This window comes from Myotis yumanensis, unplaced genomic scaffold (genome assembly GCF_028538775.1).
Source record: "Myotis yumanensis isolate MYYU_CA2020_CCGP unplaced genomic scaffold, mMyoYum1.0.hap1 SCAF_19, whole genome shotgun sequence".
Classification (NCBI taxonomy): Eukaryota; Metazoa; Chordata; class Mammalia; order Chiroptera; family Vespertilionidae; genus Myotis; species Myotis yumanensis.
Window position 1 is genome coordinate 21,430,154 of NW_027223770.1, and position 115,144 is coordinate 21,545,297.

The window sequence follows — 115,144 nt, forward strand, 5'->3', positions numbered from 1 at the left end:
TTTTTAAGGAAGGGGAAGGGAAAGGGGAGGGGAGAGGAAGAAGAGGAAGATGAGGGAGAGGAGAGAGAAGAGGGAGAAGGAAGGAGAGGGAGGGAAGGAGAGGGAGCTGAGAACTTTCTTATAAAAAAAAATGCCACTTCACCAGTTTTTAGCGACTGACAAAGCAAGAAAAAAAAATTTTAACCTGTTCATTTGCAGAGTATCTATTACGTGCCAGACACAGACTGGGGGACTGTGGCCGAGAGGGGGTGTTCTGGTAAAATCATTCATGGAAACCCACTTGGATATTTCTGCTTAATGGCCTTCAGCTCACTATACCAGCCAGTGGTCAGCGGGGAAGAAAGAGAACTGTGTTGCCCAGCTGCCGTGGCTCAGTGGCTGAGTGTCGACCTATGAACCAGGAGGTCACGGCTCGATTCCAGGTCAGGGCATATGCCCGGGTTGCAGGCTCAGTCCCCAATGTGGGGCTTGCAGGAGGCAGCCGATCCATGATTCTCTCTCATCATTGATGTTTCTATCTTTCTCTCCCTCTCCCTTCCTATCTGAAATCAATAAAAAAATTTTTAAAGAGAACTTTTTTTTTTTTGCTACAAATCATATATTCCTGACCACACTCCTGGGTCCCTCCTCATTACCAGAACATCAGAACAACAAGCAAAGCCAGTCAGGATCTTAGGAAAACGGAGAAATGTTTCTGGCCTGGGATAAAATCGAGCCTCTTATCAAACAAAACCTGCTTTAAACTTACTAAGTGAGTTAGTAGTTTTTAACCTTACAACGCAAACACGGTGCCTACACAATGCATCCGAAGGACTGGTCTCCCCACTTACAACTGAGTTGCTTTAAGCGCATCCTCAACATGATAAATATTTATTTCTTACAAAGCCTCAGGTACCCTAGCTCGGAACAGACCAGGCAGATAACCGTACTGCTCAACTCTCAAAATTTCAGAAACGCGGGCCCAGATTCGAGCTTTTTCTACGACATCCAACCACAGAGTAAACAGAAACGCCGTATACTCATCGCTTTTGCTTCCTTCCGCGGAGTCTGGTGACCTGGGTTTCTGTCCAGCCTTGTGGGAATCCCGCCGGCAACCACGCAGCGACTTCTGCAAAATCAGGACCCATCTGAGGCCCTCCCCTGCCAGAAGCAAAGGCTAAGACCCTATTTATGTAGCTATGGACACAGGTGAGCTTCGCCTTCTTTAATTAAAGAAAAAAGGGTGCTGGCCATCTTCACCTCAGTAAGGAGATCACCCGGCACAGGTGTCCACACTGACTAGTACTTGATCCTTGAGACGCTGGTTTAAAAATGAGGATCTCCGCGGAGCATCTGAGATCTTGCTTCCCCGCAGTCGTCACCAATTTGGTTCAAATAAACTCATAAAATGTCTCTATAGGTTTGGCCGTTTCTTATGTCAACAACCAGTAGACATAAGTTGCAGGATTTCTGGAAGACGGTCCATCATTGCATCGTTGATTACTCTTTTGTTGATTACTCTCACGTGATTGCTATGTTTTTCTAATTGTAGGTTAACTTCACATGTCAGTGTCTATCAGGAAATGGTGTTCCTTGCCAAACAACATTTGGGGGGGCTGCATTTTCTTTACCATCTTTTTTTGCTGGCAAGTCTTTGGAATATGATTGCTTTGATCCATCTACGCTTGAAAAGGGATTCGTGTGTCTACCGCTTGATATTGGTAGCAAGCATCTGAGCCAGCCACTCCTACACAACCAACGTGCTCAAAATGCATGAGAAATAAAAAAAGTAAATGAATAAATATGGATTCTCAGCTCTTCCTTTCTGTGGTTCTGATTTCACCCCAGGTGACTCACACAATTCAGCAGGCGTGAGGACACCATCCATGTATAAAAGGGGGGAAACACGGGACTCTAACCAAAGAAGGGTTTCTGCTGAGATCCCTCGGTTTTCTGAGTAACTAACAGTAAATGTTTGAGGGGCAATATTTTCACACCCAAGCAAAGCACTCAAAACCTCAATCTTTAGTGCAATCACCACACTTGCCCGCCACAATTCCAAGGGGGCTCTTGAGGGCTGCCTGGAGCATCCTGAATCTCTCTCTTTAAGAGAGAGAGAGAGAGAGAGAGAGAAGAGGGTCCTTGCTCTTCTTTTCCATAGCGCATGTGTCCACAGAACTAAGACGGAATGCCTTTTATTTTGAAAGCTTTATGAACTCCGTCAGCTTCCAGAAGAAAGACTTTCTTTCCAAACTGTTCGAAAGATACAACATGATCACATCATGAAAGGGGCTGTCGCCTCCAAAGGAGGTTGTCAAGTCACCCCGTTTACTTACAGCTCCATTAAAGATTAAAAGAAATAAACCCAAATGCTTCGAATCCGTAGGTACGGACCTGCAACTTAACCGGTGAATTAATTAGAGGCCGGTCATTCGGGGACACTGGAGGCATTGTAAACTACCGTTATAATCTCTCAAAATACAAAATTTAAATATATGCAGGTGGGAGAGAGATGACAAATGAGAAAGTTGCATGACCATGACCTTAACTAACATCTGTAAATTACTTCTCCCGTTCCACCTCCCCCCCCCGCCCCTCCCCCCCCCCCCCCCCCCCCACATACACACAAACCCTAGAGCAGTGGTTCTCAACCTTGGCTGCACATTAGAATCACCTGGGAATCTTTTTTTAAATCCTGATTTCTGGGCCTCATCCTCCGGAAATTCTGTTTCTTTGTTACTAATGATAAGGCCCAGAAATCAGGATTTTAAAAAGATTCCCAGGCGATTCTAATGTGCAGCCCAGGTTGAGAACCACTGCCCTAGAGAATGCAAGCTGATCTGTTTGTTCCTGGCCTAGAAGAAAGGAGGAAGGGCGCCCAGGTGCTCCAAGAAAACCATTCTGGACATGGACCAGCGCCAGGGCACAGCCCACCTGAATGGAAAATGAAATCCAGGTACACCCAGACCAGGGAGGCCCAGCTCCTGTCTGAACTTAAACCACAGATGCGGAGACGCGTTCCCCTGGCCGCAACAGGAAACGTAACGCGAGGACGGCCTCAAAACCCCTAGAAACCTCCATGCTGGGGCCTGATGTCCCCACCTGCGGGCGCAGAGGCTTCGGTCACTTGCTCGCCTTGCCCCCTTGGCCCACTCATTAGGGCTCAGAGCTTCCATTTCCCCATCTGCAAAAAGGGGACCCTCCTAGCTGCTAAGGGGCTGGTGCAACGAATACGTAAATAAATAAAGGGTGACTATTCTTGTTGTTGTGATTGTGGCAACTTATTCCGACGGAGGCTCAGGAGTGCGAGGACCGGAAATGCACACTTTCCTAGGGGATCAAACCCCTCCAGCCTTTCCGAGCGGACTGGGGGGACCTTTGTGCGCGCTCCGCCCCGCCCGCCGCCCGCGGTCCGCGCCACCTTTCCCGCGGCGGCTGCCGGGCCGGGCGGGGCGGGGCGGCCGGCGGCGCGGGCCCCGCGGCCGGGAAGGCGGGAGCGCGGGCGCACCGGCGGGTCGCAGCCCCCAACGGCTCCGCCGGCTCGATCGCCGCTCCGGACCCGGAGCCCCGCAGCCTCCGCCGCCGCTGCGGGTTCGGGCCGCGGCCCATCCCCGCGGCGCTCGCTCCGGGCCAACTCACTCTCCACGCGGGCCAGGGGGGCGCATCGCACAGACCGGGGGCGCCCCCCGCGCCGGGCCGCCGCGCTCCGCCCGGCCCCCCTTCGCTGCCCGGCAGGTGGAGGCGCCCGGCGCGAGCGCTCCCGGCCCCGCGGTCCCCTCCCGCCCCGCGCCGCCCGCCCGCCCGGGCGCAACTTTCTTAAAGGGACAGGTGGCCGGAATCCGGTCTACCTGCGGCCCCGACTCGGCCTCCTGGCCCGTCCCCTCTTTAGGGGAGAAAGAGGGTTGCAATCTCTCCATCCGCCCACCGCCCTTCCCGCTGGGCAGGGACGGATTGCACGTTTTCATGCACCCAAGTATCCTTTTGCAATTTAATTCTTTTGGCCTAAATCGCTCCTCAAGGCAAGCTCGCAGGCATGTAGCTGCTGCCACCTTGGGCCAAGTGTGAAGAGGGGTGTCCCTACCCCTGCGCCCCGCCCCACCTGGAGCCCCAAGGCGCGCAAGGCTCCGCTGGCTGCAATCCCCTTGACCCTGCCCTGCAACTGACCCTCGGGGGAAAGACCCCCCGCGGGGCTACTGCGCATGCTCCGAGCTGGACAGCTCCAGAGAGGGAAATTTAAAAACGGTTCTGGCTGCGACGGCGACCAAATTGCAGGACGCGAGGGGCGAGCGCGAGGGCGTCCCCCTCCGCAACCCTCGCCCACCCCAGGAGCGCGGGTAACGGCGGCCCGGCGAGGACTGGCTCCAGGTACCGCCATGCAAGGTCGGCTGTGCTCCCTCCTCCCGGGAAGTGCCGGGCATCGCATTTCCAGCGCGGAGACCCGTGCACCGGGCTTGCGGGGGCTGCCTTATTCTGCTCTATTTTTATTTATTTTTTTCCTTCCCGGGAATCCCTGAATGACTTTTGGGGCGGATCTGAGAGTCTTTGGTGGGTTTCTGTGTACGTTTCAGGCTTTGAGAAATTTAGGAAAGATTTCTTTTTTTAAAGGCTGTTGTTGAAGGCAGCGGTGGGTGGGGGTTGGATTGGCTTGCTGAGAAGGGCAGGTGGCATTTCTGAAGGCATTTCCAGGGCGGGAGCCATGCGGGCATTCCTCCTTTTGCAAGTAGGAACTGGGCTCCCCTAGAGAAACCAGCACGGCACCTCCAGCTGTCCTTTCTTGCTTTTTATTTTCAAAGTGATCAGAACTGCATGCGGTTGAAAATATTAGCCTGGGAAAAGAAATCCGGTTTTTCTGATTTCTATTTTTCGAGTCCCCATTTCCGAAGTCTTGACATTTAGAATCTAGAGTCTTCCTCTGCCCTTCCCCCATTCATTCGAAAGAACCTGGAATTTCATTCCATTCTCTTCCTTCGCTTCTAAAACCCTGTGGAATTGCCCTGGGAAAGTGACCTGGGACGCCCAGGAATTCTCTAGTACTTTTTTTTTCTTCCTGATTCTTTCTTTTTCTTTCTTTCTTTCTTTCTTTCTTTTTTTCTTTCTTTCTTTTCTTTTCTTTTCTTTTCTTTTCTTTTCTTTCTTTTCTTTCGTATACTGTTGGTTGTTTGAGCTCCGTCCCTGTGAACTGTGGGAAAGCGGTGGTTTTTGCCCTGTCCACATCGTTGCTCACGGCAGCTTTGTTTTCTGCTTGTCTTTTCTCCAAGGAGATGATAGAAAGTGACATCTCATCCATAATGTCAGGAATTATTCGACACTCAGGGCCAAGTCATCACCGCTCTCCGCAGGAATACAGGTGAGGGCTTCGACCAGAACAAACGATATGTTTCATCATTGTGTAAAGGGGTGCGTGCTGTTGACGGTTCCTGAAAACGATTGTTACGTTGCATTGTGGGATTCTGTAGGAGAGCCGGGACGTTCTGATGTCAAGGCTGGTCTCTCTGAGGGTGCTGAGCTCGTGGCCTGGAGCAGTGGGATCTCTAAATGCCTGTGGTCCTTTGTCCTTTGCAAGAGAAGCCCTCGCCTGGTTTAGAGACTGGGCATCCTGGTGAATGTTAAGATGACAAAAGCAGCCATGGCTTCCCCTCCAGTGGCCCTAACAGGGCTCCAGGAAATGCCCCCAAAATCGGGGTCTGGCTTCCCTCCTCCTTGGTGCACTCCTGGGTTCTACTCCTGGCTGTGTGACTTTGGACAAATCCCTTGCCCTCTCTGGGCCTCCGTTCCTGGTCAGGTAAATGATGCTCTTGAATTAGATGGTCTTAAGGTCCCTTCTAGGTCTCATGTGTTTGAAGAATACATGAGATGGAGACTGAGGCCAAAATACAGGACTTCTTGAGACAGGATGAAGGGAAATACAAGTGCGGGTGTGGAGGTGGGATGTGTGGGAGGCTTCACCTTTTTCTCTTCAAACCTCAGGCCTAGAAAGACCCTTCGGGGGCTCAACTAGTCCAGCCCCTTCTTTTACAGATGGGGAAACTGAGGCCAAGAGAGGAGAAGGGGCTTGTGCAAGATCACACAGCAAATGGGAGGGATTAGAAGAAAAAAGGAAGGACCTGGAATGCCCCCTCTACCCCCCACAACCTCTCTCCCTTGAGCTCGGAGAGGCCTGACATGGTTCCCAGCCCCACCCCCATGGCAAGCACCAGATTATGGAGTGGGAGCAGGACAGGGGCCGGCCTGAGATGAGCAGGCTGTCACCTCACATCCCCCATCCGCCTCCGGTGCCGTGTAGGGAAGACTCCCCCCCGCCCCACCTCGATTAGAGGGAGGTGGCTCCCTGAGGGCGGTGGGTTTGGCGGCTGCTTTCTGAGACCCAGATGAGGCACAGATTCAAACACACATTTGCCGGGAGCCTGCTGTGTGTGGAGCTGTGACCCCAGGTGTGGGCCAGGCACACAGCAACTGGTGAGCACCTGCTGTATGCCAGCCCCTCCCTTCCAGCACTCACCTCAGCCTGGGATGCTGCTCTAATGAGTCCTATTGTACAGGTGGGGAAACTGAGGCCCGGAGACATGAAATGGCCCTTCCCAGGATCATACAACCAAAGACCTCTGGGTTTCCCGCCAGCGCCCAAGGGTTTAAATCAGGGGTCCTCAAACTTTTTAAACAGGGGGCCAGTTCACTGTCCCCCAGACCGTTGGAGGGCAGGACTATAGTTTAAAAAAAAACTATGAACAAATTCCTATGCACACTGCACATATCTTATTTTGAAGTAAAAAAACAAAACGGGAACAAATACAATATTTGTATTTGCATGTGGCCCGCGGGCCGTAGTTGAGGACCCCTGGTTTAAATAATGGCAGGCGGAGTGGGGGCAGCGTAAGGGCTGCGAGTTTGGGCTCTGGAGTCCGTTAGAATCCCCGCTTCTCTGGCTGTGGGGAGCTCTCTGAGCCTCAGTTTCCTCATCCATAAAATGGGGATAGAGGTGGCACCCACGACCTGGAGTTGTTATAAAGATTAAATAACAATTTCTGACTCTGCTGCTTGCCCATGGAATGATCCTGGGACAAACGGTTTTTGTCATTCACATGGATGCAGGGTTGTTTTCTCACGTGAAACAGCTAATATGTCCAGAAGGCAGAACGACATCAGCAGCAGCAGCAGCACCATCATCATCATCATCACTGGTGGTTTCTTAACCCTTATCACCTGCCTGACCTGGGCCACAGCGACCCCATCAGAGTAGCACTGTTGTGCCCATTTGGCAGATGAGGAAACCAAGGCCCGACCAGATTAAATGGCTTCACAAGGTGATGCCGCTCGTTATGGGCACAGTGAGAACTTGCACCTGAGGCTGTGGCCCCTGCAGGGTATGGTGGCTGCCAACCCCCATGCCCCATTGGTGAAGAAAGAGCACAGGTGCTGGGACAGAATACATGGTCCGACCACCTCCCAGCTGTGTGACCCTGGACAAGTCACTGGCCCTCTCTGTTCCTCAGTTTCTTCATCTGTGCAGCGGAGCAATGGGAGAACCCAATTCTCAGGTTATTAGGAGGTTCTGCGCCCCATCTAGAGAAGTTGTTTAGCCAGGCCTGGGGCAGAGGGGACGTTTTCATGATCATACACCAACTCCCCACCCTCCCCCTCCCACGAATCCCACTTTCCCCTGCGTAATGGCCCTGGAGAGGTTTATGGGCTTCTCACCCGCCTCCCAGGCCTCCGAGAATGGCTCCAAGGACCCCTCAGGACTGCTGGTCCAGCCTGGCTCCAGCCCCCTCACAGCGCCCCACACAGGCTCCTCGCAGCCGTCTGCCCCTCATCCCTAGGGGCCCAGTATGGCCGTTAACTTTCAATGGTTGTGTTCGGGGAGGTGGGGGGAGTGGGCAGCAGCTGGAGGCGGCCGCCCTGTCCCCAGGGAGTCAGTGGCCGGGCCTAGACAACAAATTGGCAGCAGTCTCCCCGCCTGCAACCCTGTGGCCAGGGGCCAGGGGTTGGGACAGCCCTGACCTCCCGGGCAACGGCAAACGGCTTGTGCTCAATGTGGGTTAGCTGCTTTCCCCCTGGCTCAAAGCCTCTTAGAAGCGCTAAGAAATCGTTATTAAGCACCTACTGTGTGCCGGGCACCTGCTAAGCTCCTTAGCCAGTGCACCATCCCATTTCATCTTTATGGCAACAACCGTGAGACAGGTCCTGGCATTATCCCAGCTTCTAGACAAGGAGGCGGCTCGCCCAAAGGCATGCACGCAGGAAGGGGCCGGACCACAGATTTTAACCACCTGCCTCAACCTCTGGAATGTATTCTAGAGGTCGAGTCCAACAACCCCCTTTTACAGATTGGGAAACTGAGGCCCAGAGAGGCGAGCGAAGGCTGGCTGCTGGCTCCTCGGGCCCTCACCTTCTCCCAGGACCATGCCAGACCCTCCTCTCAGAAATTAGGTGACCTTGGGCAAAACCCCTTCTCCTTGCTGGACAATGGTTTTCTCATCTGTGAACCACAGCGCAGGGCACACAATAGATACTTAATAAATACTCATTGGGTGGATGGGTGGCTGGGTGAACATCGTGTGAGATATATAACACATCCAGGCTATATGATCGTGATGACAAAATTCTGTCCCATGGACCAGATGGGCGGACACCGCTTGCCTTTCCTCCAACCTCCCCCTCCTCACCCCCCCTGCTGAGCTCTGTATGGCGATGGTTAACTCCGTCAGTGTAGCCCCACCCCCATCGGTTGTAACCTCCTTGCAGAGCGTGTGGGCTCCATCTGTCAGAGGCGGGACCATCCCAACATCCTACAGTCCTTCACTCTCCTGGTGCCTGAGCAGCTCCTCAGTCTACACTGTGGGCAAGGAAGAGGGCAGCCTTGCTGAGGTCTAGCCCTCCTTCGGGGTCCTGCAGTCCCACCCCCAGAAACATGCATGCAGCGCGCGCACACACACACACACACACACACACACACACACACACACACAGATACACACACACGTCCCAAGCCAAGTTCTAGAAAGGGAAGATTCCCCTTTCCTAATTCCTAATGTAATCATTTCATATTATGCTCCCTCTCGGCCCAGTTGGGCATTTCTGCGCTTGCTTTAGAGTTCCTTTTTCCTGGACACGGCTACAAAAGCTATGTTGGCTAAATAAACACCCCTGTGAAATGCTTAATCCCTTCCATGTAAAGGTTGAATTGGAAACAAGGACAGTCTGTGGTGATGTAACAGTTTCTGACTAACCACATCTGGAGGAGGCAGGTGAGGCTTCTTGTAACCAGCGTGGAGGTGATATCCCAGGGAGGCCCCGCATGCCTCGGCACCGCTGGGGGGGTCATCTGACCCCCTAGTGACAGTGCTTTCTGGACAGATCCCTCCCAGTGACCATGAAAGGCAAGAGGAGAGAACGCAGTGAGGAGGCAGGAGGAATCATGGTTTGAGCGCCTCCTGTATGCTGGGCACTGTCTTACAGTTAATCCGCCCTCTGTCCTGGGAATCATCGTTACTAACCCATTTTACAGATGAGGAAACTGAGGTGCAGGGAGGTGAAGTGACTTGCCCAAGGTCCCACAGCTACAAAGGGGTTGACATGGGATTTGTGACCCCAACAGATGTTCCTTCTGCTGCTCAATTGCTATATCAACTCTAAGGAACCCCAAGATAGGAAATAAAGGGTTCGCCGTGGGCTTGACTTCAGCTCTGTAGGCAAAGATCCCCACAGAACTGTACTCCATCCACAAATATGTGTGGCCCTGTGCAGGCACCTTTGCAAGAACACCACCACATGTCACCGTACAGACAGGGCAAGGGCCCTGGGGTCCAGTTCGCCTTGGTGGACAAATATTTGGGAGAGAATGAAAGCCTGGACTGGTGTCCTCTGAGTCTGTTCGGGTGTAGGACGAAGTTATCCCTGTCTTCCAGGAGTTTAGCGTCTACAAGGCGGATGTAGATGAGAAGAGATGCCCGAGTAAAAGTAATGGGTAATTGTGGGAGTTTGTGTCACGTGTAGACAAGAATGGCAGAGATCATTCTAGGGGATGAAAGACTGGGAGATGCTGACTGGTCTGGGAGGGCTTCCTGGGGGCAGTGGTATCTAAATGGGCAGACGGCATGCAAGATACGTTGGAGCTGGGATGGAGGCCCTGTCTTCCTTGTCTACTCCAGCAGGTATGTAATAAGTGTCCCCAGGCTGCCAGGCCTTGTTCGGGGAGCTGAACAAAACAGAGGGCTCCCCATCCTGACCCTTGAAGAGTGAGGCTCAAAACGTGTATAAATGCAAAGTAAAGGGCCACTAGGGTTCGGGAGTGGCCAGGAAGGGACTCTCAGAGGAGGGGACGTTTAGGCTGAGATCAGAAGCCTGAGAAAGAGCCTGCCGGGAATGAGTACATGGAACAGCATTTCAGGTAGAAGGAACAGCATGTGCAAAGAGAACAGACTATTGGAGGAACTAAAAGATAAACAGGTTTGCCAGAGCAGAGGGGATGGGAAGGAAGAGAAGGGAAGGAGGGAGCCAAGGGCCAGATCATGGCAAGGGGCTGGACTCCTGCTCCCTGACAAGTTTTCAGGACAGTGACAGGTTCTGATGTCCCTTTTGAAAGGCCACTCTGGCCGCTGGGTGTTTCATAAGCGCATCTCTAGCTCTTGAGCCGCTCACTGTCCTGCACTCTTCCCGTGGTTTACCTACTCTGATCACCTCTGTTCTGCACAGGAGGAAACGGAGGCTCAAAGGCATCGAGCCGCCTGCCCAAGGACCCCCCATTAGGAGTGGAGCCAGGACTGGAGTCCAGGTCTCTCTCGGCTCACCCCTCTAGTGCCCTGCTCCCCTGGCTCATCTTCCATCCCTCCAGCAACATGACTGATTAAGGACATGGCTGAGGTTGTCAGGTTGGTCCCCCCGTCAGGGTAGGATGGCAGCCAGGGGTGTCTCACGTCCCCCAGGGCCACCACGGGGTCCCCTGACCATGGCTCTGCCACCGTGGAGGCACCTAGCAGATTCTTCTAAAAATGGTATGACGGTGGTTTGCTCTTCCCCATTTACTTCAGCCAGGCTGGCAGAGGCTGAGGGAAGAGGCTCCAGGGTGAGTGGTTTAAAGCCCAGCCCCTTTGCTGACATGCTGTGTGGCCGAGGGGCATCTCTTCCCCTCTCTGGGCCTCAGCCGTCCCATCTGTGAAATGGGTATGACCAGTAGCCACCCCACAGGCCGTCAGGAGATGAAGAAGGTGCAGAGCTAAGAGGACTGGCAGGAAGGTGGGTACGCCATGGGGTAGTTCTCCCTCCTCTCCCTCTAGGCCCGCTAGAAAGTGAGCTCCTTGGACAGGAGTTTTGTCTACTTCCCGGAACAGGGCCTGGCACTGTTTGTGAGATGCTTTGGACACTCTGCTAGTGGCCATCCCTACGGAGGCCACTTTATGCTGAATCCATACTCTTCAGAGGACGTTTGCCGTAACGGAACCTCTGCTGTGCAGTGCACATTGATGAGCTGGGCACCTGCCTGCATGGGCTCATCCAATCCTCAAAACAAATCCCCTGTGAGATGGGTATAGGTGTTAGCGCCCCCATTTAACAGATGAACAAACCGAGGCTCAAAGAGGCAGATGACGGCAGACAAGGCTCACAGCTACTAAGTGTCTGGGTGGGATTCAAACTTGGGCCTGGCCGACCCCAGAGCCCACACTCATAACCACGACACAAACGCCACAAAGAGAACAATGAGGGGGGACGTGGCCTGGGCTCCCCGGCTGAGATGGGCTCACGCAGGGCCTGGGCCTGGGCCTTCTGAGGAGCCAGAGTCCTCTGAGCAAACCCACCAGGGCTTGCGGGACAATGCGGTGACAGCACATAGGAGCCCTCGGGAAATGCTGGCTGCGTCACGACCCTGATGACATGTTATTCTGGTGTTGGTTTTCCCAGGGTGCCACCTCGCTCCTGACCAGGCTCTGCCCCCCCACCGTTTCCCACCCCTCAGCATCTCCCCATTTCCCAGGTGCCCTGCAGGCTGTGCGTCCCAGTGGCAGCCCCGCAGAGATGGAAGGGACTCAACCCCTTGTGTTCCGGATGGGGAAACTGAGGCCTAGGGAGGGCAGGTGGGAGGTGCTGGGGAGGAACCTGGGGCTGCTGCCAGGAGGCAGCTGAAGCACATTCACCTGGTCGGCCTCACCTTTCCTATCTGTGAATCTGTGAAAGGGGAGATGATGCCCCCTAGGGGTGTGTGTGTGTGTGTGTGTGTGTGTGTGTTCATAAGGAAAAGATGGATATGGCTGAGCTTTGGAAAGAAACAAGTGCCCCCAGCGTCGAGTGGGGAGCTGTGGGCAGCTTCCGGAATCGGGAGGGGACTCTGAAGTGCCGGACAGGTATTTGTATTTTTTTTTTTTGCCCCCAAAGCTGGCCGCGCACTGATGGGGAGCCCTGTCTGTGACAGGTCCCCCCGTGGTTTGAGGAAGGCGCATTGTCAGGGGTCACTCCTGAAACCCTGAACTAGCCGTGTCCGCTGCGTTTTCAGCCAACGCTTAGTGAACTGTTACCGTATTGTCCGCAGCCCGTGTAGAGTAGGTGCCATTTTATTCCCATTTTATACACGGGGAGACCGAGGCCCAGGGAAGGTGAGGTACCTGCCTCGGCTCACACAGCCAGGAAGCGTGCAGGCGGGGCCCACCCGCCTTGGGGTCATGCCTGCTTCTAACCACTGTGCTACTCTGCCTTCCTGGAGCCCCAGCGCCAGTGCTGTGTGGAGGGAACCTCTCCTCTGTCACCCCTGCTTTTCAGATGGGGAAACTGAGGCTCGGAGGGACGGAAGCGTGCCAGGATGGTAACGCGTTGGGAATGCAATGAGGGGGTTACCTGCACGCGACTGCCATGAATTACAGGATCCTTGGAGGCTGCGTGGGCTCACCTTTCACCCAACAGGGGCCCTTGGCTCCTGCTTGCATGCCCCTGGGACAGGGAGCTCACTACATGGTGTGTGACCTCCGTACCCAGCTCCCAGGTTTCCAGAGCCCTGACCTGTCGCTTCCTCACTGAGGGGGTGAGCTGGGGGACTCTTTTTATTATTTTATTGTTGACAGTGTTACAGACATCTGCCTTTTTCTCCCTTTTTGCTGGGGGATCTTTTATAAGGAAACATACTAAAACTCAGAATCCCATGAAGTCAGCTCCTGAAATTTCCAAACCTAACTCAGATTTGTACTTGTGATCAGGCGATGTAGAAACACCACAGATTTTTCCATTAAGGCCAAAAGGAATGTTCTAGACCATCGCCTCTTGGTAGGAATTTCTGCACCATCCACTGTGGCAGCCACGGAGCACGTTGGATGTGGCTGGTGTGATAGAGACGCTGCGTCTGTGATTTTATTGTTAATGGATTTAAATGGAAATAGCCACAGGCAGCTAGTGGTTCCCTATCGGCTGGCACAGTGCGAGGATTTTCTGGAACGCACGGAGCACGTCCTTCAACCACTCCTGCAGGGCAGGGGAAAGGACAGCGGGCTATAATGAACCCAGTCTCTGGCTGGGGTACCCTACACAAGCCCGTTTCCTCCCTGGCCTCAGTGTCCCCATCTGGCAAATGGGAAGGCAGTAATGATAACAATACCTGTCTGATCAGACTCTTGTGAGTTTGACATGAGACCAAACACGTAACCCACTTTAGCTCAGGGCTCGCCACCCCAAGCCGTGTCCACGGGGGAGGGTGGGGGAGGGGCATCTGGGAAACCCGGGTCTGTGTGCTCATTTGTGCAGCCATGAGGACTTACTGAGCACTGTGTGCCCAGCCCTGGGTTGGACTCTAGGGGTCCAGCTCCTCCCTCAGGGGGTGCGTGGTTCCTGCTTTAGCATCAGGATCTCCTGGGGCCACCTGCACCCAGCAGGGGGCTCTGCCCCTGTCCTGGCCTCCTCCCTGCCAGACCTGGGGTAGCCCCAAGGTCTGGGGGTGCAGCCCCTGCCCTCCTGGGGACATTAGCGGGGCTCGGGAGAAGGTGGAGGTGTGTGGTTAACCAGGGTGCTCCCTGGGGCTCAGGTGGGGGGACACTAAAGGTGCTCAGAGCATTGACGGGACTGCTCAGGCCTCAGTTTTCCTATCTGTAAAATGGAGGGAGAATGTAGCCCAGGCTCTGGCATACAGAAGTGCTCAACAAACGAAAGCCCTAGTGGGAGCAACCCCAGGGGCAGGAGGTGTATGTGACCCCCAGAGCCCAAACCTTCGAAGTCCTCCACTCCCTTGAGGCCCTAAGTTGATCATGAACATTAATGATATTAATATGAATGACAGCTAAGTCAGACACTGTTCCAAGTGCTTTACATGCAGTAATAGTTAATCCTCATAACATCCTATGAGATAGGAACTTTTTATCCCCATTTCACAGATGAAAAACTGAGGCTCAGAGAGGTTGAGTCAGTGGCCCACAGGTAAGTGGAGACCAGGATTAGAACCCAGAGCCCAAGCCCTTAACCACCATAGATACTGCCTGCGAGATGCACCCACCACCAGAGGTTTGACCCAGGAACCTGGTTTATTTACAAGCCACCCCACCACCATCTGGGTCTCTGATGGGGCCCCCACCTTGAGAAACCTGCCAGCAGGGACTTCCTTCCACTCCTCCCTGTGGCCCCAGCGCCAGGCAGAGCAGTGAGGGCGGTGGGAGCTACAGCAGGTTGCTGAGCGAGAGTGGGGCTCCCACCACCAGAAGCTGGGCCATGGGTGGGCCGGCCTTGGGGTGAGCAGGGGTGGGTGGGAGCCAGCCAGGCATTCCTGACAGCAGGTGGCACACCCGGCTCTCTCCCTCAGCCTCACTCTGGGGTCTCCACGGGCCGAGGGGACAGATGGCATCACCCAGGCCCGGGCCGTGGCTGTCACTCGGCCAGACGAGTTACAAGTGGCCCAAGGGGCGGCAGCTGGGGGCGCTGCAGAAACAATGGCGTTGAGACCCCAGGACAATGGGGCCACGTGCCACAGGGGCAACAGTCGTTTGTCACACAATGGGCCGTGGGGGGCGGACAGCAGCCGGGCCAACTGCTGCCGCTGACATGGGCCGGCCGAGTTTTCAAATCATTTCCAGGCCGTGTTTTCCTGCGAGGCAGCCAATCGCCGGGCAGCTGGGCGTCACCTGATGCCAGCTTGGTGGGCCCAGGCCCTGTGACAACTGAGCAGCAGTGGCCATGGCAACGCTAATTGTGGCCCTAAAACACAGGGAAGGAGAGAGCAGGAGACATGGGAAGAAGGGGGAAGCGAGAGACAGGAAGAGAGAGAAGGAGAGCGAGAATACCAGACCGGGGGGCCCTGCAGGTGGCAGGGGGCGGAGGCCGGTGCCCGTCTGTGGGTCCCGGTCACGTGCCCGAGAGAAGCAGAGGTGGCATTTCTTCCCGCTTTCTCTCTCCCTCTCCAGCTCTATGTGTGGCACTTGGAGCTTGGAATTTGGACCCGGGGCCTGCCGGCAACAAACCAGACAGCCCCTGGCTCAGGGGGGCAGGTGTGGGCATGGGCTGGGCTCCTGGCCCGTGTGCAGCCACACTGTCGCCTGGACGAGGTGCTGCTGTGGGCCCAGTGCTCTCGCAGATCGGGCACCTGCCTGGCATCCTCACTGGGCAGCCTTTCTCCTTCCATGGAAGGTGCTGTTTGGGCTCATGAATCTGTTCTGGGCTGGGGGGCATGGGTCCTAAGTGGAGCCTCCAGTGGACTCGGTGCTCTGAGCCTCAGTTTCCCCATCTGTAAAAGGGGAATATGAGCATATCCTACCTGTCAGGGTTGCTCTGGGGATTGAATGGGCCTATGTTTTTAATTTATTTTTATTGATTTCAGAGAGGAAGGGAGAGAGAGAGAAACATCAATGATGAGAGAGAATCATTGATTAGCGGCCTCCTGTGTGCCCCACACCGGGGACAGAGCCCACGACCTGGGCATGTGCCCTGTCTGGGAATCAAATTGTGACCTCCTGGTTCGAGTGGGACTATGCTTTTTGAGAGCAGATGCCATTACCTCAGTTTCCCCATCTGTAAAATGGGTACAATAATACTACCTGCCTTATGGATTAACCGGGAAGGTTTCAATGGCCTAATTCCTCGAAAGGACTTGATATGGTGCTTGGCATATAGTAAGTGCTCAACAAACATTAGTGCTCATCATCTTGGGGCCGGGGCTAAGGAACGTGTTAGAAGAGTGAACGCAGGAATGATCTGAGGCTGTGTAGTCTGGCTGCCAAAGGGAGGGTCCTGGGACCAGGATGGGGAGATTGAAGGGTGGGGGAGGCTCGGGGAGGTCAGGGGCTAAGGGGGAGACTCCAGAGGTAGGGGAGCCCCTGGAGCTGGCCTGAGCTCCCGCCCCTCCCGAGCGCCTGCCCTCCCTGCAGGCTCCTGGCCACCACAGGCGACGAGGACCTTCCCGGGGACCTGCAGTCACTGTCGTGGCTCACGGCCGTGGACGTGCCCCGGCTGCAGCAGATGGCAAGTGGCCGCGTGGACCTGGGTGGCCCCAGTGCACCACCCGCACACCCAGGTAGGCCCAGGGGCAAGGTGGGACGGTGTGGGGGGGGGCAGGGGAGGGCGACACCTAGGAATGCCACCCACCTGCGGGGTGGCCATGGCCGGGCCACGCTCAGGGCCTCTGTCTCCACATCTGTGACATGTGCCTAATTCTGTCGTCCCCGGAGGCATGTGATTCACTCATTGGCTCACCGCTATGTGCCAGGCCCCCTGCGAGCTGAGGGTTCCACAGAGAACAGACAGCCCCGCCCCTGCCATCTAGAGCAGCCAGCAAACGAGGGCCCGCAGGCCTGTTTCTGTACAGCCTTTGTGTACAAGTGGTTTTCACATCTTTCAAGGGTTGTAAAAAAAAAAAAAAAAAAAAAAGGCAGAAACCACCTGGCTGGCCAAGCCTAAAATATTGGCTCTCTGACCCCTCGTAGCAGTCTACTGACCCTGACCTAGAGGTGGAGAGAGAATGCATGGAAGGTGCTGAGCGCAGGGCCCGGCACATAGTAGGTGCTCAGTCAATGGCAGCTGGTGGCAGTGACCGCAAGTGGATCAAATGCCTAGAGACACAGAAAGTGCTGAGCAAAAGCGATCAGCAAAAGCAAGCATCGCCGTGCCCTGGAAGCATTAGTGGCTGAAAAACGAGCCACCAGGAGTATTTCTTTCATTGAACAAGTTGTCCACCTCATAGGTGGTAGCCACGTGGTACAGATGGGGAAACTGAGGCTGGCCCAAGATTATCCCCAACCCATTCTTCATCACCACCCCCCAGGGAAGTGATTTGCCAGCACCTACTACGTGCCTGGCCCCAGAGGGGTGGTATGGTGAAGAGTCCCGGCTTCAGGCCGCGTGGCCTGGGTTCCACCCTACCACGTGGTCTTGAGGGAGGTGCCCAGAGATGGGCTGTCCCTGCCAAGGCCACAGTGCCTCCAGCTACGCGGCGTCTCTCTGTTTCCCTCTTGCAGGTTCCCTGGCTGGGGTGGCTGACCTCCATGCAGGAGCCACCCCAGGGCCCCTGATCCATGGCCCGGCAGGCATGGCCCCCCCGGGCGTGCTGGGCCTGGGCCCCATGGCCAGCCACAGAGCCAGCGTAAGTGCTGCTGCATGGGCTGGGGAGCGAGGGGGCATCCTGCAGGCTTGGGGTCTGTTCAGTCACTCTGACCCTCTGTCTCTTCCTCTCCCTGCCCCTGCAGATGACCCAGTTCCCTGTGGGGGGGCAGCCCCCCTCCAGCCTGCAGGACCCACCGCAGATGTACTCTCCGGCTTCCCAGCCACCGTTCCCGCTCCCCCGAGGCGCCCAGCAGGTACCAGGGGCTCGGAGGGGCCCTGGACTCGGAGGCAGACACCCCTGACTTCGACTGGCCAGGGACCCCTCTGAGCCTCTGTGTACTCCCCCAGCACATGGGAGTAACATTCCCCGCTGAGTCCATGCCAGGGGCTCCTTCCTTCAGTTCTCCCTAAAGCCCTGCTGTGGGTGCAGACCAGACTGGCTCCGGGGGGCTGTCCACCCCACACCTCATCTCGCTTTTCTAGCCCGGGGTGGGGGTGGGGTTACCGTGAGTGACTTATGCCCTGTCTCACCATCTCTCTCTCTGCTGCCTGTCCCCTGTCCCTGCCTGTGGGAAGTGCCCTCCTGTGGGCCTGTATGGCTCCCCGTTTGGGGCACGACCTCCCTACCCCCAGCCCCGCATGGCTGTGCATTCATCTCAAGAGCTGCACCCCAAACACTACCCCAAGCCCATCTACTCCTACAGGTGAGATCCAGGGTGGGCCACGGTGAGGGGGGCTCGAGGGGTGAAGGATGCCTGTAGGGCACCTCGGGCAGCTAGGTGTGGTGGCCCAGACTTCCAGGGGGGGAGGATGTGGGGACTGGGAGCCCCCAGGTGTGATACGCTGTCAGGAAGGGCCACCGTGTGGTCAGCCGACCCCCAGGGTTGAGAATCCACTCCAGAATTGGGCCCAGGGCACAACACTCTGTCACTCACAAGCTGTGTGGCCTTGGGGAAGTGGCTTGGCCTCTCTGAACCTCAGTTCCCCCTGATGTCTAAAGTCATCAGAACAATAGTATTGTGTGCTTCACAAGGTTTGGAGGAGGGGAGTAAAGAGCCTCATTAAAGTCTAAAGGCCCACAGACATTATTATGGGGAAGGGATAAACAGAGGGAAAGATGGGGTTTCTCAAATCGCTATCAATGGCTGAGCCCAGGGTCAAGGAAAAAAGGGCAGGGGGTGGGGAAGATGTAGGGCCATGAAGAGGTATCTACCCTTAGCACCATGAGTGTCGGGGCTGGTACCCGTGGGTCAAGCAGGGCAGGCTTCCCGGCGGAGGGGACCTTGGGCTGTCGGCCCGAGACGCCTTCATGCCTAGCCTGCCCACCTTCGCCTCCAGCTGTCTGATCGCCATGGCCCTAAAGAACAGCAAGACGGGCAGCCTGCCTGTGAGCGAGATCTACAGCTTCATGAAGGAGCACTTCCCCTACTTCAAGGTGAGGCGCCCGCAGCCGGGGCGGGGGTGCGAGAGCTGCTCTGACCTCTCCCGAGCCCTGTCAGACCCAGAAATGGCCCCAGGCCGAACCGAGCCACCCTCCCGGGCTCCCAGTTATGCCTGAGACCTGGCCGTGAGGATGCTGGCACATGTGCACTCCCACAGACACGGGCAGAAAAATCCAGAAAGAGAAGGGGTATTTGAGCTGGGCTCTGACGGATGAAGAGGAGCTCACGCGGCATCCCGGGGGCAAAGGGCAGAGGGGCAACCTAGCTACTCAGCACAGGCTCCGTATAAAATAGAAGGACGCAGGACACACACCCGGGCGAGAGCCTTTGCCTCTCTGAGCCTCGGTGTCCTCGCCTGCGAGATGGGGAGAGTCGTCCCCAGCTGGCAAGTTAGCGAGGATTCTGCATGTCAAGGGCCTGGCAGCTCCCGGCACGTGGTTTCGTCATTAGTAATGTTGTCCTTGTTGGCATCAAAGGAGAAGGTCAGAAAGTGCCAAGCTGTGGGGTCCCCAGCCTGGACAGTGTGCTTAGCAGAAATATTGTAAAATAGTGGCGGGAGGGGCAGAGGGGGGAGGGAGGGAGGGGAGGGCAGAGAGAGAGAGAATAGGGTACCATATGAGGTGCATTACAGTATCCGGTTACCGAACAATAAACTAAGAGCATTTAAAACTGGTTGGCAGTTAATACACTTGACCGATTATCCATGCATTAGCATCCTCTCGCTTGCTTGCTCCATGAGTGGGCGAGAAAGTGGAAAACCCAGCAGCCCTGGGCCCTGTTCTCAGGTAGGAACCATGATGGAGCTGAGCTGTCGCTGCCCCTTTAATCAGAGCATACATAGGCCCTCCAGTTTGCCACAGTCCCCACCACTCTCTCTCGTCTTCCCAACTCGAGGTGGAATGTTGGACCCTGTCCTGTAAGCCCGCGAGGCCCGAGCCTGAGACCCCTCTGGAGAGAGGGTTTGCAGGGGGGTCTCTGGAGGGAGCGCCTGCTGCCCATGTCTCCCCACAGACGGCGCCCGACGGCTGGAAGAACTCGGTGCGACACAACCTGTCCCTGAACAAGTGCTTCGAGAAGGTGGAGAACAAGACGAGCGGGTCCTCGCGCAAGGGCTGCCTGTGGGCCCTCAACCTGGCCCGCATCGACAGGATGGAGGAGGAGATGCACAAGTGGAAGAGGAAGGACCTGGCTGCCATCCACCGGAGCATGGCCCACCCGGGTGAGGCCCAGACCCGCCTGCCACCCCCATAAACACACACACACACATCACCGCCCCGCCCTGCCCCGCCCCAGCCCTCCTTCCTCCTGTGACTTCATACCCACCCCCACCGCCGGCTGAGGGGCCTGGGCAGACACGTGACCAGCTGTGGAAGCCACTAAGCAATCCCTAGTCCTCACACAGAAATGCTGACACGGGTCTAAAAAATTGTAGCGCCCAGAGTGGGCCGGGAGGTGGAGAAACAGGCGCCTGCATGGGCAATGGGTAGGAGCATAAGTTGTTCAACTTTTCCAGGGCCAAGTAATAGGTCCAAACCCTACACACTGTACCCATTTATTGGTCTGGTTATTCTACCTCTGCCAATTAATGCTGCAGAAATCAAAGGTTTGTATGTATGCGCATCTATAAACACTCACATATGCATATATCCACACTCGTTTCCCTAGATAGTTGAATGTATGTGTACACACACACATCTATACATGGATATCTATCTATATAAAAGCCTAAGCAAATGTCCAACTGTTGGACTGTTAGTTATGATGCACACTGACCACCAGGGGGCAGACGCTCAATGCAGGAGCTGCTGAGCTGAGGTGACTTGACAGCTGCGGTTCTCAGGTGACACACCCAGAACCAGAGAGGAGGGAGCCCGATTCCGGGGTGCATCACCCTAGAACCGCCCTCTCGTAATCCGGGACCCCTCGGGGGATGTCAGAGAACCGATTTTGGCCTGAACCCCACAGGCCAGGCCGAGGGACCCCACTGGTGCACGGATTGGGCCTCTATAAAGAGAGAAAGAAAGACTGGAAGGAATATACCAGAATCTTTACCATGAGTAGAGAGAACACTGATAATTTATAGATGCTTCTGTATTTCCCAGCTGGGGATCGAACCTGCAGTCTAGGTGTGCGCCCTGACCGGGAATGGACCCTGCACAGGACATGCTCCAACAAACTGAGCCCCCCGGCCAGGCCGCAGTCACACCTCCTACTGTCTCTTAGGAGCAGGGAGTGGCTAAGACCCCTTCCGTGCTCATTCCATCCCAGCCTCACGGGCCTTGTGACCCCTGCGTCACCTCCCTCTTGCAGGGCCGTGATGAAGTTCAAGTGAAGCCCAAGAGCATCAGGGCCACCCTCTAAGGCACTGTCCCATGAGGGGAGCCACTGTCATGGTCCGAGGTGCCTCTCGTTCCTGCACAGCTTGGGTTTCATCACATTCCCACAATGACCCTGTGCAGCGCACGATGCCATCTCCTGGGTGCAGGGCCTGAGGTTCACAGAGTCCGCAAGGCTTGCTCAGGTCACCCGGGTCCTCGCGCGGGGATCTGGGCTGCCAAGTGACCTCTCCCCTTTGCCTGCAGAGGAGCTGGACAAGCTGATCTCGGACCGCCCAGAGAGCTGCCGCCGCCCTGGCAAACCGGGGGAGCCAGAGGCACCCGTGCTGAGCCACGCCACCACGGTGGCCATGGCCCACGGATGCCTGGCCGTCTCCCAGCTCCCGCCCCAGCCGCTGATGACCCTGTCCCTGCAGTCGGTCCCCCTGCACCACCAGGTCCAGCCCCAGGCACACCTGGCCCCAGACTCGCCCGCCCCGGCCCAGACCCCACCCCTGCACGCCCTGCCGGACCTCAGCCCCAGCCCCCTGCCCCACCCGGCCGTGGGCAGGGCTCCCGTGGACTTCATCAACATCAGCACCGACATGAACCCCGAGGTGGATGCCCTGGACCCCAGCATCATGGACTTTGCTCTGCAGGGTGAGGCTGGAGGAACGGGTGATGGGAAGAGGGGCAGGGGAGAAGGTGGGGGGGGGGGGCGGGGCAGGAAGACAGAGGAGGGCTGTCTGCATTCACCCCCAGCTCATTCCTTCAGACACTTCCAGCCACCTGGGAACAGCACATTACACCAAGCTATGCATTCACGGTGCTTACTGTACACCAGGCCTGGCCCAGCATTTCACAGGCAGCCTCCCACCTCACCCCACAACAAGCAGGCCTGGGAGGCCGCTTCATAGCCCATTCCGCCAGCGAGGACACGGAGGCGAAGAGAAGGCCCAGGGTCACCTGGCTAGTCAGTGGCAGAGCCAGGATTTCAACCCCAAACATCCCATCAGTAGCTGCTGCCGCTGCATGTGCCAATCTCAGGCCGGTCACACTGGCCCGCTGCCTGGCACACGGCCATCCTCCATGCACGGGAATGAATGAGTGAGTGAATGAATGTACGAACGAGCGAACGGACAAACAAGAGGTCAGGTTTCAGTGAAGGCTCATGGTCCATCCACTCACTAACACTGGTGTACCTACTATGTGCTAGCCCATAGCCTCTGTCCTCCAGGCATGTCTAGCGAGGAAAATGGACAGGCGAGCAGCGTAGTCAGCAAGCAAGCTAGTGCGTTAGTTGTAGCTGGGAAACGGGGGTGTCGGAGCCTCCCTGCTTCCCCCCGGATTCTTGTGTGTTAACCTGATGAAGGAAGGGAACTGCTGTTTTGTCCTCCGGCTTTGACCAGGAGGGTACCCCTGAACGAGGGCTGAGTGCTTCCACGCCTCCCTGGTTTAGGGGGTGGGTTCTCAGATGCCTCTGTTTCATCCGGGGGAGCTGAGGCTCTAGGACAGCGGTTCTCAACCTGTGGGTCGCGACCCCTTTGGCGGTCGAACGACCCTTTCACAGGGGTCGCCTAAGACCATCCTGCATATCAGATATTTACATTACGATTCATAACAGTAGCAACATTAGTTATGAAGTAGCAACGAAAATAATTTTATGGTTGGGTCACAACATGAGGAACTGTATTTGAAGGGCCAGAAGGTTGAGAACCACTGCTCTAGGAGGAAGTGACGTTCCTAGGGGTGCCCCATGGGGAGGTGAGGGCCGGGCTGGGACTCCGGCTCCTCTGGGTGTTTCTCCGACAACACGGAACTTTAAATCCCACACGTGGCCCCGGCCCCTCCCTAAGAGGGGATTGGAACTCGGGTCTGACATGAGCCAGCTCACTGAACGCCTTTGTCTTTGGAAGGGAACCTCTGGGAGGAGATGAAGGACGAGGGCTTCAGCCTGGACACGCTGGGGGCCTTCGGAGACTCCCCCCTCGGCTGTGAGCCAGGGGCCTCGGGCCTGACCCCCGTCTCTGGCAGCAGCGATCAGTCCTTCCCGGACTTGCAGGTGACGGGTCTGTACACAGCGTACTCGGCTCCGGACAGTGTGGCCGCATCGGCTGCCGCCGCCTCCTCTCAGTACCTGGGCGCCCCTGGCAACAAGCCCATAGCCCTGCTGTGAGCTGGTGGCCTCGCCCGCCAGGCCAGTGCTCCTCCCGCTCCCACAGGGGGCTGAGCCTCTCGGGGGGGGCTGCTGGCACCCCCTAGCCTCCCACACACACCTCCACAGAAAGCCTGTGGGGCCTCCCAGGTCAGGAGGACAGAGGAGAGTGGACAAGCATCCTGACCTCCTCCCTCCCTGATGCTCCTGGGACCAGAGATGCGAGGCCTCCAGCCGGCCTCCCGCTGGGCCCTGTCCATGATCTGCAGCCCATTGGGGACGCCTCGCTGCACCCCGGAAACACCCTGGTGGGAAGGAAGGCCCTTTAATTTATTCTCCTCGGATGAACCATCTGCTGCAGCCTCGAGTGGACAGGCCCTGAGGCCCAGGGTGGCAACCTGACTTCTCTTGGACTGCAAGAGGCTGAACTTGGAAATGGGTGCCCCTCCCTCCCTCCCCCCCCCCCCCCGCCCCCGGCCTCCAGGCCCACTCCTCCCGTAGTCTCCTAGAAGCCCATAGAGCAGATTCCCGGGCCACGCCAGGCACCGTGACCCCGAGTACATTTATTTATATTTATTGGAGCCCAATCAAGCCACCTCTTTGAATCCAGCTGCAGCCCTGGAATGAGACTCAGGGTCCCGGTCTGCATCCCGGCAGCCCTAACACCTAAGCTCTCCGCGAACCCCGTCTCCAACGGGCTCTGAGTCCCCTTGAGGCCCGGGCTGCTCTGTAGAAGGAACAAGCACTTTTGATCTGTGAAGCATCCAGTTTTGAAAACATAGAGACCACATAGTTTCCGAACTGTTCAGTCACGATTCCGATCTCTCCCCGCGTGGACGAAGGGGGGGGGGGGGGGGGGGTGGGCACACTTTTGGGTCGCCAGGGCTTCCTAAGGGCAAATCGGGTTGAATGAGTGGGGAAGGGGGGCTTTGAGTCTGGAATTTAAGACGCCCCAATGGGAAGAAAGCAAACTGAACGCTGGAAAGCTCGGCCCACACGGTAAGGGGGTGCGGGGGGACGAAGCTGCGATGCTGAGTATTCATTGGCACTTGTTTATTTCATTGCCCTGTGACCATTTTAATGTGGTTTTTTCCCTCTTGTTGCCAATTACTGACCTGCCCAGTGGCGGGTTCTGTAGACAGCTGGGGCAGAGGGGAGCCAGGTGCGTGGCTTGGAGAAAGGAGAAAGGGATCTCCCAGCTCGTGGCTTGAGCAACTAGGTGTTTCTGTGGGGGCGGGGGGGAGTTCCCCAATCCTCAAGCCAGAATTTTCCAATGAACCAGCAGGTCAGCCAGCCCCCGGGGAGACTGGGGGTTCAGCCCTGTCTTGAAGAGCCATCTCTAAGTCCTCAGACACAGCCCCGTGCTGCCCGTCTGCCCAGCTCTGCCGGCTGCTTTGGAGGACACACCCCCACACGTTACGAAGTTTGAGCTGTTGTTAATGAAGCCCCGTGTTCGGGTGACGCGGGGACTATGTAAGCGTAGTATTGGATAACTTGTCTGTCAATAAAGGCTGAACGGCAGCTCTGTGGCTCCCAGGGCGGGGTGGCCGGGGTGGACAGCAACATCACACCTCGCAAGGCAGACCCTATTTACAGATGGGGAAACTGAGGCCCAGAGAGGTGACACCACAGCCACACGGAATCCAGGTCTTCTGATGCCAGGTCCCCATCACCCCGGACACTGGGAGGAGACTGTCACCACCAATAAGTTAGCACGGCTGCCACTCGCTGTCCCTCAGTGCCAGGCTCCTGTCAGGCACTGTCTCAGCACCATTCGCTGCTCAGGAAGGGGAGGGTGGGGAGGACTCTAGGCCAAGTGAAGAGGAGCACCGAGTCCAGCGCTCAGACTCCAGAGCCGGAGCCCAGCGGGACGAGGCGGGGCTACCTCTGGCGACCCCTGGGGTGGACGAAGGCTGCAGTTCGAGCAGCTGCACCCTCACAGCGCCAGGCCCCGGGCTGGGCACTGCCGTGAACCAGCTGTCAGTCCCCATGACAACCCTGACAGGCGTGTCATTCATATTACACCCAGTTTGCAAATGAAGAAACTGAGGCTCAGGACACAGACACCAGGGGGTGAGGGCATGAGTGGGGGGTGGGGGACATGGGGAGATAAGGACACATATGTAATACCTTAATCAATAAAGAGAGAAATAGGCTCAGAGGTAAAGCAGGTGACTTGTGCCACCCAACACAAGAGCAAAAGGATGTAGTGATTAGGAGTCTAACTCTTAAGCCCACCCAGGAAGTGGCCTGCAGCCTCCCTAAGGAGGCCAGATTCTCACACACACACACACACACACACACACACACGTGACATTAGCAAGTAAAAGGGTATGCGAGGAGGGGGCGGGGGTGGTATGAGGCCGTGCTGATGGGGGCCCCCCAGTGGAGACCAGGCAGATGGCAGGGAGAGGATGCCTGCAGCCACCCTGGGCTGCCTTCTCCTCAGCACCCGCTTCTCAGCTTGGCTCCAGGGGGACCCTGTGACCCAGGCCCGGCCGAAGAACGCATCACAGCCTCCAGCTGCCCCCAGCGACTGGTTGGGGTCAGAGGACAAGTGACCGAGGCCTGTGGGTCACAACCCGTACATAGCACCACCCAAGGACTCCCGAGAAGGGATGGGGAAGGGGCACCCTCCGGGGTGCTGACCTGGGAGGAAAAAGCCTGAGCAGCCGGGTCACCATGAGGAGAGGGCAGGAGCCGTGACGAGTCTGACCTCCGTGCCTGACACAGGCAGGTGGGCCCAGGCCCCACAGGCAAACCTGCCAAGGTCGCAGCCACAGTCCGGGATGCGCTGACACCAAAGGAGGCACGAAGGGGAGACCGGAGGGGCCGGCTTCACTGAGGCTCGCTCTGGAGATGGGCAACTAACAGGGCACCAACCACCTGGGCCCTGCCACCTGCCGCACTGAGACCAGCACTCACAGGCGGCCTCTCCCTGAAACCTCTGGGCCATCCGCACAGCGCTGGGGGTCCCATTTCCCAGGCGAGGAAACTGAGGCTCAGAGATGGTGAGAAATCACCCACATTCTAACAACCAAAGTCATCAAACACTGGCGAACGTGTAGGGGGGCTTATTCCTCCTTCTCCCCGTGGGAGGTATAACCCCTGGGGTGGGCAGAAGAACGGCCTGGTTCCTTATCCCCAGAACCCGAGGCCATGTTACATCAAGGGGCATGGAGGGAGCAGGTGCAATTAAGGGTGCTGATTAGCTGCCCTGAAGAGAGAGTCTTCTGGATTCGCCAGGTGAGCCCAATGCAACCACGGGATCCTTATCAGGAAAAGAGGGAGGCAGGAGGGTCAGGGTCAGCTCTGAAGATGGAAAAATAAAACAAACAAACAAAAAAGTACAGAAAACCGAATCTTCCCTTAGAGCCTCCGAGAGGACTGAGCCTACCAGCACCCTGGTTTGAGCCCCCTGAGCCCCAGGTCAGACTTCTGACCGCCAGACCCGTCGAAAAATAAATGTGTGGATTTTAAGCCACTGCGCGTGTGGTCATCAGGGCGGCAGCCGCAGGAAACACACATCACCCTGTTCACAGAGGAGGAAGCAGGCTCAGAGTGGCTGAGCACTTACCTGTGACGAGTGACGCGCAGGGCGGATTTGGACGCCCTTCCTCCCCACGGTCTCCTCAGCCAGAGGGCCCGGCCCGTGGGCGGACGTGGAAGAACCTCCGAGGTTACACTGCTGGGATCTGACCCCAGGCCTGCAGGCCTGCTGGCTCCAGGTGTGGCGCTGGCTCATCAAGAGGTTTAGGGAGAGGAGAGAGATACGGCCAGAGCTGGGCACGAGGTGCTGGAGCCAGGGACCGCCACCTCTGGACGACGCTGGTCGTGCCCACCTGTTCTTCCTCTGGGTGTAGATGCCGGAGCCCTGAGTCTGGGGGTGGGAACAGGACAAACGCCAAACTAAGGACTGAAACGTGGAGAACTTCCTGGGCGGGAGGCAGGGGGCGTGGCAGCCCGGGCAGGAGCAGCTGGGCGGGCAAGGGAGGCACAGGCAGGGGGATCCAGGAATGGAGACTGGCTGATGGTGTTTGTATATCCTGTCTAGGATGTCGGAGAGATGCCAGTAAAATGATTCAGTGACTTTTGAGTTAAAATTACTTCTAGGCTACCCCTCTTAGGGTGGCTACCCTTATTAGGATGGCTACTATTAAAAAGAAAAAGCTGCCCGGCCGGCGTGGCTCAGTGGTTGAGCGTTGACCTATGCACCTGGAGATCACGGGTTTTTTTGTTGTTGTTTTTTTTTAAATATATTTTATTGATCTTTTACAGAGAGGAAGGGAGAAGGATAGAGAGTTAGAATCATTGATGAGAGAGAAACATTCATCAGCTGCTTCCTGCACACCCCCTACTGGGGATGTGCCCGCAACCAAGGTACATGCCCTTGACCGGAATCGAACCTGGACCCTTCAGTCCGCAGGCCCGACGCTCTATCCACTGAGCCAAACCGGTTAGGGCTGGAGGTCACGGTTTGATTCCCGGCCACGGGCACGTGCCTGGGTTGCAGGTTCAATTCCCAGTGTGGGGCGTGCAGGAGGCAGTCGATCAATGATTCTCTCTCATCACTGCTCTCTCTCTCTCTCTCTCTCTCCCTCTCCCTCTCCCTTCTCTGAAATCAATTTTTTTTCAATGTATTTTAAAAAAAAAGAAAGAAAAAGCCCATGAAACAAGGGCTGGTGGGGATGTGCAGAAACCAGAAGCCTGCGTGCTGATGGTGGGATGTAAAATGGGGGTGGGCGGTGGGAAACAGTATGAAGGCGCCTCAGAAAAATGAAACAGAACCATCATATGACCCAGCAAGTCGACCTCCGGGTATAAACCCCAAAGAAGTGAGAACAGACTTGACCAGATATTTGTACATCCACGTTCATAGCAGCGTTACCCACGGCAGCCCAGCGGTGGGAGCCGCTCAGATGTCCATCGGTGGGTAAGTGGATGGACAACACAGTGGACTATTGTCCACCTTGGAAAGGAGACGCTGACACGTGCTCTAACACGGACGCACCGTGAGGCCGCCACGCTAAGTGAGATAAGCCTGTTGCAAAAGGACCAACACTGTGGGATTCCTTGTCTGAGGTCCTAGAGCAGCCAAACCCCGAGAGAGAAAGTAGACGGCGGTTCCCCAGGGCTAGAGGGGAGGGGGACACGAGGAGTTAGTGTTAGTGGGTTTGGAGTTTCAACTGGAGCTGAATAAAATGCTGTGGAGACAGAGGGTGCTGGTGATGGTTGCACAACAATGAATGTACTTCATGCCACTGCACGTCAGACTGATACGTGTTATGCATATTCTGCCACAATAAGCAATGTCTTCTAGGCCCTTGGCCTGTGTTTCCTGCAGACGACGCTGCTCGGAGATATACCACACGGGTCAGGATATCACAAGACAAAACTCCCCCTTTACTCAGCAGCCAGCGGGACCCAGGGATCCCCAGGTATATGTCGCCTTACAACCCCACCTTTCACACATCACACAAAAGGGGGAGCACAGCGGCCGGGTCTCCAACGCACCGATCGGCTCGGGGTTTACGGAAGGGGGGCAGCCTGGGTGCACGGGACCCCTCTGACCAGCTGTGTGACCTTGGACAAGTCCACTCATCTCCAAGCCAAGGTTCTGTCTAGAAAGATGAGGACACAGGGCAGTACACGTCTCAGAGGCTCAGAGGATTGCATGAGGTGGCGGCTCACTGGTTAATGCCCAAGCATTCTGTCTGGGCCTGCGCTGCTCACCACACGCAGGGGCCTGGTCCTTCCCGGCCCTGGAGGCTGGCCTGCTACGGCCCCGGAGGGAGGAACGTCGGCCTCCTCAGGGAAGGTACTTGCAGCTGAGGGCCAAGGGGCTGCATCCACAGCCAGGAGCCTGTCGTGTCTGTGATCCAGTTGGAGAGACTCGGTACTCCCCCTGTAGCCTTCGGGGGAGGAAGTCCAGTCCCGGCTGCAAAGCCCAGCGGTGGCAGGAGGATGGCGGGCTCCGGGGAGGGGGGGGGGGGGCGCGGAGAATCGCTCGGGGGCCGGGCGGTGGGGGGAATCGCTTGGGGAGGCGGGCTGCCTTTGCTGATCCAGATATTCAGTCAAGGCCAAATGCTTCCTTTAAAAAATAATTTATTCCACACATCTCATGGTAGGTTCCTCCACCCCCAGTCCCTGGGTAGCAGCTAGTCGTCAACCGGTCTCTCCCTGCAGAATCAAGGGGCGTCCCCGACACAGAAAACATTCGGTTCCCAAAGCAGCACGGGCTCCCCGCTCCCTGGCCTCGGGATGGAACCACCAGTAATTCATTAGTCCCCCCCCCCCTCACTGCCCCCACGCCAGCGATGTCATTAGCTGGTGACCAGACTATTTTTTTTTTAACTCAAGACAGCCTCAAGCATCTGGCGTGCGAGGGGGCTTCCCTGGGCAACCATTGTCCTCCCAATTGGCCAGGCGTCACGTTGCATGTTCTCAAACTGCCCGTCACTGACGTGGGGGCGGCCAGCTCCCCCCGTGGCCGGCACCAGGGACGATGGATGAGGCCGGGAGGGCAGGCCCTGCGCTGTGCAGCCTGCAGGGCTGTGCTGGTGGGCGTGTCGCAAAGGCTCCCTGAGCAAATCGGCGTGGTCCTGTGGCCCAGTCCTGGGAGACCAACAGCTCTGCCCCTCGGGCTGGATCCCGCCACAACATCAAGGCACCAGAGGAGAGGGTGACGGTGACTTGCAGGGGCCCCCCACAGTGGTGGTGGCCATCCCAGCCCTGATGCCTGTGAGCAGGTGGGCTGTGAGTTTGGAGGGTTTTCCGCTGCCTCTGGAGCCCCAACAGGGCAGGAGGGTACCTGGAAAGGGTGGCCAATCCCGTGGTGGGGGCGGGGCTGGTCCTTGTCCTCAGAGGGAGGGGCAGGCAGGGGGCTGTGAGCCTCCCAGAAGAGATCTCCATGTGCCCGGGACCTTACCCCTGGGCAACTCCGCTCATTTTCCACTCCTTTCCCCAAAACAGAACCTCTGCCCCTGAGCGCTAAGCACGGCCTGCCGATGGGCCATCCCTAGCGACTCACTAGGGGACATCGGGGAACAAGATTCCATTTTATTCTCTTAATAAATATCACGGGTACCCTTGCCCGGGCGACTCGACAGTCTCCAAAGAGCAGTGTTACAAAAATAGGTTTCTCTTCTTCGTCTTGTCTCTTTCTTTCTTTCCTCGGCCTCTGTGTTCTGCTGAAATAGAGATGTTTACAGCAAGAGCCGGTCTCCGAGTAAAAAAAATAAGATCCCACGATCTGATATAAAACGAGCCTCAGAGGACACCTGGGTCCCGCACGCCAGGCACCGGAAGGGAAGGGAACTCGGGCGCTTGGGTTCAATTCGATTCAGCGATGCAGCAAAAATGTCTTCAGAGACAAATATTCCCAACAACGGAGAGGAGGCGCTTTCCGCCTGGAGAGGGCGCCCCTGAGCGGTTTATTGGGACAGGAGTGAGGTGGGAGCCAGCAGCCCTGCAGAACTGCCCGAGGACTTTTTGTTTTAAAAAGCAAACCCCCGTGGTCCTGGCCAGGACCTGCGGTCGGCGGGCCGGTGCGGTTCCTCTTGGCCGTGGTGCTGCGAGTGGCCGGTGGGCAGCGCTCAGGTGGAGGCCGGGCTGTCCATGGTGGACAGGAGGTGAGCGACCTGGGCCCGCTGGGCCGGGCTGATGTGCTCGCTCATGTACATCATGCAGTCCACAGCCACCTCGGGGTTTTCTTGGACCAGGCTGCAGGGGACGGGAGAGAAGGGTTGGGGTCACCCAGCGTGGCCCTAAGAATCGCTGTGCAGGGCCATGTCACCTTCCTGGGGGGGCAAGAACCCCGAGCTCCCCAACCTCTTCCTGCTGTGGTCGCCATGGGGGGTGACGGTCCCATGGGGGGCAGGAGGGAATACGGCCTGGGGGTTAGGCTGCCTCGAGGAACGACAGGGGACCCTACAGGTCACTAGTTGTGTTACTGAGACCTGAACTTCAGCTTCATGCCCCAAACGGGGTCCCACATGATCTACTTCCTTCCTCCCAGGGGACCCCATGAGAATGGGGGGGAGCAAACCATCCAGAAAGGCTGATACCGAATGGGAGCCAGCAGCCCAAGGCCTGTGGGTTCTCTGGCCATGACCTTGGACAAGCCACCCTTTTTATTCCAACACGATCCTGAACTGAAATCCTCGCACACCCTCACACGGCACCCCCAGGGCTCTGGGGGAGTCGCGGCCTCTTTGCTGGGGGCTGGGCCCAGGGCTGTGGTGGGGACCTCGGGGCCTGCAGTGTTGGGACAGGCAGCTGGAGGCCGATCCCAGGTCTGCACTTGCTGGTCAGTCCGAGGGATGGGCGGCCACTCACCCTCGGATGGTCTTGAGGACAGAATCCCGCTTCAGGTACTTGATGTTCTCGCCGATGGTGGAGCGCAGGCCGTCACCCACCTGCCAGTGCTGCTCCAGCCACTGCACCACCATCTGGTTGTTGTCCCACAGGTAGGCCTGGGGGAGAGGGGGAGCAGAGGCTGCCTCAGGGGGGACCCGCGGCTGCGCAGGCCCACCCAGCGCCCACCCGCCCGCCTCCGCCCTGGCCCACCTTGACGGCGCCCTCCGTCTCCACGAACCAGCGGCGCAGCATGGACTGGATGTGCACGTGGCTGAGCTCGCTGCTGACCTGCAGGATCTCCTGCTTCACCTGGTCCTCCAGCAGCAGGCGGCGCAGGCGCCAGTACAGGAAGGTGCGCGAGGTCCTCCACTCCAGGATGTCCTGCGGGCAAGCCCAGGCCTGAGTCCCCGCTGCCCGGGGCTGAGCCGGCGGTGGGAGCGGGCTCTGGGATCCTGCCCATTTCACAGGCCAGGAAGCTGAGGCCCGGGGAGGTGAAGACACCCCCCCCCCGAGCAGCGGCAGAGCCAGGACTCTGCCAGAACGTTAGACGGGCTTCCCAGAGGCAAGGCGTAGCAGGTGACTGACTCTGGGACGTCCTCTTGGGGGTGGGGCCCTGGGGCAGGGGTTGTGATGGCCAGAGGTAGGTGAACACGGGGCAGAAACCATGCTTCCCACACCCGGCTCAGCAGTTACAGCCACACACAGACTGGTGGTCCCAAACCTCCCTGCCTATTGAAATCTCTTGGGGATTTGGGGGAAAAAATACTGATGTCGGACTCCCACTCCCGAAATCCTGATGTAGCTGGTCTGGGCATGGGCTCCGGGATGTTGTGAAGCTGCCAGGGCGATGCTGACATGCAGGTGAGCCCAGGTCTCCTCCCTGAGCTGGAAGCCAGTGCCTGGCCGGCCTGGCCGCGGCTGCTTACGGAGATGACGCCCTTCTCCAGCATCCTGCCCGGCGTGTCGTGGAGGTCGGCGAACTGCACCGCCACCTGGTGGTAGATGGGCAGTAGCAGCTCCTCCCGGGCCTTCAGCCGGCCCTCCAGGTCCTTGCGCTCCTTGTCGGAGAGATCAGCCGCTCCTGCGGGCCAGGGCACAAACCAGAGTTTGCAGGAGGCCTGAGCTCTAACTGTGACCGCACCCCCAAACCAAGCTGCTCCTGTAGGGTCAGAAGCACCCCACAACGGCGAGATGGGGCCGACTTGCTACATGTGAACATTCAAAATCTCTCCCAGGTTGGTAGCTGTTTGGGTAGGTCTCCCACAGCCGCGTGGGCTGGGCCCCCCTGACCGCGGAGGGTGGCGCACGGCAGACCCTCGCACCTAACTGCTCCACGAGCTTCTTGTAAGTGGGGTCGATCCTCCTCATGGCCTTTATCTGGTCTTTCTTTCGGAACTTAATCTCCACTGTTCCCTCCGGCTCCAGAACACCCCCCCTGAAAAAACAAGAGGTAGGGGTGAGGTGGGCAAGGGGTCCCCCAGCCAGTGACAGCCAGCCAGGAGACATGGGGTTGAGGCGAGGAACCAGGATGTCTGGGTGTCAGTTCGGAGCCCTTTCACTGACTCGCTCTGTGACCCTGGGCAACTCACCTTCCCTCTCTGGTCCTCTGCTTCTATATCCATACAATGAGGGGCTGAGCCTGTGTTTTAAATAAAGTTTCTGAACTCTAGGAGGCCCTTTCCGCTCTAAGCCTGTGACTTTTTCCAGGACAGTACAGCCCTCCGGCCCCTCAGCCGGTCCTTCCTGACCTTCCTAAGTGCTGCTCTCCCCCAGCCGGGGTACCGTTTCTTATCTCCTTACAGCTCTCAACGGCACAATGAGGAGTCCAACCCAGTCCCATAGGAGCTGCCCTCCCATATCCAACCCTCTCACCCACCCCTCAGATTCCTCCGGCCCCCTTTTCCTGTGATAACTTGGAAGCCCTGAGGAATATTGTATGTAACTCTGAGCTTCCTGGCAGCCAGAGCAAAAAGTGAATGAGGCTGCTCATGCCTGAGTCCTCCGGGAGGATCTGGGCACCCTGGAGGTGGGACAGGGTTAGCCGATCTGTGCCCTACCACAATGCCTAGCATTGCCTGGTATGTGGTAAGGTGCTCGATACATAGTCATACACAGTCACTGAATGTATGGATGAATAAGGGCGTGAACACAGGAATAGGATGCCTGTATTTTGGGCAGAACTACTCTTAAGGCCTTTATATCCTGCACAGCACGTAGCAGTGAGTCTTCACTCTGCCAAGGTTTCTCTCCCTGCAGACCTGGTATCCCGTCATGCGAGTCTTCATTCAGTCGTGTGTTTGCCGCTATTTCTCAACCACCCAGTAGGTGTGATTGTGCCAGGCAGGCCCTGGGTTATAAAACTGGACAAAATGCAGCCCCTACAGGAACTCAGAGCTCTGGGAGAGACTGGTTCTCACTGGTCTTATTTCCCTTTTCGTCCTGGCTGCCAGGTAGCTCAGGTGCTTATGGTCTTTCCTTACTTGATTGCAAACTTCCTTGGGGAGCAGAGGAGTGTAAGTTAAGAAAGAACAGACAATTCCTCCACCACCTCTTTGCTTCGGCCACTTGCTCTAATGAGAAAAACCCAATTGGATACTGGACTCGAGTTTCAGGTTAAACTGGAAGCGCTCCATCCTTCAGAAACAGAGCGCCCCCGAGATCCCAAGCCGGTGGCTCAAAGGTGAAGGGGCCTCCGACTGGCAGAGAGAATAAGAGAAGGCTGAGGCAGGCTGAGGGCGACACACCCACCTGCTCTCTTTGTCTGCGTACATCTCTATGCACAGCGGGTTGATGGTGGAGTCCAGGACCACCCAGGAGCCGCCCCGGAGCTCCGCGTAGGGCGGGATGTAGATGAGGATGGGCTGCTTGTACTGCCGGAGGCCGTCCACGATGTAGGCCCCGAACTTCAGCACCTGGTCATACATATCTGAAAAGCAAAGCGACTGCCCTGTGAGGCGGCTCTGGCCCAGAGCTCATGCGCAAGCAGAGCGTGTTGTGCTGGGGGCTCCGGGAAAGCGTGCGCGGCTGGGAGGCTGCCTGGCTCTGTGAAAAGAGCCTGGGCTGAGAGTCAGGACCGGCCCAGGCACAGGGGGCTCAACCATCTGTGTGGTTGTTGTTTTTTAAATATATTTTTATTAGTTTCAGAGAGGAAGAGAGATGGAAGAGAGATAGAAACATCAATGATGAGAGAATCATCGATCAGCTGCCTCCTACATGCCCCACAATGGGGATCCAGCCTGCAACCCAGCCATGTGACCTCCTGGTTCACAGGTCGACACTCAACCACTGAGCCACGCCGGCCAGGCTCAACCATCTGTTTTATCCCAGGGATCTGGGAACAGTCGCTCTCCCTGCCTGGGCCTCCACGTCCCCATCGCAAAGGGAAGCATGAGGGCCATCGAGCGCTAAGGTCCCTCTGGCTCTGACTCTGCCACACCCTGTCCCACGTTCCCAGCCACAGACGCACAGTCCCTTCTGCTCTTACTTCCCAAGGGACACCCAAGAATGTCCCTCCAAGTGCCAGACACCCTCCATGGTCACATTAACGCAATAATAAAGTCAACTGTAACCACGTGGGCCCGAGAGGGGCCCATCGCAGCCTGACCTTGGCCCCCCCAGGTTGGCCCTATTCATATCCCCTTCCACAGAGGAGGGAACTGAGGCTCAGAGAGGTCGCCCAGCTAGCGAGGACTCACCCCAGGTCTGCCCGCCTCCCAGGCCAGCTCTTTCCTCAACACCCCGCTGACAGCCATTGTACCTGCCAACATGCTCGGGGCTGACTGCCGGCCACAGAGGCTCCCAGCAGCCCCCTGAGGAGGGCAGGGCAGACACACCACCTCCTCATCTTACTGAGCGGGGAGCACGGAGCTGACGGCCCCATCCCTCGGCAGCTTCTGGGACGCCCCTCCCCGCCCTGCCACTCACGGCGTGACCTCAGGCAAGTCCCACCATGAACCCTCAGTTTCCCACCTGTGAAATGGGCTGTTTCCAGAACTGCTCCCATTCTCAGGGTTGTGCAGGGGGCTCAGCTAAGACGACGTTGGGACCAGACCCAGAAAACACGGTGTCGCCACCCCGAGGGGGTGTCCTGGGTGCTGGCCCTACGGTTTCTGGGCACCCACGGGGGAGGCTGCCTCACCTTTCATGCCACCGGAGAAACCCCGCCAGTTGGCAAAGATCATCAGGGGCAACTTCTCCTGGTTGAAATCCTTGATGACCTGGGCCGTCTTGTAGGCGGAGTCCGGGAACCACACCTGGCCCGCCTGCTGGGTTATCTGCAACACAGAGCCAGCCGCGTGTGACGCCTCTGGCAGGGGCGGCCTCGGGACCTGGGATGGGCGGGCACCCTGACCAGCGTGGGCACCAGCACCAGAGCCAGGCTCACAGGGAGGGCGCCTCCCACTGCAGCCCAGAGAGGTCCTGCTGCCTGTTTACAGGCTCAGAGGGGCCTGAGCTCATGGGCCAGAGTGGAATCCTAGGACCCGCCCCCTGGCTTCTGAGCTCCTCCCAGAGGCCCAATCTAGGAACATCCACAGGGATGGGTGAGAGGCGGGAGGGACTCCCAGGACCCTCTGGCATCCTCTGAGGAGGAAGGAAGCTGGTGTGGAAGGTTCTGCCACTGCAGAGAGGGGGCTGGGGAAATGGCACTGAGTCCCAGGCCGTCTCCTCCGAGTCTCTTAGCTGGAGTGGCAGGTTCGCAGCCACCAGGACCCACACCTGTGTCTGAGCCGATGAAACAGCAGTCCCAGCCCCCGGCCCCTCACCTTGGCCTCGGAATCCAGGTTGGCAGGGTCTGCGGGCACCACCACCTCCACCGTCCGCGTTTCCACGGCGATCACGCCGACAGGGATGCCCCCCAGCCTGTGAGGAGGAGCACAGGTGAGCGGGTGCGGGGCGCACCCCCAGGCAGTGCAGGGGGCTGTGGGGCCCACCCAGCCCGGCTGTCACACTACGGGTGTCCTGGGAGTGGGCAGCGGTGGCTGGGAGGGAGGCCCGCAGGGACAGCGCTGCTGTCACTGCAGGGGGTTTACTGGACGGCAACGCAGCTGTCCAAAGCAGTAAGCGCTTGCGAGCCGGCAGCTGGGAAGGTCCCGTGGTGCTCGCCGGGGCCACGGCCGCCACGGGAGGGGAGGGCCCACCAGTGACGGCCTGAGGCAGCGCTGGCTGCGAGGACTCCCTGTGATGATGCCACGTTCTCTGTGCCACAAGCCACGCGGGGCTACCGAGCGCTTAGAATGGGGCGAGTACGACCGAGGAACTGACACGTCACCCCCTTTCGTTTTCATTCATTTACACTGGGGTTGCTGCCACCACGGTGGGCAGCACGATCTAGACACCAAGTCGCACTGGGAAAGGACGGAGGGACACTGAGCCCAAAGGAGCTTTGGTGCAGGGGATGCGTGACAGCTGCCACGGTCACCCCCGGACACGGTGCCCCGTGCTGTGTGACACTGGATTACTCTTTCCTGTCGCCCAACAACCCCGTGAGGCAGGCGAGGGGAGAGCGAGCTTCCGATAAAGGAAGGGCCTCCTGAGATTGCCTCCCAGGTTCTAAAAAATGTTTTTAAAGTGAAACCCTCATGGAGAAGCGACTGGTGCCCATACCAGGCTTCGTAGGTTACTACTGACTGCAGGGAGCTGAGTAATAACAGTGATCATGACCAACAGCAGCCGCTCCCACTTACGGAACATTTATAATGTTGTTTAAGTGCTTAACATATGTGATTACTTCAAATCGTCATCACAGTCCCCTGGAGGTAGAATTCTCACCCCCATTACAGATGAGGATGTGAGAGCCCAGAGAGGGTAAGTGATGGAGTGGGGGCTGCACCGCAGGGCCGAGTCCCCAGCCTGGACGCGAAGCAGCTACATCGTGCCAGGAGTCTGTGTGTGGTGGATTCTGAGGATGCCGCTTAGGGCTCCATAAAGGGCGGAACTCTCCCTCAGGCCCCTGGCGTCACCTAAGGAGATGATGGCTCCACTGCTGGGGAGTGAGCTGCTCAGCTCTGAGAGCATTCAAGCAGCTAAGCCTTTCACAAGCTATGCTAGACAACAGGACTCCTGCCCGTGGCCCTCCTGAAATGGAACCCAGTTGTGAGTGTCTGTGTTCTAGCGAGACTCCCAGGGCCACCTCTGAGTCCCAAAGGGGTCTGTGGCCCCCGGGGCTGGAGCGCCCTGTCCCAGGGGTGGACCAGGGGCAAGGATCCCAGCCCCCAGCCAGAAGGTGCCCGAGATGCCTCCCAAGGCCACAGACAAACCGAGACTTTATGAAGAAGCTCGTCGTCCAGAAAACCACCCACCAAATTAAGTCTTTCCTCTGGGAAATCCTGGGGCCAAGAAGGAAGTGTCGCTGGGGCCACCTGTCCTGGCACCTGGGAGTCCCCATGCCCGGCGAGGCCAGGGGTGCAGCCTGCCCGTCCTCAGGGTTACCTTGCTCGTCCCGTCACCACGGTCTGGGCCCAGGGCGCCAGGATTTCCCTGAAGCTGCCCTGGTCGAAGAATCCGCTCTGCCAGGACCCCTTCAGAGCTGTGGGCAGAAGGCAGAAGCCCGGGCTGAGGGGCCGGGTGGGTGAGGACCCCCAGGGTCTGCCGGAGAGGGCAGACTGTTCTGGGGTTTCTCTAAGGAGGAGCCTGATCTTGACCCCGCAGCCCAAATGCCTTTTCCCCGGAACACGACACAGATCCCAACCCCTTGCAAAGAAATAAACAAATAAATAATACAAATTTTAAAAATTAAAAACAAAAAAACAGAACAGGCCTGCAAAGTTGATACCAAGTCAGGGATTCAGTTCATATAGAATATCCGACCACATCAATCCCCATCAATGCCAAGCACAGAGAGGCCCTCATCACATCTCTGCTGCTTCTTCCCAAGAGGCAAACAGCTGATGGGCGCCTTCAGGGGGTGGGCTTCAGAAAGGGACCAGCTGCCCCGAAAAACTCATCCGTGACCCCTGACCTGCTGGCTGTAGCTTAATAACATTGAACCTCCCATTTAACAGAGAGTAACGTGTTCAGTTTCAGAGAGATAGATAGATAAATAGATAAATAGAGTGAGGGAGAGAGAGGGACTTGGGGGGGAGGAGAGAGAGAGAGAGGTGTGACAAGCTGCGCTCCTGGAGGGAAGTGGTGATGTGAGCCACCCCTCGGTGCGCATGACTGCAGGTTGGATAAGAACCACCAGGCAGCGGGAGGGTCTCAGGTTGCAGGTGTGGGAACAAGGTGGCCCTACTTCAAGGTCAGCCTGAGGCCTGGCCGGATGGAGAAAACCATCACTAAGAAGTTGGACATTTTTAAATCAAGATAAAGCCAGCCCCCTCCGTGCGCACAGGTGAGAAGGCCAACAGAAACGGAAGAGAGGGGGCAGGCACAGGGCTTCTTGCTGGCAGAGCCCGGCGCCTCCCGACAGGCCCCCCTGCACCGCAGGGACGAGCGGCCGAATGCTGAAGGTGCAGCCTGCGAAACCCGAGACTCGGGGCGATGGTAACAGGGTAGCTCGGCTTTCCTGTCCTGTTCTGGGTGCTCAGAGTGTAATCATATACCTCCAGGGGACAGACCTGCTGCTTTCGGAGAAGGAGAGGATGTGTGTGTGCAAGTGCATGTGTTAACATGTGTGCACATGAGTATCTGCATGTGTGTATGCATGTATGCAGAAGAGGTGAAGCTGCCTGTCCTGGGTAAACTCACAGACAGCTCCGTTGTGAAGGTTTAACCAAATAGAGAGAGAGAAAGAAGGAGGGAAGAGGGGAGGGAAAGGAGAGAGGAGCCAGGACTCTGCACCTGTACAACCACAGGGCAGGTGGGGAAGGTCACGACCTTGTTGCCCTGCATCTCATCTCCATCCCTCAGCTCCAGAAACCGGAGGCTGGTTCCATCCTCCTCGGTCAGTCGCTCGGGAAAGGCACAGAGTAAAACCTCAATTCCTCCGCGCTCTCCGCAGGGGACCTCAGGCGCACCCCCTCAACACCGATGCTCCCCACCCAGGGCTCCTGCGTCTCAGGCCCAGGAAGGAGACCCGAGACCCAGGTCTCAGGCAAATGCCTGGGGACTTACTTGGGTGAGGCCTTCCTGCTAGCATCCACCGGGGGTCGTAGGGGGCTCTCGAAGGGGAAAACTCAATCTCTCTGTCAATGGGGTCAGTGGGTGTGATGATGGGGACCGGGCTGTGATTATCCTGGAAAAGAAAGCTGTGTCTCCAACTCTGATTGCTACTGAGGGGGAAAGCCAGGAATCAAATCTAGCCCATCCCCTCCTAAAGGATCAACCGATAGCATCATTGGCCATTGATTTTTCTTTTTAAGGCCAAGAGCAACTAGTGCAGGGTTGGGTGCCTGGGAGGGAGGGAGGGAGAGAGGGAGGGAGGAAGGGAGGGAGGGAGGGAGGGAGGGATAAAGAAGCATTCACCCAGCCACACCTGCAGAGCTCCCTGCTCCCCGTGCTCCCACACCACGCAGCCAATGAACGTCATGACAGCGTCTCCAGGCGCTAAGCTGCAGGAGGGGGATGCCGCACCTTTGGCATGTAGGACAGCCACTCCAGGATGGTATAAACGCCCTCGAAGTCGTCGGGCACGGTGATGTGGGAGACGCCATTGTAATGCATGATCTGCACGCCGCCCAGCTGGTTGTTGGACGTGTAGACCTCTCTGCCCAGGACCTGCTTAGACACGGCCGGGTTAGCAAGGTCCTGCCCAGCCCGGGGACCAACTCCCTCCTGTTTGGTGGTCATCTCCCTCGGTGGTCCTCAGCCCTGGCGGCACGTTGGAATCACTGGGAGCTTTTACACACCCGGATGCCCGGGCTGCACCCGGTCCGATTATATTAGAATCTTGGGTGTGTTTTTTAACTTCTAGATAATTCTAACATGCAGCCCAATTTGAGAAGCAGTGTGTCCTTTGATGACCTTGATTACGATGACTTACGATGACTTTGGTCATCTCAAAAGCAAAACGTGCCCGACTGGCATGGCTCAGGGGCTGAGCATCGACCTATGAACCAGGAGGTCGCAGTCCCATTCCTGGTCAGGGCACATGGCCCAGATGCAGACTCGATCCCCAGCAGGGGGCGTGCAGGAGGCAGCCGATCAATGATTCTCTCTCATCATCGATGTTTCTCTCCTCTCCCTCTCCCTTCCTCTCTGAAATCAATAAAAATAAAAAATAAGTAAAAAAGCAAAGCCCTCCCTCATGTTTCTGACTCAGTGGGTCTGGGACGGGGCCTGAGGATCTGCATCTCAAACCCGTCCCCGGGGGCGCTGATGCTGCTGGTTCCGGCCGCACTTGGAGACCCTCAGTGGGATTTGAGAACATTCTATCAGGGAAGCTTTACAGCAACGCGGCAATGTTGCCATGGCGTGAACAAAGCAGAAACCACACTGCACATCCACTGAGATTCGGCACAGGGAGGGAGGAGATGAGAGGGAAATACACCAGAATTACAGCAGGAGCACAGTTACATGTGGGGGTCTTTTTCCAATTTTCTGCAGGGTACAATGCTATCTTATGAATTTTAATAATTTTTTGAAATTAACTAATTTTTGAAATTTAAATGTCAGGAACATAGAGCCAAATCCTTTTCGGTTTGGGGGTTTGTTTGTTTTTTTGGCGGGGGTGGGGTGGGGTGGGGTGGGGGGATTCCTAAGAGGCCCAGATATTTGCAAACTGGGAAAACAGCTCTTACATCAGTGGGAATGATACCGGTTTCACACTGAGAAGACACCACCAGGGGAGGAGGGGACGAGGGGAGGAGGGGATGGGAAACGACCCCCAGGCCCTTCGCGCTCACCTTGTTGAGGGCGCTGGCTCCGGTCAGGATGATGTGGGAGTTTTCCACCTGGATCACCCGCTGGCCCAGCCTCACCAGGTAGGCCCCGATGCCCAAGGCACGGCAGGTCACCTGTGGAGACAGGACCCCTTCTGAGTTCCCGAGGCTGCCCCGCCCCCAGCAGGAACCCGATGGACACAGATGGCGACCGGAGTCAGGGCCGAACAGCAGAGGTGAAGCCTGACCTTGAGGCTCCCTTGACCTTGGCTTCCCACCCAGGAGTAACCCCGTCAACCAAGAGGGGTGCTTTAGACAGGCAGCAGGCACGGAATGTTCTGGTTCCCCCTCCCAAGGCACGCGGGGAGCCCTTCTGAGCTGGGTCATCCATGAGCTCTCGCAGCCGCTCCCACGACCCAAAGGACGGCTGAGGGTGCGTGTGAAACGGGACATCCGAGCGAGGGCTGTGCCGCGTGGAAGTCTGTGCCCAGGTCAGTGCCCCGGCTCTGACAACGTACTGTCACGTGTGAAAGATTCCGTCACGGGGGAGGCTGGGGGAGAAGTGCCCGGGACCTCGCTATACTAACTTGTAACTGCTGGGGAGTCCAAAACTATTTCTAAATAAATGAATATGCACACACACACACAGTTGACCTTTGAACAACACAGGAGTTAGGAGGGCTAACCACTGCCCCCAATAAAATCAGTGAATAACTTCCGATTCCCCCCAAACAACTACTAAGAACCTACTATTGTGTTATATGTATTGGGGGCTGTATGGCTATAATGAAGTAAGCGAGAGTACCTTGGCCAGTGTGGTTCAGTGGACCGCCCCCTCGTTATCAACTCTTTCCTTTTGTGACTATTTTAAACTTCCTAAAATAAAAGGTTGAGACATAACAGACAATGAAGCCAGAGGAGACTCACCAAGCTGATGGTGACGATCTCGTCATAAGCCAGGGAGCACTCCCCTGCAATCATGCCTGAGCCCCTCAGGTTCTCCACGCCCAGGCCGTCGTCCTTCCCGATGATGTCCGTGATGACGTACCTTCAAGAACCAAACACGAGTTAAAACGCAAGATGGGGTCCAGAGAAATCCCAGGCTGGCCCCTCGCCCAAGGGCCTGAGGCGGGAGGGGCAAGCCGGGGGTAAAGCAGCCAGAGGCGAAATGGAAGTCGAGGTCTGGGACCTCCGTGATTGGCCCTAAAGTTTCTAGGAGACCGTGCGGAGGCTGTCTTAGTGAAATGTCATCCCCACCGTGCCTTCTTCCTGAAGCAACTGAGAACACCATTTGGTCTAGAGCCGTGGTCGGCAAACCGCGGCTCGCAAGCCACATGCGGCTCTTTGGCCCCTTGAGTGTAGCTCCTCCACAAAATACCACATGCGGGCGCACGTACAGTGCGATTGAAACCACGTGGCCCATGCGAAGAAGTCGGTATTTTGTGGAAGAGCCACACTCAAGGGGCCAAAGAGCCGCATGTGGCTCGAGAGCCACGGTTTGCCGACCACTGGTCTAGAGAGATGGGGAAGCCACTTAGCTCACAATCAATCAATCAAGACTGGCCACCCAAGTGTGAGAGACACTGTACTTCCTAACCTGTTCGAGATCCACAAGGCATTGAGCAACTTAAAGGTTTGGGGGAGGCCCTTAGGAAAGGTGCTTGTTAGATCTCATGGAACCCAGTGTTTCCCAAACCTACTTGATGATGGAAGTTTCTCCTCCTCCCCACGTATCACCAACTAACATTGCAGAAAACTCAGCCTGGGAAATTCTGATTCAGTCACTCTCACAAAAACAACAACAAACCCACTACTTTCTCTGGAAGAGACAGCCGGTAGCTGTGATGTTCGGGGGGTGGGGAGCGGAGCCGACCCCTGCCCTGCCCACACCTTCCCAGCTTGCCAAATCACTGCTGCATCCGTTGGCTAATTTGATCCTATAATGTGAGCCTGCAGCTCTGGGGACTTCATGGGAAATTGATTTGACCCCCCTTGTAATGTCTATATTTGTGAGAGGCACGGCTTATTTGGGGATGAGAAGGAGGGGTTCACCTCCGAGAACACCCCAGGTATTTAAGTCAAAGCTCCAGGGTCCCACTGTACACACAGCCCCACCCTCTTGGAAATACCACCACAGACGGAGGCAAAGAGACAGGTTCCCCAGCAATAGCTGAAATCAACCCCAGGCCAAAGGAGGGAGCCACCTGCCACTTACCTGGATTCTCCTTCCTCCTCGATGTGTTTGCAGTGGACGGAGTTCAGGGCGCTGATCCTGGTGTACTCTTGGGGGGTCAGGTACAGGTACTTAAATCCCTTAAAAACAACAACAACAAAAAACATACTCCAGTGAGGCTATGAATCCATTTTCCTGCCCTTGACAGGAAACTGTTTTTAAAAACATATCAACACTGCAGAATGGATGTTAATAATGTGTTAACGATATGTTAACATGTCTGACTTAATACCATGCTCATAAGAGCTACAAACGCAAGATCTGCGTTGTGCTAATGCTTTCCCCCCAGCCTCACAGCATCGCCTCCAGCCTCCCTGCTCCGATTCTGTTTCCCAGTTACCTTCTCACTATTGCTCCCCTAGCGAGATTTTTCAGACTGTTTTCCTTATTCCCAGCCTCCCCCACCCGCATGTTGTTGTAGTACTCTGTGTGTGTGTGTGGTGGGGGGCATGACTGCCCCCTTCGAAATGCAGGCTGTGGTTGCAAAGAGGGACTCTGTCCCCTGCATTTTCACGTCATAAAACGCGTGCTCTCGCTCATGTGGCCTTCCAGTGTAGCTGGTGTCTCCACGTCTCCCCACGATTTTTAACAAATCTCCGAGGCCAGGGACGATGTATATTTCACCTTTGCATTCTCAGTGTTTGCTGCATTCAGGAGAGACAGTATATATTCTATATCTGTATATACATCTGCATTAGCTCAGGGTTCATAAACCTTTTTCATTACTGTCCCCTAAGGAGCCTTTTTAGGCATGTTTTCCTAACGGCCATCCCCTTCCATGAAATTCAAAATATATATATGTATATATATTTTGTTATTATTGTTGATTTCAGAGAGGAAGGGAGAGGGGGAGAGAGAGAGAGAGAGAAACATCAATGATGAGAGAGACTCATTGATCAGCTGCCTCCTGCACACCCCACACTGGGGATCAAGCCCGCAACCCGGGCATGTGCCCTGACCCAAATCGAACTCTGACCTCCTGGTTCATAGGTTGACGCTCAACCAACTGAGCCACGCCCAGCCGGGCTCCCATGAAATTTTAATACCGATACACGGTATGCCTGTTTATGTAGGATATCTGTGCTCTATATGGAAAAAGAGTAATAAGACTTGTTTCACCCCCTGTGGGCACTGTCGCCTCCACTGGAGATACAGTGCCAGCCGAGCGGAGCGACACTGCCACACCGCTCCTGACGTACCTTGTGGGGGTCTTCGGGGTCCACCCACGCCACCTTGAACACGTGCTTGATCTCCTCGGCGAGGCCGATGCGGGCCCCGCTGTTGGCGGCGAGGTAGATCTGGGGGATGCCCTCGGCCCGGGCCAGCTCGGATGCACGCAGGTACAGGAGGTCCTCCCCGACGCCGAAGGACCCGATGCGGAAGGTGATGTCGTTGCTGATGAGGATCACGTCCCGCCCTTCCGGATACTCCCGCGTCTTCAGGTTCATCTTGAAGGCCACCATGCCCACCTGGTGACGACACAAAGGCACGAGGGAAGCGGGTTTGTGTCTTCGGGGGGACACTCTCGGAACGGGCGGCTCCGGCCAGGCGCTGGGCTCCGCTGAGACCTGACCTCGTTTCCTCCGGGAAGTCGGTTCATCTCCACCAGCTGGCCCTGCGGGTCCAGCACCAGCTCCGTGTATGTCAGCAGGTCTTTGGGGTACTTGTCTGGGGAGGCCCACAGTTTAAAGAGAGCCTGGGAAGAGGGGAGGAAAAAGAAAAGCCTGAGTCACCAGTAGGGAGGCACATTTACTAGTTCTTTCTCTTTTTAAATCATGAGCTACTCTTTCTTTTCCTATTAAAAAAAATTTTTTTTTATTGATTTCAGAGATGAAGGGAGATGGAGAGAGAGAAACATCGATGATGAGAATCATTGATCGGCTGCCTCCTGCATACCCCCTACTGGGGATGGAGCCCACAACCCGGGCATGGGCCCTGATTGGGAATCGAACCTTGACCTCATAGTTCTGTGGTCGGCAAACCGTGGCTCGAGAGCCACATGCGGCTCTTTGGCCCCTTGAGTGTGGCCACGAAGTTTCAATTGCACTGTACGTGTGCACCCGTACGTGGTATTTTGTGGAAGAGCCACACTCAAGGGGCCGCAGTTTGCCGACCACTGTCCTAGTTCATAGGTTGATGTTCAACAAATGAGCCACACCGGCCAGGCAATCATGAGCTACTTTTAACATGCAGAACAACAAATCGCATGGTTTTATCAAATCATAATTTTCCGTAGTTGCTTAAGATTTTTTTTTTTAAATAAGATGTGGTTGGAGCCCTTATTGTACCCCTCCTCACCCCATCCCTGACCCTCCTCCCCACACCTACCCACAGGGAATCATTACCCTGAATTTAGTGTCTACCAGTCCTCTGCATGCTTGCATGTTTTTATTTCATCATGTATGCATACATTTAGCCATGTAGTAGTCTTTTGCATGACTTAAACTTTAAGTAAGTGGTATAGCACTACACTCATCCTTCTGCAACTTGCTTCTAAATATTTTTTTCAATAAATACTATAAATGCATTTTCTCATCATTAGGATTTCCTCAATAACATTTTCTTTTCTCCAGCTTACTTTATTGTAAGAATACAGCATGTAATACATGTAACATACAAAATAGGTGTTAATCAGCTATGTTACCCAGTAAGGCTTCTGGTCAACAGTAGATTAGCAGCTACGTTTTGGGGGAATCAAAAGCTATATGAAGATTTTCGACTGCACCGGGGGTCGGCACCCCTAACCTCCACATTGCTCAAGGGTCACATGTAACTTCTTTTTCTTCCTAAGGAGACCCGGGCCCGTGCTGCGTCTCAGCCGCGGGACTTGCCTGCCTGAACATTTCCGGGAAGTCGTACACGTAGGTGGTCCCCAGGGACTGGGCCTGGAACCGCTTGGCCTGAAGCAGGTCCTTGGTGACGTAGGGAGTGTTGATCAGCATCCCGTGCTGGGCTCCTTGTTTGTTGCCAAAGGAGTGAAACATGATCTGGGCCAGAAAGAAAGAGACACAGAGCGTGAGGGAGACACGTCTCAATGAAATCGCAGCGCGGGGAGCAAACCTGTCACCTTACGGGACAAAGCGAGTGCCTGGCATTGCTCACCTCTCTTCTGCCTCTGTGGGCAGCCAGCACAAGGAGGGACAGTGGCAGATGTGGACACAGCCCCCAGAATATAACTATGACAGTACCACACGCGCACGCGCACACGCACAGCCAAACAAGATGGCCTCAAAGTGGATGGAACCCGGAGGAAGTCCGAATTTGGGTTAACAGCACTGAGCCCGGGGCAGTTTCCTAGTTTGACAAGGTTGGGAAATTGGGTGAAAGTACATGGGAACTTTCCGTGCTACTTATTTCTCTGTATTATTTTTGCAACCTCTGGAGAGGAATTATTTCAAAACGAAAAGATAGCTGCCATCCTAAAAAGGGGATATTTGACTCACTTCACAAAAGTCTGTCCTAGAACATGGTTGTGGGAAATACCTATGTCCCTAAGGGAACCGATGCGGGAGGCTGCAGTATAATCATCCAGGGCACCCCACATCCGATCCCCGACATGGTCCCAGATGGATTAAACACGGAATCCCTGTCCTTCCCAGGGGAGTGAACAACGGGGATTCAGCAGAGCTCGCAGGGGCTGCCGGATTCCGCGTGGCCAGGCAAGGCAGCCACCAAGTGCGTTTCCCTCCACGTCCCACTCGAGGGCGCAGCCTGCCTCTGCCCTGACCTGGGGACCCGCCCCGCCTTACGTTTCCGGATCTGGGGTCAGTGACTTCCTTGTAGAGGCTGATGTCCAGGTAGTAGCCTGACTCATTGGTGATGAACAGGCGGATGGGGATGGCGCTGCCGGCGGCCGTCTCGCGGATGTTGATCTTGACCTCGGCCTGGAGCACGCGCAGCTTCCACAGCCGGCTGCCGTAGCGCATGACCATGGAGCGTACGGCCTCCTCGATCTGCCCGGGTCACAGCAAGGCCCGTGTCAGAGCCCGGGCCGCACACACTCCCAGCAGCTCTAGCACTGACAGCCATGCAGTGAGGATACGCCGAGTGCACAATGCCCGGGCACAGTGTGTATCCAACAACTGCTGGCTACTAATGACCAAAGGCACTGGCCGAGCACTCAGAGCTCATTCTCCCCTTTTGTTTCGTGACTCAGAAGAGCCGGCATCTTTTTTTTTTAATCCTCACCGAAGGATATTTTCCATTGATTATTAGAGAGTGGAGGAGGGAGTGAGAGACACATGGATTGGTTGCCTCCTGCACCAACCCTGACCAGGCTGGGGAGAAGCCTGCACCCGTGGTATGTACCCTTGACCAGAATCGAACCTGGGACCCTTTGGTCCACAGGCCGACGCTCTATCCACTGTGCCACACTGGCTAGGGCGGTGCCAGCATATTTATCCCCCGTTTAGATGAGGACACGGAGGCTGGTGACCAACAGCTCGTGCTCCTTTGGGACACCACCTGTATCCCATCATGCATCTCCAGCCCACACATCTTCTCTGCTGGGAAGTGGGGGGACGGGTGGGGCGGGGCACCAGCATGGGCCCTCTGCACCCCACAGATGCCAGGATGAGGCACCAGGACCTCTTTCATCCCACAATCACCACCTTAAACCCTGCCTGCTCATGAAGAAAGAGTCAGCGGGGTCCCCGGCAGAGCCTGGACCCGGGGACAGGACACCCTTTTGTTTTGCAAGACGTTTGGGGCATCCGTGTGGTCCTCAAAGTGAGGCACGCTCATGCGCGTCCTGTAACTCGGTTCCCGAGCACCAGGAGGCGGTGCCCAGGGCAGCATGGCACGAAGAGCCATTGGTCCCCAGGAGCTGAGCCCAGAGCGGGCGAGGGCCCGGAGAGAGACCTTGTAGGGGTCCATGACGACGGTGGGCACGAAGTTGAGGAAGATGTGGTTGCAGTCGGTGCGCACGCTGGTGTTGTTGAAGGCCACCTCCAGCTCGTCCATGGCCTCCAGGAGCAGCCGCTCGCCCTCATTCTGCAGGTACTCGAAGGAGGCCTCCTGCCAGGGGGGGGCAGCCGCTGAGGCAAAGCCTCGGAGAGGAATCGCTCTGCTCCCAAAGGTGTGCCCGGCGAGCACAGTAGAGCCCCCTCCGAAGGCCTGGGGCTGACAAAGGCTGTGCGCCTTCACCGTCTGTGTCCGGACGCTCGGACAGCTGGGGCCTGGCTGGCCCTGGAGGGACTGCGCCTTCCAGAGTCAGCCGAGTCCTCGATAGGAAACAACTCCCCGACGAGCACACCTTCCAATGCAAACCAGCGCCTCCAGAGCCCCCACCCCAACCACCTCCTCCGTGGGGCTCTCACACTCCAGGACGCTCCCCCCTGCCCAGGTCATGCCGGCTCAGGTACCGACACCTACAGACAGCCCTGTGCTTACAGCCCGCTGAGACTCCCCGAACTGGCCAATCCCAGGCCTGCTTACCTGCCTCACCCACTCCTTCCTGCAAAAACCACAACAAAGGCTCTCGCCCATAACAAGCTCCCCCGCCCCTCCCCACGCCCCCCCGCACCCCCCCCACCTCCTGACAGCCCTGGTGCATCTCCATGTGGCCCTCCACGGCCTGGCGAGCCCCCCTCTTGGGCACTGTGAGTAACGCTCTTTCCAATGGCAACTGCCCCCTGATCTGCTGGCCTCACTGCACCTCAGCAATAATAAAACCGATGCAAACATCTACTTGACCGAGGCAGCAAATCAGAGATTAGCTCAACATCCATCAACGGGGGATCAGTAAAAAAAGTTACACACAGCCGAAACCGGTTTGGCTCAGTGGATAGAGCGTCGGCCTGCAGAAATAACAGGGAGCAGGGGGTGCGGGGGGCGGGAGAGCTTGTTATGGGCGAGAGCCTTTGTTGTGGTTTTTGCAGGAAGGAGTGGGTGAGACAGTTCCTCAGGGGAAGAAAGAAACACCCCGAGACACGTTACCTTCGTAATCAGGTCCGAGTGCCTGATGATGGCGCGGATGAAGAACCTGTAGTCGGTCACCTCCCCGCCCTCCTTGACCTTGGCAGCGCCCAGGTAAAGGTGCATCTTGTGGTTGGCGCAGGGCACGGCCGTCACGTCAAAATTGCGCATCCGGCTGAGCTCCAGCTGGAAGGCCAGGGCGGGCTCCAGGTGACGGTAAATGCGATCTTCTGCAAACTGCAGGCCGACGGAGAGAGGACGGACAGACACACAGACAGACACCCAGTTGGACGCTGGACCGTGACCCTGCTAGGTCCACACCCTGTCCTGCAGACCGCTGGTGTCTGCGGGTTTAGCCCTCGAAATGTACGGTCATTATGTCATAATTGTGAGCAAGCCCCTGGGTTCAAGAGGGCTGGGACTTTGCAGAGATCCAGACGACATGCCAGGCTGGCGTGCGGGCAGGAGGCTCCCGGGTGAGCCCAGCTGCTTCCCAGCACCTGCCCACACAGCCAGCCAGCTCCCTCTCTGGCATAGGACAGGGTATTTCTCAAGAAGTCACTGACCCTTGGTTTCCTTATGGAAATTCGTCCTCAAAAGAAAGCAACGGATAATGCTTGAGACTAGAGCCTGGCCGGCGTGACTCAGTGGTTGAGTGTCAGCCTGTGGACCGAGGGGTCTCGGGTTGGATTCCGGTCAAGGGCATATGCCTCGGGAAAAGGCTCCTCCCCAGCCTGGGCCTTGGTTGGGGCTGGTACGGGAGGCAACCAATTGATGTTTCTCTCTCACATCGATGTTTCTCTCTGTCTTTCCCGCTCTCTTTCACTCTCTCTAAAAATCAAGGATTAAAAAAAGAGAGAGAGAAAAAAAATAGGTTGGGAGGACCATCTTTCTGAGTCCAGCAGCAAGTCCAAAAATTGTCCCCATGACAGAGGGACACCTGCAGTGAAGGCTGAAGGGCGGGAGGCGCGAGGTCTGAGCTCCACATGGAAATTCGGGGTTCTCCTTGGAAATACCCCAGAGGAAGCAGGGGAGTCTGCATGAAAGTTGCCACGTTCTCGAGCACGGGGATATCTTAAGGACTGGGACAGTCTTCCTGAAAATCAAAGATGCCGGGGAAGAGAGAACAGTATCACTGCTTTTGGTCATACCTCATCTCTTGCTCTGAAGGTGAAAAACTTGGGAAATTCTTTCTGCAAAAGAGAAATCCACACAGAAGACCATTAAATCCGGCAGGACGCGTGTCAACACACGTGTGCTTGTTCTTTACGATGACCCCATCTGCTTCTAGGATGAATCACTTGGAAAGCCGTCCTCCCTAGCGCTCCATCTCTTCCACCCCCATCTGCAGCGTAAACGTCAAGTGAACGGCTCTGGGTCTTGGAGAAGGGAGGAGACGCAAACGGGGCGCCGAGCGCCGACTGACCTCCTGGGCGATCAGGAACGTGATTCTTCGGAGCCCGTAATCCACAAGAATGTTTTTCTGCATTGAAAACCAAACACACAATGGAATGGTATCAGCCACAAAATGGGATCAAGTCCTGATACATGTTACCACACGGATTGGCCTTGAAAGCATTATACTGAGGAAGATGCCAGTCACAAAAGACCTCAGACTGTCGGATGCCATTTATATGAAATGTCCAGAACAGGCAAACCCGTAGTCGGACAGTAGATGAGTGGTTGCCTGGGACATAGGAGGAGGGCACCGGGTTGGAGAAAAATGGGGAGTGACTGCGAAAGGGTAGAGGGTTTTTTGGGGGGCGAGGGGGTGAGAAAATATATTATAATAATGTTTACACAACTCTATGAATATACCAGGATGCACTGGTACACTTTAAATGGGAGAATAGTGTGCTATGTGAATTATATTCAATGTTATATTAAAATATACAGACTTTTTAATATGTCATGCAATCTTTCATGATGTTGACAGGTAGCCAGTTTGATTCCTGGTCCACATGCCCAGGTTGTGGGTTTGTTCCTTGGTTGGGGTGCATGCAGGAAACAACCAATAGATGTTTATCTCTCTCTTCCCCTCTCTCAAAAATCAATAAAAACATATTTTTAAAAAAACCTACTGATAATGTTCTGTTAAAACGAAGAAAAAACAGGCAGGGGAAATATGCCAATACTTTCACAGTGGCTGCCTCTGGACGGTGAGGCCGTGGGCTTTGTTTTAAAACCTACTTTTCTGATTTGTCTGCACCTTAAACATGTTCTATGATGAACACCGTCAGCTGTTGACTGACCAAGCAAAGGCTAGGTACATCACTGACATTCACGACATTATCCATGACTCAGCACCAGGCCAGGTCCTCTGGGGGACCTCAAGTCCAGTCCATCAGGATAATATGGGGAACACAACACACACAATCACCACCGAACCAGGAGGGTCAAGAACTAACAGCCAGACACCGTGGCTGGCAGATGTGATTATATATGAGCTAAGAATCTTAGCATCCCAGATGGGGAAACTACGGACCAGAGAGGTACAGTAACCTGCCTGAGGCCACCCAGCACCTTCCTGCTGTTTCTCCGACCTACACCTGCCAAGCTGCTCCACGTCTGTTTGCAGCTGAGGCCCTTGAGCATACTAAACAGGTGTCCCTTTTGCCAGGGTGAGACTGGCAATGGCCACCACGTTTATAAAAGCAACCTGCGGTTACCTGCGTACACGGATGTCAAGGCCAGTGACCATTTCAAAATGGTGACTTTTCTGGGCTATCCCAACACACATTCCACCAAACCCAGAACTATATACTGAATGTGTTTCTGTGCTGAGTGGTGTATAAACTCTGTCATTTCATCATTGCACAGCCTAAGTGTACAGATTCTGTCATTTCATCATTGCAACCCTGGGAGAGAGAAATGCCACCCCCGTGTTATGGGGAAGAAGCCAAGGTTCTGCTTCATTCGGCCACCGCTGTCCATGGTCACGGCCATGGGGAGTAGCAGAGCTCGGGTGAGAAGCCAGCTCTGTGGCTCTGAAACACTCAGCAGGTCCCGGGCGCACGGGACACCTCCCCAGGACAGCCCGTCCTCCTCCCCCGGGACCCAGAACCAGAGGCACACGCAGGCACCTTGGACTGCACGAAGGTCCGCAAGATCGGCACCAGCTCCTCATCCTCCAGGTGCTCGGCGCACTGGATGGCCACATTCAGGATGTGGATGGGCTCTTCGCGTAAGTTCTAGGAGGGAACAGGGCAACGGCGTAAAGGACCCGGGCCCTGCCCGCCCCTCCCCCGCTTGCTCCTGCTCAGGCACTTACCTTGCAGTCCTCCTCACAGTACACGGAGGTTTGGGCCTTGCTGAAGAGGGGGGTGTCCCGGGGCACGTTGGCGAAGCAGGAGATGACATCATCGAAGTTCCTGGGGATGCGGGACAGAGAGGGAGGGCTGAGGCCTTGCTCTGCCTCGGCCGTGGGTCAGGCCTGAGTCCTCCCTTCTCCCAGCCACCACTCTGCGAGCTCATTCTGTTCCTGACCAGGTCCAAGGCACCACGGACGGGGTCTTTCCCAAGAGGGAAGAATGACCCCATGTGATCTGAGATCACGAATAAAAGAAAGGCTGTCTGGACTCTGGGGCGTCAGCTGGGCCCCCCTTTTACCAGCTAGGAGGCCCTCATGATTCACCCCACGTCTCTGAGTCAACTAAGGACAACAGAAGTAACCACTACAGCTCCTAGCACTGTAGTGAAGACACAACATAACCCAAACACAATGCGCAACACGCAGGAAAGGGTTTAAAAAAAGGCACTAATTACAGCAGGACTGATCACTGACATTTACTATGCTATTTACATATCAATGATACTTTAAATACAATATTAAAATGTACTATTTCACTTAATTTTTCTGGTGACCCTATGAAGTAGTTCCTTTGCTTATTCCCATTATACAGATGAGAAAACTAAGGCACAAAAAAAGGTCAAGCAGTTAGCTTCGAGTCTCACAGTCAGGAAGCGCAGAGCCAGAACTCGCACGCAGGCGGGCTGACACGAAAGCCCCCACTCTTGGCTACAATATTGTTAAACTGCGATTATTCATTTGTTGTGCGATATGTCTGGGCCGCCCCCACCGCATGTGTCACATGAACAGAGGGGAGTCAGAGGCAGCTCACTCGGCCCCCTCGGGGTGCTGGGGAGGCACTCTGGGTACCTGGTGAACTCCTCGAATCTCCTGAAGGCGACCATGGCGCCCATCCGCTGGCACAGGGGGGAGAAGCCGCTGTCCATGTAGAGCTCGGTGCTGTGTCTCAGCAGGTCGGGATTGGTGATGCTCACGGGCACGGCTATCCTGCAGGGGGACGGCCGGTGGGGGTGAGGTCGTTGCTGCGGATCTGGCCCCACGAGCTGCTCCTGCCCTGGAAACCGGTGAGCCAGCATCGGAGCTCTCCCCAAAGGGGGCATCCAATTGGAGGTGGAGGGGACTGAGGTCAGCGCCAGGGCTGAGGACTAAGAGCTCAACAAGTGAATGAATGAATGAATGAATGAAGCATACATAGGAGTGTAGTCCCAGCAGGGTCCCTGGGTAAATCCAAAGTAGTGAACTCAGCCAAACGGGATGAACACTCTCAGCGCCAGTTTCTCCAGGAGTGTCCCGGGCCCGGAAGCCTGGGGAGGGGCAGGCTCAGTTCTAGAGACACCCCAGGCCTCTGCTCCCCTAACACTGCATACCGGTTGGGGTGGGAGGAGGGCAGCATGAACTGGAATTCCACCACGCAGGTGCCGTCCGGGAGCTGCCGGTGCTGCAGGCTGTTTAACTCGTAGGCGATGTAGCCCCTCCGCACATACACCTAACGGGACAGGAGCACAGAGGACATTCTCTCAGGGGAGCGCCTTCGCAACCTGAGAAAATTCAGGCTGGAGAAATGACTTCTAAATTATCTCTGAGCCATCGTTAAGAGCAACTTCGTTCACATTTCAGAATGTTACTTTCTCTGCAAAGGGCTGGATAGTAAATATTTTAGGCTACAGGGGATATATCATCTGTATCACAACTACTTAATTCCACGCTGTCACAGACAATATGTAAGTGAATGGATATGGCTGTTCCAATAAAACTTTATTTATAAAAACAAGCAGGGGGCCGAATGTAGCCCACGGGCTATAGATGACCAACTCCTGCTCTAGATTAGTCCTGTCCAATAGAAATGGGATACAAGCCACGTATGCAATTTTAAACCACTTTAAAAAAAGGTATCAGGTAAAGAGAATTTTAATAATAACTTTATTTCATCCCTAACACCTAAAGTATCACCATTTCAACAGGTAATCAATATGAAAAATTAGTGGTTGCATCTGGAGTTTGGATTTGGGGAAATTTCCCACTATGCCTGATACAAATGGTTTATGGAGCCTAAAGTGTGCAAACTGTATGATTTATGTTCAACATGTGCTTTCTTTCTGGGAGTTTAGAACGCTGGTGTGTGCTAGCCAGACGGTGCCCCCAGTAAAAGCCTGGATGCCGAGTTTAACTGTGCCCTGCGAGGCAGCAGGAATGGCACACGAGATAGCAGGGGTTGCCAGCAAGGACTCTGGACAAGGGCAGACCTAGTGTGAACCCTCGTTCTGCCACTTCCTTGCTGTGTGACTTTGAGCAAGTTGCTTCACCTCTCTGAGCCTCAGTTTTCTCCTCTGTAAAATGGGAATAGTAACGGTACTACCTTATCAGTAGAATAAGATCATGCCTGCAAGGGTGTGGCCCGGGGTCAGGTATGTGGATGCTAGAACTGGCCCGTGCGGTACTGTGCGGTCCTAGGGGCCTCTCCCACTTACCTCCAAGGATGCCATGCAAACCACCTTGTTGACGTGATAGAAGAAAGTGGGCAGGACGTCAAATATGGTCGTCTCCGAGAGTATTAATTTCTACAGGAAATGAGAAGGAAAAAGAGAGAAAAGTAAACCTGAATAAATTTTTTTTAATATATATTTTTATTGATTTCAGAGAAGAGATAGATAGAAACATCAATGATGAGAGAGAATCATTGATCAGCTGCCTCCTGCACGCCTCCAACCAAGGATCGAGCTCACAAACCAGGTATGTGCCCTTGACAGGAATTGAACCCAGGACCCTTCAGTCTGCAGGCCAACGCTCTATCCACTGAGCCAAACCAGCCAAGGCAATAAATTTTAACCAACACTCGGATGAGTAGGAGGGGTGGGAGCAAGGGGGAGAAGCCGGTAATGTTATCGCCAAGCACTGCCAGTACCGCAGGCCCATAAGATCTGAATGTGGGGCAGCTCTGAGTTGACTGCACGGGGCTCCCAGACGCAGAGGGCACACCTGGAAGCTTGTAGATGAGCAGAGTAGGGGGCAGGGGAGCCCCGGGAAGACGAAGCCGAGACGAAGCCATGTGAGGCTGGCAGCTTCCCAAGCTCCATCGCCTCCTTCCCGGGCGAGCCCTGCTGCCTGAGAGCCCCCCATGCTCCCTGCCCACCCCGCTCCTCCCACCCCCGCAGCCCCTTGGGCAGCCCCGGCCTCACTGGACTAAGCCGCTGGCATCTGTGACTGTGCCTTGCACCGAGGGCCAGGGAGCCCGCCTCCCCCTAGGCCCCACCTGGGCCACAGCCTTGCCCTGTGGAAGGTGGAGGGATGGAGACAGCCTCACCTTGAGGTTTTCCGGGCAGAACTGGTGGCCGTACCTGTCGATGGCCGACAGGAAAATGGACTCCACCTGGTTGTGCCTCAGCTCGTAGGAGGGGAGGTGGGAGGCGATCAGGACCTGTGGGGAGGGGAGGGAGGGGCCGGGGTGAGCCACCTCACAGGGGAGAAGCCAGGGGCGAGGCCCATTGGGCTGGATGTGGGCGGCAGCAAGGGGCTGTGCACGGTGGGGACGGAGCATGGCACCCCCGAGCACAGTGGCGACCGCGTCCCACAGCCCCACCTGTCTGGCTCTGAGGGCCACTTTGCAGTGCTCGGTCTTGCTCAGCTGCGTGAGCTCACTGAGGATGGCGGTCAGCTCCTCCGACAGGGAAGGGTCTGGGCCACAGAGTTCATCCTTTGGGGGAGGAAACAGAATCGAGCGGCTGTTGTCCGGCAGAAGGAAACATGCCGGCACCATCCTCAGCCAGGGTGTGGCTGCCCCGGCAAACCAGACAGCTGCCGGCCTCTGCAGACACCTGGCACAGCCGGAGGCACATCCCCTCCCCTTTCCACCATCACCCTATCCATTCATTCATCTACCCAAACACACCCTAACCGCCCCCCCCTCCCCCGGGTAAGAAAAAAATACATCTGAGTCTGTGCCTGCATCACTACCAAAGGCCAACAGTGATGGGGTGCTTCCTACGGCCAGGCAAGCAGCTAGGCCCGTGGTCGGCAAACTGCTGCTCGCGAGCCACATTTGGCTCTTTGGCCCCTTGAGTGTGGCTCTTCCGAAGCCTTAGGAGTACCCTAATTAAGTTAATAACAATGTACCTACCTATATAGTTTAAGTTTAAAAAATCTGGCTCTCAAAATAAATTTCAATCATTGTACTGTTGATATTTGGCTCTGTTGACTAATGAGTTTGCCGACCACTGAGCTAGGCCCTCGACATTCATCTCCCCAAATTCTCCCAACCCTTTGAGGAGCTGCCATCATAATCCCCAGTTTACAGATGAGGAAACTGAGGTCAGAGAAGCAATATGCCTCACCCCCATCATGCCAGGAGTGCCTGGCACACAGCAGGTGTTGGTTATGAGCCCCCCTAGGGGCTGACAACGTTTATCGGGACACAGCCACGCACATTCGCTTACAGGGTACACAGGCAGCTTTGAGCGGTCCGGCCTGAGACCGTATGACCTGCAAAATCTAAAATATTTCCTCTCTGGCCCTGCCCGGAAAACGCCCGCAGACCCAGCTGCCCCTGCCCGGGTGGGGCGCCCTGCCCCGCTTACAATCAGCATGATCACCAGCTGGTTCTTCTTGGCCACCTGCGCGTGGGAGAAGATGCAGTGCAGCACCTGCGCCATGTCCGGCTTCAGCTGCTCCCGCAGGTTGATCACGCACTTGTCGTAGTGGGCTGCAGGGAGACAGGGCCACGGGGTAAGGTCCGGCCCCGCCCGCCCCGGGGCGCGTCACCTGGGCCAGGGCGACTCTTGCCTTGTTGGAAGTGGTGCTCGACTTGTAAGTATCTCTTCAGGAGATCCAACACCACTGCCTTCATGTAGCCACGGGTCCCGCTGCGGTATCTGGGGAGGAAGGGAAGGCGCCTGAGCGGTCCACTCCACCTCTTGGCGCCTGAACATCCCCAGGCAGGGCTTTTAGGATTTCAAAATAAGGCAAACGAGTCAAGTCTGTGGGGGATGCAGCCCTCTGACCCTTCGGCCTGGGAGGGATGCCAAGTTGGTTCATTTGCATGAGCTGTAGGGCAGAGAGCAGAGCCTTGCCCAAGGTCACACATCACGCCCGAGCCTTCGGATGGCGCCTGCCCCATCCCCAGAGAGAAGGAAACACACTTACAGAGTTGGGATGCTGAAAGGGGTCAGCCTTGCATGCATGGTTGAAAAGAAAAATTTCCAATTAACCATCCACTGTGTAAAGACAGTTTGGAAAAAAGCAAGACTTGAAAGGCATTTACCAAACGGTTTGTGTCAATTTCGCTTCCCTTTAAAACCCAATTTTAACCTGGACGTTCCCTAGAACATTTCTTCTCGGTCATCTTGAACACAGGGAGTGGGGTTTCTCGGGAGGTGTGACGCTGAGTTTTAGAGACGCCGAAACCAGTTTAACCCCAGTATCACCCAATAACAACAAAAGAGAAGAAGAACCTATAACACCCGTTTATTCAAGTGCGATTTTAAAAATACACAACATGGCCCTGGCTGGGTGGCTCAGCTGGTTGAGCATCGTCTCGTGCTATGAAAGGTCGCTGGTTCGATTCCCAGTCACCAGGTTTTGGGTTCAATCCCCCAGTTGGGGCACGTATGGGAGACAACCAATCAATGTTTCTATCTCACATCTATGTTTCTCTCTCTCTCTCTCTCTCTCCCCCTTCCTATCTCTCAAAAAAAAAATTAATGAAAACATATCCTTGGGTAAGGATAAAAATAATTAATTTAAAAAATGAATCCACTTAGAATGACTTATTGTGCCTGAGGTGCTTTTATTCCCATTTTATAAACTGGCAAACTGAGATCCACAGAGGTCAGTGCCTTGCCCGGGGTTCTGCTGTTAGGAATGGCTATGCCAGGACTGTACTCAGGGTTTCCCGACCCCATGTGCTATCCCCCAGGTCGAGCCTGCCCCTCCGAGAATCCCACAGCACTACCCTGGTGTGACACAGGGGATGATTCAGAGTGACAAGTGCACCCCACGCAGGGCCCAGGACTCACCTCTGGACCAACTGCACGATGCTCTGCGTGTTCATGAAGAAGACTTCCCGGTCGGCCTTCCGCTGCAGGGTGGCCGCGTGGCAGTCCAGGATGTTGGCTATCTGGACGGGAAAGAGGACAGGTCTGGCCACTCACAACCACACAAGCTGGTCGCCACACAGAAGTCACCTGAAGGACCCTCCCAAGGCTCCCCTGGAAGACCCGTCTGAGGCTCATTTGGAAAAAGAAAATTCCAGCCCCAAAGCCCTCTGGCCACCCAGAAACAGCTCTGTCTGTCCTGCTCAGTGTGTTGCTTGAGGAATTCAAGAGCCCAGCATGGCCCATCGGTGTGGCTCAGTGTCGAGGAAATCACGGTTCGATTCCCCTTCGGGGCACATGTGCAGGTTGCAGCTCGATCCCCACGGGGGGGTGCGCGGGAGGCAGCCGATCGATGATTCTCTCTCATCATTGATGTTTCTATCTCTCGCTCCCTCTCCATTTTTAACAAATACTACATATACTCATAGCTGCAAGATTATCACCTTACAAGGAGGAGAATCTAAGCTACAAACTAACAAGAAAAACTCACAACTTCCTCTATCACTTCAGGCAGCATCTCTTTGAAAATGCTCACTCTGGCCCTAGCCGGTTTGGCTCAGTGGATAGAGCATCGGCCTGCGGACTGAAAGGTCCCAGGTTTGATTCCAGTCAAGGGCATGTACCTTGGTTGCGGGCACATCCCCAGTAGGAGGTGTGCCGGAGGCGGCTGATCGATGTTTCTCTCTCATCGATGTTTCTAACTCTCTATCCGATTCCCTTCCTCTCTGTAAAAAATCAATAAAATATATTAAAAAAAAAAAAAAGAAAATGCTCACTCTGTACCAACTGCCTACTCCTTTTCTGCATCCGAGTTTTCTGGGGTGAGGCCCAAGAACTGTTTATGTCCCTCTAAGCATCTGCTGCCTTGGGGGGGAATGCTGGGATTCAACAGGGAAGGCTCAGCCCCCAACATCTCGGGCCGTGTGTGGGTTTCACGATGCCCGGGTCAATCAGAGGGCAGAAGTCCAGCCCGTCCGGGAGCTGAGTTCCCAAGGAGCCACCCGGCCTGGCGCGGGCACCCGGTGGGGTGGGGCGGGGGGCACACACCTGCTGGCTGGGGAACTGGCAGAGCACGGAGGTGATGTTGCTGGCGTACTGGGCCATCACCCTTCGGACCGATTTCTCCACGGGGGCAGGGATGCGGCCTGACACGTTGGTCATGATATCCTGCAGCTCCAGCAGTGGCAGCGACGGGTGTCGCAGGGTCATCATGAGCTTCTGCACCCACTCCTTCAGCTGCAGCGGGACCACAGCATCAGCCGGAGGCCCCGCAGGGGGTGGGCGCCACCATCCACCACGAGGCACCCCACACACTCAACCCCTCCAGGCCCCATGCACCCAGCAGACTCTGGGACAGTCCGGAGTGGAAGGGTCCCCTGGCCACAAGGGGGTGCCCAGCTCTCCCACTAGGAAGGTCCCACGTCCCCTGCAGGAATCCACACAGCCAGCATGGTTTGAGGATAAAACACAAGGCCATGTGCCGGCCAGTGTTGCTCAGTGGTTGTGTCGACCTATGAACCAGGAGGTCACGGTTCGATTCCTGGTCAGGGCACATGCCTGGGTTGAAGGCTCCATCCCCAGCGTGGGGCGTGCAGGAGGCAGCCAATTGATGATGTTTCTGTCTCATTGATGTTTCTATCTCTCTATCGCTCTCTCCTCCTCTCTCTCTAAAAATTAATAAAAATACTTTTAAAAAATAAAAGTGTGACCCACATTGACTCCTTTCTTAACTGATTACCTGAACATTCTCAGTGTGGAGCTGAACTAAACCCGGAAACACCAACTGTCGCTTTTACGACAGTTTGTACAATCAGACAGAAGTACCCTGACGTGTACAATCAAACCGAGGGCAGAACGGGCATCAATAGAGCCCTCTGACCTCAGGGAGCCAACCCTTCTAGCTCATCACACGACCTACATGTGTGTGGGAGACACACCGCCCTGCACACGAGACCTGCCTTTATGCTAAAGATGGGTTCCGGCAGACAGTAGCCGCTCATGACGTTGGTGAGGTTCTCCAGGACGGTGTGGAAGACCTGGTTCAGCTTCTCCCCCATGATGGGCAGGGTCTGCTGGACAGGGAGCTCCCCTGTGAACGGCTTGGCCTGATGAGACACAACGAGAACCCGAGGTCAAGGACACCGTGGCCTCCCAACTGAGACAAGCCTGGGGCCAAGGCAGACCTGCCAATACGCAAGCCACACGGACAGTGTTCTCAGGATGGGGTCCAGAACAACATACTGGAAAGTGAAACTGGCAAGATGGACTTAATGTGCCCGTTTGTCTATGGATTCATTCGAGAAGGACCCACAGAACGCCTACTATGTGTGAGGCCCTGGATCAGGAGGTTTGGGACATCCGTTCTGCTGGCCCAGAACCCTCAGCTTCTGCCACCTGCCCCCCAACACCTCCTCTCGTCCTTCTCCACAGTCTGATGTTGGCTTCTCCATCGGACCTCCCACAGCCAGGGCCAAGGGCAGTCTCCCTGACTGGAGCTGCCGAGCTGAATCACAAGGGCTCATCTCATAGGCGAGTGTGAGTCTGCAGGGTCTGGTGGCCAGGCCCTGCTCGTGCACCTGGCCCAGGAAATGTTTGCTGAAAGGAGTCACACTGCAGGCACACAGACCTTCCCAATGATCTAAAAAGGCTCAGACTGTTTCTAGCTTTGGGAAGCCTCAAGAAAAAGTAACAAAAGAATGGGAAGGAAAACAAAACTAATGGAATAGTCTGGGGAACAGAAACTATCTGATTTTTAAAAATATACTTTTCTGGCCCTGGCCAGTGTTCCCAATGGTTAGAGCGTCGCCCTGCACACCAAAGGGTCATGGGTTCAATTCCTGGTCAAGGGCATGTACCTGGGTTGCAGGTTCGATCCCCAGCCCCAGTCAGGGTGCAGGGGGGAGGCAACCAATGGATGTGTCGCTCTCACATTGATGTGTGTTTTTTTTTCTCTCTCTCTCTCCCCCTCCCTCCCTCTTCCATTCCACTCTCTCTAAAAAAAAAAAATCAATGAAAAAAATATCCTCGGGTGAGGATTAACAACAACAAAACATTTCTAGCTATTTTCCTGGGCATATGTACTAATAACCGTAGAGGAAGGAGCAATACTCGGATGAATGATGCACGTGGCTTACTTAGAAGGGTGTAAACAGTCAGCAAGACCTGTTTTTTCCGGGTACCCACTGTGCCCGGAGCACGTCTGAGTGACAGCTCACGAGAGGGAGGAGGGAGAGCCCTGAAAGCATCTGGGGAGGTCCTCCCAGGTCCCAGGCGGGGGGTCTGGTCTATTTAAGCAGGGGGAACAAGAGAGAGAATAAAGCCGAAGAAGGTGGGGACAGCTGATTTGGGGTCTGGTAGGTCCACAGAAGAACTACGGTTTTCTTCTGAGTGAGACCAAGGCTGCTGAGAGGGGTTTGAGCAAAGGAGAGCACGTGTGCTCCTATCACGCTGGCTCCGGGGGGACACGGGAGGCAGGAGACGAGCCGGGAGCCTCGGGTCTGCTCGGCTCACTGACCAGGCAGGTGGAGGCCGTGAGCACACCCGAGCCCACGTGAGCCTGCTGGGTGGCTGTGCCGGGCGCTACGTACCGGGTGCACTTTGGAAGGGTCATCGAGCTCCAGCCTGGCCACCACGCAGCCCGCTTCCAGCACGGCCCCCGGGCGCTTGATGTACTTCACCCGGCCACTTTCCTGCACGTTTAGGGTCATGATCATCTTCATCACCTGTTGTGTGGAAAGAAGACCCGAGATGGAGCCCACCAGGGCTGGCCTGTGTGTGTGACGCCCAGAGTCCTTCAGAACTAGTAACTCTGGAGGAGGGCCCGCGGCATTTAAACAGAATGACGCCCTGGCAGGGTTCAAGCTGGAAGGATAGAGGGAAGCAGCGGTCACCGGAAGCCAGTCACGGTGCTCTTCACAGATCATCTCCATCTGCAAAGCCAGCCGGGGAGGTATGTTTATGTGCCCATTTTACAGACGTGAAAACTGATCTTTACTTTGGAAGCACAGACTCTCTCTTAGAACTATCATTAAATCGTAGTATGTAGGATGATTAACATACACGTTCCTGCTCCTTTTCTCAAGGCAGCGAGAAACCCTCTGGGGAACACTGTGAAATGAAGCATGTGCTCCCAGTACACACAGTGCGGGCACCCAAGTCCACTAGGCCTCCTGCACTCCCCCCAGGTGCTGGGCGTGCTGGGCCACAATGAGGACTCTGATAAGCAAAGGGTGGAACCGTTTTCTGGCTGAGAGCCCCGGCACCCACGCATCCTGCGACCTCCAGCACATGCCTTTCCCTCTCTGAGCCCCCCGTCTTGTGAAATGAGGACTCTGATAAGGATTCAGCAAGATGAATAGTCTGGCCCACGGTCCCTGTATTGCCATTGCCATTGTCAGAATATTATTTTCCTTGGCAGTGGAAATGGAGGCTGAGTTTGAATCCTGGCTACGTGTGACCTCAAGTGAGTTTCTTAGCCACGTGGGAGCCGTTTCTTCATGTGTAAAATGGGGGTCAAAACAGTGCCCGTCTCCTACGATGGCTGGGAAGATTAAAGGGGTAATTAAAGAGGTAAGATGCTTAGAATGGTGCCTGTCCCGTGGTAAGTGTTCTGCTGGTGTTGGCTGAAGACTTTGTAATGGCCACCATCGCCATCATGAGTCAGTTCTTACTCATTTCCAGGGAGGTGTGCATTTCTGCATTAAATACTGCGGGGAATCTGGGCTGAACCCTGCACGCTGGCTCTTAGGAATTCGCAGCTGGTGGCCCATTTGCAGAAGCAATGGCCCTCCCTCGGGGAGTGGGGATGGGGCATAGTGGAGGCCTCGCTGACCCCCGGGACCTGCCCTGCACTCACCTCCATCTCGGCGTAGCTGTCCCCAGCCTCCACGTGGCCCCCGTCCTCCACCGTGTACTGCGTCAGCTTCCCAGCCGAGGGCGACCTCAGGACCGTGGGGTCGTTCTCCTTCTCGAACACGCACGTCTTGTTGCCGATGGTGATCCGGTAACTAGAGAAGCGGGGGAGCATCGCCCCGGCGCCCACATCAGGCCCGCTGCTGCCTCTCTCTCCCTGAGGCAGCCCTGAGGGTCCCTCACCCTGTGTGCAGTTCGGGGGGCTCCCCTTTCCCAAATGGTGTCATTTGACGGTCACCACAAATAGATGAGGAGCCAGTTGGGGAGCAAAGGGTGGAACCGTTTTCTGGCTGAGAGCCCGCCTCGCCCTTTCGGGGCCCCGCCCACACACCTGTCCACCTCCTCCTTCATGTAGGTCGTGTAGCTGTTCCCGTCGTAGGACAGCAGGAGCCCGCCGTCGTTCAGCCGGTGGGCGTCGATCTCGATGTGACCACCGTTCATGATGAGGACGAACATGGTCAGCGACTGCCGGGCCACCTGCGGGACAGGTGCAACGTCCCCACTTGCATCAGGATGTCTGCTTGCCCCCAGAACAGCAGCTGCCCCACCCCGACCAGGGGCTAGAGCTGTGTCCACTGTGGGAGAGCCAGGTGGACGCCTCGCCTGTCTAGTCCCAGGCCCCGATCGCCCGGAGGGAGAAGCTGACGGGCACGGAGCCTGGAGAAAGTGCACCGCACCTGCCTGTGGGTGGGCTGATGGTCGCTGGCCGAGGGGATGGTCCCACCGGCCATCTCTCACCAACTGTGTACCCTCCTTCGCTTCCTGCTTCCCGAGCATCAGCTGCCCGCAGGGCCGCCTGGGCAGCAGGGAGACGGGGTCCAGGGCTCTGCCTCCCACGCGTGGCTCTGCCCAGGGACGTGGGACTCTAGAGTGCTGGAGACATTCGAGAAACACGGACCGTTACCTTGAGAATGTACTTAATGCCTCCGTAAATTAATTCCACGTCCACAGTGTTCAGCAGAAAATCCGCAGGGAGGACCTGGCCCCTGAAAGAGAAGACAGATCGGCGGTCAGCCTTGGTTTCGACCAAGAACTCTGCGGCCAGGTCCCAGGACTGCAGCCCAACGCGCCTGGCTGTCCCGGAAAAAGCTACGTCTCCGTAAAAGGCGAGTAAACAAGAACCGTCCCAGGTCAGCACGAATAAGCACGTGGCCGTCTGTCTGTACTTGACCTCGGCCTTGAAGATGCCGACCCTCCCTCTTCCAGGGCAGCCCGGGTTTCTCCGAGGACTTTTCACTGAAGAGCGTGCGGGAGGGGTTCACACATCTCCTGTGACTGCTTTGCACCCAAATAACGCATGTTCTGCCACTAATGCAAACCCCAAAAGGGGAAAGTGACCCTCGCGCCCCACCTCTCCAGCGAGTGCAGGAAATCCGTCATGCAGGTTCTGAACATCGCGTCGGCCACGTTCAAGGCGCCACACACCACCCCGAGCATGATATCCGGCTTCTCGGCCTGGAAAAGACCCCGCAGTTCAGTATCCACGGTAACCAAGCCCCCAGGGAGCTGGGGGAGGGTTCTCTGTGACCAAAGGGGAGACGTGTACAGCTCCTCACCTGCACTTTCTCGGCGATGAGGTGATCCAGCCACCCAGTGTCGATGTCGTTGTTCTGGAAGCTCTCGGTCTCCAGGAGGTTGATGAGGTACTCCACGGTGGTCCTGAAGTCGCCCCGGATGGACAGTTCCTTCAAAGCCACCACCATGTTCCTTGAGGGGAAAGGCACACGGATTGGTTTCCCGATTAGCCTACGGGGTTCCCCCGTGGTTCCCAAAGAGCCAGAACAACACGGAAGTCAAGAGGGTCCCGAGTCAGATACCCTGGGTCAATCTCGGCTCCAGCACTGACTGCTCAAGTGATCTTGGGCTCAGTTTCCTCATCTGGAAAATGGGGAAATAACCCTGACTTCACACAGGTGCTTGCGGGTTAAAGTGAGACCATCCACGTGAAACACTCAGTCACTGCTCAGTAGTTGTCCACTGCTATGAACATGATTCATTACCATGATTCTAATTCTAATGAACCACAGCCAGTCACTCTGCCTCACTCACACTGGACCCATTCAAATCCCAGGCCCCAGAGCATGAGACAAGCCACAGGCCATTGCATCTGAAGAGGGCTGGGACGGTGGCCTCCTTCCCTCCCCTATTAATTCTTATATGCTGAATCCTCTCTCACCTTCAAGGGTCTCAATTTTTTTGCTGAGCATGATGAAAACTAATTATTCTGCTTGGCCTGTGTGGCTCAGCGGTTGAATGTTGACCTATGAACCAGAGGGTCACCATTTGATTCCCGGTCAGGGCACATGCCCGGGTGTGGACTTGATCCCCAGTAGGAGGTGTGTAGGAGGCAGCTGATCAATGATTCTCTCTCATCATTGATGTTTCTATCTCTCTCCCTTTCCCATCCTCTCTGAAATAACTAAAAATATATTCTTTTAAAAAAAGAATTATTCAAAGCTGGCAAAGAAAGCCTGCTCCCTCATCAAAATCACCAAACTCAATTTAATTCAAGGTTAAGTCCCGGGGCCAGATGGATTTTAATGCTTTTTAAAGAAAATGTCCACAACGGCTTTTGGATTTTTCACTCTGAGGGACACTTACCCACAGACACAAGAATATTGAATTACAATGTGAACTGGTTTTGACCTTTTTGCCCCCAGGTCAAGGCAGAAAAAAAGATAAGATGTGTCTCAGAATTTGGGGGTCTCTTTGTGAATGCGGGTTTCTCCGGGACCTACTTGTTGGATTGAAATTTAAAGGCGTCTCCCCCCGCCCCGCCCCCCCCCCCCCCCCCCCCCCACGACACACACACCTTTTTTAAAAGAGCTAGAGTACTCAGCACCTTTTAAACTTTTGGAATCACCTGGAACATTCTTTGGATCTCCTTCAAGTTCAACCTGCAATTAGCTCAAGAGCCATGACCTTGGAGAGGTCATCTTACTTCAAGGATCTCAAATCCAGGCAAGAGGGCGGACTTTGTCCTTGGACTTCGGCACAGGGCATTAATAGGGGTCCCTTGATCTCCTAACTGGCTACTGCACCTGAAGCCACAGGCTAACTCTGAGTTTCTTAAAGGAAGAAAGGGATGGAAGGAGGAGAGAAGGAAAGGAGGAAGAAAGGGAGGAAGGGAGGGGTGGGGGGGGTGGGGGGGGGGGGAAGGAGGGAGGGAGGGGAGGGAGATACTGACGAGATGGCCTCTTCCCGGTTCTCTCCCCAGGAGAAGCAGTGCCCGAACTGGGAGTCGGCAAACTCGTGCAAGCCCCCGGTGGCCGCCACGCTGAAATAGCCCCACACGTTCCTGCTGCTGCGGAAATTCAGCTCCTGGACTGTCCCGGAGCTTGGCTTGAACCCCTGCAGCCCAGACAAAAGAGAAAAAGCAACACGGAAGAAATCACTACTCCAGACCTATTTTCATCAGAATTAAATCCTAGGAAAACCTAAGAAGCCCTGCCACAACCCAAAACTTAGCACCATCCAGGACACGTTGATGCCTCTCCTCAGGGCTGTGGGTCTGCCTATCGACCTGGGGGTGTACCATGTGAGCGCGTCGATGCATGTAATGTTTACTTTACATAAACAGTTTAAAAAATAACAACAGCCCGGCCGGTGTGGCTCAGTGACTGAGTGTCGACCTATGAACCAGGAGGTCACGGTTCGATTCCCAATCAGGGCACATGCCGGAGTTGCGGGCTCCATCCCCAGTGTGGGGCGTGCAGGAGGCAGGCGATCAATGATTCTCTGTCATCACTGATGTTTCCATCTCTCTCTCCTCCTCCCTACCTCTCTAAAATCAATAAAAATATTTTAAAATATATTAAAAAATAAAAACAACCACTACCAGACCTAATGTGGGAAAACAGCGACCGTGGATGGAGCCGAGCGAAGGTACATTCTGATTTTATACTCTCGGCATTGTTGACAGTAAAGGCTTAAGTGAAAGAGGACTGGGTTTCCAATTCTGGGTCACAATTCCAGCAGATAAGGAAATCCAGCGTTAGCCTTGCTGATGCTGGCACGCGAATTCCCTTGGGGGATGGCCTGGCCCCTCTGAGTGTAATTTGTGGCGGGGGGGGGGGGGGGGGGGGGGTGGGGGGTGGGGGGGGGGAGGGGGGTGGGGGGGGGGAGGGGGTGGGGGGGGGTGGATCTGGACCCTCTCTCTGGGATTAAGACTCTTGAAGTGAGTGATAGAGACACTCGTTTTGGCAGAAGTGCCTGGAGGCGAGACAGAGTTCCAGGTGCCCGGGCAGGTTACCCCCGACCTCTTGATCTGTAATTTGGGGTAGTAACTCCCAGCGGCGGAATGTGAGCCGTGAGACCCATGAAGGGGATCTGCCTGGCACACACTCCACGTCACTGAACCGTGACTGTCCCCTCCTGCACCTCCGTTTCCTCATCTGTGAACCGAGAAGCCTGGGGGTCTCGTCTGAGGCTGATGCTGGGGGTCCCCCCCACCCTGGGAGAGTGGAGATGGCGGAGGCGTGGGGCCCCCACAACTTGCCTCATCAGGGTTTTCGCTGGTGATTCTGGCTGCAATGACGTGGCCGCGGGCGAGGGGCGGGTTGGGAGGGGTTTCGAAGGCGATGGGCGTCACCCCCCACGGGGACTCTCCGTACAGGAGGCGGATGTCTTTCAGCCGGTGCAGCGGCACGCCCATGGCGATCTGAAATCAGGAAAGCCATCACGGCTGTCAGCCCCACGAGACCCCCGGCCCCAACACCACGCAGGGAGCTGGGGGCCACGGAGGAAGAGGCGCAGCGACCGATGTCAGATGTACTGAGCACCTGATATGCACACAACATGCCAGACGGTGGTGGGAGAAGCGAAGGAAGGAGACATTAATTTTTAAAAACTGTGTTCAATGAACGCGGGCCTTCCTGCCTCTGGTCACAAGTTCTCAATGGGGGTGATACTGTCCCCACGGGGACAAATATCTGCTCTTGGAGGTGGAAAAAGTCTTCCTCTTTGTATGTATAAAGCACAGATGCATCTTTAGTTCTATGACATTAAGATTTCACGGGGAGCCGAAACCGGTTTGGCTCAGTGGATAGAGCGTCGGCCTGCGGATTGAAAGGTCCCAGGTTCGATTCCGGTCAAGGGCATGTACCTGGGTTGTGGGCACATCCTCAGTGGGAGATGTGCAGGAGGCAGCTGATCGATGTTTCTCTCTCATCGATGTTTCTAACTCTCTATCTCTCTCCCTTCCTATCTGTAAAAAATCAATAAAATATATTTAAAAAAAAAAAAAGATTTCACGGGGAGGAAGTTAGGGGGGATCATGTCTAAAAAGGCTCCTTAGGGGGACAATAATGCAAAGAAAGGTTAAGAAACACTTCTCTGGATCTTCGAATGGGCATCATGGGTCCACGAAGGCCCTGAAATTGCATGTGTTTTTCCAGGAGAAGGTCCATGACTTTTGCCTTATCAAAGGACCATATGGCAGACAGAGGCGACCAACAACAACCCGTAATCTTCTCTACGTTGGTGGCTCTCAGTGCTACTCCCACATCAACACAGTTGCTCCCCAGGGACAGTCAGTCCAGAGGGGCCAGCAGGTCTGATCTGAGTGGGACGGGGACCCCGTCCTGGGCGGGAGAGGACCCCAGCCCGGAGCCCGTTTCCTCACCTGCAGCTGGGCGGCCGGCAGGTTGACGTCAGCGATCATTTCTGTGCAGGGATGTTCCACCTGCAGCCGGGGGTTCAGCTCCAGGAAGTGGAAGCTGCCGTCCTGGCTGTACAGGTATTCGACCGTCCCCGCGCTCACGTAGCCCACGGTCTTGGCCAGGCGGACGGCACACTGCAAAGCAACAGAGACTGGCTTCTCAGTTCCCCCACCCAATGCAGACTGAGGGCCTGCTATATGTCAATTCCTGGGGGACCACACGGCTCGTACTCCGATCGACTCCTGCCGGGCTGAAATCACATCCACAGGGGCCCCCAGTTTCTTCCTGGGCACCAGCCCACGTTAGCACCTCGGACGACGGGGAGCTCTTGCTGGCTCTGAGCTGGGATGGCCCCCCCTGCGCTGCCCCCACGCCCAACTCCGCAGACCCACCTGCTCCATGAACTCGAACACGACTGGGGTGGCGATGGTGGCAGGCGCCTCCTCGATGATCTTCTGATGGCGCCGCTGGATGGAGCAGTCTCGCCCGAACAGGGACACGGCGTTGCCATACTGGTCGGCGAGGATCTGCACCTCCAGGTGCCGGGCGTGCTGGGCCAGCTTCATGAGGAAGATGGGGGAGCCCGGGATCTCGCTCTGCACCTGCAGGGAAGGCAGAGCCGCTGGGACAGGAAGTTCTCCGCAGAGAGCAAGAGACGGTGCCATCCATGGTCCTCTAGCCTCGTGTAACGTGCTCAAGACATGACATTCTTGGTGCTTTAAATCCAACGGTGTGAAAATACATAACGTAGACAGTGAAACTTCCCCACAACCCCATCCCCTAAAGATAATGTGCCGTTAAGAGTTGGGTAGAAACTGGTTAAGAGTTTAAAGTACTGTTGAGAGTTAATGTGGTTGAGAATTAGTGCTGCCATGGTCTCCGCTGGGCACTACACTTACCAAGGTGATCACTTCATAAATCATATAAATGTCTAATGACTATGTTGTAACCTGAAACTAACATAATATTGTACATCAACTATAACTGAAAATATTTTAATTATTTTAAAAATGCCCGGCCAGGGTGGCTCAGTTGGTTGGGCGTCATCCCATGCATGGAAGGGTTGCTGGTTCGATTCCCAGAGGGGGCATATGGTCTGGGGGAGGAGTGTGTGTGCATCAATGTTTCATTCTCACATCGGTGTTTCTCTCTCTCTCCCTCCCTCTCTCTAAATAAATATAAATTAATTGATATAAATAATTTTTTTAAAGTTACTGGCCCTGGTCAAGTGGCTCCATTGATTGAAGCATCGTCCGGTACACCAAAAGGTTTGGGGTTCAATCCCAGCTCAGGGCGCATTTGGGAGACAGCCAATTGGATGTTTCTCTCTCACATCAATGTTTCTCCCTCTCTCTTTCTCCCCCTTTTTCTCTCTCTAAAATCAGTAAGAAACATATCCTCAGGGCAGAATTTGTTTTAAAAAAGATTGCCAGCATAATTTTTTAAACATTGTCAAAAATAGGCACAATGTTTTAATAGTGGAAAACCAGCCATAATTAAGTAAATATACAATCACAGCTGACCCTTGAACAAATCAGGGGTGATGAGCATCAACCCCCATGCAGTCGAAAATCTGCTTAAAACTTTTGATTCCCCCCAAATTTAATTATTAATAGCATACTATTGGCTTTACTGCTAACATAAGCAGTCAATTAAACATGTATGTGTATATATCATGGTAGTACATGATAAAATAGACTAGTATCTATATACTTTATTACATGCATTCGTGACATACTTTTACTTCCTTTTTTAATATTTCTAGGTTATGCAGTTTGTCTATGAGATCTTTCAAGTTGTTGAAAATCTCCAAAAATTTTTTTAATGTAGTTACTGAAAAAAAACCATGTGTAATTCAACCCACCCTGTTGAAACCCATGTTGTTCAGGTTCAACCGTATAGTTGCTGCAATAAAAAGGGACCATCTAGAAACATTAAAAATGCCAAGACTGCTACAATTTACACATTCCCTCTCTTGGTAGACAAATATAGTCAGAAACAGATATTCTGACCCTGTATCCCTGAAGCCATTTACAGACACACCGATTCATGGACTTCAACATCCAAAGAAATGGTACAGTGATGCACACACAACATGCACTTCTGAGTGAAGTGCACACATCTACTTCGAAAGATGACACAGCACAGCCATATTCCCCTGCTGCCAATGCCCTCACAGTTGTGACACAATAATGCTAAAAGAAAGAATCTGGCCCGGCTGGCGTGGCTCAGGGGTTGAGCATCAACCTATGAACCAGGAGGTCTCGGTTCGATTCCTGGTCAGGGCACATGCCCATGTTGTGGGCTCGATCCCCAGTGGGGCCTATAGGAGGCAGCAGATCCATGATTCTCTCTCATCACTAATGTTTTTCTCTCTCTCTCTCCCTCTGAAATCAATAAAAATAGACTTAAGCCCTAGCTGGTTTGGCTCCGTGCATAGAGCATTGGCCTGCGGATTGAAGGATCCCAGGTTCGATTCCAGCCAAGGGCACATGCCTGGGTTGCGGGCTCGATCCCCAGTAGGGGGCGTGCAGGAAGCAGCCAATCAATGATTCTCTCTCATCATTGATGTTTCTATCTCTCTCCCTCTCGCTTCCTCTCTGAAATCAATAAAAATATATTTTTTTAAAAAATAGACTTAAACTGTTTAAAAAGAAAAAGAAAGAATCTGCTGGCCAACACATGGAGAGAGACAATTCCCAAAGACGAGAAACAACGCAAGCGCGGCTCACCTGTCGGAACAGGATGGGGAAGTCCTCGGCACTCTCCGCCTTCCGGATGCCTTTCCCGCCGCCGCCTTCGGAAGCTTTGATCATCAACGGGAAACCAATTCTTTCTGCTGCCTGGGAGGCAGAGGACAAACAGACCCCTTTAGAAGTTAGACGTGGCCACCGCGAGCAGGACAGGCAGACATCCTGGCACCCAGTCCCCCCGGCTCTGCGCTTACCTCCAAGCCCTCGTCTATGTCCTTCACACAGCCACGGTTGTACACGTCTTCTGGGACGCTGATTGTCTTCCCCTCCTGCAGGCCTTCCTCTGCCCACTCCACCGTCAGGCCTGGAGAGTCGCAAAGGAAGCTGAATCGTCCACGGACGGCAGGGGCCACACATAACAGAGAAACCACGAGGCCCTGACTCGCCAGAGCTGCTCTAGACCTGGCCTCCAGGCCAGCGGAATACGGACACAGTCCTTCAGCTTAATTAATGAATGGCTTTTCGTTTTCTTAAGGACCAACTCAACCCTGAGTGGGAAATCAAGCTTCAGAAATTCAGACTGAGCCCTGGCCGGTTTGGCTCAGTGGACAGAGCAGCGGCCTGCGGACTGAAGGGTCCCATGTTCGGTTTTGGTCAAGGCCATATACCAGGGTTGGAAGTTGGATCTCTGGCCCTGGTAGGGGCACGTGTGGGAGGCAACCATTCTATGTGTCTCTCTCACATCGATGTTTCTCTCTCTGTCTCTCCCCCTCCTTTCCACTCTCTCTAAAAATCAACTGAAAAATATCCTCGGTTGAGGATTATAAAACAACAAGAACCAGAAATTCAGACTGAGTCTACCAAGAACACTGTATTAACCTGAATCTTAAAAAAAAAAAATCCCAGTTCTACCCTATGGAATCATTAATATGTGAATCATTATTTTCCAATACCCTGTGAAGATTTAAAAAAAATAAACAATAAGAAAAAAACACTTCCCATCCCAAATTTAAAATTCAATCTTTAGAAAAAATGAAATTGAATAGGAGACTCCTGAGACTTTTTTCCCATTTATGTTTATATAAAAAGATATCTTAGAAACCCCCCTATAAAAAATTTATCCTAAGGAAATGATTAAAATGTACATAGAGATTTAAACATGAGATGATCAAGCCTCCATTGCCGTTAGTAGTTTTAAGTTAGAACAAAATAAGCTGAAAACAACCTAAAAGTATAACTAGAGAGGACTGCTAAGTAAGTCATGGTGCATCCGTATGATATAATCCTAGGCAGGCATTTTAAATGTTGCAAAGTATATTTATTGACATAGAAAGATTAGTGAGAAAAAAATAAGTCCCAAACTAGCAAAACATAACATCTCTGGGTTTTTTAAAGGACGTGCTTAGCAAGAAGGCTGGGAAGGTAGACAGATACCTAAAATGCAGCCAATGTTCCCCACTGAGTCACAGGATTATAAATGATTTCCATTTCTTTTTTGTATGCCTCATATTTATTTTCTAAGTTGTCTACAGTGCAACTGTGCCACGTGCTCAATAACTTTAAATATTTAAATGAGAGAGTTAAAAAGCACGCTCCATCACCCCGCTCTGCTCACATTAGCCGCACTGGGCCGAGGAGTCCCCCAGTGTGAAGCTTGGGGTCCCTTACCGCTTCCGCTCCAGGGCAGTGTTGGAATCTGCAGCGTCTGGGCCACGATGGTGGAGGCGATCTTATCTCCCAGGGCCCACATGGCCTCACTGGGAGGGCCTGAGGGATGGGGGAGAAGGGGGGAGGCAGAATCGAGTCAGCCACAAGTCCCTCACAGCCGAGTGCTGTGTACAGTGAAAGAACAACATTCAGATCCAAGCGCTCAAGGAGTTTAAGGTCAAGTCAAGGGAGCAAACAGCCTGCTAGTCTGCTACATCATCAGTCAACTTTCAGCGCACGTGGACCGTGCGCCTGGTCTGAGTTGTAACCTAAGCTATGGGGCACACACAAAACTCACTTTGGGGCGGGGAGGGAAAAAAGCAAGACCAAGAGGGCCAGCTAGCACCCAAAAAACTAGACCATGGGTGAGCGGACTTTTCCCATCATGAGCCAGATGGGGAATATACTCAGCTTTGTGGGCCTGCTGGTCTCTGCCACAAATATGCAACTTTGCCAGTGTAGGTGAGAGCAGCCACGGCAATCCATAAATGAATGAGCAGGGCCATGTTTCAATAAAGCTATTTACAAAAGGCAGGCAGAGGGCCGGATTCGGCCTGTGAGCTGTATAGCCAGCTTGGGGGCTGGACCACCAACCTCCAGAGAAGCTAAAACTGAAGGAGAAGGAGAATCCTGTGTGACAGCCAATCAAAGACCAAGGACAGAAAACACATCGGTGGGCAGGGGTCACCAGACTGAGCTCTGGAATAGCAGGTGCTGATGTGCACTGAGCTGCTCCACACGTAAGTCTGTGTGGTGGCGCCAGAGGTAAATGGAAGCAAAACGACTCCCCTAACCCAAGCGAGGATGTCAGCATAATTACACGGAGTTTACAAATATAGCCACAGATAATAAGCATCGTTTTACCTAATAAAAAGCAGAGACGAGGGGCTCTGGTCCCAAGGGATTAAGGCATTCCAGAGGCCTGAGAACAGCCCCCGAAATGGCCTTATAAAAAATGTGACCTCCAAACCCTCGTGATAAATCTGAACACGGCTGGTATCTCAGTACCAACAGGAACACGAGCAGAGGTCAGCCTGCCCCAGCATCGGTCCACTGTGGAAACCATGGCAACAGCTCCGTTTCCCTGGGTGCCAACCTACCCAGGTGCCCTCCCACCCCTGGACCGACTTGCTCCTAACCATGAATATGTGAGGTGGAAATACCGAACTGACCGCCCCCCGACCTTACAGGGCTGCACGTGAAGAGAATCGGACCCGGAGATGAGTCCCGTCAACACCCCAATCCCCACGTGTCCGAGGGAGACACACTCTACCTAAGAAAGCAATGTCGTCCTTGTACAGGAGCTCCGGAAGTTTGGGGTTTTCGGAAGCATGGCCCCAGCCAGCCCACACCGCCTGCAAACACAGAGAGGCAAGAACGGAGATCTTCCTTCACAACCAGCACCCCTCTCCCCGTCCCCATCACACACCAAGAGCTCTTTGCTGGGTCACATCAGCCCTGGATTTCAGAGTCTTTAGGACCCGGCTCCTCTGCCCCTCCCAAGTGCGGAATCCAGCTGCCCCAGGGCTCAGGGCATCACCCCAGGGGCAGACTGGGGCGCCGTCCAACCTACCTGCACGGGGATCCTCTTGGCGATGTCCACGATCAGCTCCACGTTGGCGTAGTTGTTGTTGTTGGGCCCCCCCGGGACGGGGACGTACTGGTCTGCCATCTTGATGTACTCTGGAGTTAAAGGGAGAGAAAAGGAAGAAGAGCAGAGAGACTGAAGTCGGCCGTGGGAAATCTGCAAGACACCCCCACATACGGCCAATGAAAGCATAGCCAGGACAAGTCTAGGGTGACACTGGACAGACGTGTGTGATAATCAGAAGAAAACTGAACGTGACTTTATCTATGTAAAAATATGTGTGTTTAGCTCGGCCGGTGTGGTTCGGAGCGTCGACCTATGAACCAGGTTCAATTCCCGGTCAGTGCACACGCCTGGGCTGCAGGCTCGCCCCCCAGTGGGGCCTGTGCAGCAGGCAGCCGATCGATGATTCTCTCTCATCATCAATGTTTCTCTCTTTCTCCCTCTCCTTTCCACTCTGAAATAAATAAAATATAAATATATATATATATATATATATATATATATATATATACTAACAATATGTGTGTGGGGACTAGGCCTGGAGGGAGCAGCAAAAAGAAAGAAGCAAGTTATCAAGTAGTGAGATTAGAGGTAGGGTTTTATTTCAAACTCCTAAACTCTTATCTTCGCATTGTTTTGCCATGAAAGAATACAATGTTTGCATATCCTCCAGTGAAGGTTAAAAAAAAATATATATAAGATATAATGTTTGCTTCTAATCATGGTAAAAAAACAAACATAAAATGGACCTTCTTGCTCATTTTGGGAGTGTACAGTCCAATCGCGATAAGTCTATCCTTATCGTTGCGAAACAGAGCTCCAGATCTTTTTCAGTTCACAAACTTAAAACCCTGTGCCCGTGAAACTACTCCCCCTTCTCCTCCCCTGCTCCTGGCAGCCACCATCCCACTTTCTGTCTCTGAGATCTGGACCTCTGTCTGTATGGACTTCATCTAAGTGGAATCAGACGGTGTTGGTCCTTCTGGGACTGGTTTATTTCACTTAGCATCACATCCTCAAGTTTCATCCCTGTGACAGTGAATCAGTGTTTTGGTTTTAACATATTCACGCTCTTTAAGCCAGAGGTCCCGGAGATCATAAAGTGAGGAGTCAGACAAGCCCCCTCCTCACCGAGTTTCTCTCTCTTGCGGGAGAAGACAGACAAGCAAACAAACAGGATCACCACCGACTGCGGCAGTGCCTGGGCTCTGCGATGCGCAGGGAGGAGCGGAGACCGGAAGGAAGGTCGGCCAGGGAGGGGTGGAGTCCTGCTGTGCAGTGGGCTTCAGGGAAAAACACTCAGAAAAGGGTCCAGCACACCCCAGGGCTCTGCGACAGGAAACAGCAAGGCCAGTCCAGGAACTGAGGTGGCCAGAGTGACTGGGACCCAGGGAGGGAGGGCGAGAGGCACGCGATGGCACCAGGAGGCCTGCAGGGGTTGAGGCCAACAGGGTCTGGGACTTCACTCTGAGCATGATGGGAAGCCTCACGGGATAAGGCTGTGGACTCAGACAGTCCTGGGCTCCAGCCTTGTCATGTCAAAGAAATAATAATGAGTGGTCCTGATGCCAAAACCGGTTTGGCTCAGTGGATAGAGCGTCGGCCTGCGGACTGAGGGGGTCCCAGGTTTGATTCCGGTCAGGGGCACGTACCTGGGTTGCGGGCACGTCCCCAGTGGGAGATGTGCAGGAGGCAGCTGATCGATATTTCTCTCCCATCGATGTTTCTGACTATCTCTCTCCCTTCCTCTCTGTAAAAACTCAATAAAATATATTTTTTTAAAAAAAATGAGTGGTCCTGGCCGGTGTGCTCAGTGGTTAGAGGGTCGGCCCATGCACCCAAGGGTCAAGGGTTTGATTCCTGGTCAAGGGCACATACCTAGGTTGCAGGTTCACTCCCTGCCCCGTCAGGGTGCGTTTTGGAGGCAACCAGTCCTATGTGTCTCTCTCACATAGATGTTTCTCTCTCTCTCTCTCTCTCTCTCTCCCTCTCTCTCTTTCCCTCCCTCCCTTCCCCCCACCCCCCACCCCGCCTTCCACTCTGAAAAGCAATGGGGGGGAAAATATACTCAGATGAGGATTAAGAAAAATAAATAAAATATGATCATAATAAACGGAGCCACTTTAAAATGGAGCCGGAGCTGCCAAGCAAGAGGAACTGCCTTCCACCTCTTCTGCCTCAAATCTTTGGAATGTTGAAAAGGGCAAAATAACCTTTGGACTGGGCCCAGGAGGACACTGTGTTGCAAAGAAAGAAACTGTGTGCAAAGATAACAAGAAAGCGGTTATTATGGCTACCGGACTGAAGATTAAAAACATTGTTTAGAATTAACATCACTATAGTATCTGCACCAACAGAAATGCCTTCCTTCTACTGATGTAATTATTCCCTTTCCCTTTCTCATAACTACCCCTTGCTTTTGTATCCTAATCCGAACACCGTTTGGGCTTCAGTCTGAATCAATGCATCCGAAATAGCTATTCTTAGAGATCTCGCCCGAATTTTGCCTCTCCCTTTGGAAATGAATAGTCGCCTGCCGTTTGTATGACCCTGGGCAAGTGACTTATGTCCCCGTGCCTCAACTGTCTCATCTGTAAAAGGGAGCCAACAATCAAACCTGCTCTCGCCGTTCCCTGTGAGTTAAAAGGAGGCTGCATCCGGGTAGGGCAGAGCCTGGGGCCTGTGCCCAAGGTGGGGAGGTGGGGTTCAGGGGACAGGACTGAAGTTGCTGGTGCTAAGGACAGCACTGCAGTCTCGGAAGCATCACAGGAGGGGCCGACAGGACCTGAGCTGTGTTTTTAAAAGGTCCGTTTGCCTGCTGTGTGGAGAAGGGTCTGTAAAGGGATATGTCGTTCTGGGTCAAAAAGCAAATTGTCCAATACTTATAGAATGATCTAGGCCAGTGGTCGGCAAACTGCGGCTCGGCAAACTGCTGATCGCAAGCCACATGCGGCTCTTTGGCCCCTTGAGTGTGGCTCTTCCACAAAATACCGACTTCTGCGCATGGGCCACAAAGTTTCAATCCCACTGTACGTGCGCGCCCGCACGTGGTATTTTGTGGAATTTTGTGGAAGAGCCACACTCAAGGGGCCAAAGAGCCGCAGTTTGCCGACCACGGATCTAAGCTAGTAGACACAGAGGCAGTAAATGAATAGGCAAATGGACGAACAGATAACTGAAATACAGTGATCCATCGGCAGGAAAAAGCATCTGGAGGGAGAGACACCAAGCTGTGGCTACATGGACAGCGCTCACAGATGGGAATCCGCTTTGCACGTGAACCATTTGCACTTTTATAAGACACAGAGGTCACTCCTGTTATCAGCAGATATTTTAATTAAATGAAGAAGAAAACACAAATCCAGTAAATGCAGGCTCCTGAGAGAGGTAGCCTGGAAGTCTGTTTGGGATCCAGAATGGACTTGCCCAGGTAGGTGCAGGTCAGGTAAGGACAGGGCATGGCGGGGTGGGAGGGGGAGGGAGTGAAGCCCCAAATACCTGCGTTGGCCTTGAGGTCCTCTGGAGTCACCATGACTACAAACCGGATGGCCCGCTCATTTCGGAACATCTCGTAGGCCCACCTGCGGATGGAGCGCATGCACTTCACGGCGGCGATGCCGTTGTTGGCGATGAGCACCTGGACAAGGAAATGGAGGAAGGGACGAGAGCTGCACATCTGCCTACAATGGAGGCTGCGTGCCACCCTGGGGTCCATCTCATGGCTGCAGAGGCTCCTGGAGTACCTGGAGCACACAGCCCCACACAGGGCAGGTACTCTAAGTCTGAATGAATGGATAAACAGATGGATGGATGGATGGATGGATGGATGGATGGATGGATGAATAGATGGCCAGATGGGTGGGTGGGTGGATGGGTGGATGGGTGGATGGGTGATTAATGGGTGGATGGATGATTAATGGATGGATGGATGAATAAATGATTTTTGATGCCTGTTTGGCGCCATCATGGTCACTTAACATTTTATGAGTGTTTAGGATGTACTAAGCTACAGTACAATGTATTTCATTTCATCTTCGCAGCAGCCCTTTGAAAGAGATTATATTATTATCCCTATTTTGGAGTGAAGACATTAAAACTCAGAGGAGTTAAGGCACTTGCCCAAGGTCACACAGCTAGTAAGTGGCAGAGCTGGGACCCGAGCCTTCCAGTCTGGCCTGTGCTCTGAACTCCACCCCCTACCATGGCTGCCTCTGGGTGCTGAAGGTTAAAGGGGCCCGATCTGGTAAGGAAAGGCAGTAATGCTGGCTGTCCCTGCAATAGAGAGCAACAGAACGGGTCCTGGCTTCAATTCCTGTTTGTATACCAAACGTGCCGTGTGGCATTAGACGGTTCCTAAAAAAATCAGGCGCCCGGCTTCAAAGCCCTGACTGACAAGAGCCAATCCATACAGGGGCGGGCAAAAGTAGGTTTACAGCTGTGAGTATGTGAAACACAGTCCATTCTTATATTATTATTTCTGTATTACTATATTATTATTATTATTAACTTATTTTCGCCCGCCCCTGTATTTTAAGGCCCTTACATCGCTGACTAATCTTCACTACAGCCCTGAGAGACAAATCTCGTTGGAGAAGTGAGAGGTGATGGCCTCTGTTTTATAAAAGGGGAAACTGAGGCCCGATGCCACATCCCATGGGTGGCCACAGCAGACAGACCCCAGAGCTCCTGCCTCGAGGGGTCCAACGTACTTTCTCCCCTTTGAAAAATGGCAAGTTTGCCCTGGCTGGCGTGGCTCAGGGATTAGAGTGTTTTGCCCATGCACCAAAGGGTTGCAGGTTCGACCCCCGGCCCTGATCAGGGTGCGTGCAAGAGGCAACCAATCTATGTATGCTCTCACATTGATATTTCTCGTTCTTTCTCTCCTACCCCCTTTCCACTCTCTAAAAAAAAAAAAAAATCAATGGGAAAAATATCCTCGGGTGAAAATTAACAAAACAAAAAAAAAGGGCAAATTTTAGCTGTTTCCTTTCGTCACTGCCATTCTCGCCCATGGGTCTCCTCTCCTCTGAGGGGGCTGTAGGCCCTGGGAAGGCAGGGCTGGGCTTTATGCTTCCCTCCCTATAACCCAGAAAGCAGCCCCTTGCCGGAGGCACTGCAGGGTCCTTTGCGGAGCCCCCGCTCTTGCTCAGAGGCCTCAGTCTCTTCCTCTGTGAAAAGCTCACGATCCCAGCACCCGGCACGTCGCACGTGCTCACCAAGGGCTGGCCCTCGCCCTCTCTCTGCAGCGTGAGCACCCCGTCTGCAGCTAATTCTCCACCCCACCCCCGCCTGGCCTTGCCCAGAGCGCGGGACCCCATCTGTACCTTCTCAATGACCCGGTCCCCCCCAAAGCGCATGACAAACTCGGCTGGCGAAGCCACGGTGAAGTCTCTGTGCACGTCCACCCGCTTGTGTTCTCGGCCCCTCTTCACCAGGTGGAGTCCAGACATGCTGGGCCTGCGGAGGGAACAGGGCAGGCACGCATGAGCAAGGACGCCTGGGGTGCCGGGGAGGAAGTCGGGTGCCCAGCACCCATAGAACCAAGGTCCACACGGAGAAGCATTCATTTCCCAAGGAGGCTCAAGAAGAGGCCAGCACATGAATAAAGCAGGAGCCATCCCCAGGCCCACCCCGAGCTGTACATTTAGATTTTTCATCTGAAATTAATTTCCACTTGATATGACCATCGTTTAGGAACTCAACACTAAGAAACTTGGAAGAGGGCTGCAAGTGTATGATCAGGGAGGGAGGGTCACATCCTAATACTGTAGACGTGTTTGACTGCAGTGATAACGTTCATACACCTTTCTGTGTGTACCAACATTTTAAAACTGAAAACAAAAAAAAAGCCTATAATTTAAAAAGTAGGGGTTCCTTGCCCCACCCCCTCCAGGTCCCGCCAGCAGAGGGATCGCTCGGTGCCATTTCTGCACAATGTGTGTGTCATCCCTCTGAGCCACCACCTGTATCCCTCCTACCAAGAGACAAGGAATTATTGCTCTTACTTGGCCATCCCGTCCACGGCCCTCCTCCCGACCTCTCACGAGGGCCCAACTAGATTCACTGTTCCGTGTTTTAAGGGTCTGAGATCGTTACCCACAGGTGAGGGTTGGATTAGATTTTCCTTCCTTCCTTTTTTTTTTTTTTGCCTGGAGTGAATGATTGTTTTCATTGACTTGTTTTCCTTGCACCGTTGCTAATTCCTCCCATTCCTTCTCGCAGTTTCCCCCTAACATAAGATCACTGATCCTCTCCACTGGCGACGTCTTCCCTGGAGGCCTCCACTCTCCTTTCATCTAGACTGGCTGTTCTCTGGGCCCTCCCTCTGCTGATGTCCTTCCATTCTCGTTGCCTTTCCTTGAGATCTGCTCCCTAATTTGGGGGACCCCGTGGCTCCCTCTATCTTGGTGACCGCCCCGGTTTGGCTAGGGCAGTGGTCAGCAAACTGCGGCCCCTTGAATGTGGCTCTTCCCACAAAATACCACGTGCGGGCGCGCACGTACAGTGCGATTGAAACTTCGTGGCCACACTCAAGGGGCCAAAGAGCCGCATGTGGCTCACGAGCCGCAGTTTTCAGACCACTGGGCTAGGGCATGTCCTCTAGTAGCTTCATCCAGTTAAAAGGAGGGCACCATGGCAGGGCACGTGACGCCGATGCCCCCCCACATGCCTGTCCTGCTTCTGGCTGCACGGGCTCCCTCGTCACTGTCATCCCAGAGTCGCGTGGGTTCTAACGTGGATGTTTCCTATCTCCAATGGTGTGGCTCTTCCTTGGTTTGCTCTCTTGTTTCCGTGGGAGACATCCTCGAGTAGCTGTCTAAGAGAAGGTCTTCAGGGAGGTAAATGTTTTGCAGCCACACATGTTCCAGAACTGTCTTCTGCCCTCACATGTGACCCTATCGCCCGGCCGCCTGAGGAATTCTAGAAGGGAAAACCTTCTCCTTCGGAGTGTTGGAAGCCTGGTGCCATTGTGTCGTGGCTTCCGAGGCTGCTGGAGCCAGAGCCATTCTGACCCTTGATACGTGGTGGGTGACCTGTTTTTTCATATCCAGAAGCTTAAGGGAACTTCTCCGTCCTCTGTCCTCACAGACTCACAGGGATGAGCTCAGATATGTGTCTGCTCCCAACAGTGGGGCCGAGGATCTGCTGGGCTCCTTCAATGTGGAAACTCACATCCTGGACTTTGTCTTTAGGTATTTCCTCCCTGATTTCCCTGCCCTGTTATCCTCTGTTCTTTCCACAAGTCCTAAGACTTGGATGTAGAAATTGCTGACCTGGCCCACCAGTGTACACATTTCTCCCTCTCCTACTTTCTATCCCTTTTCTTTTACTTCCTGGGCAATCCCTTCCGCCTTCTCCAGAGCAGTTTTTCACTTCTGCTATCGTGTGCTTAGCGCCTGTGTTTCTGGCCTGTAAATGTTCCTTTTTGTGCATCCTGCATGCGACATCCTCGCCAACCTCAATGAGAGGATCAACGACAGCTTTTCCAAGTTCTCTTCTAGTACGATTTCTGTTTCTTCCAAGTGTCCTGTGTCCCTTTGTTTGTTTGGGGCCCGTCTTCCTGTTAGAAACTGTACCCAAATGTTGGGTTACTTCTTCAGGGCCAGGAGCAGGAACTAAAGGGCTGATGACAAGAGCTGAGAATGTGGTCAGGCCACCGGACCCTGAGCTCAACTCTGGGAAGTCTGTGTTTTAATACCCTAAATATCTTTTTTTTTTTCCTTTTAAAATCTCAAGTACTCCACAGAATAACAGTTTTGTTGTTGTTGCTAATCCTCACCAAAGATATTTTTCCGTTGATTTTTAGAGAGTGGAAGGGAGGGAGAGAGACAGAGAGAGAGGGAGAAACATCGATGGGAGAGACAGACATCAATTGGTTGCCTCCCACAGGAGCCTAGACCAAGGCCGGGGATCGAGCCTGCAACTGAGGTACATTGACCAGAATCGAACCCAGGACCCTTCAGTCCACAGGCTGATGCTCTATCCACTGAGTCAAACTGGCTAGAGCCCAAGTATCTATAGAGTCGTCCTCCCTCGCTGGTCCCGTTCCCCTGGGGGAAGTGCCTGGGTCTCCTGCATGGAGGAAAGGTGGTCGAGGAGCCTGGGCAGGGAGGACGGGAACTGCTGGGACAGGTCTGGGGAAAGGGCAAGTTTCAGGATTCAGCACCTACAGTGACCTTTATCCTCCAGCTAGGAATACAGGCCCCGCATCCCCAGGGTGCCCTCAGTCCCCAGGCCCAAGACCATCGGCCTTTCTGCTCAGAGAGCAAACCTCCTGCCTCCCATTGGAGTAGAACCGGGCAGTCCCCAGCCACCAGGAGCAGGAGAAGGGGGCAGCTCCGGGTCTCTCAGCCTTCCTCGCTGCTGCTTTGTGCCTCAGCCCAGTTGGTTCTGCTGAGCCACTTCCCCCTTTTGCCCATCCGCTTCCCATCCTCCCAAACGTTGCTCGTCTCCCCTCCTGTTCTCCCAGGCTTGATGGGCTGCTCTCTCTTCCTTGTAAAATCTCTTTGCTGTCGTTTGGGGGGACTTTGACAGGAGCAGAATCGAAAGGGATATTCCATCCACTCTCTTAAACCAGCCAAAGGAGCCGCAGCCTGCCAGGAATTAGGTTAGAGGTTCACAGCCCAGACGTGCGCCCAGAGACCGTCACCAGGCATCTGGGGAGGCTGGGGCTGAGTGGGTTCGGGTGCTGAGAGTGTGGGCGAGAAGCTGATTGACTACAAGGAACATGGCCAGCACGCCCTGTCTATTATGAGGCAAATAAGCAGCCAGGGGGGGAAAATTCCATTTAATGGACGAGGAAACTGAGGCCCAGCCAGGCATAGGGGGTGGCCGGGCCTGGGGCTCTTTCCATCACACCAGAATGTAGGGCAGTGATGGTGAACCTATGACATGCGTGTCAGAGGTGACACGCCAACTCATTTTTTTGGTTGATTTTTCTTTGTTAAACGGCATTTAAATATAGAAAATAAATATCAAAAATATAAGTCTTTGTTTTACTGTGGTTGCAAATATCAAAAAATTTCTATATGTGACACGGCACCAGAGTTAAGTTAGGGTTTTTCAAAATGCTGACACGCCGAGCTCAAAAGGTTCGCCATCACTGATGTAGGGTGTGGGCGTCTTCTGCTCTATCACGTCCCTGAGTCCAGTAGTTTCCCATGAGAAAAAACCTCCTCTGCAAACCTGCAGTCTTGTCCACCCTCCCCCACCCCCACCCCCCCCAGTGGCGCCACCAAAGGCTCCGCCTATCAGAGATCAGGAAACAGACTTCTGGGCCAGGGGAACAAAAAGAGAAATGGCTCTCCCTCCCCGCTTTACTTCCCCCAGGCGGTACCTTTGCCTTTCCCTCTCCAAGGCTCCAAGGCCCCTCTTCCGCCTCCATAACTTGTTTCCTGAGCCCACGCAGCCCCGCTGGCTCACTTCTGCTACCTCTGTAACTTTCTAAATAAACTTCCTCTTATAACTTGAAAAAGAGAAACAAAAAGAGAAATGAATGACAGAAACCATCGTGTCCATAGACCACTGGACGATACGTGCTTCACATTCAGCCGTGATGTCCGAATGGACGAACGAGGGAATGAACAAATAAGTCCTGGCCCTTGAGATGGAGCCAGTGCCTCTGGTACACTGCCAGCAGCTTTTCTTCTAAAACCTGCCAGGACTGAACGGCTGCGATGCCCTAGGATTTAGGAAAGTGCTCTGGAAGGTCAATATCATCTTGCAAATGTGAACGGGGCTTTTATCATAATTACATTTCGTTAACCAGTTGCTTTTTTAAAAAAATTGATTTGAGCCCTAAACTGGTTTGGCTCAGTGGATAGGACGTCGGCCTGCGAACGGAAAGGTCCCAGGTTCTGGGACTCAATTATGGGTGGTTTCTGCTCTCTCCTCTTTGCCTGTGTTTGTTAAATTTTCTGCAATGGTGTATCATTTTCAATGAGAGGAAAACGCTATTAGTTTTGTAACAGAGATGCTGAAAGCCATGGCTACTCCGATATCCACCGAGTACGGTACTCAGTGTCCTTATCTTTAAAATGAGGGTAAGACCGCGGACCTCACTGGGCAGTGAGGATTTAATAAGTTAATACGTAGGAAGTAAAAGATGGCGTCCGGTACACAGTATTCTCCATATTATTGTATCAGCGCAATGGTGCCGAGAAGATGAAGCAGCTGACCCCCGCGACCTCACCAGGAAAGGCATCGGGACCCCCTCTGCCCAGGCCTGCTCCCCATCGTCCTCTCTCCCCACTTGGTCCACAGCCTTGATCCTTCGGCTTCAGAAAGTCTGAAACAGCCCTAGCTGGTTGCTCAGTGGTTAGCGCATCGGCCTGCAGACTGAAGGGTCCCAGATTCGATTCTGGCCAAGAGCATATGCCTGGGTTGCGGGCTCGATCCCCAGTAGGGGGCGTGCAGGAGGCAGCCAATCAATGATTCTCTCATCATTGATGTTTCTATTTCTCCCTCTCCCTTCCTCTCTGAAATCAATAAAAAAAATATTTTTTTTAAAAGAGAAAGTCTGAAACATCCCATTCCAGTACACATAAACATTAAAACTCCAGCAATTTGGCCCTGGTCGGGTAGCTCAGTTGGTTAGAGTGTCGTTCCAATACACCAAGGTTGCGGGTTCGACCCCCGGTCAGGGCACATACAAGAATCAATTATGAATGCATAAATAAGTGGAACAATAAAAATCAATGTTTTTTTCTCTCTCTCTCTCCCTCCCTTTCCTCTCTATCTAAAATCAATTAATTAACTAAAAATAAAAATAAAAACCCTAACAATTTGACCTAAAGTGCAACAAAGAAAACCTCACTTGTCAGAAAAGCCGCTGTGTGGCCTGGGGACAACCATTCACCAGCAGCATTTTGACTTCGGAGCCGGTGGCAGAGCCCCTCCATCAGGTGGGTCCCGAGCCCCTGGCAGCAGAAGAGGCCGGGGAGCGCACACGAGCGGCGGCCGGTGTGGCTTTTTAAGGCCCCGTCCCTAGGCTGGCGGCTATTTTTATTTGTTTTTGACAAAGCTGCAGGCCAACCGCCATTGGCTCTGGAGGGCTGACCTTCGGCTGGCATTTGGCAAGTGCGGAAGGTGACATATCCCATGGTAACTTTGGAAATGGCTTCAGGTGCAATCAACTACGCGACAGAGCTGTCAGCCAAACACCAAGCAGTGTCAGCTGCTGGGGCACAAGACCAGGGCGAACTGCATCGGGAGGGAGGGGATCGCAGTCTCCAGCCACTAGGATCAGCACAGGGGGCTTCTCCCAGAATCCCCAGCGCCATCATCTCCTGCTCAGGGTGAGGAAGCCGAGGCTCAGAGAGGCCACTGACCTCAGGAGGGAGGGGGAGGGAGGGGAGAGTGGGAGAGTGGGAGAGAGAGAGAGAGAGAGAGAGAGAAACATCGATCTCCCAACGGGGAGTCGAACTCACAACCTGGGTAGGTGCCACGACTGGGAATCAAACCTGCAACCTTTTTGGTGTATGGGACAATGCTCCAACCACCCGAGCTATCTGGTCAGGGCTGGTCTTTACATTTTTTAATGTTTGAGAAAGAACTGTATTTTGGGACACATAAAAATTACATGAAACTCAAATTCTATTGTCCATAAAGTGTGCTTGGACTACAGGCAGGCCCGTTCGATTACATATCACCTATGGCTGCTGGGGCAGTAAACAGCAGGCCTGAGCGGCTGTGACACAAACCATGGGGCCACGAAGCCGACAATACTTACTCCCCGGCCCTTTATGAAAACAGGTTGCCAACTCTGAGTTAGGCAGCGGTTTTCAGTCCTGACTGTACACCCAATCATAGGAGAAGCTTTTTTAAAAAAATCAAAAACAAAAACAAAAAAACCCCTCAGGTCCTCAAAGAGCCCAGCCTAGTCCTGAACAGCTGAGCCCCGTCCTGAAGGGCAGAACCAAGCACTGAAGAGCCGAACCCAGACCCGAAGAGCCGAACCCAGTACCAAAGGGGGGAGCCCAGACCGAAGCCAGTCCCGAAGGGGGGAACCTCTCTCCCAAGAGCACAGCCTCGCCTCTAAGCAATACTATTCTCCCAGCAGGCCCAAGAGAGCGAGCCTCGGTGTGTCTCAGTGATTCCCACAGGCACCTCTCCCTGGAGAGCCAGCAGCCCTTTCACCCTCTGGCTCCTGGGCCAAGGATGCTCACTAAAGGGTCTTTCCTGCGAGGCAGACTTGTGGAGACCGGGGCTTCCCCATGGCCCGGGTCAATGTGATTTCAATGGACTTAGCCCGAGTAGCCCAGCCACGGCCTAACATCCGAATCCAGTCCCCAAGTGCGGACACTAGTCCCAAGAGCCTCGCCTCGCCCGGAAGAGAAGAAAAGCTTTGAAAAGTACTGATGCTTGAGCCCCACCTAAACTACTGTAATTAATCGGCGTGACTAGGGGTGAGGGTCGGGGACACCCAGGCATCTACATTTTTCAAAAGTCCCCCTGGAAATTCGAATGTACAGACAGAGGTGGGCACCCAGCATTTCCACACAGGCCGCTGGCCTTGGTTCTGAGCAGAATGCCCACGGCAGTGACGTCACCCAGCGTGGGTCGTGGGGCACGTGGGACTCACTGGAGACCAGATCCTCCTGCCTTCCCCTCCCCAACTTGATTTCATCCCGTCCAACTCAAGTCTCTTCCCAGAAGCCCTCCTCCAACCTCTCTGGCCCGCATGCATGTCTCCATTCTCTGACCTCCGGCCCTGTTGGCACAGAGAGGGATGCTGGGCAGCATTTGGAATCTTGCCTTCCTGCTACTTCTGGCTCCTCCGTAGATGGTCCAGCCTTCGAGACAGGATCCCAGTGGCCTCCTGACTCCACGGCCCCCTTTCACAACCCAAGTGGCGTTACTGCTACCAGTTGTGCAAATGTCTATTCTGACCTGGGAACGTGCGTAAGGCCAGCGCCTCCCACGGCTTGGCATCAGGCACAGTGCCCGGGGCTAGCGCTGGACAGTCTCAAGAATCCTGGAAAGGCCAGTTACAATTAGCGCCATTGACAGATGAGGAAAATGAGGTTCAAAGGGTGGATGGCATTCGCTCAACATCACACAGCTCAGTGGCAGAGTGGGGCTGTCTAACCCATCTTTTCAGCACCTCTAAGCTAAGAGAAGTGACCCAATAAAGCATCTTCATATTAGAAATATGGTGACTACATGGCCGAATTTGCAGGGATGATTCCAATTTCTTTTTTGTGTGTCTTCCATTAATTTTTTTTCTTTATTAAGGTATTACATATGTGTTCTTATCCCCCTCCCCACTGCCCTCCCACCCCACCCCATTCCAATTTCTTACACATTTGTTCTTTTGGATTAAAGTGTGCAATTAAATGTGATTCAACACTTGCCTGGCCTAGTGACTTGGTTGGAGCGTCATCCCGTGCACCAAAAGGTTTCAGGTTCATTTTCTAGTCAGGGCACGTACCAGATTGACCCCTGGTCAGGGTGTGTGGGAGGCAACTGACTGATGTCTCTCTCTCTCTCTCTCTCTCTCTATCTCTCTCTCTCTCTCTCTCTCCTCTGCCTCCGCCTCCTCTCTCTCTCTAAAATCAGTAGACATATCCATGGGTGAGGATTAAAATAAATAAGTAAAAAATAAATGTGATTCAATATTTATATGTAAAATTTTGAAGTGAATAGCTTTATAGATGAGAAAAAAAATGTCTTCTTTGTAGTTCACGTGGCCTGCCTTGGGTGTTTTTGCCAAAGGAGTTAATTCAGGGCTGCAAATGTGGAAGAAATGTGACCTCCAGGTTCAACACAAGATTCAGTGCATGAGAAAGATCAAACGGTACTCCCTGCCCCTCTGCAGGCCCTTTGCTCAGACACACCCTCAGCACCTCCAGGAGGGTCCCCTGAAGACAGATGGTCCAAACAACTACAAGGTCAGCCTCCCTCCCGGCGGCTGACCATGTCTGGGGCACGTCCATGCCTTTTCTGAATGCCCAGCAAAGGAATTAACCCACCGCTGAGTTCCTTCCAGCTTCAGGAGTCCTCACTCCCTGGCATGCTCATGAGCTGCAGGAACTAGTTTCCTACTAAGTCCTTTAATCTTCTGACTAGTCCAACATTAGGAAAGGACTCTTGATTTCTGAAGTTGTCCTCTTAGAGCAGTAGAAACGGGCTGCCTATAGAGAGCCCTTTGGGCAACAGACTGAGTGTGAATCCTGGTTATGTTCTCATTGGCACTGCGAGTCTCAGTTTCCTCATCTATAAAATAGGGATGAGCCCTGGCCAGTGTGGCTCAGTTGGCTGAGGGTCATCCTGTGCACCAAAAGGTCACTGGTTCGACTCGTGTTCAGGGCACACACCCAGGTTGCAGGTCAGGGCACGATCCCAGTTGGGGTGGGTGCAGGAAGCAACCGATTGATGTTTCTCTCCCTTCCCCCCTCTCTAAAATCAATAAAAACATATTAAAAATAAAATAGGGGTCCAAGCCAGTCTGGCTCAGTGGATGGAGCATCAGCCTGCAGACTGAAGGGTCCCAGGTTCAATTCCAGTCTGGGGCGCATGCCTGGGTTGTGGGCTCAATCCCCAGTAGGAGGCATGCAGGAGGCAGCCAATCAATGATTCTCTATCATCATTGATGGTTTCTATCTCTCTCTCTCCCTCTTCCTTCCTCTCTGAAATCAATAAAAATATATTTAAAAATAATAAAAAATAAAATGGGGATAACAGCAACCACTTAGCGCCCCCTGGTGGTGGTGAAAAGAGGGCACGAGAACGCACCTACAAAACATTTGGCCGGGCAAGTTGAAAGCACATGACGAATGATAGCAATTATTACAGTTGCAGCACATAGGCCTTGAACACATCCAGTTCCCCCACTGGCTCGAGCTCCCAGATGGCAGAGGTCATGTTTTTCAAGCATTTTAAAGGAATAATATGAACCCAGTAAAAAGCATGATGTAGAACAAAGGTTGGCAAATATTTTCTGTAAAGGACAAAATGGCAAAGACTCTAGGACTAGCTTGCGTGGCCCAGTCTTTGGACCACTACTTAACTCTGCCCTTGAATTCTGAAAGCAGCAGCCAGAGGCAATGTATAAACAATGAGCATGGCTGTGTTCCAATAAAACTTTATTTGTAGACACTGAAAGTTAAATTTCAGGTAATTTTTACGTCACCAAATAGTATTCTTCTTTTGAATTTTTTTTTTTAACCATGCTTTACTGACAAACCATACAAAATCAGTCTGCGGCCACAGGAAGCTGAGCCAGTGGTAGAATACTTAATGTCGAGTGAAAAGGCAATGCTCTGTATACTTCGAGTTCATACATTAAAAACATACCTGCCCGGGGGGGGAAAAAGCTTTATGGACAGATACCCGGCAACTATTAATCAACATGGGGGGGGGGGGGGGAGTAGGTTATGGGTGATATTTGTCCCTCATTTCTGCTTATCTATAATTGTCTGCATTTTCAACAACAAACGTAGCATCACGTTGGTAATTTTATAAAATGAAGACACACGAAAAAAAGAAAAGAAACGAAATCTAGGAGGCGGGGCTAAGAAGCACTGAAGGCACAGAAATGCCTACACTAACCTGCCCAGAAAATGACCTTAAATGTGATGCCTACTCAAATGCACGTTGATTCTCCCCGGACTTGACCATCGCTGGGTTTCAGAGAGACCATCACCTTCACCAAGGCGAAGGGGAGGGAGAGGGGAAGCGGGGCCCCCGCCGGCCGGTCAACCTGGAGGCACCTGTGTGGTCCTGCGTGCCCTGCTCCAAACAACGTCACCGCCAACCCGGCCTCCTCTCCCACCGCCCGGCCGGCCGGTGTGTTTGCGAGGCGGGCACAAGTTTGTAGAAGATAACGGTCGTTAAAATGGCAGGTTTACTTACTTTACTTTGCGGTCGGGGAAACAGACCTTGCACTTGGCCGGGCTCATGTTGACCGCCCCGCCGGCCGACCTCACCGGGCGCCTGCCGGTAGGCAGAGCATGTGTCCCCTGAACCCCCTGCAGCCGACCCGGGGTCCGGGGCCCAGCGGGGCGGCCAGGTCGCGGCCGGGAGGCGGAGGGGCGGTCCTAGCGCCTCTCGGGCCGAGCTGAGCGGCACCCTGCAGGCGGCCGACTCCGCGCAGCGCTTCCTCCATCCCGAAATGCCTCCTGCGCGCAATTGTCCGGCCCAGACCCCGCCCCCGGCCCCGCCCCCACACGGGCCCCGCCTCCCGGGAAGGCCCCGCCCCCCGGAACCTCCAATCTTGGAGCCACGGCTGACCTTGGGCTGGGGCGACAGCTGCGAGAGAGAGAAAAGACGTCTTGGCTAATTGCCTCCCCAGCTCCCCTGACCGCAGTAGAAGGAAGAGTCCTAGGACGGCCTCCCCCTCCAGACTGACAGCTGCAAAAACTCACACTGTGCTTAGCTGGAAGACACATACAGCAGGGAAGGGGTGGAAAACGTGGGTTATCTGACATGTGAGTCAGCTGTCACTACAAGGAAAAACCCTGTAGTCAAGTCAACTTTTGGCTTCCAAGTTCCTGTTTTTGCTTATTCTTCCGCCTCTACTTCCACGGTCTTGTGGGCTCCGTGCCCGGCCTCTCCGAAGTGGGCTAAGCACATACTTTGAACCACCTGGGTCCCCTTCTGAAGTGAGGGCCTCCTGCCCGGTTGGCATGGCTCAGTGGTTGAGCGTCGACCTACGCACCAGGAGGTCAAGGTTCGATTCCCGGTCAGGGCACATGCCCGGGGTTGTGGGCTCGATCCCCAGTGTGGGGCGTGCAGGAAGCAGCCAATCAATGATTCTCTCTCATCATTGATGTTCCCTCCCCCTTCCTCTCCGAAATCAATAATAAAAATATATTGAAAATAAAGTGAGGGCCTCCTAGATCCGGAAGACCCCAGACAACCTGAGTCCCTAAATAAGGTCCTCTCTCTAAAATCAATCAATAAAATAATTTTAAAAACCCAATAGGTTAAAAAATAAATAACACAGGTGAACTAAATTCTCAGTTCTTTAGAGTTTCTTTGTGGCCTTGCCTTCAATCCCTCCAAAAAACCAAACACACCTTAAGCTGATTTTTTTTAAGTTTCAAACCAAAACCTAGAAGTATTCACCGCCCCCCCCCCACAACGACGCAAATTTAAATGTAACCACCTCAAAATTATGAAAACAATTAAAATCAGGAAATGAAGGTATTTCAAAACACCCTACCAAAGTCAGTTAAGATCACGCCGGCTAGAACTGCATTACTAGCGAATAAAAGAGGAGAAGGAAAGAATAACAGACATCCCTATACACACCACCATTATACAGACATTAGTACTTGTGACTTTCAATGAAACGGTTCAAACTTGGCTGTGCTTGCAATCTCGTGCCTGTATGCCCTTCTCCCCAGACTTATCAGAGGCTAAATTTAAGTTGTTGATTTTGTTGATTTCGCAGAAAGCCCAGATTGGTGACAGCACACACACACACACACACACACAGAAAATGCACATGCAACTGACTAGCAGCAGGTGGAAAGGCACGCTCAATGACTGCCCTCAGGCCTGTTCTTGCTGGCGGTGGGACCCTGAGCAAACCCATTCTCTCCACTTCCTCTTCCAGAAAATCATTGGCATAATATGCACTTTTGTGAAAAAATTAAAAAACAATCCCTTTTAATATATGATGGGGGAAATAGTACAGAAAAGTATAGAGCAGAAGTGAAAGATTTTTTTCTAAAACAGGATGCTTATGCTTAAGGGAAAGGAGAAAAATAAAATGTTTGGTACTCTGTACCCTGTATTGACAGAATAGCCAGCCTCCCCCGGACCTCAACATTCATTCTACAAAAAGAACAATGAAAAGACAGGGATCCCCTTGACCCCAGGCTCCCAGAGAATATCTTAGGTGCTAAAGAGTCTTGAAAGTGTGTGTGTGGGGGGGGGGGGGGGGGTCAATCCATCCCTCCCTAAATGAATACATGAATAAATAAATTAAGATATCATAGAAAGATCCATTACATTCCATTTAGAGATACAAATATGTAGAGAGTTTAAAGTTTCATGAGGTGCTCACTAGTCGGAACTGATGAGAAAAGTATGGATGGTGACCATGAAGAGGAGAGGCCTGGGCAGGTGCCCACTGCGAGCCCACCCCCCGGATGCGGGCGATGCAAGTCCCAGGGGCTCCTTTCCTTTCGGCTGCACCTTCCTCCCTGGCCGGGCTCCTTCCTTCATGTCCAAACCCCACAGACCCTCACTCCACTAGCCTTCCCAGGGTCCGAGGTGCGCTTTGCATATCTCTCAAACTCCCATGTGGAAGTGAGCATTCTGGGAAAAGGCGGAGCGAAGCCCCGGCACCTGCGGGCTCGTTGGTGAGTTAGCCTGTCTCAGGGACACTTCACCTGCCCTTTCAATCCCTCTTCCTCCTCCGTGGACACAGGTTGCCCTACCTCAAAATCACAGTCCTGGCGGGGCGTTCGAACAGCCATGACCACAGGTAAGAACTTTGGAAGATGCCCATTCAACGGATGGCAACCGAGGCAGCCTGCGGCCATCCTCGCCCCGCACTTCCTCCCCTGTGATCTCAACACTCTTCCAAGGGAGGCCTAGTCTCACCCTGCTTGAACAGAGAAGGGAATTGCAGCTCAGAGAGGTCATGGGACTGCTCTGAGATGTGAACCCCGATCTGTGTGTCTGTGGGTCCTGGGCTCTTACTCTGACACTGTGCTTTGCACTTAATGACAGTGACTGCTCGGCGGGCCCTGCTTTAAGGGCTGTGCTCACAGTAAGTCCACTAAAGCCTGACTCTGGCCCTGGGAGGTAGGGGCCACTGTGGCCTCATTTGAGAGGGCGCTGAGGCACAGCAAGCTGACAGCTCAACCCCAGGTCACATGACGCCCGGTGGAGGAGTCAGCAGGCCAGTCCTCAGTCAGCTGGCCTCCAGCGTGAGTGCTCCTCACACCTCCACCACTCTCTCCACCTATCAAGGGCAATGTCCTGGGCTCCTGGCCGCTCAGCCCTTCCTTAGCCTGTCCTCCCTGAGGGCAGGGGCCAGGTCTCACCGTCTATGCGTCCACAGTGCCAACCGCAGTGCCTGGCACCCACCTGCAGGGCTGCAAAAAGAGCTCCCAAGCCAATGAATGGAGGGGACACACCCTAGCTACTGCTCTTGACCATTTCATCTCTTAGCTTGTCCTGAACTTGCCTGGAACGCAGACCCTCTGCGGTAATTAGCAAAGGAGAAAATGGTTATAAATTAACGTGCTTTTTCCAATTTTCCAGCTGCTCTCTTTTCCCCATCTCCCAGCCCCTACCTCCACACACAAAGAAACAAAAGCCAAGACTGTTAGAGCCACAGAGGACCTCGGAGCACCCAGTCTGGCCCAGAGAGGGTAAGGAGTGTCCCCAAGGTCACACAGCGGAATGGTTGCTTGATCAGTGGTCCCGTCTCCTGCCTCTTCCATTAAGGGAAAGAACAAGTTAGAAGGAGGGAGGAGGTGCCTTTGCTGGAGCCCAGGTGAGGTGGCAACATCAATCCCAGGACTTTTCAGACCACTTTCTAATCTGCTTCTGCTGAGGGTCTGGGTTCAAGCGGGGCCCTGGGCCTAAGCTGATCTTGCTGGGGAGACCTCGGACAGACCCCCGATCCTCTCCAGCCCTCAGCTTCTTATCTAGGAAGTGAGATGACTGGTTGGCTCCCCTCCAATACCCTTTTAAAAAATCTTTATTGATTTCAGAGAGGAAGGGAGAGGGAGAGAGAGACAGAAACATCAATGATGAGAGAGAATTATCGATCGATCGGCTGCCTTCTGCATGCCCCCTACTGGTTCCTAGGTCAAAGCTCAACCACTGAGCCATGCCTGTCAGACCCCTCCAATATCTGTTATGTTTTATTATTAAACATCGTTAAAACTTGTTGTAACAATATTTACAGCAGAAAATTAGAAAACACAGGAGAAAATTTAAGTTACGGATAATCGTACCACACAGAGACAGCGATGATTAATTATTCGGAGACACTCCTTCCTGCCACATGCACACGTTTGTTAAGCACAAGCATTTTTTGTGCTCATTATGTGCCAGGGATGTTCTAGGCTCGTGACATACACGTATCCACAGTCCTTTTTCCGAAACTCACCGGGCCTCATGGGCTTTGGAACTGGGGGCTTTTTTTTTTTTCAGGAAGGTAACACTTAACGCTTCACATTTTCACGTTAATATTTCGGCAGCAGAAGACATGAATATTCACACAAAATGGGATAAAGACCATAACTAAGCACAACTATCCCAGGCAGGTTTGCTGGTAAAGGAGTTCAACGCCAACTCGTGAACTTGAGTTTCATAACTTTGACTCTCAGGACTGAGTTGTGCAATCCCGAACCCGTCCGTCCCACTCAGTCCGCACATGCGCCCCCCACAGGGCAGCACTGAGGATAACAAGCTAGCAAGAGGCGGCTTGGAACCTGGTAGCGCACGCCAAGCCCACTGTGGCCTGACCACACTGCTGCTTGTTCAACAGAACGGGCCCACCTTCGTTTCATGGTACGTGAACGTCTATTCTGCCACATCATGCGTGTTCTCATCACCTCTATTTCTGAGGGTTACATGGGAATTCCAACCCTCGGGGACTGTTTCCAAGTGCAAGGAAAGGTCAAGTCCCAAGTCCTGGCCCGCAATGAACCCCAGAGGGAAGGGACTGGGGAGGTAGGGGGCGGGGAGTGGATCTGAACAGACAGCACAAAGTCACTGGGTGGAAAATGGAAGGGATGGGGGAGAATACCTAACCACATTTAAAAGCAGGAGAAAAGTTCAAACTTGGAGTTTAACCCCAGAACTAGTCTACAAAGTCACAAGATTTCTACAAAAAGAATTGTATGCACACATTCTACTTCTGCGCAAGAGCAACACGGAAGTGTCTATTCATTTGTTCATTCATGCATCCACCCATTCTTCCGTCTCGTTCATCAGGTGTTCTGCACGCCGAGGAACACAGCATTCTGTCTTTGACAAGATGGGGTTGCCCGTTTCATTCATGCATTTGGCAAATATTTATCCAAAGTCTACGGCGAGCTGGCACGAGGCTCAGGAGTGGGGAAAAGCGGAGGCTCCTGGTTTCATGGAGCCTGCAGGAGGCAGGTCACAACTCAGAAAACAAATAAGGACATTGAAGAAGATCTCGAAGAGTGATGACGGGTTGTGAAGACAACACATCAGAATGATGGATCAAGAAATGGGGCACGAGCAGTGAAAAAGAAGAATCTCTTACCCTTTGAGACAACATGGAGGGACCTAGAGAGTATCATGCTAAGTGAAACAAGCCAGTCAGAGAAAGACAAGTATCACATGATCTCACTCATATGTGGAATCTAAGTAACAAAATAAACTGATGAACGGAGTGGATTCAGAGACAGGGAAGCATGGAACACAGTGGGGAATCTTGGAGGGAAAGCGGAGGAGGGTGGTTGGGTGGGAGCTAATCAACCAAGGACCTTGTATGCATATATGCATGGCCCATGGCCACAGACAATGGGGTGGTGAGGGCCTGGGGAGGGGGCAGGCTGGAGGGAGTCAATGGGGGGAAAATCAGGACATACATAAAAATTTCAACAATAAAGAATTATTAAAAAAAAAAAGAAAGAAAGAAACGGCACGAGGGAGGGGACTTTATTTTATTTTTTTAATATATTTCTTATTGGTTTCAGAGAGGAAGGGAAGGGGAGAGATAGAAGCATCAGTGATGAGAGAGAATCATTGATCGGCTGCCTCCTGCATCCCCCCTACTGGGGATCGAGCCCGCAACCCAGGCATGTGCCTTTGGCCAGAATCGAACCTGGAACCCTTCAGTCCGCAGGCCGATGCTCTATCCACCAAGCCAAACTGGCTAGGGCAGAGGGGGGAAACTTTAAAAGTGGGAAGACCCTGGGAGGCAGAGACTCTGATGGGCCAAAGCCTGAGGTGGGGGCAGGACCGGCTACAGAATTGACAAGGCCCACGGCCAGATGTAGGGCCCCTTGTTCAAAAGTTATTAAGAATCTCGAGATGTGAGAGCAGAGCAAGCAAAGCACTCAGCCAAGTGCACAGGGCGCTGTGGGACTGCACAGGTCAAGGCCATGGAGCAGGCCCTGGAGGGTGGAGAGGGGAGTCTAGGGCATGGAGAAGAAAAGGAAGCATTTCAGCTCAGAGGGCACAGCGAATGCAAAGGCCCAGATGGAAGCGGCAAGGGTATTCTGGGACGCGGAGGGCACAGCAGGAAGAGGAAGGCCCCTTTGCAGACCGCTTCAAAAAGAGCGGCCCTCCAGCCCTGGCCCGGTGGCTCAGTTAGTTGGAGCATCTGCCCATGCACCGAAAGGTGGCGGGTTCGATTCCCAGTTAGGGCACATACCTAGGTTGCAGGTTCGATCCCCGGTTGGGGCACAAACAGAAGGCAACCCATCGATGTTCTCTCTCACATCGATGATTCTCTGTTTCTCACATCGATGTCTCTCTCTGTCTCTCCCTTCCACTCTCTTACCCTCAATGGAAAAAATATCCTCGGGTGAGGATTAACAAACACACAAAAAAATTTTAATAAAATAAAATCAATGAGCATATCCTCAGGTGAAGATGAAAAAGAAAAGGAAAGGAGCATCCCCCCCCACGCATTAAGCACATGCATTTTCCGTCCATGGCCTTGCCAGTCTCCCGGTAGTTGGCCTGGCAGGAAGAGAGGAGAGCCAGGTGGGCCACAAGGTGACCTTCGGTGGCGCCCAAGAAAACTGCAGGGGGCAGGGAAGATCCCCAGGCCCTGGAATAAACTCTCCAGGCCTTTGCCTTCTGCCTGAGAAACGGGGAAGGAGTGAGAGCCCCTATTCTCTGCTTCCATTTTGCAGAAACTGGGCCCACAAGGTTCAGAGCTTTGCCTGAGGGTGCAGATGATTGAGCAACGGATCAGAAAAAAAAAACACATAATACTAATGAAGGGAACTTCCTGGAATTAACAGGGACTCTGTCACCACTTCCATTGATGCTCCAGCTGGTGGCAGGCAGGGTGCCAGCCGGCACCTCCGAACTCAATGACCCGCATCTGAAAGTGGGCGGAGCATTTGACCTGGGGGCCTAGGGAAAGACATCACCACTCTGTGTAAGAGAAGACTCCAGCAGCAGCCCTCTATAAGCAGCATATTGGGCAGCACAGTTCTAGAACGTCCCATTCTAGAAAGTTCTGTGGGCCTGCTCAGGTCTAGTTTGAAAGTTGCTTTTTCTAAGAGCTCTTCCCTGATCTGCACATACCTTTCTAAAATACTGCCTCTTAATAACCCCCTCTCCTGTACCCTGTTTCATTCTTGGCATTGGACACACTTGGAAACTATCTTATAGGCGTGTTTATTTGTACACTAGAGGCCCAGTGCACAAAATTCGTGCATGGGTAGGGTCCCTAGGCCTGGCCAGCGATCAGGGCCAATCGGGGCCTTGTGGCTGCCTGCCAGGGACTTCCTTCTGGCTGCTGGCCGGAGCCTTCCTTCCCCAGCTGCTGGCTGCCAGCTGGGGCCTTACTTCATTCCGCACTGGCCCCTGGTGGTCAGTGCACATCATATCAAGTGATAGAACTCTCGGTCTCCTGGTCGAACTCCCTCTGGGACACTTTGCACATTATCCTTTTATATATATAGATTTCCCATCTTCCAGTTAGGATGGGCCTTCTTGTTTCCTGCTGGAGCTCTAGTAATTAATGTATCTTGCCACCCTCCTACTTAGATATCACTTAGCACACACACACCCCCTCCACACACACACACACACTGGACATTCACTTCTGCCCTAATCTCTGAAGTTCATCAATTTTGGTGACTTGGTTTAACAAACTGCTTTCTTTAATTACTGCTGAAATTGCCACACTGAGGGGAAAAAACGGGGTTTGGAGGGGAGAGAATGTTTGAGATTACTAGACAGCATGCACTGTGGGATCTTGGGAAAGGTACTTCACCTCTCTGGGCCTCGGTTTTGTCATCTGTAAAATGGGGATCCACCGCCAGCCTTGTATCATTGTTAGAAGAGATAAATGGGTAATTTATATAATCTATAGGTAGAAGCGGGGTGGGGAAGCTCTGGGTCAATTCGAGTAGTGGGTAAAGTGGGTGCTAGTGGGCAGAGCACCAGCCCAGGACAGGAGCTGGGGAGGAATCTCCTGCTTATTAAGCACCTATTGTGTACCAAACGCTGTGCATACTTTATAAACATCATCCCTTTTAATCCCTTCAACATTTTTCAGATGAGGGATGCACGTGAAGTGCCAAGCCCAAGGTCACACAGTGGGGCAGGGGGGCAGAGCCAGGGTTGAACCAAGTACTCTTTGTACCAGACCCTAAAGCCTTCTCTTCCTTTAACCCTTCCAGAAGCTCCGAATAGTCCCCCCTGGCCCCAGCCGGTTTACTCAGTGGTTAGAGTCGGCCCTTGGACTGAAGGGGCCTGAGTTCGATTCTGGTCAAGGGCACGTACCTTGGTGGCAGGCTCGATCCCCAGCTCAGGTTAGGGCGTGTGGCGGAGGCAACCAATCGATGTGTCTCTCTCACATCGATGTTTCTCTCTCTGTGTCTCTTCTCCTTCCTTCCACTCTCTCTAAAAAAAAAAATCAATGGAAAAAATATCCTCGGGTGATGATTAACCAAAAAATCAAAATAAAAAATAATCTCCCTGGAGATCTTCCTCATACGACACACTCGCATTTTCTTTTCTCTCAATCTCTTACTTCCAGGAACCAGGGTTAAAGTCAAGCTCCCTGGGAACGTGGGTCCCTATGGAAGAACCCATCTCCTCGCCCACGTTTTTCTCATGTTGGCAGAGCAAATACCAGAGCTGCTTAAAAGAACAGCCAGCAAGGGAGCCTACCCCTTACCCCCCACCCCCCATCCCGGCCTGTGAGGTTCTGGTTGGCGCCTCCTCTTGTCTCTGCTCTCCTATACTTCCCAAGTTTTCTACCGGGATCAACTGCGTTCCTTTTGTAATTTGGGAACAGAGGTGGCAAAGCTTGATAACAAAACAAAACCCTCCAAAAAGTCACCACCGGACAACGTTGGTTCCAGTAATTGGGATCTGAGTTTCTGCTTTTTAGGCATCCCTGGGGGGAGGCCCGCTTCTCGGTTAGTACCCTCCTGCTGAATAAATGAATGGACAAACGAACAAATAAAGGAATGTGTCTCCTGAGGAGGCAGGGAAGCTGTCCTGCCCTCCAGGCTCCCATCATCCCTTGTGGCGTAAGCTCATTTGGCTTAAATTATAACTAGTTACATGCAGAGTCCTCTTCCCCAACTAGGCTGAGATTGTCTAGAAAGCCAGTTTCCTATTCACACAGTAGGTGTTTAAGAGACGATTTTGAAAGGAGGGGAGGAAGGAAGCAGAGAAGGGTAACATCTCCTGCTTTTCACATAGCTCCCCTGGAAGCGCTGGCATCCAAGGATGGCTTGATGGAGCAGGGGGCGGGGCTGTGAAGACCACTCCCTAACTCTGCGCCACCCTCCTGGTTACGAGGACAAAAAAGGCACCTTACCTCATAGCGGGGACAAGGGTCTCAGAGTCGCCTGCAGCTCGAAGAGCCTCCAGGGTCAGGGCCCCCAGGCTGGCCCTGCTGCCCTTGCGGGAAGAGGCTTGGCCAGGGCCAGTACCCGGCTCCTCATCAGAGGAGTTGTCGTCAAAGGAGCCCAGGATGAAGTTGGTCATCAGCTGCCTCTTGATGTGCGCCTGCTTCTGGTCTTCTTTGGAGAGGGTTCTGGCTCGGGCCTGGGGCCTGGCCGGCGAGGACAGGCCATTGGTGTCTGGGGCCTCCAGGCCTTGGGTCCTTGTCCCATTGGCTGGGGAGGCATCCCGGGAGGGAAGGGGGCTTTTTGAGGGATTCCTGTGTCGGGGTGGCCTGGAGGTTCTTTGCCGATTGGCATCTTTGGGACCTTTTGGGGAGGCCAGCTCCGCCTGGTTAGGAGTCTTTGGCAAAGAGCTGCTGTCTCCATTTTTCTGCGGCGGCTCCTCTGAGCTGTTGGATGCTGGAAAGGGCTCCTGGCTTGGGATGAAGCTTGCCTCTGATTTATTCTTGGTGACTGGCTTGGAGTCCGTCATTTTCCCCCAGATTTTTAAACAGGAAAAGGTCAGGCAGGAGAGAATCAGACAACATAGAAAAAGCAGCAGGGTCATTCAAAAAACCTGCAAGGAGAAAAGGAGAGATGCTTTAGTATCTATGGCTTTGAGTTATTTCTCTTTTTAATTTTTAAAAAAATGTTTTTATTGATTTGAGAGAGAGAGGACAGGAGAAGAAAGAGAGAAAAACATCAATGTGAGAGAGAAACATCCATCCGTTGCCTTCCGCATGTACCTGACCAGGGATTGAACCTGCAACCTGGGCATGTGCCCTGACTGGGAATTGAACCAGTGACCTTTCGGTGCACAGGACGACGCTCAACCAACTGAGCCACCAGAGAAACCAGAGTGAGTTATTTCTCTGTTACAGGAGCTCGTGGGATGAGAGGCAGTCGGGAATCTATGTGTTCAGCCAAGAGAGCCAGAGGAGAGAAGCCAGGGGCAGAGTGGAGAAGGGTCCTCCTTGCGGCTCCATCACGTGCTTGGTCTTGAGTGCACTCCTAAGCCCTCTGATTCTGGGTTGCTCACCTCTAATTCAGGTATGCTAACACATGCTCGCCGTGAATCGTAAACATGCATGTGAGAGGGAACTAAATGAGATCATGTACTCTAAAAGACTCTGTGATGGCATCGTAATAGCCAAGCAGTTGGGACCATCCGAATGTCCACTAACTGATGAACGGATAAACAAAATGTGGTCCATCTGTACAATGGAATATCATGTAGCCATAAAAAAAAGAATGAAGGCCGAAACCGGTTTGGCTCAGTGGATAGAGCGTCAGCCTGCAGACTGAAGGGTCCCAGGTTCGATTCTGGTCAAGGGCATGTACCTTGGTTGCGGGCACATCCCCAGTGGGGAGTGTGCAGGAGGCAGCTGATCGATGTTTCTCTCCCATCGATGTTTCTAACTATCTCTCTCCCTTCCTCTCTGTAAAAAATCAATAAAATATTTTTTTAAAAAAAGAATGAAATGCTGATACACAATAAAACATGCGTGCATCTTGAAAACGTGCTGAGAAAAAGAAAACAACCTCATATCGTATGATTCCATGTAGATGATGTGCCCCCAATAGGCAAATTCATAGAGCCAGAAGATTAGTGGCTGCCTAGGGATAGTGGGATACGGGTGAGAGCTCAAGGTGTCTGTTTGGAGTGATGAAAGTGTTCTAAAATTCATGACAGTGATGGTTGCACGACTCTGTGAATATACTGAAAAACACTGAATTTTACATGAGTAAATTTTCTGATGTGTGAATTACATTCCAATAAAGCTGTTCTCTAAAAAAAGACTTCCCTAGCCCTAGCTGGTTTGGCTCAGTGGCTAGAGTGTTGGCCTGCAGACCAAAGGGTCCCGGGTTCAATTCCGCCGTCAAGGGCACGTACCTTGGTTGCAGGCTACTGCCTGGCCTGGGCCCTGGTCAGGGCGCATGCAGGAGGCAACCCATCAATGTGTTTCTCTCACATCGATGTTTCTCTCTGTCTTTCCCTCTCTCTTCCACTCTCTCTAAAAATCAATGGAAAAATATCCTCAGGTGAGGATTAAAAAACAACAGATCACAAAGTTTAAGCATACCAATGAAGTATCTAAAAGAGTGTGGGGTTTTTTTCCTTTTTTTAGTTTCAAAACAATGTTCTTAAGGGAAAAGTTCTCATGTTTTCCCAGAACTCCATGGCCCACACCCTTCTTGCCCGCATTGGCCAACGGAAGTTGCCAAAATGTTGTGGTCAAGGAAACTTTGTAGGTAATCCATGGGGCCAGGAGGATTCTTTTTCTTCTTAAGACCATCACGGTTTTGTTTAAAAGAAAGGGTCCGTCAAGGGTGGTTCAATATCCACAAAACGTAACAAACCACACAAGTAGCACAGAGGGGGAAAAAACACGTGATCATCTCAATGGACCCGAAAAAGCATTTCAGAAAACCCAGCAGCCTCTCCTGATTAAAACACTCGGAAAACTAGGAATGGAAAGGAACTTCAAGGTCACAACGCACATCTATGAAAAATTAATATCTACTCAATAGTGAAAGGCTGCCATGCTTGCCCCCTAAGATCGGGAATAAGACAAGGGTGACCACTCTCACCTCCGCTATTCAACTAGGTATATTCCAAAAGAACCGAGAACAGGGACACACAGGTACATGTACACACGAGTTCATAGCATTAACGTTCCAACTTTCTGAGGCCCAAGCTTTGCCCTCACCCTGGCACGACCGACAGTTGGGACCGGAGAATTCTTTGTGGAGGGGGCTGTCCCGTGCATCATAGGATGTTGATGCGCATCCCTGGCCTCCACCCCCTAGAGGACAGTAGCTCACTCCCTTTAGTTGTGACAACCAAAAATGTCTCCGGACGTTGCCAACTATTCCTTGGGAACAAAATTGCCCTCAGGTGCCCTAGCTGGTTTGGCTCAGTGGATAGAGCATCAGCTTGAGGACTGAAGGGTCCCGGGTTCGATTTTAGTCAAGGGCACATGCCTGGGTTTCCGCCTCAATCCCCAGTAGGGGGCGTGCAGGAGACAGCTGATCAGTGATTCTCATCATTGATGTTTCCCTCTCTCCCCCCCCCCCCACCCCTCCTCTCCCTCTCTGAAATCAATAAAAATACATTTTTAAAAAATTGCCCTCGGGTGAGAAGCAATGCTCTAAACCAGCGGTTCTCAACCTGTGGGTCGTGACCCCTTTGGGGGTTGAACGACCCTCTCACAGGGGGTCGTCTAAATACATCCTGCATATCAGATATTTACATTACGATTCATAATAGTAGCAAAATTACAGTTATGAAGTAGCAACGAAAATAATTTTATGGTTGGGGGTCACCACAACATGAAGAACTGTATTAAGGGGTCACGGCATTAGGAAGGTTGAGAACCACTGGTCTAACCTCTTCCACCTACTCCCTCCCTCCCACTTCTGGGCCCTGAGGTGAAGGTGGGAGCTTCTGCGAACAGAGTCTATTTCTTACTCATTTCTTGCACATAGTAGGTCCTCAAGGAAAGCTTAAGAAATGTCAGAGTCCTGAAATGGCAGGCTTACAGTTGTCCTCAGGACAAATTTCGAAATTAGCAATTGGCAGATGGCATTACCCAAAACGCTGCCAAAGCTATTCTGGCTTCCCTGGAAGCTCCAACAGGTTGCAGACCTACCTTCTTCCTCCCTAGGCCGGAGGGCATGGGGGCGGGAGTAGAAGGCCCACTCCCCCTCTCACGCCCTCTGCCGGCCACACTGGCCAAGCACCTTCACAACTCCCCAGCCCACCCCCACCAGGCTCTTGGCTCAGCCGGCCTGGGACTGCCACGCTCACCAGCTGAGTACAGACCTCCATCCTGGTAACTCTGATGCACAGTATGGAAATGGCCAGTCACTGGTCTCCCCTGGCCAATTTCAGAAGTCCCTTGGGGATATGAACTGTTTGTCATTCATTTCTGGATCCTTGTACCCGGCTTGGTGCCTGGTGCCCAGTTGTTGCTCAAAACGTGTGTATCGAATGAATGACAAATCCATGCACACACACTGAGCACCAACGGATGGCCTGAGGGGAGCTGGAATTTGGATTTTAGGGCTCTGTTTCCGGGACTGTGTCAGCAATGCCCTGGGAACGAGCTGGGTGTCTCTGTGGAGGTTCTGAAGTTGAGAGCCAAGCAGGACACCATATCCCAATGTGGCTAAGTTTAGGCACATTTAAAATGTGTATGTCTGAAATTGTGAGCTCGAAGAAACAGTGAAAATAGTGCATGAAGTTGAAATGCTGAGCAAACCAGAGCAGCATCAAGGCAAACATGTGCTACAAGGGCTTGGGACTTAGGAATCCTGAGAATACATTCTTTTTTAAAATATATTTTTATTGATTTCAGAGAGAGGAAGGGAGAGGGAGAGATAGAGACATCAGTGATGAGAGAGAATCATCCATCAGCTGCCTCCTGCACACCCCCTACTGGGGATGGAGCCTACACTCCGGGCATGTGTCCTAACCTAGAATCGAACTGTGACCTCCTGGTTCATCGGCCGACCCTCAACCACTGAGCCACACCAGCCGGGCTTGAAAATACATTCTTTGCGTGGATTCCCATTGGCAAACCAATCAAACTATGCAAGTTTTGCATTAGGCAAGCTCTTCGGGAACTTGCTCCGGAAATCCTGGCTGGATGAATGAATCCTGGTGTGTGGATGAATAGGTGGTGGGTGCAAAAAGAGGGAGTGAGTGGGTGGGCAGATGGGCAAGATGCAGAGACACGTGCGCAGTGGGGATGGAGGGGTGGGGGTGAAGCTGCCAAGCTTACATTGGCGCCCTCTCTTACTCTGCAAATCCTTGAAGACCAGCTGTTATTCTGATAGGGGCCAGTACAGCTAACACCCCAAAACCTGCCTTGTGAGAGCTACCTGCACGAAAAACCCCCAGGGTCCCTCCATTTTCTTTGTAGATTAATGACAGGACCCCAAGGCCACCACACAAGTAAGCACCTGGGGCCAAATGGGGGAACTGTTTGAGAAAGCTCTCAAAGAAACTCTGAGTCTCAGTTTCCTCATCTGTAAAATGGGGATGCCAACTCTTGGCCCATTTCCCCGCCTCACAACTGCTCTTCCAATAACACGTACACATATATACAGCACTTACACACACAGAAACCATCACGAGCACAGAGTGCCTTCAAGCTCCCAATCCTCAGAACAACTTGATGGCCATTGTTATTGCTGCTGCCACTACTTTAGTCCCATTTCACTGCTGGTAAACTGAGGCACAGGGAAGCTCAGCACCTTGACTTCACTCAAAATCCAAGCCCAGCACCCACACCTTTCCCCCTGGCCCACCCCCATGCTGGATTTAAATTAACCCCATAAAGAGGAGGGTGTTACTATAAGCACATGGATAGGATCGTAAAACCAGACACCTGTCCTGTAGGATCACTGTGCCTGCAGTTTGATTCCATGGGCAAGAGAGGCTCCCCGTGCAACTCTGTGGGCCGCGCTGTGGCCCTTCGCTGAGATAACCCAGCGGCCCCAAAGACCCAGCACCGGCCAACGCTATTTTTATTTCTTGCAAACCCAACTCAAAGCAACAGCTGCTGGGTGCCAGAGCAATCATGGCCCTGGCCACGCGAAAGAAGGCCACGGCGTGGCTCCAAGCAGTGCTGGCCAGCAGCCAGCCCAGGGCTGGAGAGAGAGGGGGTCATGAGCTAGGTTTCCTGCTCCCCCCCCATTCCCGCCCCCCCACACACACACACCCATCCCTGGCAAGGTCTTTGAGGGAGAAGGGGAGGGTGTCAGTGGGCAGCCGGCACGCCCAGCTCCCACTCGGGCTTTTCCTCCCACCAAGATGACCTCCCGAGGGCTTGCTGGCTGCCACTTACCATGACTGTGGACACAGCCACCAGCTGCACCCCGTCTGGGTCTGACAGGCGCCCGCTCTGACTAAGGGAGCCCAGCCCGTGCAGTGTCACCTTTCAGCGGGAGGCCGGTGGCGTGCATCAGGCCATGGGGGAGGAGTTTGGCCGGCCGGTGCCCCAGCACGGGTGAGCTTTCTCCCCAGTCAGCTGTGCCGCACATGTTCTTGTTTGTCACCCGCCAATAGAAGCCATTTGCGAAGGTCCCTGCTCAGCCCTCACCTGGCCTCCGGCTCAGCTACTTAAGAGGCTGTCTGCGCTCTCGGGGCTCCGGCCCACAGGGCCACCTCCCTCCGGCTTGCCACATTCCTGTACTTAGGCCTACTTCTCCGCTCATGCAATCACCCCCCTTGCCCAACTCTGTGTCTGTAGCTAAAGTAAAACACTCCCAGGATCACGAGCGCCCGGTGTAGACAGGGAAACCAGATTGAGGCAGCTTCTGTTCCTCCGTGGGCATCGGTCAGGCACCTGACTGTGGGGAAGGGGGGGTGGGGGGCGTCTCAGCAGACCCTGGGTTTGGCCAAGTTGGGCATGACGGAAAGAGAAGCGAAAGCGTCAGGAGGAAGAGTGGGTGGTTAGGGACCCTCCTGCTGGCAGGTGATGGCGGAAGGCCTGTGAGTTCCCAGGTAATTAAGGTCATAGGAACAAACAAAGATGACTGGCAGCTGCTACCTTCACCTGTACGATGGCCCAAGGGGCCAGGGGTGTCACAGGTCAGTATTTCCCAAAAAGACGCCTTCTCCAACCTACAGCCTAAAAGGGGGAACCCCTGGCCAGCCCCGTGTCCCTGTTCTATAGGTGAACAGAGGCCAGAGGTCACACATGAAATGAGGGACACAGCCACACCCAGCACCAAGGTCCCAGCCTCTGGCCGGGGCTCCTTCTATACCGAGGCGCCAATCACAGCAAATTCCACTGTCCTTGGGCAGCTGGGTCAGGGCCTTGGAAACTGACCTGTGTTCACATGGAGGCTCTGCCACCCACACGCAGGGCGCGCCTGGGGCAAGTTCGATACCCTCTCCAAGCCTCAGGTGACTCATCTGCAAAGTCAGATAAGGGCACAGCCTGCAAGATGAGGCTGTCGAGGTTGATGCAATCACCTACGCAGGGCACTGAGTCCCGCTCATCTTAGCCACTGCCATGAGCTCGCCCACCTCACAGGATCGCTGGATCAACCAAGATGCAATTAGTCGCTGAACACAACCTTCCCCTTCTTGTGCGTCAAAAGGAGAGAGCGAGGCAGGCGATCAGGAGTGCGGTGTCTGCTGTGGGGGCCTCCTCTATACATGGACTTACAGTCTGGCCGGCATGGTTCTCTAGATTTGGGATTCTTCTCCTGGGAAAGGGTGTGCGGGAGACAGGAGAGTTCTGCCCAGATAAAGAAAATGCCTTTCAAATCAACATCTAGCCACTGGAACACCGGAATCAGGAAAAGTCACATCTGGAAGGCAGTTCAGAGAGAACTCCTTTCAGGGGTGGAGATGGGTGAGAGGGAGAGCAAAGGGGACATCCGCTGTGGGGCTTTGAAGGCTGAATAGGAGTTCACCAGGCCACTAAGGGGAAGGACATCTCAAGCAGAATTTGCTCTTGGCACCTTGCTAGATGATAAGTTAAAAATTCTACTGGCTAGCCAAAACCGGTTTGGCTCAGTGGATAGAGCGTCGGCCTGTGGACTGAAAGGTCCCGGGTGCGATTCCGGTCAAGGGCATGTACCTGGGTTGCGGGCACATCCCCCGTGGGAGATGTGCAGGAGGCAGCTGGTCGATGTTTCTCTCCCATCGATGTTTCTAACTGTCTATCTCTCTCCCTTCCTCTCTGTAAAAAATCAATAAAATATATTTAAAAAAAAAAAAAATTCTACTGGCTAAATATGGGGACTCTACCAAAGGTACTAAACCGGGAGCAGCAATTAGCAAACTGGTTCTATTGTGAGGGTTAATCATTTGTTTTAATACTTTTGCGTCTGAAGAAAATATGCAACAACCTTCATGTGACAGTGGAGGGAGGTGTATCTTGTGTCATCCAAGAACCTCACCGACACCTGCCTGCGCATGTGACCAAGGGTGCTGGTGCAAAGGTCACACTTCCTTACCCCAGAGGACAAACACTCGGGGAGAGCAACAGAATTGCAACCCTCACCTCTAAGAACAGACTCTGCTCTCTGTGACCCCCTCACTACAGACACTAAGGAAAGCGCCTCATAAGAATAAATAACAACAACGCCTTCCATCAGAGCGAGCATCTTGCATCCAGAATCTCGTTGACCCCTCACAGCAGCCCTAAGAGGGAGGTATTAGTCTCCTTTCTTTCACATTATTATTACTATCCTAGTTCACAAATCAGGCATCAGAAAACCCAAGGCTGCCGTAACCGGTTTGGCTCAGTGGATAGAGCGTCGGCCTGCGGACTGAAGGGTCCCAGGTTCGATTCCGGTCAAGGGCATATACCTTGGTTGCGGGCATATCCCCAGTGGGCGGTGTGCAGGAGGCAGCTGATCGATGTTTCTAACTCTCTATCTCTCTCCCTTCCTCTCTGTAAAAAATCAATAAAATATATTTAAAAAAAAAAGAAAGAAAGAAAAGAAAACCCAAGGCCCAGAGACGGGGAGTGACCTGCTCTAAGTCACACAGCCTGAGGGACATGAAAGCCAAACCCGTTCTGCTTGACTCCAGAGCCAGGATTTGTAATAGGTGGACGTGAGCGGGCTGTTGATCCCATGGATTAGCTGGCTATCCTCTTAACTGGGTGGGATCAGAAACCCAGAAATAAGACCCACGGAGAGGCAGCAGTTCTCAAACTTAGCACATGTCCCAGCATCTGGGTCTCCGGAGAATCCCGGCAAATGCTATTTGCATAAGCAAACAATCCTGAGCTTTGGTGCCAAATCCAAATCCACTTGCCCTTGGAGCCCAGCAGGTGTGCAGCTGCAGGGGCCACCGATGTGGCAACAACTTTGGGGAGGAAAACACATTGGAGAGAAGTCTGTGAATTTCGGGAAAAGGCTCAGATGACCAAGGCCCACGGTTCTCCGGGAGTGTTGGCCTAGAAAGGTGCGCTTGGGCAGGGCCTGGCACACTGTAGGTGCTCAATTAATGGCTGGAGAGCCAAATCGCATGTTTTTTAAAAACTGATTTGAGAGAGAGAAAGAGAGAGAGAGAGAGAGAGAGACATCGATTTGTTGTTCTATTATGTATGCATTCGTTGTTTGATTCTTATACGTGCCCTGACCAGGGACCCGACCCACAACCTTGCTGTATCAGGACAACACTCTAAGCCAGCGGTCACCAACCGGCGGTCCACAGACCACTGATGGTCCGTGAGGTCCGAAAGGTTGGTAACCGCTGCTCTTGAGCAACCAGGACAGGCCCCAAACTGAACTTTTGATGGAGGTTGACTTGCCAGCCCAGGCAAAACTGGCCCAACTGGTTCCAGACCAGCCCTGCTTTAGAGAAATGTAAGAGGAGTGGGTCTGTCTTGAAGGCTAATCGGGCTCACCTATTCCGATTCTAACATCTCATGAGAGTCGTCCCTGCAGAAACTGCCCACGTGGACTGTCCCACGCGCCTCAGGTCCTGGGCCCCCACCCCCTTCGCAGATGGAATTCCATCCTCCTCCCCTTCTATTCCTTCTGTGCCGGAACCTGCCTCCAACCATTCACTCATTCAGTGCTTGGTAATTCCCAAGCACCTGCCAGGCGTGGCGCCGGCTGCTGGAGACACGGAGCGGACGGCGGCCCTGCCCGCGTGGGTTTAATCTCACCGCGTAAGATCACAGAGGCACGTGAGGGCACAGCGGGGAGAACCGTCAGAAAGGAGAAGCCTGCCCAGCTGGCATGGCTCAGTGGTTGAGCATCAACCTATGAACCAGGAGGTCATGGTTCGAGTCCCGGTCAGGGCAAAGCCCGGGTTGCAAGCTCGATCCCCAGTGTGGGGCGTGTAGGAGGCGGCCAATCAATGATTTGCTCTCATCGTGGATGTTTCTGTCTCTCTCTCCCTCTCTGAAATCAACAAAAAATAAAAAGGAGAAGCCTGGGCCGTGCATGGGACCGGGGCCCAGCCTTGGTCTGCGAGGTCAGGGAAGTGATCTCAAAGCAGGAGGCTTCTGCGGGGGTCGGGAGCGTGGTTCAGCCAGGAGGAGCCGGGCAGGAACGTGGAGGAAATGGTGGGAGCAGATGGAGCAGGGATCAGCACAGGCAGCCCCGTGTTTCCCAAACTGCGTGTACCCCAGCCCCTTCCCCGCCTTGCAGGGGTCATCATGCCAAACAAGGAGGGCCCCTCAGCGACACTTTGTTGGGAGAGTGGCTATAGGAGACCACAGCCTTAGAACAGAGCGGGGAAAGCCTGCTAAGGGGGCGTTTCCAACAACACATTATTCCGGTGACTCCTGGAGCCTGTGACCCATTTATTTTTATTTTTATTTTTGTTAATCCTCACTGGAGGGTATTTTTCCATTGACTTTTTAGAGAGAGTAGAAGGGAGGGGGAGAGACACAGAGAGGGAAACACATCAACTGGTTGCCTCCCGCACGCGCCCCAACCGGGGCCAGGGATTGAGCCTGCAACCGAGGTAAGTGCCCTTGACCAGAATCGAACCCGGACCCTTCAGTCCGAGGGCTGACGCTCTGTCCACTGAGCCAAACCGGCTAGGGCTCATGACCCACTTATTTCCAAATAGAAAGAAGAGCGTGTTGGGGGTTGTCCTTTAATGTCACTCTTAACCATGATTTAATCTGATTGGAAAAGAGGGGGCGGGTGGTGATTCAGTGAATCCAATCAGAGTGGCACAAAACCCCGGTATCCAGAGTGTGGCTGTGTCTGGGGCCCAGCACAGGTGAGGGAGCTCGGGTGCGCTGGGCCCAGAGAGGTCCAGAGCAGCACGTCTGGCGTGAGGCTAACCCGGGTGGGTGGAGACTCTGCTGTTTGTCACCTGATGGGCCTGGGCCTGTCACGGAAATTCTCAGCACTTTGATTTCCTGGTCTGGGGAGTGGAGTAAGTAATACCTACCCCCCACCCCCCACCCTCAGGACCGTCCTAGTGTGTAAACGCCTGGCACGTGCCAACTTCTCAATACTCGAGACCTCAGGTTTCCTGCTGTACCCGCCTGGCCTGCCCAGTACAAGGAGTTCTGGATCCCGGGACAAAGGGGCAGGGCCCTTTGTGCCACGGGGATGCGTTAGTTCCCTGGTATCACACAGGGCTCTGTTAGAATGGCATCTGACATGCGCGTGAAGCCTGCAGATAAGATGCGAGGTTTCTGGCCGTGCTTCCGGGGTTCCCTAGGCACAGGTGCACTCTCCTCCGAAGGTCGGGATCCCCATGTGAAAATTCAGAAGAAGCGTGAGAACAAGGAACCCCGGCGTTTCGACAGGGATATAAGATTGTCTGAAAAGTTCCATCTCAGGTGACAATGTTTATTTCGCCATAAAGATGGAGTGCCTTGTGTAACGAAGACGTTGCTACCTCAGGCCTAAAGGTGATCAAACTGGGAGGGAGTCTATCTGGGCAGGAGCAAATAAAACGCCTTTGCATAAACACAAAACGCCTTCCCCTGAGCGTTTCAAATAGAGGGCATGTCTGCACCTCACACTACCTCGCCTGAGAACTGGCTGGGTCTTTCCATTTAAAACTTGGAGAAGCCAGCAAAGACATCACATCTTGTAAAGGCCTCGCAAGACACTGTTAGAAGGAAAACTTTTCTTTCTTTCCTTTTCATAATATTTTTGTTGATTTCAGAGAGGAAGGCCGAAAGGGAGAGAGAAAGAAACATCAATGATGAGAAAGAATCGTTGACCGGGAATTGAACCGTGACCTCCTGGTTCATAGGTCAATACTCAACCACTGAGCCATGCCGGCCGGGCAGAAGGAAAACATTTCTCAAACAACATTTAGACCTTAGAGAGTTTTTAAATGGAAAGACCCGCTTCCTGGGAAGTCCCCTCAGTCCTGGATAAGTCTGGGTGCTGCGTCACCCTACCTATGGGGAAGCCCGTTTATGTTAAAATAATCATGATCAGTGTGAAAGACATAGTTGCGTACCAGATGAATGCAAAGAATCAGAGGCCTTCGGGGAAACAAGGTCTGAGAAGCTTTAACACAGCAGCTCCCTCAGGAGGAGGACGGTGCCAGGAGACACCCCGTTTTCCTCTGTACTGTTTCAATCTTTCACTTTTTGTACTACGATTTTTAAAAATGAAAGAAAACCATGTCTTTCCAGCAATGCAGAAACACTATCAATGCTTTACTTGTAAGAGCCTGTTTTTTTTTAAAAAACAAAACAAAACAAAACAAGCAAGTTGGAGAAACAGAATACTTATCCTTACGACCGAAGTTTGGGGGGACAAAAATAAATAAATGAATAAATCTCAGAACAGCCTTCTACTGGTAGGTAAACCTAAACCCTAAAGCATTCCGGCGCGTGGAACTAACGAGTAAGCACAGGATTCCCAGCAACATGACCATTTATAGACGCAAAGGAGGACCCTTCCTCCTTCATCGGTTACATTCAGAGCCCTTCGGATCAGCCTCCCGCACACGGAACAGGACTGCTGCCCCGGGAAAGCCCACGTGCGCACCACTGCGCAGGGGCCGCTGTCCCTGTGCACTGAATGCCCGGCCACTTGGTCGCTGGCGTGAAGTCCCCGACCCCAGGGAGGGGCGCGCTCACTTACCCCTTCTCTCCTGGCCTTTTCTTTCCCCATGTCCTCCCAACTGTGTACTCAGGCTCACGTTCTCCAGGGTTGTTTGCGGAGGGCCCGAGCCTAAGCCGGCTCGGCTCGCTGCTCCCTGCCGTGACCGTAAATGTCACTTTTAGATGAACCGGCCCTTGCCAGTTTAAAAATATCCCGGGTGCACTTAACCTTCAAGGCACCGAAGAGCAATAACAACCCAGGCGCAGCGGGACAGGATCCCTCGTTGGCGCGGCGGTTTCTACCTCTCAATCCCGCCCGCAACTTGCTTTACTTCAAAATTCGGAGGCGCCTAAGCCACCGGGGATCTAAAGTCCAGGCTGTCGTAAGCAATACAAAGCCATGCTGGCCCTGCTCTGACAGGCTGTGCACAGGCTGTTGGACATTTGAGAAGTGGCTTCTGGATCAAGCCCGGTGAATGGGCTCAGGGGATGGCTATCGAAAGATCACCTGGCTTCTCTAGGGGGAGGGGGTCACGGGGGGGGGGGGCATAGGGAGGGGCACGGGGGGGGGGGGAGAGATTTGGGTTAAACCTTCTCCATGCAAATGCCACTCAAGGTAACAGTTTCCCATTCCCAGGGACTTGGGGAAAGAAAAACAAACCCCAAAGAGCTCCATTCCCACCGGGGGTCGGCTGGCCCTGGCTGGGGCTGGGAGAAACCCAGCATCCCCGGCAGTTACAGAATGTCCTGCCATGCGGGGAGGGCCAGCGGCATGTGGGACAAAGGTCATCTCCGGGTCCAAACTGGAGCCTGCGGCAGGAAAGGGGAGGCTGCACAAAAGGGCATTGTACTCTGTAAACCAGGAGGCAAGTGGGAAAAACGGCCATTAGAGCTGAGCTTATGCAAAACAGTTTACCTGGTGGCTGGGCCAGGTGCGGTCGGTCAGGAGCAGCTAGTTCACCTGTGGGCTTGTTTTCCGAGAAGTGGACTTCTTGGGATTGTCTCCACGGCATTGATAAGCAGGACGAGCACTGCCTGCAGCCTCCCGGGTCCTCTTGAAACCTCGGGGTCATCCGCTGTCACCTGGAATAGTGCCACATCCGTTTTGTAGGCGTTGAGGATAAAGCACTACGGGTGGAGGGCTTAGCCCAGGGCCCGCGCCCCCGAGTTCTTGGTCATCGGCCGCCCCGCCCCTGTGACTGTGGTTAGGTTATTTATCATGGCTACTTCACTCTCGAGTGGCTCATGCGAGCCTTTCAAAGAGGCACCTCTCCAACCACAGACACGTCCTCCTGGGTTTCCCGGGAGAGCCATCTGCAAGCCAGGGGAACACCAGACTCCACTTAAATTCCCGGGGACAGCAAATAATGATGGTCTGGGCAGAGTGTCAATAGCGACAAGACGATTGGGCTGTGAAATCGGGTTGCCGTGGGTTTGAATCCGAGCCCTGCTACCTGTGGCTCTGGGCAACGGGCCCAGCCAGAGTCCTC

The 115,144-nt window shown here is 53.8% G+C and overlaps 2 protein-coding genes across 6 annotated transcripts; one reads left to right on the top strand and one right to left on the bottom strand.

The window, feature by feature from the left end:
• Positions 1–5,240: 5,240 nt before the first annotated feature.
• Positions 5,241–23,405, top strand: FOXN4 (forkhead box N4). The gene is made up of 9 exons (XM_070399921.1): positions 5,241–5,326; positions 16,302–16,447; positions 17,388–17,512; positions 17,616–17,726; positions 18,049–18,176; positions 18,811–18,907; positions 19,926–20,133; positions 21,497–21,889; positions 23,146–23,405. The coding sequence occupies exons 1-9, from the start codon at positions 5,241–5,243 to the stop codon at positions 23,403–23,405; spliced, it is 1,554 nt and encodes a 517-aa protein (XP_070256022.1).
• Positions 23,406–29,472: 6,067 nt separating this feature from the next.
• On the bottom strand, positions 29,473–114,809 carry ACACB (acetyl-CoA carboxylase beta). 5 transcript variants are annotated; one of them, XM_070399244.1, is made up of 54 exons: positions 114,571–114,809; positions 101,073–101,716; positions 80,932–81,064; positions 79,106–79,244; positions 75,590–75,699; positions 75,290–75,371; positions 73,978–74,076; positions 72,564–72,673; positions 72,349–72,459; positions 70,009–70,218; positions 69,580–69,750; positions 68,455–68,616; positions 67,144–67,307; positions 65,513–65,663; positions 65,308–65,411; positions 64,861–64,942; positions 64,288–64,433; positions 63,901–64,051; positions 62,633–62,767; positions 61,004–61,150; positions 60,093–60,281; positions 58,968–59,068; positions 58,096–58,122; positions 57,736–57,824; positions 57,531–57,655; positions 56,537–56,650; positions 56,261–56,374; positions 55,428–55,517; positions 54,327–54,445; positions 53,809–53,946; positions 52,921–53,020; positions 52,733–52,840; positions 51,076–51,132; positions 50,801–50,842; positions 49,671–49,886; positions 48,594–48,749; positions 47,483–47,686; positions 46,565–46,720; positions 45,307–45,429; positions 44,933–45,202; positions 43,716–43,813; positions 42,428–42,548; positions 41,525–41,635; positions 40,254–40,397; positions 39,795–39,915; positions 38,172–38,268; positions 36,506–36,602; positions 35,881–36,016; positions 34,491–34,668; positions 33,065–33,177; positions 32,669–32,823; positions 31,953–32,123; positions 31,722–31,858; positions 29,473–31,106 (listed from the first exon to the last, which is right to left on the bottom strand). In XM_070399244.1, exons 2-54 carry the CDS (start codon positions 101,705–101,707, stop codon positions 30,980–30,982), a joined length of 7,386 nt encoding a protein of 2,461 aa, XP_070255345.1. In that variant the 5' UTR covers positions 101,708–101,716; positions 114,571–114,809; the 3' UTR covers positions 29,473–30,979. The 5 variants fall into 5 exon arrangements, with proteins under 5 accessions (XP_070255345.1, XP_070255342.1, XP_070255344.1 ...); XM_070399241.1 differs by lacking the exon at positions 114,571–114,809 and adding an exon at positions 113,695–113,861; XM_070399243.1 differs by lacking the exon at positions 114,571–114,809 and adding an exon at positions 106,995–107,061.
• Between the last annotated feature and the right edge of the window lie 335 nt (positions 114,810–115,144).

What these genes read in the sequence shown, in the direction of transcription:
- FOXN4 (XM_070399921.1), top strand. Translation starts at nt 5,241, where the DNA reads ATGATAGAAAGTGACATCTCATCCATAATGTCAGGAATTATTCGACAC. An exon ending in AAGCCCATCTACTCCTACAG is followed by an intron (nt 18,177 to 18,810) that starts GTGAGATCCAGG and finishes CTTCGCCTCCAG; the next exon opens with CTGTCTGATCGCCATGGCCC. An exon ending in CCGGAGCATGGCCCACCCGG is followed by an intron (nt 20,134 to 21,496) that starts GTGAGGCCCAGA and finishes CTTTGCCTGCAG; the next exon opens with AGGAGCTGGACAAGCTGATC.
- ACACB (XM_070399244.1), bottom strand. Translation starts at nt 101,707, where the DNA reads ATGACCCTGCTGCTTTTTCTATGTTGTCTGATTCTCTCCTGCCTGACC. An exon ending in GAGCCAGCGCCCTCAACAAG is followed by an intron (nt 40,398 to 41,524) that starts GTGAGCGCGAAG and finishes GTGTCTAAGCAG; the next exon opens with GTCCTGGGCAGAGAGGTCTA. An exon ending in TTTCTCCGGTGGCATGAAAG is followed by an intron (nt 34,669 to 35,880) that starts GTGAGGCAGCCT and finishes TTTGCTTTTCAG; the next exon opens with ATATGTATGACCAGGTGCTG.